At 39.2% G+C, this 144179-nt stretch overlaps 2 protein-coding genes across 2 annotated transcripts; both read left to right on the top strand.

The window, feature by feature from the left end:
- Positions 1-46733: 46733 nt before the first annotated feature.
- NWD2 (NACHT and WD repeat domain containing 2) lies at positions 46734-95339 on the top strand (the record flags this gene model as incomplete). Its single annotated transcript, XM_079534979.1, has 7 exons — positions 46734-46884; positions 65468-65556; positions 70323-70439; positions 87433-87636; positions 88837-88981; positions 89297-89886; positions 91407-95339. The coding sequence occupies 7 exons, from the start codon at positions 46734-46736 to the stop codon at positions 95337-95339; spliced, it is 5229 nt and encodes a 1742-aa protein (XP_079391105.1).
- Positions 95340-122109: 26770 nt separating this feature from the next.
- On the top strand, positions 122110-144157 carry PGCKA1 (PDCD10 and GCKIII kinases associated 1; the record flags this gene model as incomplete). The annotated part of the gene is made up of 4 exons (XM_079534684.1): positions 122110-122146; positions 124874-124928; positions 142326-142373; positions 143200-144157. 4 exons carry the CDS (start codon positions 122110-122112, stop codon positions 144155-144157), a joined length of 1098 nt encoding a protein of 365 aa, XP_079390810.1.
- Positions 144158-144179: the final 22 nt, after the last annotated feature.

Here is a 144179-nt window from a genome sequence, read left to right as displayed (position 1 = left end):
TACTATACATCACCTTTCCTCACAGAAATAGTTTCTGTGAATAGTTTAAGACTGAAGGAGAACATCATTCGCACAGAGTCCAGGGACACATAGAATTTGCTAATACTCATAAATCATTGGTACCTCATACAAGCTACCAGTCTGATACTGACTGAAGACACAGCCAATGCAAACTAACACACTTCATCTTCCTGGGGCTGCTGGACTACTTTTAAAAGGTATCCGTGAAGAATACATACACTCAGTATATAAATTGAATCTCATTTTCACAGATGCTCAGAAGAGATCTATTCCTAATGTTAAAAAAAAAAAAAAAAAAAAAAAAAAAAAAAAGCACAAGGTGCATCTGTCTTCATTTCACAGCTATGTAGTCCATTTAGGTATACTCAAGCATTTAGGTAAGATACATTGTTTCTCGTGGAGACAGGGAAGGCATATTGTTAAAGTTGAAAGAGAGTCTGGAACGCATAAAATAAGAACCACTTAGTAGCGTAGTGAGGGGCAAGCTGTCAGGCAAACTGTTGGAGTCAGTCATTTACCCACTGACCCTCTTCCTGACCAGGTCTCGAACACCTCAGAAAGTCAAGTGACAGAGCCATATTCCTGAGGAGATTTGCTAGCAAAAGAATTATCCACAGAAGACAGTTCAGTTCCACAACTATGATAGCTGTGTATTTCTGCTTGAACCACTTTAGAGAAAACATAATTAAAAAATGAGAAGTAAGAAAAGTGCAAGCAGATGACTTATTTTTTCTAAAGGCTCAGCATGGAAATTTTTGCAAGTTGGCAGGTTCTTAACAGAACACAAAAGCAGCAGGATATGGAGTAAAAGCAACTTAATTTCCCTCCTCTTACCAGCCTACAACATTTGAGCTACAAAACAGAAGCAACTTAAATCCAAAGAAGGGAGGCTCTCCAATTCTTCAGGTACTCTAACTTGTGTTGTTGGGAAAGATGGCAGCAAAGACAGAGCCACAGCCTTTTTTCACTATAGTTTAGGGTTACATTCAAGATTGCAGGTTCAAACAGAAAGCAGTATTAACTAGTTAGAATACAGATTACTGGTGTATTTTCTTTTGGACTAGAATTTACGACCTTTTACCATGGACTAAGAAATTGTTGTACATAGCCTGAGCCACAGGAGGTGGTTAGATTATCTTCAGCTGTGGTATAGAGAGTGAAGAGCACCATGAACAATTGCTAGACTTCTATCCAAACAAGGTAACAGCACCTTGAGGTGAGGGCATTGAACACAGATCAAGATTCCACAGCAAGTAGTATCTGAAAGATTCAAGTTTATTAATATCATTACCTATATTTTGTTCATACATGTCAATGTATGAACACCTACAATGTCTGAGGCCTTCAGTTAGGCACCTATTGGAAGATAGTGCTTAGCAACCCTGATAGGTCATGGCAAAAATCATGAAAGTTACAGATGACACATTTGTACAAAGACATTGTATAGCATTGCTCATGGCAACAGACAGCAAAATCTCTATCACATGCCTGCAGTCACATCCTGTAACTGCTGGAATACCAGGGAAAAAAAAAAAAAACAGAAACCAAGAAGCTGTCAGACAACTACTGCCACAGCTCACAACACACAAATAAATGCTGCTGCATGTCACAGTGGATCTCTTCTATAAAAAAATGTTATCCCCACTGTGTAAATTCAAATGCTTTGATCTGTTACACTAAATATGCTAGGCTTAAACCAAAAACTACAGGCAAAATGTCTTCTCTTCAGCTTTATTATGTGTAAAAATGAGTTATAAACCAGAACGTCAACAATTTTTTAATTGGTCTTTTAGCTTTTGCAGAAAGAGCACCTGGCATCAGCCTACACAGCTTCCCTACTGCCTCGTACTCCATTTCGAAAAGGCTTGCAGAGGACAAATACAACGACAATGAGTTTTCCTACCCAGGAACAACTTTTTCACTTTTAGCTCCAATTTCATAGCCAACCCCAGTAATGGGATTCATCTTATATTGCACACATTTGGTAAAAGAGTAGGCAGGATTTGTTCCCCCCAGCTGATGAGAACCCACAGGATGTTCAAAACGCAGGTGTGAATTAAGAGCTGCAAAGCATACTCATGCCATAATGTGCACTATCTTCATGAAGGCAGCAAACATGCGTTTCTTGTTTGTATATTGGTAGCTAGTCTGTACTGATCTCCTAAATCAATGTATTTTAAAAGTATCTCTGCGATGTTTGCTACTTCAGTGAAGGTAACATCTTCCTCCCTATCTCCCCACACACTCTTTATATGGCATTTGATCTCTTACCTCTCCATAGAATTTCCCACGTTATGGCATATTGTAGTATTCCAAGAATCTTAAGATGATCAGTCATCTCATTACAGAAATCGGAGAAAGCAACACAATTACTGATAAAATGATTGTAGCATGCGTCAGTCTGACCTTTCTGTCAGATGTTTCACATCATCCTTCTCAATCACTAGTTATTTGTGGCCTTAGCTATGAAAACTCCAAGATCTAAATTCATATTATACAATTCTGCTGCTATGAACTGCTTTTTCTTTTTCATTCTGTAGTAGCTTCACTCAGAAATTTTAGATTCAGAAAAAGCTACTTGTCTTCATTTGTACTGCTTCCCCTCTTGTTCCCCTCCTTATTTCTATACGCCTTATCTGCATAGTATTTGTTTTGTAGGTTGTTTTGGTTGGTTTTTTTGTTTGGTTGGTTTTTTTTTTTTTTTTTTTTTTTTTTTTTAAGACACAAAAGTTGCACTTTCAAAGTGTAAAACAGACTTGTAGTCCAAAGGCTTTTTAGTTTGGTGGTGCAAGTGCTAGATCTGACGCAGAAAGTTTCACCTGGAACAGTCTCATATTTCAAATACTTATTTACTCTTATTTTAATTAAGAGACCATTTCCATAGACACCTTATTACAGCAAAAGCTTTTAATGTCACTGACTCAAAATGAAAGATAATTGTATGCAAGGCAAAACCAGTGATCAAGGTAACTCCTAAGAATGCCTCAGTTCTGAGAATGCATTTGCAACTTACAGGGTAAGCATGAAAAAAAGTCTCACTTCAGAGAACAGCCAAAAGAATCAGAAAAGTCAACATTAAATGTTTTATAAAACAGAATAGACAGTGGTGTTCTTTACTTTTGTTATAAAGCAAATGATATATCTTAATAAATGAAATGAAAAACTGAAAAATAGGAAAGAAAATGCATCTGACCTCCAGTGCTGGATTCCAAGCTAAGCAGTGTTATGATTCAATCACTGACAACTAAGTCAAAGGACTTTTTTAGTTAATAAATATATCAAATCCTTGTAATCTAATCAAAATCAAAGACCAGGCTAAAGCTTACCTATTTATTTATTTTTATGTTGGGCAGTCCTGAAAACACGCTTTTTTTTTTTATAATTCTTCAAAGATAAGCACGTGCAAGGCATAGGCACATGATGAAGTCAGGCCATAGGGCTTGTTTCCTTTAAATTTCTTCATATAAGCTTTCATGATATCCTTACTGATAGTGACACTTAACTACTCTACAGCATAAGTTAAAATGCCTTGTAGGTAGTGATAATATTTTAAATCTTGTTTGCTCTCCATGAGATAGGCATGGTCTGTAATGATGACTCCTTTCAGATATGGGGTCCTAAGAGCTGCATATGCATGTTCTAATACTTTTGTACAAATGGTGAGTTTGCTTACACAACAAAGCCTTCTGGCAACCAGAAAAAAACATCAGTTGTAGTAGAATTCCTCCAAAATTGAACTAAGCTGTAGAAGTACGATGACCAGAAGAGAGGATAATAGAAACAGGTCCTTAAGCACAGAGTGGGAGAAAAGGGTGAGCACCTGCTCTCCTGAAATCCAGAAGCTGCTTCATCCCACAGCTGCACACCAGACAGCAGCTGAGAGAAGTGTAGAAGTTGGAAGCATCATCTCTTCAGATCAATCTCGGACTTCTTACAAGCACTTCTCCTGCAGTCTTACTCTAACTTGGTTCACTTGAGTTGACAGAGTACAAAAACCAGAAGCCACCCAGCCCAAAACTTCCTATAACACAGCAAAGGTTGAGTCATAATTGGCAAGATGAAACCTGTTAACATTGCCAGTGAATTCAGAAGACATGCAATGATTTTAATGAAATGTTGTTGTAGTTTGAGATACTAATCACTCCTCACACTGAAAAGAACGGCCCATATATGCCCAGAAAATCTGTATAAGTCAAGTATAACAAAAAAAGAGAATTTAAATTCAGAATTTTGGGGTAATTCCCTGACCTGTCTATTTCAAAAGAGCCTTCTGAGCAGCTGTCATAATTAAATCTTGTGAAAACAAGAAAATATTTAAAAGCATTCACTTTGCTCCTATATACAATGAATCAAACCATCTGTGCTGTACTTGTCCTTAACTGAAATTCTGCTGATTTATTCCTACAAGTAGATGCCTCCCCAAGGCACACATCTAAGCTGTTCTCCAGAAAGACAGGCAGAAGTGAGAAACAAGCACCTGTATTTATGATAATCAAGATTCCACTTTGGGTGTTGTCTTACTTTTTCTTTTTAGGATCAAACAAAATTTAGGAGAGTAATTACAGAAACGTTTAGGACCATACTGTAATCTAAAACCTGGAAAGATACACATGACTAAGAAAACTGCACTTCTGAAGAACAGTAATTCATAGGAATCCATTCTTTTAGAGCACAAGTTCATAGTCCTCTTCTGGATATTTTAATTTCGTAACTTGATTGAAATGCACTAGCCTTGCCAACATTAATGACACTGATGAAACAATCCAATATTCTCTTTATCTGTTTCAGATTTGTATGTGCACATAAGCTAGTGTTAGAGAATTCAAGCTCAGCACTTTGTGGCTTTCCTGTATCCTTCCCAGCAACACATTGCTTTTTCTTCAGGACTGTGAGCATGTATATTATTATAACAGAGACACAGTTACAATGTAATGATGAGTCCCAAAGCATAAAGTGTTTTAATTCACATTCTCTAATCTCCTAAAGTAGAAAGAGGAATAAAGTTTTATCATTACTTTCCAGTCATGCTGAGAATGAAATTTCAGCTGACAGAGCACAAAACAGAAGTATGATTACTATCAGTAACAGGTGATACTAACTAAAGGAGTTAACTATATCTTTTCAATCCATTTACTCTGAATGGTGGTTCAGGAATATTTATCAGATTCACGTTTGTTTTAAAAGATTTCTTTCCAAGCTTGGATTCCCTCAGAACTACAAACTTTGAAAGAAGAAAATTATAGAAGCATATTCTCAAATTTCTTTGTGGAATTACTTAGGAATTTCTTGGATGTTGGAGACTGATGTGATTACCAAGTTACTCCTTGCACATGCTTCTACTTTAAATCCTCTAGCCAACTACCTGAGCCTTTTTTTCTTAATTGCTATTCTATTCCTACCATGGAATCCATCTGAATAGACTACTCCATTATTCCGGGTGTGGTTTAACCCAGCACAGTGGAAGAGGGGAGAGAAATGGGAACAGGTGAAACATTATAGAAAGCATTTATATGGATTAAGCATTGAAACATGGAATGAATTTATCATAACCAAGTCATGCAAACACTTCAGAAAGCTTTGGTAATATCTTAGCTCATTTCTGACTTTGAAGTGAATGTTTTTTGCTTATGAGATAATTATGAAAGTGTAATTGTAATCCTGACGATGCTGATTCTAATCTTAGAGGGATTATTTTGAGCATCTCCAAATCTCAGCCCATTCAAATAGTTAGGCCATTAAAGCAACCACTAATTTCATTCTATATTTAGGTCAGTTTTTTTAAAGACTTCTAACCCCCCCCCCCCCCCCCACAACCAGCACCCTCTGCCATCTCTGCAGTATGAAGTTTTCAAGCATCCTGCATCTAATGAGAGTCCTTTCCTCATTTCAGCAACTTCATTTTAAATTCATCTAAGCAGAGGTCTAACAATTTATCCTTAGAGGAAAAACATACATATGACTTTTTTTACAAAGGAAAATGTTACAAACACAGATTTGCTTATTTTACAGACATTTAGCTTATGGACAGAGGCCAGGATCAAGTGTACTACATCAATGTAGCAGATTCACTGATCACAGTTTTATTTCAGGTGATTGCAGTGAATTTACAATGAATTTATTCTATCCAGTGCTACTCCCATTGTTGTTATGCTAAAGACTTCAGTATGTACCTAACAAATAAAAGAGACTTAACTTTAACTTGCTGTAACCAAAATTATTTTGATGGAGTCTATGTAGCATTCTCCAACAGCTTCAGGTTACAGACATTGTTTTCTATATTATGCATAATAAAAAAAATGGTTAGTTACTGTGGATATCACTAAGAACAAAGAGCAAAGCCATGTTTAGTCCTTAGGGCTTCCCAAAAAAACAGGTTCCACGCTAACCCCAGTACAAGACACTTGGTTGGTTTAAGAGAAGAAACTATGTGAAATTGCTATTCTGCCTTCTTATTAACACTTGTAGCCTAAATGTTAGTACCTGGAAAAAGAAAACATAATCACATCTCAGCATATATATATATATCTATACAGCGTGATGCACTGCCTTCTGTAGAGTTCTGTGTATGTTTAGATTATCTTAGAGTTACACATTATCTTAGAGTTCACAGCAGCATAACATTTGAGATGAGTACCCCTACTGAGAAGCAGAAGGCATCATTCCAGATCACTGTGCTAATTTCAGATCTTTGTTCTGCAGCTATGCTCTAAACCTGAGTAATTTTTAATACATTTCCCTTCCTTTTAAGCCACGAAGCCAATGTCTTTATAGCTGTTTCTGTGAATCTTTCACTGAAATTGATTCCCTGAAGTCACTGCTCCCCTACCTCTAAATGTTGTGTATGCATTTGAAAATATTCTTCAGTTAAGAAGCCTGAGTCAAAATCTAAGTGAGCTTAATACATTTAGAACATTGGCTTCCACCCCCCCATTTATGTTCTGGAAATAATGTTGGCAGCAACATGAAGAATAAAAAAATTAGGTATTTCTGATGACTAAAAAACTCGATTTTAATTGAACTGGGTTACATTTATATTGCTGATGTATTTCCCTTTGAATCTCCTTCTTAATGTAGTAAAAAACAAAGCTTGAGTAGTCTAGCATTAAGGTGAAATACATCTCTGCCCTTACTGGTACGTTATTTCAGAGATATAGAAATTCACAAACAAGATCAGGCTCTTACAATTATAGTGAAGTCTTCAAACTTGATCACAGTTTCAATAGAAATCACAATATTAATATCTTTCAAGGAAGAGAATAAGTCGTTTTCTAAATGAAAGGAGTATGTTTCCTGTCTGGGGACAAGAAGTCATCCCATAGCTACACATCAACACTTTTTGAAGCATTTTTCAATTGTAGCATACAGCTTTAGAAGGTAGGCTAAGAGAGTGATGGGACAGGAGTGCAACTGGAGGCTGCTCCAGTGGATCGCAGAGTTTTTCATTCCTGAAAACTATCAAGATTTGGTTAAGCAGAGCTACAGCCACCCCAACCTGACATTGGCAATAGCCCAGCTCTAAGTAGGAGTCTGGACCAGGCAACCTATTTAGGTTTCTTCTGACTAATGTTTCCGTGACAACAAATTGACAATAAGTATTTAATATAGAAATCTTATGGTTAACATAACTGAAGTATTCCAATACTGCAGCTTTTAATTTCTGTCCAAGTAAAGATAGTTTATGAAAGATTAAGTCTTGCATGCATTAACGATGGGGTGGAAGGGAATTACCTAAATAGTTTGCATTTACTACTAACTGACTGCTTTCTCCTAACAGTAACTGAGCTCCAAGGTGTTGTTCACTATCTTTTTTATGGTGCAAGTCTCAGTAGTTTCAAGTATGCTGCACATAATATACACCTCTTAAGGGAAATCAGTCAAGTGTTTTCTATTTTACTGAGAAGAAAACTGCCAAGCACTTAAGAAGCTAACTTTCAAATGACCCTTTGAGTGGGAAAGAACTTGAAAAGCAAACCATCTTCAAAAATTCTTTAGTCTCTTCAAAAGGGAAGTCATGAATGCCCTTCAAACCTCAAGTTTGATCCCTCTAACAACTACAGTTAGTAAGGTAGGATGTAGGAAATATCTTAAAACCAGAAATAGATTTTGAAACATACATGCAGTTTTTGAATGGGATGAAATCATGATTCCCATGGATTGCAGAGAAGTACCAGGAATTGTCAATTTTTGTGGGTATTTTCTTTAAAACATTCTTGAATGTCTGTAATTAAGCTTTATTTGGCCTATCTCTTGTACCTACTTCTTCCTAAATCCTGTTGATGTGAATTCAAGAGCAGACAGGTCTGCCACATGCTCAGGCAGACCACAGCGTCATTTTCAATTAGGCCTTGTAGTTTCCATCAGTTCAGATATCTTAGCTGAAATGGAAAATTCTAGAATTCCAGACTGTTCATCTTTCAAGGGTTACTTGCTAGCATTCAAAGAACGTGAATTTACATCAGGTAGAAATGAATTCCAGCATTCAAGGTTAGTTATGCAAATACTTAAATTGTAATCTTAACCATCTAACTGGAGGTCTCCTTCTTTAGAAAAAAAGAAAAAAAATGCAAGGCTATCTAGCAGAAAGTCATAATGCTTTTAGAAGTTTACAGATTGAAACTAAACGTCATCTTAAATTAAAAAAAATAATTAAAAAAAAAATCAGCTAACAATTAGTGAAAGGCAACAACTACAGACCAGATCAAAGAAATAATAGCTGCTTACTCAGCATTTACAAAAAAAAATTAATGTAGTCCAGCAATTCCTCCTACTTAGACTGTCTTTTATAAAGATATCCCTTCACTAGATAGGAGTGCAATCCTATAATCAACTCACACTCCTGACTCTAGCATAATACTGAAACATTTTCTACTGTAGAAAAACTCATAGGAAACAGCAGCCCTATTCCTTCTGGATAATTGAATTTTCATTCCCTCTAAAAATCTGCTCACCCATTTGCCTCTAACTTGACTTTCACACAGCTAAAGCTTTACCTTTTATGTCAAGCAGTATTTGCAGCCACCTGGGAACACCCAGGCATCATATCATTAGGTTAGGAACCTTGACACTGGCATTTTGCTCACGTATTTCTGAAAAGCAAAACATTGTTCTTTTATCCTGACATTGATGAGGAGTTTCCACCACATCATCATGTTTGTTACCATAGAATCAAAGTTGGAAAAGATCTCTAAGATCATCTAGTCCAGCCATCCACCTACCACCAATGTTGCTCATTAAACCATGTCCTTAAGTACTACATGTACCCTTTCCTACCTTGGGCAGTGAGTTCTCACCGCTCTTCCTGAGAAGAAATTATTCTTAATATCCAACTTGAACCCCCTCTGACACAACTTAAGGCCCTTACCTCTTGTCCTATTACTAGTTCCCCAGAGAAAGAGGCTGACTCCCATCTTGTGACAATCTCCTTTCAAATAGTTGTAGAGGACGATAAGGTCTCCACTGAGCCTCCCCAACTCCAGACTAAATCTCAGCCCCTCCTCATACCATAGGCTCATGAAAGCATTCAATTCACATTTTTGTTATTCAAGTTTCCTGCAAACTTTGTTGCAGTCAGTGGATATTAGTAAGCCATGTGAAAACAGTCATTCTGAGACCTCAGTAATACCACACACAAAATGTACACTCATCAATTGTCAATCATTTCCCTAACTACACTCTTGGTAATATTGATCCTTACACTGCCATTTGCTTTGGGGTCCTTACAGCACACTCCCATTAACTTACTGAACAGCTCAATCTTTATTTGAAAAAAAAAAAAAAAACAAACAAAAAAACACACACACAAAAAAAAAAAAAACACACACACAACTAAGTCCACTATCATCAAATTAACTGATTAACACCTTTCCCTCCCCCACTTAGCTTACTGAAAACTAAAAATAAAAGTTAAACCTTAAAATACCTCTGAGAATTATTATTGCTTTTCCATACACATGCACATTTGAGGGGTTTTTTTTTTTTTAGGTTTTTGTGAAGACCATGACCTCTCAGGAATAAAGCTTACCCAGTGACTAGGAAGCTTCATTAAAAACTACATAAAAACAGTAGCAACTGGAGTTACACCAGTGATAGGAAGAAGCAAGAAGAGTTCACCATATATAGAATTAGGCAAAGTCTGGAATAAGTATTTGGGGAAAAAAAAATTGTTCTTACTTGTATCCACATGTGCAAAGACAACTAATGCTTCTAAAGCAACTAGTCATTACCATTTTGTTAGTCCTATCTGTGAACTGAGCCATAGCTAGATTAAGTTCTATACAAACACACAGAATTTTCACAGAAACCTCTCCTGGATAATTTTAATAATTAAGAACTTGACAGGAATTGTGGGGGTAAGCTGTCAGAATCACATCGAGGAATTCCAGAATTGTCATGGTGAAACATGGTTTAGATTTACTCCTGTAAAATGACAACTCGTGCACCACTTCCACCTGCGCAAATGGACTCAAACTTATCACGGCAACAGTGACAAATACCCACTTCAGCTTCTAATTAAATGACAACTGGGTGCAAACAGATGAAGAAACTGGTCCATGATCTCTACATTCTTTACTCAGCAGTATTACAGAACTGTAATTATTCAATTTCATCCAGCTCTCCTCACCACTCAGTTTGAAGACGGTCACTTTGGCAGATAATCTGATCTATGAAAAATAGCTTCTTAAGTTAGAACTGTCAACAGCTTCTACAACAAATGAATTCCTCAATCCAGTTTAGCATGTAAAATGAGCTTTAATGTATGGCATAGATATCATTCTTCAGTCCTTTGAAAGCTTTCTTCCATTTTTATCAGAAATACTTCAGAGCAGATACCTTCCATCAGTGCTTTGAGCATACATGATGTATGGGTAGAATTCAAAATAAACACAAAGTTGCTTAGACAGAAAAGACTACACATGCAAAACAAACGGTACATTCAGAAAGACAGGAAGAGGATAAGTGGTATAGTTCCTGCAGTAAAGAAAGAAACCATAATTCCCTGTATACCTTCCAGTGGACTGTGTAAATCTTTCACATGGTCACTTTGATTTCAACAAAGAAAATTTAGTATGCAGAATGAGAAAAACTTTCACAGAGTCACATAGAATGGCCAGGGCTGGAAGGGACCTCAAAGATCATGAAGCTCCAACTCCCCTGCCACAGGCAGGGCCACCAACCTCCACATTCAATATTAGACCAGGCTGCCCAGGGCCCCATCCAATCTGGCCTTGAACATCTCTATGGAGAGGGCATCCACAACCCCTCTGGGCAGCCTGTTCCAGCACCTCACAACTCTCTTGGTAAAGAACTTCTACCTGACATCCAACCTAAATTTTCCCTCCCTCAACTTAAAACTATTTCCCATTGTCCTGCAGTTATCCACCCTTTCAAAGAGTCAACTCCCCTCCTGTTTATAGGCTCCCTTTAGGTACTGAAAGGCTGCAATGAGGTCACCCCACAGCCTGCTTTTCTCCAGGCTGAATGTTTAATATTTACAGTGTTATTTTTTATTCTAAGACTGAAGATTAATATGGGAATTTTAATGTGGCTTTGGACATGCGTTGGCAAGGACAAGAGACTAGTTTGCCAATTGATCCTTCATCTGCTTGTAAGCATAATATTGGAAATTTGGTTATGTTATTAGTTAGCTTTCAAATGACTATTTGCTCTCAAGCTGCATTTCACCCAATCCTCTGTTATTTTGAACAATTGCACATCACCATACTTATATAGCAACTACAAGTTAGACAACTGCAAGTCTGTGCATTTCACTGCAAAAGTACTTCTTATCAGTTTAATGATGATATACTGAAGAGACAAGCAACTGCTTTTCATGAAGAATTTGAACTAATTAGCACTTTTAAAAATAAGCATCTCATTTTACATAAAGCTTTTCCGCTCATAAGAGGGATTAATATAGCTCTCCTTTCGTGCAGTTGCACTCAAATCTACTGCTGTCACAGTTTCATCATGGAAAGCTATTGTAGTCGTGTATCAAAACTCCTGTAATTTAACTCCGGAAGTAAAAGATTCACCAAAATGACAACTCACGCCACAGAACTTAAACACTTTCATTACTACTGATCTTCAGAGTTAAGCCTTCCAGCCCAGTATGTTTTCTTGTCCAATTTATTGATTTTGATATCAGTTAAATAAACACCTGGCATTGTAAATGCCAATCACATTCAGTTTCACAGGTTCTACATTCATTTCCATTGCTGTGGAATTCTTTGCAAGACTACATCCATGGCTTCCTCCATAGGTAGACATCCACAAAACCAAGTGATTTTTGGTTGATCCTTTTGATTGCCCTCCTGTTCAAAATATGGTATCCCTTGTCTAAACCGAATCTTTTCCAAAACCTATAAAGCATACACATCCAACCCACCTCTTTATATTTCTGTTGTTCCCTTTTTCATGCTTCAATAGGAAACATTAAAAAAAATGAAAGTGTTGTTACCTATATACATAACATATTATTTATTTACATGCAGTCCAAGACAATTCTTCTTCACTCAACGCAGCCCAGGCAAGCCAGAAAATTGGACACCCCTGACATAAAGCATGAGTTCCACTTCCCATTTCCTCTCTCCTTTTCAGCTCCATAGGTCACTGCATATTGACCTTGCATTCAACAGACACACAAGCCACACACAATATATTTGTGTCACTTTTTAGACAGAAACAGACAATGCAGCTATACCCTGAATCTGCAGTCTGCACAGCAGCTAGCTGAGAACAAGCTATTAGCAGCACAAAGGTAGCACAGCTTTCAAAACGTGCAGGTAGTACAGGTTACATTGTGAGAGCTGGGCTATCTTTCTTTTAAATCAAATGTGAGGAACAATACGTTCTTATATCTGTTCCAGCTAACTGGGACCATGAACTCAGCAGCTTACAAATTAATCTAAGCAAGCTCTAAGAGGATTTTTCAGAATTCTACTTCAGCTCTTATATAGCTTAAGAGACATATAAAGCTTTTTAAGACTTCACAAAGGTTCACTTACAGAGATCTAGCTGATCTTACTTGGAGGACCTGGCTGCGTTGTGCATGTCACAACCATTGTCTCAAATCTGTTCTTAAGCTGCACCAGGGAACATTTAGGCCGGATATTAGGAAATACTACTTTTCTGAAAGAGTAGTCAGGTGCTGGAATGGGCTGCCCTGGGAGATGGTGGAGTCACCGACCCTGGAGGTGTTCAAGGAACATGGTTTAGTGAGAACTATTGGTGATAGGTGGATGGTTGGACCAGATGATCTTGAAGGCCTTTTCCAACCTCGGTAATTCTATGATTCTTGCTCTCAGTATGTTTCTCACACAGAGATGTCCCTTTGCAACTGACAGGCCACATTGCTTGCCTGTCTTGAGGTCTAATCTAAAGATGAATTAGATGCAGTAATCCTTCCTTCCAAAAGCTGCCTCATAAGCTCACACATTTTCCTAAAGATGAAAGAATACTCTATTAATCTTCTGGCAGCTTCAGCACATCAAAGAACACAACCTGCTTATGTCCCTGGTTGCCTGGCCGGCAGCTGTCAGTGCATGGCTTTAAGATTCAGGATCTGTTCCCTTGTAATTAGTGGACCACCACAGATAGCACAAAAATTATTTCATTCATAACACATTCAGGACTAAAATCAGCATGTTTTCTGAGAGACAGAATAATTAAGCAGCAAGCATAAAAAAGTTCTCCTCAATATCTGATTCCCATGCTTAGAAAAAAAAGCATAAGCTTTAGAGCCTCAAGTAATTTCAACTGGCAAAGGAGAGCTGTCTCAGCAAACTTAAATACCCTCAGATTTCAGGAAAGTTGATAGAAAGTTAAGTCTAATTTTCTGTTCACACTTCTCCCTCCTTTTGACTCCCTGAAGAAGAGCAGAGCAGAACCTTGATGTCAGAAGGCAATTCAGCAAGAGCCATCAGAAACAATAAATGCACAACTTAAAATATCATTTTCCACTTACCAGTGACAGAAAGCATCTCTTTAAACAAACAAAATTTTCTACTCAAGACACTGCACAGTAAGTCACAGCAAGGACAAGAGCATATGTTAAAATTAGTGAAATCAAAAGAGCATAGAACTTGCACAGTAACAGACCGTAAGAGAAAACAGTTGAAATGCATGGTAGCTTCTCGCAAGCTTCTCCAAACAGAGAAGATAGATTTTATCTTTAAATTCTAACTAGATCTTGTATATAAAGTACAGATAATTTCTGTTTGAGCTAACATAAATCATAGTTTCATTTCTGATTGAAAACACCAGAGTGCTTCCATACACAATAAGCATCCACTTATCCATCCAGGAGTGTTAGCTTTACCAGCTAGAATTCTTAGAGCAAGTGCAAAAGCATTCAGAAGTCAGTGGGCTTCCTCTACTGATTTTGCCACAACACCAGCTGCATCAAATCAAGATATACATTGTAAGCACACCAGCTTTACTTCAGCTAGCTCCAGCTAAATCTTTAAAACTAAAACAACTGAAAAAGATACAAAGACTATTTCCACCCATAGCCAATTCACTGTTGAGCAAAAGTTAATATATTGGAGCCAGCACAAGTATGCCCCCCGACACTAGTTGGTTAGTCCAGATTTATTTGCATTTATATCAAGACTAATGTGACCCTTAAATGTTTACGACTGGCTGCTTGCGATGAGGGCCTGTTTTCTTCCATAGCTACACCACATTTCTTAAGCTGCCATCTGGCCCAATAAAAGCAGCCTTACAGAAATACACAGATACAGAAATAAATTGGTATTTCATGGCTCGGGCCCACAGCAAGAATTAAAGTGAAAACTGTTTATTCCACTCCTGAAGCTATTTTCAAAACTACTTATCCCAACGCATACATTGCTCATCATTTATATGATACCCAATAGGCTTTAAGCTAAAATGAGATTTCAACCTGTAATAGGTTGTGAAAAATGCTTTCCAGCTACCAGAAAGTGTTTGCTATTGTATTCTGAATACCTGACTTAGTAACTGACATTGGGAACATTTGTTTGACGTGAATATGGAGATAAGTGAAAATCTGTGCTCAAAACAAAACAGACACCGATAAAAGGTCAAATTTGACAGGCTGAAGAAACCCTTAAGGCTCCTCTTCAAATCAAATTTGAGTTTTCTATAAAGGTCAGTGTCATTTTGACCTATTTCAGTTTTCTTCATTAACTGGTTTCAGGAATGCTTTGAAATATTATAGCTATAAACATTTGGGGAATCCTTAATCATGACATGAACATAGCATTGCATTACCTGTACAACAGAGCCTCCACAGCAGCATATCAGCTCCCAGGATTAAGGAGTCTTTTCTATATCATAGATCTTTGTGTGAATACAGATAAACTGTGCATCTTTCTCAATGTTCCCAAAAGATCTACTATAAATACATTCAGTCTATTCACAGCATTCAAAGGCAATCTGGTACTTTTCAGCTTTATAAGAAAAAAAAAAAAAAAAAAAGAAAAAAAATGAACTCCATACTCCTAGAATACACCAATCAGTGGTCATTATAGTACTCAGCCCTGAAGCAAGAAAAATCAAAACAATACCTTCATCTTCCAATGTTGCTTCCCCCCAACCTCCCTGCCTACCCTGGAGGCTTCTTCAAACACCCTGCAAACAACATCCTGTCTGTTCAAATCTGGTCTGACTAGCAGCTTCACTTCAGATCTGTAATTATCAATTAGGGGTAATAAATGAAGCATTTCCTAAGAATAGGAAGATGGATAGGTATGAAAGGCTTTTTCAGTTTACTCCAGTTTGTGTCAGCTTAGGAAGAACTACCACAGTTCCATCAGGTCAGCTGGAAGCCTGGGCCAGAGAAACAAAAGCTGAAGATGGGCTTACAGCAACAGCTTGATGAGAATAGTACATCCTGATCACTCATTTCTTTTAATAAGAAAACAAATCTCATTATAAACTAAACTGTCTTAAACAGAGAAAATAAACATTAGCTTTCAAACAGATATCTCAGAACTTCATGGTTCTACCCAATCCACTCCAGTCTGGCTTCAGAGGCACCAGAAGAATCTGATGTTTCCACCTGACCCCCTCAAGCAGTCACAGCTCACATCACAGATGGAAAAGGCACACAGTTCTTCAGTTGATGGTTAAGGGTGGGGGGTTCATCAAGGTTCCCCCCCTTGCTGGAGGGGAAGAGGAGGTGAAGGAGAACCACTTCTGGCTTTTGAGCTTGCTAAGCCTGTTCATCTTAAGACAGCAACCTGACCGGAGAACTTGACCCTCTACAACTTTCATGAGATAATAGACTACTGAGCATGAAGTTGGGAGGATTGGCTGACACGCCTGAAGGCTGTGTTGCCATTCAGCAAGACCTGGATAGGCTGGAGAGCTGGGCAGAAATAAACCGGATGAGGTTTAACAAAAGCAAGTGTAGAGTCTTGCATCTGGGGAGGAATAATTGCATGCACCGGTACAGGTTGGGGGATGACCTGCTGGAGGGGAGCTCTGCGGAAAGGGACCTGGGTGTCCTGGTGGATGACAGGTTGGCCATGAGCCAGCAGTGTGCCCTTGTAGCCAAAAAGGCCAATGGCTTACTGGGGTGCATTAAAAAGAGCGTGTCCAGCAGGTCGAGGGAGGTGATCCTCCCCCTCTACTCTGCCCTGGTGAGGCCTCATCTGGAGTACTGCGTCCAGTTCTGGGCTCCCCAGTACAAAAAAGACAGGGATCTCTTGGAAAGAGTCCAGCGGAGGGCCATGAAGATGGTGAAGGGCCTGGAGCATCTCTCCTATGAGGAAAGGCTGAGTGAACTGGGTCTGTTCAGCCTTGGGAAGAGAAGACTGAGAGGGGACCTGATCCAGGTCTATAAATATCTAAGGTGTGGGGGGCAGAATGGCGAGGCCAGGCTGTTTTCAGTGGTGAGTGGAGACAGGACAAGGGGAAACGGCTGGAAACTGCAGCATAGGAAGTTCCGCACAAACATGCGCAAGAACTTCTTTACAGTGAGGTGACGGAGCACTGGAACAGGCTGCCCAGGGAGGTGGTGGAGTCTCCTTCTCTGGAGATGTTCAAGACCTGCCTGGATGTCTACCTGTGCGACCTGGTGTAGGGAACCTGCTTTGGCAGGGGTGTTGGACTCGATGATCTCTGGAGGTCCCTTCCAACCCCTACAATTCTGTGATTCTGTGAGCATCCACTTAACCAGCCAGGACAAGCTCCAAGACTGTTTCCACTAAAACAATTATATCAAGTACTTTTGAAGCAATTATAAAATATATCTGTTGTCAGTAACTACAGGGTTGATTTTAGGCTCTTGAGCTTGTTCTCATTAAAGCTGAAGTCTTCAAACCATTTTTATTCCAGTTAATCCATACTGCCTGAAATACACTCTGAAGTCATTGGTTCCCTTGAAACAGAGAAGTGAAAAGATAAAAGAGGCATCTATGAAAGGACTAAACCCTTCCCCAGAAAGCAATTAGACAAAAACTATGCCTAAAATTTTTCCCCTTCAACAAATCCTATACAGTTTTATGGCAGGTGTTTTTAAACATCAGTGAAGTTTGAAAACTATACAAAGATGTTTATTGAAAAAAGAATTTAGTAGTATATCATAGTGTCTTCTTCTATCTTTCTATATTACCTCCCAAAACAGTACATTTCCCCTGAAAAACGACAAATAATAGTTCTTCAGCCTTAATTTCTATGCATATAAAAACCTGTTCCAACACCAGGTAACAAAGTGCTAAAGGTCACCATCATTGTGTTCCTTAACGTACTGAATTTGGTTCACTTATTTTAAAAAAAAAAAAAAAAAAAAAAAAAAAAGACATTCAGAATAAACTTCTGTAAGTAGCATTTGAGCACTTCCCAACTTCAAGGAAAAAGTTGCACAGAAGCTGAGAAATATTTGCATTACTGATGGAATTGCAAAATGCAGTTTAATGCAACGCAGCTTTAGCATAAAATGATCCTTGCAAACATAACGACATCTAAACAGTAATCTTTCTCCTTCTCTACTGTGAAATCATTTGTTCTGTCTTCCACTTAAGCATTTTCGATCATTTAGGGACAACGCTTTTTTGCCTCATTACCTGGCTAATTTTAAACACACTTGTTGCAAAACAAGTTTCCCCCACCATCCTGTTACATCAACAACATATGTCAGACCCAGGAAAGCTATTACAGCAAGAAAGCTAATTATTCCTCAATTCAGACACCTGTGAGCCATACCAGCTATTCTGCAGATAGAGAAAAAGGCGTAAGAAAGAGATGGGCACATAGACCACACATGCAACCAAAGATTTGTTTGGTGGAGCTGGAAGTTCTACTTGCAACATTTATAATGGCTACCACGCACATTAGCATTTCCATTATATTCCCAGGGACACCATTTAATCTCTGCCAAGCTTCCATTTCTTCCTCTAAGGAGCAGTTTAAAGAGATTTGTCTGTACAGAACGGGAGTAATTGTTTCGTTCAAGCTCACAATGAAGCACCTTCTCAATACAAGAATAGAGGCCATTCCTCAGCAGGTTGTTATCTCTTCTCATATCCCTTAAATCACTTTCTCTGCTCACTATTCCAAGATGCAGCCATCAGCTTCAGTAAATCAGAGGAGGACACAGAGAAAACAGGACAAGCGCAGCACTTACACTAGAGAAGGGCTTACTATGCTTACTTCAGGGGAAATCCAGACTTCAGTGTAAAAGTAAGAGCAAAATTAAACACGTTCAATTGGGAGAACCATACAGAGAAGCAAGCAAAAGCTTTGTTCCTTGGTCATGAGGAGGACAACTGGCTAGTTAGCACAGCTTAGTGCTCACTAAACGTGGGCTTAAAAATCTTCCTTCTGCCTGTCATTTACCTCCTCCCCCTGCTGAAGGACCCTCGTGGCATGTAAAGAAGCTGCGAGCATATCACAGAGCCAAATTCACTTAAATACAAACCATTCTCGTTGGAAGTATTGGTGACATTCAAGGTCATCTCACCATGATTCCAGCAAGTTAAGAGAATAGGCTAATAAGAAGAGTAAGATGAGGTTGTTGTAAGAAGAGGATATTGTCCAATACTTCCACAATTTAAATTCTTTAAAGGAAAGTTCTGAACATACAAGCAAAAAGCATATGAGAAATATGAAACAAGCAAGCCTGTTCACGTGACTACCCTATTACACCTCCAGCTATTGTTGAAAACAAACATATTTCTTAGACTGAATTGCACACTTAGACATAGATTCACTCACATTAACATAAACTCAGCTGTCTAAACAAGGGCAATACCTGTAGCAATAAAGGTACATATCGGATATGCAGTTGGGTGGTTCTTTTTACTAAAAGCAGCTACTTCACAAAACAAATATTCTCTTTATAGAAGATTGTGGTTTTCCTACAGAGAATCAGCATTACAAAGAGAACTTCTCTCAAGTTGGAGATCATGAAATATTTGTCCTGGAATACCATTTTAAGCCTCCATACTAGCTTACTACTTCTCTTTTCACAGAAAATCTCTCAGCAGGATCCAGTAAACAATACCTCCCTTACCACCAACAAGCTATAGATTCTTTTCCTCACACAACCACACACTTAACTACTTATCACCCCAACCACTCTTTATGGAATAAAGTACTGCCTCTCAGTTTATCTGAGTCAGATGTTATTTTATCACTGATGTACTGTCAGCTTATTCCCCTCAATACTGTAAGTCTCCAAGAAGTAGGGACACCCACAGCATACTCCTCTTTTCAAAGTGAAAAACCACACTTCACTTGTAAAACATAAGAAGGAATCCATTTGTTGATATAGCAGTAACCATACAAAGCTTAACCACAAATAAGGCATCAAATTAACAACATTCAAAACAGCAAGGTACACTTGGTTAATCACCATATAAAGAACTGTGGTAAAGACACACAGGAGACCCTCCCACTAAGTCACAAGGAAATGGAAGCTACACAAATGGAAGCAAACTCCATTTGCTTTCTAAATCTCACAGAGGTAAAGAGCCCAGATGCAGCTAGAACCGCTTCCACACACAGACTTGGTCATTAGTTTGTATTTAAGCAATTACATAAGCACAACCAAGATAAGACATAACCATAGTAAAGCTAACAAAACTTAACTGACTTTTAGTCACTTACCAAAGGTTTGTATCAGCAAGGCATCACACAGCACCAAAGCAGGCATAACTTCAAGAGCAATCTTTACTCAAGAGGAGTTCCCATCATACAACAGCCTGTCCTGCATAAGAGCCCAGGATCCCCTTGGCCTGCTCACTATTTATGAAGTAAGATGGTTGATTCATACTGGTAGTAGCAGCTGCTCTAATGGACCTCAGCTGTTGTACCAGGTGTCTGCCATCAGCCTGCCATCAGTTCTTTCAGCACCCAGCTTCAGACAGATTTGTAGTTCTTATCTGTCTTCAAGAGACTTGTATTTTTATCTGTACTGTGCTCACTGTCTGCCTGAGTGGGGCCACACGTGAAGCAGACTGGCTGAGGGGGAAGGTGGGGAGCATAGTCATACAACATAATTTACCAGAACATTCTGATGCATACAACAGCAATATAAACATGACCACGTCCTCAAGAGCTTTAAAAAAATAAAAGAATGGGGGATTTCTCCTAGGGGTTTTCTCAGTAAGAAATACATAGTCCCTACGAAGGAATTTCTGTCTACTTCTCTATTTTCCCCAGGTGCTTGAGGGATCAGTAAGTAAGCACCTGCTTACCATGTTCTTCTTCACTGCACATGTAATAAGCAGATGGAAGCTCCTGTCCCATCAAAAAAGAGACAGCAAACTTTACCTTTGTTACTGCAAGAGAGTCAAAGAACACAAGGCAATACTCAGCAAGCCACTGAAGCAACAGTAAAGCCTTCCTCTCATTGCTCCTGGGTTCAAGTGCCATCTCACCCACCCAGCTGTGGAGTGCCTCATGTTCCCAGGCCCACCTGGGAATATCTCCGCTGTGGGGTAGCAAGGACTGCACACATTCTATTGAAACTGCCAATTTTTGATAGGTGATTTACAATGGAGAAGGCTAATGACATTACTTTAAAAAGAAAAGAATGCTTGTATTAATTAACTATCTGTGATAAAGTTGCTTTTTTTGTTGTTGTTGTTCGTCTGTTTTTTTTGCTGCTAGGGGGAGGTGCTTGTGGGTTTTTTGGCCTTTTTTTCTTTTTTTCTGTTCTTAGATGATCTAAGAAAACTGTAGTTTGATGTAATCTGGAAAATATTTAATAAAACACTATTTCACATTTTTTTTTCGGGGAAAAAAATCTTAATTATCTATCCTTGATCTAATAAAAGCAGGACAGTTAACTTGTGATGTTTCCATGTGCCAGAAATTGCTGAATAGTCTTTTTTTTTTGCCAATTAAAACTTTTTGTAACTCCTGAAAACTGAATGACTGGCATGTAATTTATTAAACTTGAGGTTCTAGAAAAGAATTGATGGAATAAGTCTTAACAACCAAAACATGATGTTATAGTATTGGGTCAAGTTAATCCAAACCAAGAATAACTTTTAAATTAAATGACCCGAGACAGATTTAACTGTAGTTGGATCTCTGCATTCAAATTTCAGCTGAATTATGGTTTTGTATTCTTTTCCTTCAGCCAGAGCAAGGCTCTTATAAAGATCTCTTATTAATTTGTGTACTTCTCAAAAAAAAAAAAAAAAAAAAGACAACAGTAGAAAACAGGCTTATATCTCAAGGACACAGTGTCGTGTATGTTTTCTAGTTCTCCTTGATTTAAAAGTACATGGTCCTAATAACTGTGGTCCATCTAGCAGCCCTGGCTTGCTCACTCATACCCAAGGAGAAGGAAGGCATCTTGCCCCATGAGCTTGGTTTGGACACAAATGCCTCCTACCTTTCCAGCCATGGTAGACCTCACAGCTCAGTGTGACAGGTGTTACAGGAGGGAAGCCTTCACCTCTCATCCCTAGATATACATATGGCTCTATCCATATCCCAGCAGTGCAAGTCAGCTCTTTGTGTCGCTTCTCCCACTTTCAGCAGTAGGAACCACACACAGCCCACAAGGCATTTTAAAACCCAAATCTGTCCCTTGTAGCTGACAAAACTGGATCACCCTACAGACAGGAAAGGAACACATTTGATAATGAAGTGCTGAAACCCTTTCCATTAGATAACATCCATTTGGGGGTTGTTGGGAAACGTTGCTTCTTCACTTCCTTGCAGGAAGCCTCGTTACCATATGTGCATTGACGTTATCTTATTGCAGGCAGCTGAGAAAGTGTGGGTGTCAGCATGTGAATACCAAATAATAAAGGAATCCCCCCGGAGAGGTCTGATTCAATTTCCTCTGTAATACAAGACAAACATGAAAATTCACTATCTCGATTAGCTTTAGTGCAAGGAAACATCTTTCACAGCTGATTGTAAATCTTCTGAGCAGTCTCATTTAGCTTTTAACCTTCCTCTCTTTTTCATCCACGTGCAGATTATTCCAGCCTACACATTCATTTATTTGAATAGCCAAGGACATGTGTATGTTGACTCCAGTCATAATGAGAAGCCTCTGAAGTGCAATAAGACTAAGAATACCATTAAAATCCTTCATAATTTGCTAAACAAACATATACCGTGGACCTTATTCTTAGAAATAAGAAAATTAAAATGAGGCACATCACCACAAATAAAATGCATCTACTTTCTTTAATACTGCTAGTGTTCAAAGTAATGAAAGATTTAAATAGTCTAAGAATAGATTAAAAACTGCAAGCTGCATGCTGTGTTTTAAATAACTTTTCTAAGGACATACATTTCACCAAAGTAACATAAAAACTAATAATGTGCTATGAGCAATGTCAGTGGAGGTCACAGAAACAGGATGAGTGTTAAGATCTAATGAGACACAGCACAATCACACAGACACAACTCTTGCAGTCACTGCATCTGGTTTATCAGTGCCAATTCCGCTGTGCTTCTATTGTTTCCTATGTGATTTTTCTGCTACAGTTACCAAAGAAATTCTTCAGATGTCAAGAACTGCTATGAAAAAGAGAGAAATCATTCCCCAACATGTTTTTCCAGAATTTTATTGATGTAAACGATCATGGAAATTATTAATCTGCCTTCAAAAGGCATGTGGGAGATTAAAACACACACAGAGCACCATATCTCACTCTGGTTCCTATCAGTGTTCCCCCTCACGGGCAGAGAAATTTAAAATTGAATTGTAAAGTACTTCACTAGGCGAAAGATAAGGAATCGAAATCTCACAAGAGATAGTTCTCCTCAGATACTCTCTGGCCTCAATCATGTTTTAGAAATATCTGTTAGCTACAAAGTTTACAGACTCTTCATGAAATAACAAAACATCATCATTTCCAAGGTGCAAAATGTCCTCAAAAATTTGGACATACTTTTTCCCACTGTCTCCCCCTGATACAAGTGGGAGGCTACAAAATCAGCAGGAATATTTTGTTCATGTGTATCTCATTCCCACATTTCCCACAAGATCTTAGAATTGTGAAAATTCACACCTCTGTTCAAATACAATTTAAAGACAAAAAGATTCGTGTCCTCACACTTCAATTCTTCAAATTCAGATCTAATCTAAACTAGCTACCCAGGTTTCTTCTCACAAACTATGGGGAGAAGTGGGTATGTTTAACCAGCTACTCAAGTCATATACACTCCACTCTCTCAGGCTGGGACATACAGCCTGAGGAAGTATTTTCTGAGATGTTTTCTCTCATCAAAAGCAACTGCCCAAATGACTCCTTTAAGTTAGATTTCTCATTCTTAGAAAACTAATATACAAAAATCCTACATAAACTATTCATTATAGATTTCCCCAAAGGAAACAACTATTATCAACGATACTTACCATTGTGTCGTCAATTTTGTCAGCTGGCTAGCATTCAAATGCTGTGCTGACAATCCATTACAGCTGCTCAGTTTCCATCATTCCTCCAGAAAAAATTCTGACAGAAAATCATTGCATGATGTATTTACAGATCATTTTAATTGCATTAAAAATAATGAATATCTAACAACAAAAGAACTTGTAGATCAGTCTATAATGTTTAGTATACATTAATGTATCCAGTTATTCCATTGTCCAGAATTTCCAACTAGAGGCAGGACAGGACACAACAAATGTTCTAATCCCATTTTCAGCAGGGACTGGCAGCAAAAGGTTAGGTAGTGTTCAATTTTCTTCAAAACGAGGACTTTTTGGAGCAATTCTTTCAATTTGTAACAAAGGTCACAAGTTAATTTCTCATATGTTTTATCTTCTTCCAGCTCTATTATTATCAGATCAATAATATACAATACCAGCAGCATTGGCACAGTCTGAAGATACATCTCTAGACATCTACCAAGCATTACACACGTGTATCAATGCCAGACATGCATCTGGTCAACTTGCATCAGAAAATAAGTCTGGAGGAAAGGCTTTGACCTCATGGCCAACTAAATAGCAAGAAGTTGTTTTATCTGCCGGAAAAAGGCATGCCATACATATTGTTGTTTGCATTTATTCATTTGAGAGTATGCACTCAGTAACATGTCCTTTCTGTCATATCAGCAAATGTTTTATTGTCACTAAAAAAAAAAAAAAAAAAAAAAAAAAAAAAGTAAAGAAAAAAACTTATCTAGAAACTTCCACGAAGGCCAAGGTTACAGTATTTCCAGACGGTATGAGCTTCATGAATCTCCATGTGGAAGCATACCTAGAACTGACAGATGGTAATACTTGTTGAGGTGATGTTTTGTATTCTAAGCAGATGATAAACAACTGAATAACATTAAAACAGCCCCCATAGGTTTTGTATTCATAGCATGTCAAATGGATACATCTGAAATATTCTCTTTATCTGATCTAATATTTAACAGGAAGTCATTGGTAAACTCCCCTCCAATTTGCTCTCCATAATACCTAACATATAATAGATTACAAGCCAACATTACTTTTATATAGCATGCTTAGCACATGCTGAAATATATTAGCACTCTTTTCAGCTGAAGTACAAGATTACTTTGTAAAAAGTTGCCAATTCCTATTTGTTTTCATCTTTTCAACACCATAAGTTGAGAGCTCCAGTATTTTCTTTTCCTTGGCAAAAGCTCTGAAGATTTCTTAAAAGTTTCATAACATTGACAAAATCCCCAAAGCAGCAATAGCAGCACTGCAAAATTTGCTGCTGCTGCTGCTGCTGCTTCTATAATGTCCTTTATATTGAATTAAATCTAACGGTGACTCTGCAGTGTCTCAATAAATATCAGCCTATATTTGAAATAACATTTGTCTTGTATTTTACATACATTACCTTAATCCAATTTGTCCTTACACCTTACACAGGACAGCAGACAGTAACATAATCCATGTATTTCTGATCCAGGTAAAATCATATGAATACAAAATCAGTGCATTCAAATGCAACTAAACTAATTTCTGCTACATTTCTGTTTGATGAAAAGCTGATACATTTATTCCTCTGACCAATACCAAGCAGATCAAATTAAATTAAAATGTAGTTTCAATTTTACCATGAAGCAAGAGCACTGTGCATTCATTAGTATGTAAATACAATTACCACAATGATACTGCTTCTGTTGACATCGTATTTAATCCTAAGAGGCTTGAGACATGAATACCCTCTGGTGACTGGACAAATCACATCCCAAGAAATATGAAAGAAGTTTTCCAATCATATTCCCCTCACTTCCAGATAATGGAGTAATGGAGAAGAACAAGGCTTAGTGTACTTTTGGAAGGAGAGAGATGAGATACTTCAGCACTCACTGAAATTAATGAGAACCTCTCAAAAGAAGGTTGGTTGAGTGCTACATGTTGGCTAAGTGGAAGTTCAGCTACTGGTTTATCTTTAATCCCCTTTCAGGTAATCCTAAAGATTCAGCCCTTGCAGAGGTCAGTGTAGTTGGGGATTTGGGACAAGACGGAAATGGGATGAATGCTCAGATAAGCTCTAGAACTACACAGCACTGCGTTCAACGTTTTGCTGAGATTAGCTCTGCTAGAAGTTTCTGAAATAAAATCTTAGAAGTTATCCATTATCTCTGAAAGACCAATCTATAGAAATGAAAAAATTATGCTGGGCCTCTGCAGTGTTGACAGGTATTTTAATAGGCCTACACATTGCATTAAAGAACATTTATCAAATTAATTGCTTGGAAAAAGTCAGGGTTTGACATTGCTCATTGGTTGTGAGTTCAGAGCTCACTATGTCATATTAAACAGTACATCTCACTTCAATTTAGAACAAGTGCCAGATACTTATGGAATTAAGAAAAATGTTTTAGCATCAAAGTGGTATTTAAATCTTTAATGCAATGGATTACCAGCTCCATCTCAGAAGAGGCATATGGACATACAAAACACTGTTGCTAAAATGACATTGAAGAATGATTTCCTCTATAAGTATGTGTCACAGCATAGAAAATGAATTAACCTGCTCATAGAAAGCAAAATTATTTGCACTACTACAGGCCTCATTTAAGCAGCACAGTAAGTTCTGGAGTTAATTACTCACAGAAAGTTTGCAGAGTATGATTTAGCTTAACAATAGGAAAAATGTTGGTGAGTTAGCTGTCTTCTGAAGAGCTTTCTGACTTAAACAAAATTGGCACTCAAAACTGATTTCAAATACAGAAAAAAAGAGCTTGAGCTTCAACATGAAAACTTTTACATTATATCAGGAAAGACATTCTTAGGAAATTTAAGTGTTCTTGTAGCTTGTTAAATTTCTGGACTACAGAGTATGAATTATTTCTAAAACTGAGTGATACTCTTAGCAAGCATTTTCACATTATTTGTAGATGACTCAGTCAGGCCTGTTACATGCAGAACTTATTCCAATACAAGTTCAAGAAAAACACTTTCACTCGTACTATGCAGTTTTCCCCACAGCTGACCTCTGACCATAAACTAAGGAAAAACCACATGACCATGCATTTCTATCCCACGCCTATCAATCCCCGAGCCGATAGAAAGGTGTGTTCAATTAATTCAGAAGCATTAGAGAGATTGCCAATGGAGCCCATTTATTCATTATTGCTAACAGCTGCAGCTGAACTCACCAGTAGGTGCGACTTAGCAAACCTTACTCTTGAACCCTTACAACATCAGATCTGACCTTCTACTTCAGCCAGCATAGTTGTGAGTCAGTGAACTACCAGGGCATGCATCGAGAGTACTGGTTTATAGGTAGCTTGTATTTATTTTCTTTCCTTGCATATCAATTGCAGTGAAATAAAAACAGAATAGCTGCATGCTCCATCTTCAGCTTAAGGGGCGCTTTATCTGTTAAACATCAATAGACCATTACAAGATACAGGCAATTAACTTGTCTGCATCTGTGGTATAGGCCTCAGTATTCAAATATCACTGTGAAGATGGGGCCAAACAGGCTAGCTGATCGGTGGGCTGATAAGGTTATGGCTTCCTCATGAAAAGGAGCAGAGAGACAGACACTGATCTACTTACTCTGTGGTGTCCAGCAATAGAACCCAAGGGAACTGCACAAAGCTCTGACAGGGAAGGGTCAGATTGGATACCAGGGAAGTTGTCTTGGCACTGAGCTGCCAGAGCACAAGAAGCATCTGGACAATATTCTCAGATACATGGCCTGATTTTTGGGTGGTCCTGTACAGACTCAGGAGTTGAACTTGATGATTCTTGCACAACCTTTCCAACTTGGGATAATCTATGATTTTATACCACAATTCCAAATTGATATGTATCTACTGGAGCACATGGTATTACCTGCACACTGGACTTGGATTCATCCAAACATACACTGAAAAATATGACACAGTGAATGAAAACTAAGTTCAAACTAACAGCTTGATCTTCATGCAGCATATTTGTGACTTTCCCTCTAGGTAATTAATAAATCTTTCCCATCATACTTCATAACTTCTTGACAAGAACAACATACTTTCTGTAAAAAGTCTGAATAACTTTTTCTCTACACAGGCAGGCTATAACTACTCAGTAGGTACCTGCTCTAAACACTGATATATTCGGGGCAGTTTTACAGAGTAGCAAGCAGGGTATTTATGCAGTTTTAGTAGAACCACCTTCTCCAAAAAACTTGCTCCAGTGCATGAACCTGTTCCACCTGGAAGCAGCTGATTAGAGTTTGGGAGGTACTGGTTCCTTCTGAGAGGTCAACAGGTTCCTGGGTGGAAATGAAAGTGTTCAGGGATTTGGCAGAAAGAACTATTTTTATCTTTGGAGCAAAATGAGTTTTCAGTGTAGAGATATGAGAAGTAAATGTATCATTCATATCTGAACAGGTGTTTAAAATCTTATCCTTCCAGCAATATAGTAAAGAAGCTATGCTATTATGTCAGGCTATGCTCCCACAGCAGAATCACTTCTACAGGAGGCAATTCTGAAACACTGCTATCTCTATTTTAAAATAATCTAGCATGGGATCAGAGCAGGAGCTATGGACGTTGTCACCAACAATTTGTGGTGTCCAGGTAGGTGAAGCAAAGATAATCTATATGGCAGTGATAACACAATATGGAACTTCAGCTGAATTCCTTGGAAAACCTAAAGCTTGCTTCTGTAGAAATATTAAAAGTCTGATTTTAGATGCCTCAAGAAAATACATATTTGAGTCATTGTCTACATCATCTATAATTAATTCAATTGAGAATCCTCCCTGTACATAATCTGTATTCTGAATACCAGCACATTCTGAATATTTCTGTTGGAAATTTTAAGGTTCCTTTTCTCATAAAACTTGCATCTAATTCAAGATAAAGACAAGTAAATCAGACCAAAGTCATAGTGCAGTGACTTTCTATATATATGTAAAATATGTAGCTTGAATAGATGGTAAAAGTGCCTCCTCAAGTAATCAAGATAATTACATGACATATTACCAATTCAATGGCTGCTTTAGCAACTGCTAAGTAATTTTTAATATTAGCTTCTTTGTGTTTCAGCTAGCTATGAGCTGCCTGAACTAACAATAGCAGAGAGGATATTAATTTAGCACTGAAGATGCATGCTGTAGTTTGACCCAAATATATCCTATTGTTGTAGAAATACTTGGTGAAATATTATGGCTCCTGTTACTCAGCAATTAAACTCACTGGAAACGTTCTGACGCTTGTCAGAAAACATTAATTGGTAGAACACAAACTGTTTTTTATCAAAATTACCTCTGGCTTGACACGTTCTGGCTGAATGCCAACAGAGTGATGCGGGACATGGAAGCCAGTAGAACCAAGAGACCTCGATGACCCAGGTGTGCTCATCTCTGGGAGTTTCCCACTGTTGAAGCTCCACTCTTTCAGTGGGAATCTTTGGATGAATAAGCCCAGGACTTCAACTCTGCAGTGAATCTCAAATCCCTACCTCTAGCTAAAACCACGAACCCTGGGATTTTGGACAGCAGCTCAGCAAATTCAGCATTCATTTTATCAGCCAACAAAAATTTGTCAAGAATTTGGGATTCATAAAATACATTTCAAGTATAGCTAGAATATTTAATTATCAAAATACATTAATGTTTAAAAAAAAAAAACTGCATGGGAAATGTCCATCTTGGCACTTAAATTAATACAGTTTTAAAATATTAGTCTGGAACTTGAGATCTGGTAGTACCTACCTCTCAGTTTTTCATCAGCTTAATTGAGCTGGCTGGTATCAGTTTCTCACAGCAGGCAACTAGAAGTTATGGCAGAGCAGGAAAATACCTATTGAGAAATGCAGAAAGTCCAGGAGATGCAATAAATCAACTTCAGAATATTTTGTTTATGTGGTGAAGTATTAATGAAAACTATCTTTGCACACTGCAATAACTAAGCAGTCCTAGAGCTAGTTCTTGTAGATTTCATCATTCCCATGTTTAGAAGTAATTCATCCAGCTCAAGAACATTAAAATTGTGGAAAGAAAAATCAGGATTGGAGTAGAAACATGGCAGATATAGCAATCAAAACAAGTCACACACGTAACAAAACATTGGTTTTTTTCCCCCCCAGTCTCACTCAGAATCACGGCATATGTACAGTCTGTTACAGGATAAATAAAAACTAAGCCTCATTTCTAGAATTTAGCTTTACTAGCAACCACACACACACAAAAAAAAAAAAATGGTACCCCAAAAAAATAATTATATGCCACTTCCCCTGGAAGATCACAGCAGACATGCAAGCTTTGCTTCAGACAACAAAAAGCAGACAGTCTCCAGCCTATCCTTTGTGAGGACCAAAGGTATACCTTCTTCAGTACCTGGGCAGCCTCAGATTGAGCCTTGTCTCTGGCGTTTCCTTCACTCCCAAAATGCTCTTTGGCAGGAGTCCTTCCCCTCTTTGCAACCTCTCATAAAATACTCCATGGGCCTTTTCCTTAGGCACCGCTCGGGTATCTGACAGCAGCCACCTTCTGATGCAAGGTTGTTAAACAGGGAAGGGAAAATCAGTGTTACCAGATGGGAAACAATGACAGGATCAGGACACAACCTCTCTGCAGCTTTCTACATTGACTGTTACTGTGAAGAAGTAGCTGCTGCATCCCAAGTCTTCGCAGGCAAAATGCCTCCAGGAAATATTGTTATTGATACAGTAGGCAGAATAGATCCTTGACTTTCATTCATACATAAGAGTTGTCTGGAACTTAGAAAAATGCTTCTGAGTCTCAATCATGGAGCTCTTCCTATTCCTGTACATTCATCTATCTTTGTCCTGCCACAGCCTCTTTCCTCCTCTATAACTTTCTCTTGCCTGACTTTGTTACATTAGTGCTTCTTTTTCTCTCTTTGGCATCTTTCTTTTTATTGACATCCAAAGAATCGTTAGTGTTTTCTGCTCTCAGATGAAGCCCTCTAACTCCCATTTCTCTCTTCAGCCTTCATTCCAAGTGTTATTGTCACTAGAACTGACTGTGACGCCTCTACAGAACAAATCCAAAATACATTCATGGCTCCCCTTCATGTAAAAAAAGAAGAGAAAAAAAAAAAAAAAAAACCAAAAAACAAACCACCAACCTTGAAAAGGAAGGTCATTCACCTCTACTACTCTCCCTGATATTGTTTCAGTACCTTCTGGAATACTTCCAGCACACACAACTTTGGTTGTGGAGAGCTACTTAGTGTTACATATTGGTGAAAGCCAAATTCTGGTATAGAAATAAGTTTTGCAAAAATACTTTGCAATAATACTCTTCCCCAGCATAGTAATAATAAGGTCATGTTTGGCAGATCTCCTTGCACTGTTACAGTTGTTTTTTTTTTCCAAAACTTTCAGGAGTTACCGGATACAAAAGAATTACAGATGAATTCCAATTCTTGTAATCCACACAGCATCATTACCTTAATTAAATGGCTTAAGAGTGAGAATCTCAATATCAAAAGGTGCCAGCTTGCTGCCACCTGTAAAGGACAGACACAATGAAAAATATTAGAGGAAAATAATTTTCTTAGGGAGATCCTTTGAATTATGGTGAAGTATATGTTTGCAAAAAAACTTTTTCTGAAATCTTTCCAGTGTTTGTTACCTCTGTGATCAGGATGTTGGCAGCCATCCACCTGGCCAGCACAGCTGGGTCTCATTAAACAGATTCTACACAATCCTTCAAAATCAGTACGTTAAAACAAGACCGAGCAATACCAGCCCCTTCTCATTAAAATTACATAGAAAAGAGACCACCACTTGATGTGAGTTTTAGGATGCTTACGCTAAGACCTTATCTAAAGGACAGGATTATTAGCAGGCACAAATTTCAAGAAATGCTGCCACAGTGTACACATTCAAATTTACTTTGCTGAGAGACTACTCCCTATATACATATGCCACCACAGCTTTTTCCAGAATGCCACAGCAGAAAGAAAGCTTTGCTAGGCAATGGTAGTCAACATGCTGCTCTTTCATTGCCTGGGATATAGCCATTACTCTCATCATCTAAAAGCTTTAGATATCATTGTCCTGTATGTGATGTTGTCAAGGGCTGGATGTCGCTACCACTTCCATCTTTCTCTGCTTCCTAATCAGCAGTCATTGTTATTTAATACTGTGCCTGCCAAGTGTCAAAAGCAACCTAAAAGACTTATTCTAAGCTGTGTTTTTCATTTCTACATGTTCAGCTCAAATTCCAGTTATGCTGCAATTCAGAATTTTGTGTTGCAATATGATGCTCTTCTTGTACAGCCAAACCTAGTATCTAGTACAGCCATGCCATGTGGAGAGCCCTAAACTTAGCAAACACAGCTCAATATCCAAACATCCCAGAAATAGTTTGTGCGGTTCACTGGCACCAAGCTGGTTCCAGTGATGAGCAGTGTGAGTTTTGTTATGGCTGTAGATGTGGTAAAAATCATGGGCCCTATGTCCTTTCATGGTCACTTCTGTAAGTTCTAACAACCACATGTAACCAAGAGTTTGGCTTCTTCTTTCATCACCATCTCATTTTACATAACCAGTTAAACATCACCATTTAACAACTGCCTTATTGTTACTGCCTGTGCAAAAGGACTAATTAGGCTCTAGGAAACTTCTGCAACAGAAGACAAGTCAGTCTTAACAGATTTTTCAGGACAACCTGTCTTCTGGTACTTGTTTTGCATAGAAATTAAAGGAAACTACATTAAGAGACGTGTCATATGAAACAGTAGTCTGCAGTTCATAGGAAAGGATCCTCTCTTATTCTCTTGATGAGAATGTGAAACAATATGCTCCACTAATAACCACAACACAGAACTCCAGAATAGACTGTTCAGCTAATAAATTAGAACTTGCTCTTGGAAAAATGTTTATTTATTTTGAGTACATGCTTTTCATTGTCCTCTCTGAGAAAACTGGAGTTTGTTTTCTACTCACCATTTGCCAATCTGATTTGCTCAGCTCAAAAATTGCTGACCATTTTGCAAGTATGAGAGGTCTCCCATGACCACTGGGATGTCCATGGAGTAGAGCCACCCTCTGAAGGCAACTAGCCACTGCTACACGATTCACGCTCCTACTGGGAGTTTTGTTTCTGGAATCCTGCCCAGTTACTTCTGACAAGCTGGTTGTGCTGTAAGTGCTGCAATGCAACTAAAAATGAGGAGGTTTTGCATCATTTTCTATAAATTTTGAAACACTGAGCCCTGTCATTTCTTTTGCCCCCAAGGGAAGTCCATCATAAAATCTACAGATTGCACTACTCTAATGGTAAATTTTCCCTTTTATCTGGGCAAATAGCCAGGCTATGAAGCTTTTCTTGTCAAGAGGAACTAATGGCTGCCTCTGTCATTTTTTTTCCCTTCAATTATTTAAGCTTTCCCTACACTCAGGTTGGCTTCTTGCTGGCAGCACTGTGGACTGCGTCTATTAATCATTGACTGTCATTGTATTTTAAAAGAGGGAAAGTGAAAAGATTGCCTAAGAATAAAAATAGAAATTTCCTGTTTTTTCCTGACAAATAAATGATAGCTATATTTTTCCTGGCTTTACACTGTCTTCAAATATGCTTTCCCATTTTCCAAATAAAAATAACATTCTAGACACACAAAGCAAATTGGCTGTTTCCAGAAGGTCCATATTTCAGGACGTCCTTTCTCCTGTTCTGTCAAGCTTTGGTAGTCTTTACTAAAGCTTTGGAGTCCTTCCCTGCAACCATCTCTAAAAGAGTATCAAGGAAAAAGGACTATGTTCTCAATGTATTATTGGAGGCTTAGCCTCCTAAATCAATGAGAAGCTATTTCTATCAGTGGTAAAACTAACCTACTTAATTATTTGCCAGGAAAGCTCTCAGCACTCTATATTCTTAAACCCTCTCTCCTATCCTTGTCCAAACTGACCTCTTTGCACCACAGTCAGGATCCTCCTCTGCAAGCCCTCCCAGTTGGCCTTCTCAATGAAGAGATCATAAGGACATTCCAAGCCCATACTCTTTTCCTGTACACTTGGACTTCCCACAGCTTGTCATCCTCATAGCTCTTCCTCTTCCTTAGCTGTGTGCTCCTCTGGAAACTGCAGGCATGACTGAATACTTCACTGTACTGAAAGACACAATAAACCATAAGGGCATTTTTTTTAAAGAAAGATAAAGCCCATATCAACTCAGACAACAGAAAAACACTTGAGCTTCTTCCTCAATATAAACTCTCAGTTTTGCTTTTGAGAGACTGAAAAGCCACTACAAGCAGAAAATCATATCAAACTGCTTCTATTCACCGCACACTGTTTTGCACTTACAAAAACTATTGCCATGTGCCTGACCCAGTCACTCAAAAAAAAAAAAAAGAATTCGTATGTCTCACTCTGATGCTTTCCTGTAAGGTCCAAGAAATGAGAATTTCAGATAAAATAACATCCTATAAAGAAATGGCCTGTTGAGTAAGTGTAATGAAAATACTCCTTGAGTTGCAGCGCATTCTGACAGACACAAAAGTCAGCTCTAGCTGATGGAAATAAGACAGATGCTAGGACTCAAAGGAGCTGAACCAATATGGCTAAAATATTTTGAAGTCAATGTAAAATTGGTTAGGACCCAAGGAATTTGATCTCTCTTGTTTCATGAAAAATGAAATATACAGGTGATGCTTTCTCTGCATTTTATTCTATGGAAACAGAGTATAAGAATAGAAAATGTTGTGAAAATCTTTCCAGGAAAAAGAACTTGCCATGCATAGGGTTTAATATTGACTTTGTGCTCTGCAGTACGTTCATATATTTATATGAGTAATAAGTTACCTTTATTACCACCAAGTTTAATAACGTGCATGTTATCACATATTATTAAATATTATTACATACTTGCTATAATACTTACATGAACATAATATCATAAATTACCTGAGAAATGTCTGTCACTCATGGCTTTAAATATATTTGCTACGCTGCACTGAAATGTTTACAATTTAAATAATCAGCAATAGTGCATAAGAATGCTTTTTCTTTTCTGACTGCTGAAAAAAAAAAAAAAATGAACTTTGAGGTATCTGTGTCGGTCTACAGCTAAGGGATATTTTCTGCTCCCTGTTTTCTGGAAATTATAAGCAGAAAAATCCTGTCATTTTTGCTACATTATTCACAATAGCGTGGCCCAAAATTAGGTCTGCTGAGTAATGGTGTTGATGCAGACGATTTGATACAAACAGCAAAGATTTGGGGTTTTGTATTTTAACTCAGATTATCTCCAGTCTAGCTCCATGGTGCAAATGCCACAGATTGCCATTCACCTTAATATCACCTGAAAGGAATCCAGTTCCTGCACTCCCAGACTCCACAGAACACCAGTAAACAGGAACAACTGGGAGAGAGATGTCAGAAGTGCAGTTCAACCAAAACTGAAGCACTAACACAGGTGCACCCATTGTTCCTAAGGGTTGCCTGCTGCCATTTCTGGCTTGTAAAAGTTAATCCACAAATGAAAAGACAACTCTGTTCCAAACTATCCATTGATTTGTTAACCATCACATGGCTGTTTTCATAAGGGAAAGCAAGGCAGCTGGGACAAAAAGATATCAGTGTAAGTATCCATTGAGTCATTAATTCAATTACAGCACAAGTATGACAGCAAAATAACTCACACTTAAGAAAACTAGAGCTGATTAAACCTAATCCTGTTTATCCGGAACAATCATAAAATTAAATCTCCATTACTAAGAGAAAAGAATGTCTCCATTGATCATTTCAATCCTTACCAGAAACAGAGCAAGTCACTGAAATGTGATAGCTGTGAGCTGCAACTTCTTTCCGTATTGTTGCAAAATCTCAAGCAAAGAGTTCAGAATTAAATGATATCACGCCTTTGACTGTAATACCTACCTAAGACTATAACTTAACATTGTGAGATTTCACCATTGTCAAGCAGTTGTGACACCATGATAGTCTGGAATTACAGCCAGTTATGTGCTCAGCAGAGTTCTGGCCAGTCAGTTCTCAGCTGCATGTTTCCTCTGGATAGCAGCAAATGAGCTCTGTGACATCCTTAATACAAAGGCTGAAAGTTTAATTCATTTCTAAATGCAGAAAACTCCTTTGGGAAACCTTTGGCTTCCCACAGTATCACCAAACCATGCCCAGGTTACTTACCAAGCAGCTCCCCAAAGCTGATGGAGCAGCAAGGCCAACAACCTCAGCACCCAGGCTGGGCTCGCAGTGTTTTGCACAGGAGACACATGCCTTCAGAGGGAAAGGTCAGAGCCAAAAAGCTGGTTTATATCTGAAAACAAAAAGTACAAAAAGGAGCACTGTTAACACAAACACTGCTGTGGAAAGCAGTGCTACGAAAAATTCACTGCTCACATAAGAAACACAGTTCCTCGGGGAGCCACAAGGTAAACTGCCCCTAGGGGGAGATGGGGAGGATAGCAATTTGCAGTGCCAATCTGCTCTCGTGGATTCAATAACACAGGGTGAATTGAGCACCTTATATGGATTGAAATGCTATTTTCCTGGTGAAAATCTCAACATGGTCTGATGCAGCTGTGTGATAAGAGTATTAAAACCAATCATCTCAAAAGTAGTAAATTTAAGTCCATTGTCCTGGCCAAACTGTGACTTGGTAACTCAGATTATTCCAAGTTATTTAGTTTAACTCTTCCTTCTTTAAGATCCCAGGTACTGAGATATGTAGGGACCAACAGAAGGACCCAGAGATGACACAGTTCCACCCAGACTGAGGCTCAAGCCTACCTTATCCTTCTAGTCTCTTTTGCTTCCATCCTCCCTGTGAGGTGAGGAGGTACTACAGCCCGGATCTCAGCTCCCTTACAGCTCACAGACAAGGAGATAATGGATGTAAACTTACTGCTAACACCACTCAATCCTCAGCACCATCCTTGACATCTTGGCTTCTAAACATCCCCAGGCAGAATTATTTTCCTAGGAATGCAACTCTCAGAAACCATACAGCTGAGTGATCTAAATTAGCAATTATGGTTTAAAGGATTAAGTAGCAGCTAAAGAAGGATCATCATCACCTGGAGTTAGAGCCTTAAATTTCTCTGCCTAGTCTTTGCACAAGAAAACTCAGTAGGCCTGCAAATTAAATCTAAGTCTCCAGACCCCCTCGCTCATCAGACCATTCATCAGACCATTCTCTCATTGAGCTTAAGAGAATACATAATGTGTATTTGGGCTAAAGAAACCCAGAAAGGAAATCCATTTTACTTTTTATTTCATTATTATACACCGTATTTTTTTAACAAACTCTAGTAACAAACTGCAGCCTGAATACTCTGCACAAAACTGCAAAGCCATAAAAACTACAGCAGGCATAAGAATTTGTGGGGTAAATATATTCACTGACTGCTTGCAGCACCCAAAACAGTGGGCAGCCAACCAAAGAACCAACCATCCTAACCGACCTGACCCACAGGGAAATGTCTTTCTAATGCAGAGTTAGCGATTTGTTTAACTGCATCTGTGCCAGCTAGACACAACCTAGCAGGAAGCTGACGGCTTCATCTCAGCTCCAGCTGTGCTCTGTCTCTCACTGAAATCAATGGGATTGCTCATGTTCTCAGAGGAAGGCACTTTTCCCAAGTTTGCTTGATTTTTATGTGCTTTCACAAAACAAAACAGAACAAGAAAAAAAAAAGAATTGGTGTGTAATGAAAAGCTCCAAACTCTTTTCACTCTTTTCTTAACTTGAGTTTCTATTGTTTCTATTATGATTCAGAAATTTGGGATTCAGCTCCCATGTATGCCCCAAAAGTGCTTGAACATCTCCAGCCTCCCTCCTATTAACAGGAGAGGGCCAAAGAAAAACCAGTGCAGCAAGTTTGCATGCTCCAAGTGGAAGAACAGCTCTACTGCTGCACAGGAGGAAATTTATTATTGTTAGGTTTTTGCGGGTAGTTGGACACCTTAAAGCAAAGCTTTTACTTAGACAATCACCTTTATAAAAGATTCAAAGCCATCCAACCTGGCACCAAGACAAACAGAAGAAAACACTGTCTCCTGGGAGCTGCCAAAATTCTCCTGAAGGGAACCTAAACAAGGAGTGACTGTACCCACGGGCAGCTCAGGCATGAGAAAATGGTATTGTTAAATTGCACATTCAGCACACTTACCTGCTCACAGAAAGCACAAAAAACAGGAAGAGGGATTGGTGTGCTTGAAGAAGCTGGTGGTGAGTGTTGGAGAACTTGTCTGCTGCATGTTGCTGTTTCACCCAGCCTCAAAAGCAGTGCATAAGAGGAGATGGTACACAATCCCACCCCAACAGCAGCCTTTGATACAACCATAAGCATGTGGCTGGGAATTCTGACGCTTTTTTTTTTTTTTATCTCTTGGTCTTTACACTGGTGAAAAGGCAGATTATGGTGCCATTCTTTATAATCCAAATATTTCCAGGAATCATAGAATGGTTTGGCTTGAAAGAACCTTAACTTGTTCCAACCCTCTGGGAGTGGGACACCTTACAAGGGGTTTCCCAGAGCCCCATCTTATAATGAATAATATAGAACTCAAGAAGCAGGCTTACTGAGCTTATTAAATGGCTTACGAGATATGATTAACTGCTAAGAATAGGAGAATAGGTCTCAACTATTCTTGCTTACGTAGGAGAAAAAATAATCATTTTACAGCAGCAATGACCCAGATGACAGATTTCATTTGAGGATAAAGATTATTTCAAATTAGAATTCCCCCTCAGATGATGATAGTTGTCTCCATAATTCTTCAGAGAATGTTTTTACATTCTGGCTGCCTGAGGGCCTTCATAACACTTCAGAGCACAGCACTCACTGTGCCACTGTGGCATGGTAATGGTTGCAAAACATGTCTGTGATGGCATTTGGTAATAGGGTACTGCATGCTCCATCAACTTACAGAAATCAGTATTAGCTACAGTAGACTAGAGACAGAAATCCACTGCCATCATTTCTGTGGCAGAGCAACTAGATTCGTATAGAGTAACTCTTTTGCTCTCAGTGCTTGTCTTCAAGATTAAGCTCTTTGTTCTAGACTTGGAGCAGGTGGAGAGCTTCCTTTTCTCCCAGCATAGCTGTAGTATCAAGAGCAGGATGAAAAATGATGGCAAATATTAACTAAGGCTAAAAAAAGTGACAGCTGCTCTTTCAGAACCCCTGCAGGTTTAAAAAAAAAAAAAAAAAAAAAAAAGCTTTGCAAGCTTTTGTGTTGTTCTTTTCTTTCCAGCACTGAGAAGACAAATTTATGAATTAATGTTGCTATTAGAATTACACTCCCCTGGATCTTCATATGCCTAAAGTAAACTTGCCATGTCAATAAATCACATGAACAATGGAGTTTAAATGGGTCTATTTTCTACTAACATAAACAAATCACAGTAGTGATTTTATTTTTCATGTACACAAATAAATATATATATGTATGTAATCAGATTGTTAAGCCTTATTCATCAACAACCTTGCAGCAGGAATATTTTGACTCTTCTATTTCAAATTTAATTACTACCTGTGCAGCAGATGCAGTTCACATTGAAGAAAGCACTCATGAAAACACTACACAGTGTATGGCCACGCTTAACCCACTGCAGACATGTACATGCTCACTCCATTCAGCCTCCCCCTAATTGCTGCTGTACTTATAAATCTAGGACTACTTGCCACAACAACCTATGCAAAAGCAATGGCATGGACACTTAGACAGACTCAGAGAGAAACATCTCAGACTTCTATTCCACCTTCTCCTTTACTTTCTGGCTTTTCTCTGGATTTCAATTCCTCAGTTAGAGTGCAATGTGTGTGTTCTTTGCTGCTATCAGCATTTTCCAGAGCCAGCTGCCATTTGATATATCTCAAACATTCTCACCATGAGAAACTTTACCTTGCCTGCCATCACTACCGAGACATATCTTTTGAAGGCCAAAGCTTAGAAGCACTGGGGAGAAGCACAGGGAGGAGCCATGCCACCACCTCCTGCAGGTGAGCATGGCAGGTAGAAGGGATGGGGAGGACTCATGGGGACCAGGGGAGAAGGGGAGCAAAGTGACAGCCCCAAGACAGCACAGAGACAGAAAAGCCAAAAGTGGTTGACCAAAGCAATGAGGACGAGAGGCAATGGGCACAAGGTGGAGCACAGGAGGTTCGCTCTGAACACTGGGATCACTTCCATGCCGTGTGGGTGATGGAGCACTGGCACAGGCTGCCCAGAGGCTGTGGGATCTCCCTGGAGATCTTCAAAAGACAAGTGGACATGGGATTGGGCACCCTGCTCTGATGTCCCTGCTTGAGCAAGGACAGCGCACTGAATAAGAAATTTAAAAAGCATGCCTATCTTGTTGTAACTATGGATCACCTTTAAGGATGACGTGGGACCATAGAACAAAACTGCTGTCAAAGGACCATGATTTATTTTTAGCTAAGGTTAGGAGGTCCATCAATGAGACAAGGAAATAAAGAGAGCTCATCTCATGGATAAGAAACTGAACGTTGCTCTGTAGGGAGGAGGGAATTACCCTTTATCCTGGCTTCCACTATCGACTCTCTAGGCTGCTAATTAAATCTTTTAGATTTTTCATGGTTGATCATTAATTGTAGACTCTGCATTTGATAGGCACGTGATTTGAAAGTCTGCAGCTTAAAACATACATAAGCAAAACAACTCCCAGCTACCACTGACAGCGATAAAAATTGCTTCTTGTTCTTGGTGTCTAATACCAGTTACTTGGAAAAAAATGCAGTCCTTGGTATCTCAGAAAGGGCATTCAAGATTAACAGATATTTTTGGTATTAACAAGTAAGCTTCAGTAATGAAACTTTCTCTGGGTTGAGTGTTAGGAAAATGAGTTCAGATTTTGGAAGGCTTATGTACTTACTCTCTTCAGAAAATATATGGGAAAAACTTAGGAGAAGAAGACTGCACCTACCTGCAGAGGCTGAACAGTGAGTGAGTAGCAAGTAAGCACTGAACGCACACTGACCGACAGCTGAATGCTGCTCATTAAGTGAACACCTCTATTCAGCACTATTGAATCATACCTGGTCAGTTAACTAAAGGCTGCTATAAATTACATGTGCAACAAGGTAAAATTTAAAGCAGTACAGACAGAGTTGAATGTTAACTGTGTAATCTTGATATTGAATATTCCTGGTGTGGATTCAGCAGTATGTTATGTCCCTGTGTGTCTTCTGAGTGTGCGTGCATGTGCACATATGTATCCCTGGGGTGTGTACATTCATCTATGATAATTCTGCAGGAGAAAAGAGGTTCCTTTTAAGTTTCCAGTAGAAAGTAAGATAAAAATAATTTCCATGCCTTCATCGTTATTTTAGCTACAAAGAATCTTTCAATCAAGTGACATAGGAGATAAAAATAAAGATGTGGTATAGCCTCTTGCAACATTTTAAGAGAAAAGACTATGTTTGCATTTCTAGGCTGCAAAGAGAATTTGTTCCGAAACTCAAGAAGCAGAAAGCATGCTCAAAAAGCAGAAAACCTCTCTCTCATCCAAACCATCATCAATGCAAGGGTGAAGGCAGGTGGCTGGTGGCACAACGCTTTTAGGATGAAGTGGAAGTCCTTGTGCCAAAGCCAGCTGGCAAGTAAGGCTGGGACATGCAGGTGAGAACAAAGTACTTCCATGCTTGCACAGACACAAAAACAATATTTTTTCATTTCTTTCATATTTTTTTTCCCTTTTCCTTGAATTATATACTACTGTGTACAAGCATATAGCTGTACCACTTGGCAGCCTCTGAAAATTACGACTGTTCTTATACCTCTGTATTTGGAAATTGTTATTCCAGGTTACAGTTTCCTGTCAGCACTTATGGAAGCAGAAGAGCACAGACAGATCCACTAGTAGTATAGCAATGGCTTCCAAAGAAATATAAAGGAAAAGCTGCTGTGGGAAAAATAAAGGAAGTCTCTTAGTTGTGGGACACAACAGTTTCATCTAAAGCCAGTGAAGGAAGAGCATTCTGCACTACAGTGATCAAAAGCCCATGTCTGATTCCCAGGACAAATATCTTTCAAATCCCATGTGCAGAATTTCAGATATTACTGAAGTTCCTGAGCATTTCCATTGGCAAGTCCCAATTCTGGTGCAAATCCCATCTCTATAACTGACTTTCTTCTGGTCTCCACTCCACGCTTTTCCTATGCCAGACTCTGGTCTCCTCCGAATTTCTTTTTAATAGTTACTGTCATGCAGGAAACTTAAATCCACCGTCCATTATAGTATTTCCAAAAATGATTGCTTCTACTCAAGCTAAAGTCTGTTTCAAGAAAGAAAGGAAGGAAACACTCAACCTGAATCCTACAAGTTTTGAGGTTGTATAACCATTCAGTTAAGTCAGTGGCAAAGCTCCCACTGCCTTCAACAGAATCTGGAGCTTGTGCCCAGTTTTACCTGTTGGCAAAGTCAGACACAGCAACCTATAAACCAGTGGGGAAGAAGTGCAGCCAAAAGTCATAGAGGTTCAGAGCACAAGCAGCAATAAGAAAAAATGGAAGGAAATGAATATTTTCAATACTGTGAACTGGGTAGAACAGGGAAGTCCAAATTAAGTCAACTAAGCCTTGAAAAGGCTGTAAAAGGTCCTCACAGGAACCCAGTACCGTGTAAGATTTGTTAGGACATATCTTATTTCTTGCCATCAGTTTCTTGATGTAAATATAAACCCAGTAAGCCTAGGCAGCCTGCCATTCCTAATTTGCAAGGATAATAATAACTGGGTTTTTTTTAGTGAAGCATGAATTCCATGAGAGCTCTCTCTCATCTCAGCACATCTGCCCCTGCTCTCCTGCCAATCCGCCCCTCCCTCCCCCCCCTCTGCAATGATGCAGTACATCATTGTCAAGGAAAAGGAACAGAGAAGAACACAGTGAGTTCCTTTTCACAGTCCCAGTAGCAGCAAGCTGAAGCATGGACAGGAGCAGCTGTGATGTTCAACCAGCAGGAGAGTAGCCATGGCTCCTGCAGTGAGGATCTTGCTTGGACCCAACACCAGCAGTGTGTGGAGAACATTAAACAGGTGCAGAACCACTGGGGCTCTTTCTTGCTTAAAATATGATTTTATTGCCTCCTTTTGTCTGTTGCTCTGGGCAACTGCCTGCTCCACCTGCTCCTAGAAGTGGGCCAGCCTGCCAAGGAGCTGCAGACATCGCTTGACTGTAGGTAGGAAGTAGCTGCATGCAGAAGTCCTTAGCTTCTGCAAGTAGGAAAGATGCTGGCCAGCTTGCTGACTCAGTCTGAACCTTCAGCCTGCAAATAAGTGATGCTCTTGGGAGAGGACAGCAGGGACATGTTGCCTCTGGCAAAAGCAGGCTGTGATACCTAAGGAGAACCAATGGGAGTTTTAGCTTTTTAGGACACAACTCAATGGACCTAAGATAACAAGGACACTTGGAAGATAGCATAAACCCTCAGATATTGTGACCCTATTACACACACAATATGGGGCCTCCCAAAGTGTTTGCTGCTTCACTTCAGAACTGCTGAGCTCCACTAATTCCCATGGAACTATATCACTGTTGAGCACTGTTCAACACCTCACAGTCTGTACCGAGGCACATATGCACAAAAACATAAATTTAGATTGCAGACAGAACAACCTTGCAGAACCACACTGTGGAGACACACAGCATTGCCTATAGTCTATCACCCTGGTTGCCTCCCACCTATGTTGACTACTGGGGCTGACCATGGGGTTCGTTTCCATCTGAAACTAATCTCAGAACAGCACACTGCCTCAGAAAGCCCATTCTAAACAGCAAGCCTTTATTCATTTGGGGGTTGAATATTAGGAAAAACTTCTCTGAAAGAGAGAGGCATTGGAACAGGCTGCCCAGTGAGATAGTGGAGTCACCGTCCATGGAGGTGTTCAAAAAACACATAGATGTGGCACTGATGGACATGGGTTGGTGGGGATGGGCTGGTGGTTGGATTTGGTGATCTTAGAGGTCATTTCCAAGCTTAGTGACTCTGTAACAGATGTGGGGTCAAGCCTAACAACTCTGCACATTTGTATAGATCTTCATAAGCTGGGGCCAAGCTGTATTTGCACCCCCAGTGTCACACTGATGGCAATGGGACATCTCAAGAAGAAAGGTTTGGTGGGAATTACTGGAGGATCAGGCCATCAACAAACCATAGCTTGATTATTCTCAGGCGCTTCACCAAGGGGGGCATTCTGTACTTAGTATTTGAACTTGGAGTAAATGAGGCCAGAATGGTAAGCAAGAAATTATGATGTAACATAGTAGAGATTTTCTGGCTACTTTGTGACCTACATTGTTTCAGGACCAAGCCTCTACTCAGAGATGTTTATACAAGGGCACCTTCAGGATTACACATCTGTTCTACTGCATTCAGCACAGCGCTTCACCCTCCGTTAGTCCTATTAACAGCAGAGGCACCTGTCCTGTAAGGTCACTGCAGGGGCTTGGGGATCACACCTCCAGGCAGTGCTTTGCAATCCTGATGTGTACCCATACTTGGGCAACATAGAAACATAAAGTCATAGAATCCTTAGAGTTGGAAGGGGCCTCTGAAGGCCATTAGTTCAACTCCCCTGCAATGAACAGAGAAACCACAGGTAAATCAGGGTTGCCCAGGGTCTGATCCACCCTTGCCTTCAAAGTCTCCAGAGATGGGACATCAACCACATCTCTGGGTAACCTGTCCCAGCGCCTCACACCCTCACTTCAAAAGATTTTTTTTCCTTATATCTAACCTAAATCTACCCTCTTTGAGCTTGAAACATCCCACAGTCACTCTGGGACTCCAACACAAACACTGATGCCAAAATCTGGCTTGTACAGAGGAATATTTTGCTGAGAGACAAAATCTACAAAATCTGTTATTCAATATGAAATTTAGTAAAGTATTTTTGATGATTTTTGCTCCTATAGCAAACACAGTAGCACCCTCTTTGTGATTTGTATGTGATTGTATGTGACATCTTTTTATGTTCTTTCTATTGAATTAAAGAAATTAAATGTTAATACTCAAGTAAAGCCACCAACTAATCTCCCTGCTGAGTTATCCCCGTGCTGATGCACTGAACACTTTTCCACATCCCAGGGAAAGTGATGCATCCATTTCTCAGCAGCCATTCAGTGTCCTCTCTGCCTCAGCCCTGTGGCATCCATCCCCAGCACTGCACACATCCAGGTGCCAGGCTCAGGGTGCTGACCCCAGTGCAGGCAGCCCGCAGCCACTGAGGCTATTGCTTTGGGGCACCATTGGCCTCAGCCTCCACAGCACAGCGTCGGCTGCTGCAGCTGAGTCATGCATGAAGGCACTGCCAACTGCAGCCCAGAGTGGCAACACAGATCAGCGCAGGTGCTGAGCTGCATGGTGAGGCTGTGAGCTGCAGGGCCCTGTGCAGCACGGAGGTCCTGCTGCTGGAGCTGCACACCACAGTGGCGAATAGCAGCAGGAAGTGATGGTCCCAATCTCATTTCATCCCAGAGCATTCAGATAAGAGCCCATGCTGCTGGCAGTGCTGCCAAAGACAGGACTCCAAAAGAATCCATAAGATGAAAACTCAAGTTTTCAACTTGTCAGAGAAATCCCTTCCAGTGGCACAGGGCGTATCTAAGCACATCAGCACAACACTGCAAGGTGACTGTAACACCAACAGTTGTGCAGGCAATGGCACGCAGAGTCTCATCTTCCAGGGTCTTGCATCTCATGACTGTCCAGTTTGTTAACCTGGCCTGACTCATATGGAGCACCAGGCAACCCACAGAGAAGAGAAACATGCATGCTCACCAGGGAAGGCTCCTTATCAAGCACTACTAAATCTCTCAGGAATGCCACTTTGATAGAAAGGGGAATTTTCCAGCGCTGGGCACAGAGATGGTTCCTGTGATACTCTGCCCAATCTCAGTGCTGCTGGCTGTAATACACAGACACTTCCCTCCTTTGCACAGAGGCCCCCTCCCTGCCAAGCTAAGCTCGCAGAGCTTACGGGAACGTAGTCTGCTACATTTAGTTAAAAGCGCCCCAAAATTTATAGAGTGCTGAACTACTGAAAAAACGGCAAGCAAACAGCAGCCAAAAATTTCCCCTCTTACTCGCGTGCAAATGCGCACGGAACCCACAAGCGAACTCCCCTGCATGCCTTTAAGCAGTCAGGGCCAAGGGGAGCCAGGCCGGCCGCGGGGATGTCCGTGCGGCAATGAAGGACGGGGAGGGAAAGCTCCACTCCCAACCCAGCGCTCGGTCGGGCACACCGTATGCTGCTCAACATGCATTACGCCCAGCCCCTCCCCTCACCGCCCGCCCCTCCCGGGGCGGTTTCAGAGCCCCGCGGCCGCCCCCGCCCAGCCCAGCCCTGGGTGGCTCCGGGGGAGCTGCCGCAGCCCGCGGGACGCCTGGACCGAAGCTGCGCGGGGACCGCCCGCCGCCGCTCCGCGCCGCCCTCTTTCCTGCCTCGGGCCGGGGCTCCGCATTGATGCCGCCAAATAAATAACTGATTAAAGCACGGGAAAGAAAGAAACAAGCCGCGCGAGCGTCTCTCTTTTGTACCTGAGCAGCCGGGGCTTCCGTGCGAGCGACTATAGAAGACACAAACAGCGCTCTGAACTCTTCCGTGCCGGAAGGATGCGCCGGCTCTTCTATAAGAACCCGACGCCTGGGTCGTGAAGCGCTCGGCGGAGGAGAGGCGCCGGCAGTCCGCCCGCAGACGTCCCTGCTTTGGGCACCGAGAAGACCCCGAGGGGCCGGGTCACGTCGCCGCCGCAAACTTTCTTCCCCCGCCTCCGGCCCCGGCGGCGCTCGAAGGAGCCGCATGGGCGCTGCCGGCGAGCCGCAGCTCCGCGGCGCGGCCCGGGGGCTGCCCTGAGCCGGGGCCCGTTGGGCGGCGGCGCCATGTGGGCGGCCGGGGCGGGCGGCAGGGCGGCGTGCCCGCGGGACGCGGCGCTGCGCAGGGCGGCCTTCGCCGGCAACCTGGCGGCACTGCCCGCCCACCTGGTGCCCGGCGGCCGGAGCGTCCGCGTCTTCATCAGCGCCAACCCCGAAGGTAACGGCCGGGCCCCGCCGCGGCTCCCCCTGCCGCCCGGGGCCGGCTTCGGGCGGGGGGCGGCGGGTAGTGCCCTCCAGCTGCCGGGGAGGGCGGGACGGTGCTCGGGGCTCCGGCGGATCGCGCGGTCCCGAAGTCCGCGGCTTAAAGCGAGCGCCGCGGTGGTGTGCGCCCGGCCGGGCCGCGCTCGTGAGCTCAACTGTGCGGTTTTAGTGTAATGCCGTCGCACTCGCACGCTCCGTATCAGAATGAGTTAGCCGACCTGCCGCTTCAAAGCCCTTGTTAAAATTACCCTTTCGTGCGAGGGATTTGCGTGTGTCGGGAGTGCCGTTCCCACTTGCAAGACAGAAGTTTTGAAGCGTATTCTCACACGATGCAAGGAAGTATTAACTGAAATGTTCACACCTTCGATGTTTCCCAACTGTGCAAACGAGCCCACAGCGCACACGGCTCTGTCACCCCACCGCCTCCCAAACCCAACAGCGCTGTCTCTAGGCAGGCATCCCAGAGCCGCAAGCCGTGCCGGCAAAGGCAGAACCGTTCGGGTTCCGAAGTGCGATTGCCATGGCACCAACAGCTGGCTGATGCAGGCAGCGGTGCCCACAAGCCGTTACCGGGGAAAATGCTGCCGGGATTACCCCGTGCCCAGCTCCCGCAACCCCATTCCTTACAAATGGCACCGGGATGCTTGTTGGTGCAAGCTAAGCAAAGATACAGTTAGTGATAATCAGAAAGATGCTTAGTTGGCTATGAAAGAAAACTAGCATGAATCTGTAGATTTGTTACTCATCGGGAATGGCTTTCTGCCAGCATTGCCTCCACTGTGGGAGCACCGATGCCTCCGTGTTTGACGTGAGTGGCATTTACCAGTAGGGCAGCTTGTGCTGGCTATGTGGTTGTGCTGGCTATGTGGTTGTTCAGCTAAAAAAAAAAAAAAAAAAAAAAACAACCACTAAACTCATGCTGAAAGTGAGAGATGTAAGCCATACATCTGCGGGATTTTACTCTTGCATTGTTATTCCAAAATTTCAACCTTCACAAAACTATAAGAGGAAAGATACAACTCGGTTGCCTTAAAATTGTGCTGGCTTCCTTGTAGGATGGCGTGGCCACAGCGATCATCATTTCTCACTGACAAAACATTATCTGCATCTTTGCTCCTGCTTTCAGAAATGACAAGAATTTCAGTACTTACTGCTTTTGGTGAGCAAGTGAGCATTCAGAGGATCCCAGTCACCAGGAGCAGCCGTGGCTCTCAATGGTAGCACTGACACTGCATAGCTCACTGTATGTCACCTTACGAAAAGGCTACTGATAAACAAGAAAATGTATTTAATGGAGTTAGATATCATCTATTAAAGTCCTTAGAAATAAAAGTGCTATTTGCAAAACAAACAAATAAATAAATAAATAAAAAGTCAAAATGCAAATGTTCTGGGGAAAATAAAAAAGGTGAAACCCTTCCTACTGAGCAAAGCATTCAGTGTGTTTCAGCCTCGGCTGCAGTGCTGTCTGCATACCCAGGGCCTGCCTGGCTGTCCTGCAGCCCCCCAGACTTCTCCCCTCCTCTGGCCATTGCTTAGCAAGGACCTGGGGATTGTTGCTGCTGCAGCTCTCAGGGAAACTCCTCATTGCAACCTCACAGGAACAGACTTAGCATAGTCCTCTTGAATTGCAGCAATTTGCTACATGGAAAGTGGGGAAAATCAGGGCTTGATGTTATGTCTTTTTTTTTTTTTTAGGGGCATGCTGTATTAGGAATTAAATTTATGTGTATTACATAGATAGGAAAAATGGTTATTTGTAAAATTTCCTGAACAGAAATCCCTAAAAAGAACACTTACACAGCAACAGTGAGCATGAGTAACAGGAACAGAACTGTGTCGTTTTACAGTCACTTGCTTTCTGGATTTAATTTTGTAGATAAGTGAAACTGCTTTTTCCTCTAGCAGTGTTTTCATCTATCAATTAACATCATCAGGTTGGTGTTAATTAATCAATGAAGATGAAGGCATCTTTAGAAACATTAAAGCTCCTTTATTATTTGAACATAAATATGTCTTGTTTCTTGTTGCAGATCCAAGCAACCAGGCATATTTTAAATGCATATTTTGGCTAAGAGAGGTTGCAGATTTTTCCTTCAAACATTCATCACTCGTCTCAGGGAATTTTGCTTGCTTCCATGTGATAAGGGAGGCAAGTTACTTTCGCCTGATTCTAAGAACTGCTTCTGCTGTTTTCTGCAGGAATCTGTGGACTGCAATAGCAATCAGCTAACATCAGTTTGTGACTCAGTAGTGCCTGTATAGATCCCTGCCAATAAAACAAAGTTTATGTACAAGCATATGACAGGTACAAAATTCCATACAGCCCACTATACTGAGCAGTGACATCAACACTGCATGGACTTGGATCATTCCAGTGCCTCTTGTCATTACTTTAAGCAGAAAATTATTTGAGTTGCAAAGTTTGCTATTTCGTTCAGCAAATTATGTGGTGATACAATGTGATAAAAGTCCTGGCTGAAAATAATTGCTTAACTGGAGTAAGGGATTTGGAAAATGATTAAGAAGGTGCTTTTCATGTCATGCAGCAGGGACAAATGAAGGCGCTGAAGAGGGATGTGTGCAAAGCCAGCTCCTACACACAGGCTGTTCGGCTGTTCCACTGAAGACTGACTGATCATACTTCACATAGCATCTGAGTATGTCCTGACAGAGGGTGTGAGCCACTCTGACCTGAAGGAATTAGGCTGAACCAGCATCCAGCACTTCACAGGGCAGGGATTCTTGCTTCTGCAGCCATCATCTCAGCTGATTCTTGTCTGTGCAGCACCTCTGACTAGTTCCTAAGTTCCAGCATAGTATTTCTTTTTTTCTGCTATTTCAAAACATTTCTGCTATATCAACAGAAGCAACTGTGCAGAAATCATGAAAAAAACTTTGTTTTAAAAGCCCTTTTTAGTACAGAAAGGATGTGCATTTCATAGCTCTATTCTTCCAATGACCATTTAAAGTTTTGAATATTAAAACTAATTATAAAGTTGGAAGGATAATAGTAAATTGCTCCAGCTCTTTTGGACTCTGAAAGTAGCCCAGGATCCAAGAAATCACTCACTTTGAATTTTTACCTACTTACTTACTTGTGTACAGGCTTTGGTAATTCAAATGCCTACTAATCTTTGTTGCTTTCTCTCAAAAACAGAATCCCCATTAACAAGTAATAATTTACTGTATACTTTTTTGTTTTGGATGGTCATTTGTTATAATCTTTCACAAGGCCACTGAAATCCAACTACTTATTAAAAAGCTAATAATAGTTTTGGCATGATTAATAATCTTAACTATCAAATCCTATGTATACGTGTAGGAATTTAAAATTAAGATCTTGTTCTAATAAAAGGTAGACTTAGAGGATCCTCTGTAGCGATGTTTCCTCATGTTATACTGTGGAGTGAGTTTGAGTTTTCTTGAGTTATTACACAGTGGTTCATCTTAGCTTATTTTCCGTTGACATACTTAGTCCAGAACATTGCATTAATATGAAAAACACTCCATTGGAAAAGACACGAATGTTTTGTGCTCACTTTACATACTTTCTTGTGACACACAAGGCAAAATTCTCACCCACAGTTAGTTTGATTAGACAAGGATTATTTCTGTAATTAAGGATTGCAGAAATGAGTCTTAGCAATTTTTATTTATATTATTTTTTGAACTTATTGCTATAGGCTGCTTTGGAGGAATTCCGTGTATTTCTGTATGTTGATGTACATATGAAAGAAAATCTAAAATATTGTTTGCATTGTATTCACTGCTACTGAACATGAGGTTGCTTAACTCATAACAGATTAAGAACTGTGATTGCTTTAGTTGCAATCTAATTGCCATATGTGATAAGAAAAAGGTATAACTTTGATTCTTTACATATTCCAAGTATATGATACTATTTTTACCTCAAATCTTGTTTTGCTTAAGAAAAATATAACTCAGTCAATGTTAATGTTAACACTCAAAAGTCAGAATAATACTTCACTAATGACGGTCCATTTTGTCCAGCCCAAAAATATCATATGGCATCCCTCCTTGGATTTGTTGCACGAAGGTCTTTTTATAATGACAATTTTATATAATCTGGGTGGAATTTAAGCCTGAGCTAAAGAAAAACACAGATGTTCAAGTGTATAAAATTGCAAGGGAGGTGTTGCGGAGATGTGGAGACAAATAACTCCAGGACTTTTTTCATGCTAAGTGTTAGTTCTGGTTACCTAACTTTGTACCTATTTACGGATTTACGTGACACATATCACTGTGGTGCTTGAGAGCTATAAACCAAGCTATACTTGAGGAAAAAAGCCTTCAAAAGTTAGAAACAAAGTTGAGTAACTCAGCATGGTTCAAGCATCTGGTCTTGGCGGGGTCCTTGATTTGGTGTTTTACTTCAAGTGGCCCAAAGGTCAGAGATGCCTACAGTCCATCAAGCTTGGAACAAAGCTTGCTATTTTCAGTGTTTCAGCCTCTGCCAACTTTTCTTTCTTCCTGTGCCACAGAACCACCTTTGTTGTAAGCATAGTTGAACAGAAAGTGTGATCTGACTGCCTAAGGATGTAGGACTGTAATTCATTTTATTTTATTTTATTTTATTTTATTTTATTTTATTTTATTTTATTTTAATTGGTGGTGAAGGTAGGTCAGAAGTAGACAATTTTTGCTCAGCAGATCCTCAAGCTTTTGTTCATGTTAGAGGAAACAGCCGTTTGGGGCTAGGATGGAGACTGAGTTGGATTCAAGTTTCTGCTGGTTAGTTAAACTTGATAAACTGTATGAAAAGAACTGTTTTTCATATCCCCCTGTTCTTTTTGTGAGTTACTGGCTTATGTAGCTCGAGCAGTGGGCTGAGGATTTGCTCCAAATATACCAAATGTGCAAGACAAAACACTGAGAACTTTTGCTTAATTCACACACAAAAATGTTCATTCACATGCTCACCAGGTAAGATACGCATTTGGAGAGCAAAACTGAGATCAAAGGAATTGTTCTGCATTTTTTCTTTTGTTGCTTTGTTGATTTTCTTTTAGAAAAACAGCAAGCTATTTAGTTTGTTGGCTTTTTTTTTTTTCATCTTTAGAAATAAGTAACATTATGAGAAACCCAGTCATTTTCCTTCTAAGTAGTATAGATAGTTTTCAAGTTTGCTGCTAGAACTTCTTGTGAGAACTGAGTATGTATGTTCCAAAGACCACACCCAAAGCTGTGGCATAGGAAGTTCCACACCAGTATGCAAAGGACCTTCTTCATGATAACGGTGACACAGCACTGGAACAGGGGGGATTGTAGATTCTCTTTCTCCGGAGATACTAAAGACCTGCATGGACACCTACCTGTGCACCTTGCTGTAGGGGGCCTGCTTTGCAAGGGGGTTGGACTCAATGATCTCTAGAGTTCCATTCCAACACATACAGTTCTATGATTTTGTGATTCTGTGATAATACATTAATAATATTTAGCTACCTGTAATTTAAGAGTTTACTATACTGAAGGTGGTAGATACAGTCACAGATAGACACGCGTAAGGAGTACAGAAAAATCTGGTGGCTTTAAATATAGGCAGCATATTTCAGGGCAGCTGCTTTATTCCCTTTCTGAAGTTTTAAGTAAAGAAGGATAAAAAACTGATAGATTAGAAACCCCAAATAAAAGCTCTTACTTCCAAAACTTTTAGCCAAAAGAGAGGAGTAGGGCTAACATGCCACTAGCTGGGGGAGTTTGGCAAGTTGACATGGGGGGACCCTGAGCGCCTGCTGGGTTTCTGCACGTGCTGCTGTCTGAGCACTGAGATGTACTGCATGGTCTCTCAGGATATCTCATTGCCCCAGACACATCTATCTTCGACGTGCTCTTGAAATTCCTCTATGAGCATCCATCTCCTAAGGTCCATTTCCAGAAGTAAGACACAACTGCACAGATGTGCTTGACCAACTGCAGTCATTCTTTTTGAGATCCAGATCTTGAGAAAAAGTTGTCTTTGCAGACTAGATCTATCAAGCAGGAAAGACTAGGACATGGGAGGATTTCCACACTGACTTAATCTAGAGCCACGCTGTTGCTATGTATCAGCCACTGGGACTGATTAAATAGCTGAAGAGACGAGATTTCAAGTTGCCAGGATCTGGAAAATGGGGTTGTACAACCTGCTCCTAGTGTTTGCTTGAGGTAGTGCAGTGCTGCAGTGTTCAATATAATGATATGTACCTGTGGTATGGTTAACAGTCAAAATGTTTCTTAAATCTCACTGTATGAGCAGTCGGGTACCTTCATGAGCTCACCTATGCAATGTGAATCTCCAGCTTTCTCCTCCAGTTCTCTGTTACCTTTACTGAACCAGGAATTGAGACACATGGCCATTGCAGAGCCATGTTATTTGTAAAATTATTATATAGAGATTATAATGAGTGATGCTTTACAAAACATTAAGCTGAAATGACAACGGATGACTCCCAGTTGTAGATCCCCACTGCAGTGCTCCCTACTGGCCAGGCATTGAAGGCTGGACCCTTCGGTGTGGTTGTGTCATTAGAAAGCACTTTCATTTCCTAGAAGCTGCAGCGTGAGCTTTATGAAAATACAGAATTGAAATTCAGAGTCACATGGAAGCACAAATTTAAAAATCAATGGCAAAATAAATGGCTTACACAAACCCTCCAAAAACTCTTTTTAGTATAGTGGTTTCAATATTTGTTATCTGTTAGTAAGTATTGCTTATTTGTCTTGTACAAGATTGATGCCGGACCATGCAACATAGGCACTTTATAACAGAAGCCCTGACACTGTCTGGCTGATCTCACTGACTGAATTTTATTAGATTAAAATTACTTTTAAGATTGAGAGCCGTCAAATAACCATGAGGATTTAATACTTTTAGATGAGAGGGGTTGTGCACATTTGTAGAGTTATGCACTTGAGCTACTCTAACATAAACAAGAGGCAAGTGCAGTAAGACCTGACATCGTGAGTTAGCCCAAAGGAGTCCAGTATTCTTCCTGACAGTTTCAGATGTGCAACAAAAGAAAATGAGATCACAACAAGGACAAAACGACAAATGTTACATCTTTGTGCTCAACAATCTGTGAGATCCTTTGCTTCCAGGAATTTGTCTAATTGCTTCACTAATCAGTCACTGGTCTTGGTGTTTGCAACAACTTCTGAAAGATGGAAAGTTTTGAAACAGAGAATTGCTCACAGAAATGCCTAATTCTACTCATGTCAGTGGGAATTTTGTATGAACATGACCGCATATTCAATATTCAGCCAAAAAGATCTAAAAAAATCAAAGTGGAAATATCAGTGGAACAGGCACACCTAAAAGCAAATCTCCCCATCAGAGTACTTTTCTCCAAAAGCATCGCTGGACACCGTCCACTGTAGTCTATCTTTATATGGAAAACAAGATAAATTGTGAAGACTGAGTTATTTGAATGTTCTTATTTCCATGGGATTATGAGAACAGCCATACTAAGAGATAAATAAGGGAATGCTTTATAAGTGCTTTCCTTAGACTGAAGGACTTCATCTTTTTGTTTTCTTATCTACTACATTTTCACAAAAGTCTCAAGAATTCTAGAAAACAGTGGATAAACATGTTCTTGCTTAATAATCATGGTGGCTATATTCCTATGGAATGGCCTATACTGTTCAGGCTAGACTAATTTTTTTTTTTTTTTTCAAGAAAACACCTATTTTTCTTCATTTTCCACCTTATAATATTTTCAATAGCTCAGACACTGAGATCTGTGAGCAGCAAGTGTTGGCTTTCTTTTAACTTCACAGATTCCTTTTCAGTTACCAGTAAATGCTAAGAAAATGATTGAAACACATTATTGTTTGGGAGTGATCTTAATTTATTTAATATATTTTTAATGGATTAGACTAAAGGGATGAAGATTTCTGCAATGCTGTTGAATTTCTGTTTATGTGACCCCTAATTTGTCTTAACAAGACATCACCAAAATCTGTATGATGATTTATTCTGAAATACAAATCAGATACACTATGGGACTATAAAGAGTTAAGCAATCTATGGTGAACAAAGTAAATGCAGTCGAATTAAATGACATGCCACTTAAACCAGGTATATGATCACAGTACCCTAACGGGTCCAAGGGACCTCAGGCGGTTCTTTTGCTAAGCAGCTATTTATTGTTTTGCAAATCAAAGAGAAGGGACCTCTTGTGGCCTTTGGATCTATGCTGCAGCCTGCAGCAGGCTCAGATATACCTGTGCCATTCCTCAATGAAGATGGTCTGACTTATCGTGACAGCTCCACTCTCTCTGCACTGGTTAAGAAAATACATAGGAAAATGAACTATGCAGAGTACTGCTGCACAGAGCTTGCACAGCTCTCCTGGTAGTGCTTACAGCAGTGTACAGACACAAAACAGGCTCATTAGTCAATTAAAACTATCAAAGATAAAAAAATTCTCCAAGCATTTCCTTGCTTAGAGTGAGCTTCGTTCATTTTCACTAGTGAATGTCATTATTCATACATTTCTCAAATCTGGTTTTTACCGTGTAAGGAAGCTGGTCTGTACATCCAATCAAAATATGGATAAAAATATGGATAATTAAGTAAGCTGGATAATTAACTGAGTTGGATAATAAACTAAACTAAAATGAAGCAGTAAATTCCCGTAAAGGTTCTTTCACCATGGATGTACGTCCTGCAAGGACAGCATGTTTTGGATGAAATTTTCCCTCACTAGAAGTGTTCATAAAGTGTCTAGTAGTTCATGTTAGAGCTTTCCCTTTGATTAATTCATTTATGCTTGGAAGTAGGAGAGTTATTTGCAGGATTTATTTTATTCACCTGGTTATCTGCTCTCACGTAGGATCTTCATTATATTTGAGATTCGTATCATTTTGTTGGATCTGTCTAATGTCCATCATTGAGTTATATATTTCAAAAGACAATGGAAGACACATGTAAAAGACACACAGGTCATCACATATTCTTCTGTTCTTTAGAAAACAGAACTAAAGCCAATCTCCTTACATGCCAGCTGTTTGAATTTTTGTTTTGTTTTGTTTTATTCTTTCTGTGATCAAGCATGTTCAATACAATATTATTCCACTGAGCGCTTGCATTGCTGGTGTATTATTCTAGTATTAATACCACAGTTAATTTCTCATAGTCATTATGCAAATTCAAAATCATTTCAAATAAAAGAGATGAGATCCCCCAACCTGAGCTCAATTGTGTTTAATCATCTGTATGTGCAAAAGGTAAAGAAAGAGTTGTGCACGTTTTTGTCTGTTCTGCAACCAAGGGACAAATGCCTTCACAGACAGTGAGAAAGAAAGACTGATAGTGTCTGGCAGTGCTAGAAATGGAAATGAAGCCAAGCCCATCCTTTCAACCTTTCAACCAAATGCTGCTGTTGAGAGTACAGCATCATAGAAGATTGTTATCTTCCTTTAAAGGTCATTGTGGCTCATGGGGCAGCATCCATCAAATTTCCCCCATCAGAATATGCTGTGTTAATAGATTGGTGTGCATCTGAATGTTAACTGCTGGGTTTCTTTCCAAACTTGTCTGTTTGCCATAGTTGTCCTGAGTGTTTCAAAGGACTTTTGGGTTACAGTGCCTTCATTTGTCTTTCTACATGCTTCTGTACAGATTGTTAGTTAATGGGATTGTTTTCTGTATGGGAAACAACAATTATGTTCACATCATTTTGATACAAAGGGGCTTAATAGAAAACTTGAATTTGCATTATATGGTGCACAGAATATGCTGCTGACATTCCAGCTGCAGTGACATAGTGGGAGCACAAAATCCCCATAGCAGTGCAGAGATTGAATGCATCAGTTCATACGCACTAAGATGAAATTGCCCTTATGCCTTCTTCACATCCCCTTGCATAACTACAAAAGGAACATAGTGAGAAAGACACTTTGAGAACTTTCACATTCTGCTCTGTAAGAATAATACTTAATATAATTATTTTCAAACTAGAGGCAAAGTGTTGGGAAGGATTGTTAACATGGCTTGAATGCACTGGTTGGGAAGGCAATCTGTTGCTCAGTGACTGAGTAATTAACCTGGTATGCCAGATCTGGATGTTTTGCAACTGTTATTATTTTGTATAGCACTTGTGAAAGGTACTGATTTAGGAGAAACTGAACTTAGTTGTTTTGATTACGTGTTTCTCAAGAGCAGCAAGTGATTGGGACATATATTCAATTACTAACTCCTCAGGATTCTTTAACTGCATATTTACTGTTACCGTAATATATCATCAATTTAATGTGATTATCAAGATAAAAATAATTAATAAAAGCATGGCAAAAACAAAATATGGTCAAATCAAGTCATCACAAAAATATTTGGATCATAAAAACAGATGCATTTGAAAAATTATTTTAAATGGCCCTTCCAACTATCTTATATAATCTTCAGGAAAAATAATACGTAGATGAATCACGATGACTGGGAAGGCAGAAAGGAGGTGCAGTAAGTACCTCCTCCTGTGTGTGTCACTCACTGCTTCCCCTCAGGCATCACACAGTCCCTAAGAATGAGCCCATTTGGGGAACTACCTGGCCTTGCCCCCCCACACACACCCCCGATCCCCCCTCCCCCCTTGACTCCTTGCACCACACATGGGCACAAGAACCAGCTGGAGGAGACATCAGTCAGATTCTCCTTTTCAGGCACAGCATTGCTGGGTTTCTGGCTTCCCCCCTCTGCCAGTCCCATTGCTCTGGGCTTTTTGCCCTCTTGCAGCTGCTCTCCCTTGCAGGCAGTATCCTTTAGTTTCTTCTTTGATAACTGCTTCTGCTGCTGCAGCCAAGTGCTGCTCTTACTGTGTTGAGATGTTATTTAATAGTCCTCCCTGGTTAGAACTAAGGAAGAAACAGTTGCAAAGGAAACTTGTGTTGTATTGCTGCATGCTTACTTCCCTGGCAGTAAGCATCAGCTCCTGATTCTCTTTAAGCCCATACAATCATATTTTTCAGCTTTTACCCCTGATTTCAGCTGTTCTGTTTTGATCAAAGACATATCTCTTTTTCTCCAGATCTAGAACTTTGTGGATGAAGAATTAAAGTTTAGGGAAGAAAGATGCAGCTTTACCAAAGGCTGGCAGGGTTTGCTGAGCTTAGCTATGGCTTCTCAGTGCTGCAAGGTGCAAAACCAGGCAGGGCGGTGATTAGAATTTCTTCAAAATAGGTGTGTTTAAGGGGCCTGCTTTGGCCTGTGCCATGAAGCAGGTGAGGCTCCTGCTTTCACTTGTTTTTTTTATGGCTCCCATCTATCTCATGCATTCTCCAATCCTGCAGTGCACTGCTTTGTTTGCTCCCAGCACTTGGGGCTGCAACTCAGGTGGGCGTCTGACTGTCTGTGGCATCTGACACTGCATTGATTGCCACTGTGTCCTGACCTCATGTGCTTCAGTTACTGCCCCAATTGTCTTCCCTCTGCTCTACGGATGTCAAAAAGAAATTGTAAAGCTTCCACCGTACACACAGCTTGACTACTGAAAACAGTCTCCACTATTATACAGGTTTTTTTTTTTTTTCCTTTTCTGTTTTCTAGGTAATTCCACACCTTTTCTGTTACAATGAATTAGGATTTTTCAATGTTTTTGTTACTATGCTGATCCATTTTTTCTGCTCGGTGATTTCACACAGCTCACTTGGAGTTCCTCTTTTCGATTTCAGAAGTTTTTCTTTCACATTAATTTTTATTATAGTTGCAAATTCTAGCCCTTGCAGGCTTTGCTGTTTTCTAGTGCTTGGTTGTAATAAGCCTTAGTGTTCTGCAGAGGAATTTTTCTGACTTAATTTTGGTGTCTCTAAATGTGCTGTGTCTTCAGTTTCTCCTGTCATATCATTTAATTGTATGACAGTAATTGCTTGTGAATTGTCATGTTTTCAAGAGCTTTCCTAGTTTGCATTATTAAATGAAAAAATTAGATTTTGTCGAATTCTTCCCCTTGTGCAATGAGCAGAATGGTGTGTTCTTCCTTAGAGATTCTACCTCCAAGCCACAGTGCCGCTGAAGCTCCCACTGTTTATTGGCATCTGTGAGCAAATATATTTGTGTTTGCATCATTTGCCACACAGCAGAGCCAAGGGATGCAAGGCACCCAATCTACAAACTAGGAACCATTTGCACAGTTCCAGGGCAGCCTCCTTTTTTCTCCTGAAGAACACAGAAGGGCAGCTGTGTCCCCAGGGTGTTATTTGAGGTTGGATATAAGGACTCATTATAAGATAAAATTCTGTTTCTGAGTTCTCACTAATACCATACCCATCAAATTCCTTGAGTATGTGGTATTTATTCACTATTTTTTTTAAGGATTGAATGGTTTAGTATGAACCCCATGGGAGTCAGCAAGACATTAGCAGATGCTGGATTTCAGTTCATGCCACAAGTGTAGAACTTCCTTTAAGATCCTCCAGGAATAACAGACCTTTCTATTAACCTCACTGGCCAATGGATCAGACTCCAAATTTGTTTCAGTGAAGGCATAATATACCTAAAACAAAAATCAGAACTCTCATTTTTTTTAAATTGGGAAAAATATCCTGTGTGAATAATAAGTATTTTTGTTGAATACTCCTAGTATTAGGACACAGCTTTTCCTTTCTGTAACTCCAGTTCCATTCTGATATTTCCCACATTATAACATGAGTCCCAACTGCTTTGCTTTTACTAATTGCCTTGTTTTTTAACATATATAAATTGACAGGAGGGTGTTATTGTTAAGTCAATAGGTGGCAGTGGTTGTCCACATCAACAGTCAAGAAGCTGGGTGTTTTGTAAGATGTCACCATGAAATGTGGCCAACTATTAAAAACTATTTTAAAAAATTAATACGAAATCTGTGTCTTATATATGTTGTCTTTAATCTGTCATCTTACAGAACTGAAAATAGGAAACACTTCAAATAAGTATATTTAAAATTACATCTCAGTTAAATGAGACGTTTCATTTGGGGCTAAAACAGAGGATCTAATTGCTGCAACTAGGAGTTCCAGGCTTCCAGTTATGCCCTACACTTTGAATTCTGTCTCAGGTAGTTCTATTTTTTGTTAGGAAAAAGTGCTTGTTCAAATGTTCTGATGTGGATCACAATTTTGTAATCTTATCCAGTCATTTCTTTGCAATTGAGAGACACACTTCAGTATTACTTGATATTTTAATGTTATTTTTCAATACTTTAAGCCAGGTAGCCTTTCCTTTGGTATCAAATTCTCAACCAGCTGTCGTATTTCTGTTTATTTTTTAAGAATCAAGACAGCTGAGGAAGGGGGTGCCACCAGCATTGTTACACAGTATGCCTGGTGGCCAGAGCACTAAGAAGGAGCTGAGGGCCCCTCCGTGGTCACTCACACACATTCTGCACATACTGGGAACCTGGTGTTGAGACAAATAGCTGTGTGCCACATTGCAGTAGTGTTGTAGTGTTTTTCTAGTCAGAACCCAGAGTTCGAGTCCATTGTGATTATTAGGTTAAGTAAAGAACTTCAGTGTGCTGAGTTGCTCTTTTCCCTTTTTTGAAGACCTGAAGGTAGAGAACTGAGGGTTGGCAGTGCTGTTTGAGAAAGGGTCGTTGAAAGAGAGAACCTAGACCAGTCTGTTTCCCTTCGTAGTCTATCTCAAAAGAGCCCTGGGTAGCTTGGAATGCATATTGTAATACTATCCATGTGTAGAAACCCCAAGGGAAGGAAATGCCAACAGCTTTTAGAGTTAATTTTGTAGGAAGTCAGGATGCTGAGAAGCTCAAGTCATTTTTACCTCTGTAGCAGCTACATGATTCAAACTCATTGTTTGCAAAGTGCTCTGATATTTTCAGATGAAAGGCACTATAGAAATGCAAATGACACTATTATGGTATTATTTTCAGAGACAAGGTTTCCACAATATTTAGAGACATTTGTTAACCATTGATATTCAGAGCTTTTAGTTACAGGGGTAATACACAGTGCTATTGTGTAGTATTAGTTAAAAAAAAAAAAAAAAAAAAAAAAAAAAAAAGGCAGTGTAAAAGGAATAATTCAGTTGAATAGTTGTATATGACGAGAGCATACTAACATTAAGAAGTTTGGCACTTCCTTATATTTGCTGGTAGATAATTTTTAACCTTATTTGCATAGTATCTTTAGATAATTCATGGATATTCACTGCAGTCAGTAGACAAAGGTTATACAATAGTGGCATTTTAGTACTGTAATGCATTTAAAAGTTCCCACGGCAAAAATCCATCCTATCAACATGGCAAATATAAGCATTTAGGATACTTAAGGGAAGCAAATAGGTAGATCTCTTAATGGATATGCACTCAAAACTAGTTTAATCTGTCCACTGCTCATTCAGGGTCTTAGATTTCCACCAATGCACACAAATTGTATTAAAGTAAACCTATTTGTGGGCATTATGCTACAAACAAAGCTGGCAAAGAAGCAGGCCATGAAAGAGGTGAGGCCAGGACCCCTGATGATCTTCTCAGTGACACACTGAGACATGGAGCACACAGAAGTGACAAGAGAGCTGCTGCTTCTGTGTACACAGGGAGAGAGCAGTTCTTCCCTGGGTGACCAGAGGTGAAACAATGCCATGCATACACACAAAAACGAGATGGTGCTCAGCAGCCTTCTCATGTAGCTGTCAAGTCTTGATCGAATAAAAGTCATGGTGTGAATGCAGCTTTGAAGCAGCATTTCCATTGCTGGGGAATGACTCCACCATTGCAGCCGCTGGTGAGGGCAGAGGTTGGGTAGCATGCGGGCTGAGAGCAGAGTAACTGGAAAAGCACAATTTCCACAGGGTTTCAACATTCACTCTTTCTGTTTGTTTCCATGTAAATTTTGAAATTTTCAACTCGGCTGTTTCCCATGACATGTTTTATCCCAGATATTAATGTTTGGTGACTGTTTGTACATACTCATCATCTATTTACTAACATGAGAATATAATATGTACTTTCTTTGCTGAAAATAGGGGAAGCGAGTTTAATAGGAAAACAGCTTGTGCTTGAAGGTCAAACTTTGGCATGGAAATAGTTCACAGTGAGAAGAAGCACCCTGGAGTACTCTAATGAAAACTGGCAGCGATCTGACTGAGCTACAAGCCTTCAGAAATCACACCTCACACACACAGTCATGCTTAAACAGTGATTGCCTACTATTTGGCAGAGAGGCTGTAAAAGCATGCGTGCTAATTCAGTTCTGTCCTCAGATTTGAGCTGGGAATGCAGCGAGAGCTGGGGGGTGGGGGGACTCTGGCAGCATGCCTTGTCCAAGTGACTGGTTTCTGAGGGTTTCCAGTAGGCCTGAAGCTGGAGCCAGCCAGGGTATTTCACTCACTGCCTGTGTGGCAAGTCAGGAAGAGCCTGTCTTCTGCCTAAAAGTTGTCAAGAAAAATAAAAGATGGATTTCTAACTACAAAGGCAAACAAAAGGTTAAGGCTGCACTGGGGCAAGGTGTAGGGCTGGGCAGGATGGTGTGGCTCGGGGATTGGTTCATGAGGCAGCAGTCAGCAAGAGCTTGTAGGAAAGGTTTGGGTTCTCCAAGTTACCATCTCACTGCAAGACAATGTGATTTTTTTATTTGATTTAAACATTGGAGATGGGCTTCGGGGTCTTTGTTTTTTAATCTTGTCTTACATTTTTGCACATGCAGAATTCCTATGGTTTATTGTGGACTATCATTTGGATTTCAGAGTATCAGAATTAGAAGGTGCATAAAGCTTGTCTCACAGCTTATGTTGTCTGCTAGCAGAATGTCATGCAGCTAATCTGTTCATCTGCTGCAGCATCCTGGAAGGCGGAATTTGACTCCATGACATCCTTGTTGGGAACTGCCAGCTTCACAGATTTGCTGTCAGTGTAAATCAGATTAGATTTTATTTAATTAAAGCAGCTTATCTGCCATCCATACTAATTACTGTAGTTCATCTCAACTAGATGCAATTCTGTTTCATTAAATTTTCACAAATTATTATGAATACAGGAATTCTTCGATTTCATTAATGTAGTCAACAGATTCAAACTTCAATAAGATAATCACATTCCATTAAATTTGGAGGTAGGAATAAAAATGCAGGATGGGTATTCTGAGTCCCTTGCCCAGAATACAATTCTAGTTGAAGGAATGTTTTGTCTCTTTCTGACTGATTTATAAGGTATTAGAAATGTCACACAGCTCTTGCAATGTGTTGTTTCATTTCTGAGCAAGCCTCTACAAATAATGCCACAGGGAGCAATGCCACATCCTGAAAGTGGAGTCAGTGGGGTTCTGCAGGGTGTCCTGTGGGCACAGCTGGAAAGCAGCAGAATGTGATCTTGTTTGCTGTACAACTCAGGCAATGCATTTCCCATCTATCGTCCAATAATGTTCACTTTTAATTTTTGCCTTTTCTCAGTAATCTTTTTTTCTTTTCCTGCATCTTAGCCTGTTTTAGTTCCCTAGTAAGACTGATCTATCTGCTGTCACGCTGATCATTTAAGTAAGGGCATATCACACCTGTGAGTTGGTGCTTCCTTAATAATGAAAGTACAGTTGTGACTAATTTCAGTTTACACAGAGGCAAGAATCATTTTGTTTTAGCTTGGTAGCAGAGTAGTAAGTTGGTTTTTAAGAAAATGTTTTGATATGACACAGTTTTGTCAGATCTGTTTGGGGAAATTAGAATCTATTGTCTTGTATCAATGGTTGATCAGTGGGCCTCAGTGTATGCTGGAGGAAGAAAAAAATATGTGACATATGACAAATGAAGCCAACTCTAGAACCTGATGCACCAAATAATTGTGAGGATTCAACTCAGTGAGGAGTAAAATGCCCCTAAACATGTACTGCATGATCCTTAGCACCAGCTATTTTACTCTATAGTTTTGCTTGTTCTGCTACAGCCAGTAGCAGAAATCTTCCCAAGCATTGTACTGTATGATGAAGCCATACCTATGGGTTCTTCTGAGAGACTAGATTGCTGGTTGCAAGAGGGACTCAGGAGGTCATCAGGACTCTGGAATTGCTGCCAACATTAATTTGGGCAACAGTAGGCTTGTCCAGTTGAGACTTTAAAACTCCTGGGACAGAGATTCCCAGTGTCCCTGGGCAGCTGATGGCAATGATGCATCACCTGCCTGCATAAAAAAGCTTCTCCTTATGCCACATGAGCTTCCCAAGCTGTAATACTTGGTTCCACCATCTTTGAACTACACTGAAGTAGTTGTAGGCCAGCCAGGGTTATTTCCACTTTGCATGACTAATCAAGGTCAAATCCCTCAGTAGGTACTTGTAGGCTTTGAGTTCATGACCGTCTCAATAGCCTCTCCAATTTCTTTCTCATTCTCCTGATTTGGGTGTCCAGAATGCACAGCACTCCTTGTGTGGCCTCTCCAGTGCCAAGGAGAAAAAAAACTTGCCAAGAGGGAAATGTAAAGAGGAAGAGTGGAGCTACACTACTCTTCAAGTAGCTCAGAAGACCTGCCCTAGTTGTAGCATTCAGTTTGGATGCACAGAAGCTTTGCGCTGCAGATTTAAACTATTATTTTGTATCAGTGCAGTTATACAAATGTTACCTTAACTGCAGTAGATATTCGCCATCATTCATAAATTAACATTGTTTTGTTTTTGATTTCCATTATATGGCCCTTGGACCTAGTGATTTTAACAACAGTTGTGCTTTACTTTTGCAAATAACTCAGCAACAGTGTCATCCATTTGTGTCTTAACTTACTCAACACTGGCCACAATCTAGACCTATGTAATCCATCACATCTTAACCTTACTTGGAGAGACAATAAAGTTTATTATCTATACAAGGTCTCTGTGCTAAACAAATTTATTTCAAATTTGACAGTATGTTTCTTATGTGCCTCATATGAACGTGTTCAAATTAACTTAATTCTTGCATCCAGTTACTTTATTGGAATGTGTTATCAAAAATCATTGTTTTGCATGGTGAGAATAAGATGAAGATGTCAGAGCTGTGCATTTAGTGTAGTAGCAGGAATCACCTGGACCCAGAGATACCGTAAATAAGATGTTGTCATTTCCTTCTTCCTTTTATAGTACTATCAAATTGAAGTTGTTGAAGAAAGTAATAGCATTTGACACAATGTCATTAATTAATGTGGTTAATTTATTTCTAAGTACATTTTTTGCGTATTTCTTTGTTCTGTGGTGTTTCTAATTAATAAAATTCATCTTTGTAAGAATTAAATAGAAGTCAAACTGGTAAAGAAATTCTGACTGTTGAATGGCAAAATTAATTCAGCTGCATTTTACTGAAATATATGCTGCAATATGACGATAACTATTGCAGTTACCATTGTACACATAAAGTCATTTGTGTGAAAAAGAACCAAGTACAACACAGAGATGGGAAATTAAATCCCAGCACTAGTTTTCCACTACAACTATAGGTCTATGAGGGCTCTTTTTATGTAATAAGTCTGGATCTCTGACTAAAAATAAGAAAGTTCATTTAAATATTTAATATATATACATATTAATTATATAATATATATAATATATTTAAATATTAAATATATTCATAACATCTTTTTCCAACACAGATACCATAGCAGAAAGGAGCACTCTAAGAGAGCATGTGTATCCTAAGCTGAGAGAATTCTGCAGGGAAAACTATGGGCTGGAATTTCAGGTAGGTTTATTGAATCTTGCCTTAAGATAAACACAGTTTCTTGCAATTAGCTGTATTTAGAATGGATAATATTTTTAATTGCTGTAATTGTTGCCTTACCACTGGTCAAATATAAAATTACAGGAAGATCTGAGGTAAATCCAGAACAGATGAAAAAAACTCACTGGTGGAAAAAGCAGTATAGGAACAAAGTGCCAACTTTCACATTGGGAATTTAATCAAACCACCTTTGTTTTAAATACTCAAGAATAAATAATATCAGAGCTGAGTTACTGTGCTCTGCTTCTAGAAATCATACTGAAGTTAATGTCACCCCTGCAAAATATTTTTTATTTCATCATTTATTTCATTTTATGTCATCAGCATTGCATTGCACCATCTGTGTCATTTCATAATTGTCATATCTACCTACAGATTTGTCTTCCACTGTAATGTGGAAAATAACCAGGTGAACGCTGAAACACTGATTAAAAACAGAATTGAATGTGGAACATCTAAACAAAATTCCTGTTGTGATTGTATCCCACAGAATTTGCTTCCTTTACTGTCAACCATAAAATTCCCATTGCTTCAGTCCATTCAGGTTTTACTTTGTATAATGGAAAACCCATAGACATCTTTAGAAAGTGCCAATTAGTAAAAAATAGAGTTGCATTTGATTTAAAGTGCCTGAATTTGACTTCACAGTTAAATCACTGGTACATTTAAGTCAGGTGTAGACAAATTCACAGTCCAATAAAGTCAATTAGATCCATTTATGTCAGCTGGTGTGGAACTAGCTCTCTCTTAAGAGTAACAAATGCAACTTGCAATGTTGTAAAAATATGCAGTTTTTTTAAAAATCTGGTTATAAATCTTCAAGCCTTTCTCCGATACTAATATTTTTTTTTTACCATCCCATTTTAATGACTCCCAAAACTCAGCTCTTCAGAGTTCAGCTCACTTGACAGCAAACTAATGCTTTTTAAACAGCATCTTGTCTCTCACAATGTTATTTGTGATGTACATTCAACTGGCTTTTAATCAAAATAAAAAGTTCCTGAATTAGGATATTTGGTCTTAATTCCCTGGGTTGCAATGAAATTGTTGAGTCTGCATAGTGGTAAATAACAGAGATTTCTGATTAAGGCTATAAAAGAACTTCCTTTGAAGATTCTAGCTCATCAGCTGACTGGGAAGCCCCAGCTGCAGTGGTACACACAAGGAATATCAAAAGATACTGAAATAAGAAAATACATTTTCCTGCTGCTACCATATGATGATAATGGAAAATGCCAATAAAAACTCTCTCAGCATCTTAATTTTGCAGTCATTTCTGAGGAGACTTGTCTGGGACAGGAGGGAAATGTCTCCTCCAAATAAATAATGATCCATTGAATTCTTTGTGGGAAAAAAAAAACATGCCTGTCTTCAGATGGATTGTAATGTACCCTGTAGGGGAGGAATAATTGAGTTTACTCTGGTTGATATTCATCAAAGCAAATTGTTTTATCTTACAGTTTCAACACCAGAAGAATCCATATGTAATATGAGGTCTGAGAGACAGCTCCACTGACACAGTTCTGGAAACAACTAGAAAGTTACCACAAAAGTGCAAAGTAGGAAAAATCACACACAAAATTACCAAGGGAAAGGGCTTTTACTGCCTTTTCCACTCCTGATACACTATATTTCTTAACTCAGTATGCAAAGTCCAGACTGCAGATTTTACTGCAGTGGTGGCCATAAAGTAATATGTACTTTTCAGATAGAGTGATAAACTTGTATCTCCCTCCACAGAGCATAACACGTAACTTTCCATCCTGTTACATAATTCTGTACTGAACAGACATGTGCAACCTCACGTTAGACTGCCACAAAGATGTTAAAATACAGATTGTCCTGAGATACCCTGTGCATGACAAATCATGACCTAAGTGAAATACGTTCCTGGGCATTCATTGTTCCATCTTCCACTGAGTCATCTGGTTCCAATGATAAGTGTTTCAGGCATTGCAAAACATGAGATTTGTCAAGCATCCTAGCACTGTTGGGAACTGTTGGGGAACATGGCTACCACGTGCGTGGAAGCAGAACTCAATGAATTAGATCACTCTATGGATTTTATAGTTCAGTGTGCTTCCTTTTCCATTGAGTCAGCAAATATTGCTGAAAAACAGGTATTGGCTAAGACAGAAATGAAGTTGTGAAGCCTACTTCCAGGAGGCATGGTGTTTTATACCTGGAATATAAAATCTGGGGAAGTGGAGGGACACAGAATGGTCAAAGAAAGTAATTGTAATAGAAAAATTTTGGAGGATAACTAACAATAGTTAACGGACAGAATATTCTTTTCTTCTTGGGAAAAAGGACTGTTTCAAATAATTTTCACTGTGTGATACTTGTTAGGTTGAAAGTAGAATCTCTGCATGAATGAATTTTTTTTGGTCTTTTTAAGCAATAGGAAGCGATAGAGTTAAAATTACCCCATGTAATTAGACAAATCTATGAAACTATGAATTCAGTAGATCAAAAGCTAAAATAAGCAAAAGGAAACAATGAGTCATCAATGAAAAGTCACCATTAATTGACTAGTGTGGAGGTAATCCAGAGTAGCATCAGCCCACCTTGTTTAACCAGCTGTCATCTCATTGTGACAGCCCTACTGAATATCAGGATGAGGTCAAGCAGTTTCTCCAAGTTTGAGTAAAAAAACAGTTCAACATCAGACACAGCTGTTGTCCTGTTTCATTTCCTTAATTTTGTAAATCCTGTTTATTTCAGGTAGCATAAGTGATAACAAATGAGCTCATCCTTTTGAAACTGCTGGTGCCTTCAGCGGTTTGATGGCTAAAATACATCTTCTTGTAGGACAAAATTATAACACACGTTGAGATACTATGCACCAAAATTAAGTTACTGAATAAAAATAATCTATAACTGACAACATATGGAAGGTGGGTGCCAAACTGCTACAATATCCAGATAATTTCCTCTTCACGTTTACAGTATTATCTGATATCAAAACAGTTAATTAAAATAGAAATTTCCTTTATGTTTCAGTACAATAAATTCATTCAATCACTAATTCAAATGCTTCTGACAGTATGCTAAAATGCTCTAATTTTATGGCTAGAATACTTTAGCTCTATCGTATATCATTCAAGCAATAAGACAGCTGAATACAATATGAAGTTCAGTAATGAAGTCATATAGATAAATAACAGATGGGTGAGAGAAACTGGGAACACTCTTTCCTAATGAGATTAGAAAAGGACAGAAAAGAAACCAGTGAAAATGAGGGAGATAGGAAAGCTGTTTCAGAAGCAGCTTTATAAAGCAGAAGACTTTTGTTTCAGCAAAGTCTTGGAACAAAACTTTTATAAAAAATAAGGATGCTAGAAGTATTTTTTTGCCAGTGCAAGTTGCAATGCATTCATATTTAGGGCTGTTTCATTCATCATCAGTCAGACAGTGCCTTATCCGGTGTGTTTGACATCAAGGTTCCTACTGTAGCAAACACCACCATAGGTCCCAAAATTTTCTGCCTGAAAAAGCCAACAGGAAAATAAGTAATAAGGTTAAATATTGGCATAAGTAGTTCCAGGATGACAGCTTCTTAAGCCTTGTCACTTACTATTAGGAGAAATTTCCCAAGATGATTAACCAGCTGTACACCTCTGACGTCTACTTTTACAGCAATTCACTATTAATTCTTATATTAGACCTTCAGATTGATTTTAGGATCTTTTTAGACAACAATCAGTTTTGTGTTCCTCACAGTAAGAGCAGAGTGCTCCCATGATACAAGTAATATAATAACTGACACTGGGATCATTCATGTCTTAATACAATTTTGATTTTGTTTTTTAAAACTGTCCGTTTGGACTTTTTTGTTCAAGTTACATGCTAACTGTAACAGTAGCTTAAATTAGAATGTAGTAGCATGTGTCATAAATGTTATTCCAATAGTAAGAAATGTATGCATACAATCCCTATTCTTTTAAATTCAATTGCCCACATTAAAGATTCAGCCTTTTAGGTAAAATATACAGTGAAATCACACTTTGCCCCTAAATTTCTTGAAATACATTTAGCATCTATATTCCAGTTTCTTCCAAGAGTTTGTTTGCAATCCATTACCATCACAAAACCCAGTCTGCAGCTATAAATGAAAGGCTGAACAGCAAGCTGTCTGCTATTGCATATCTGTACAATTTTTTCTCCCAGAGTAACAAAGGGCAACTAACAAAGGAAGTATGATATTACAGAATTGCACATATTCTTTCTTTAGAGCCATGTGCACTGGATGATTTTATATCCTATGGCTACAAGCGACACAGGGTGTCAAGTCATAGTATTGAATAAGATCTATAGCAAAACTCCCATTAATTTCCAGGGAGCCAGCATTCTATCAGTGCTTTTGTCATTATTCTTACCTGTTCATTATATGCAATCTACTAGAAAATAAAGACTACATCAAATCAAGATCTTGTCATGCTAATCTCTGCACAAAAATATGAATACAAAATGAGAGACTGTCCCAGTCCTAAAGTGTACTTACAATCTAAAGAGAAAAAAGTCTCTGAGGGGAAATAGAGGCTCAGATTGTCGTTACTTAAGGAAAAACTGCAAGTCTGTTTAAGGACTGGTGGTAGATCTCATTGCTTTTCACAGCATTGCAGAACAATGCTTAGCAGCACACAACATGCCATCAAAGTTAATTTTTAATTTGATAGAGAGAAAGAGCAAATAATAGATTAACAACATTATACACTATTTTCCAGGTCATAGATTTATACTGGGGAGTCAAGGCAGATGAATGGGACAGTCCTGAGCTGCAGAAGACTCGCATGAAGCTGTTAGAAGATTGCTTGAAAAGTTCTGCAGGTCCATGTTTTGTTGTGGGTATAAAAATAATTTTTTCTTTACCACAATAATATACTATTAATGAACCTAACATGCATGTTTCAGTAACAAATATATTATTTTCCTCTTTCTGAAGTACTTCATATTCCTAGCTGTACATTTTATATGCTGCAGCGAAAAGTTTCCCCACACAGAGCTGTCAAATAACTGAGATTATTCATTAAGAGAAGAGAGGAAGGAAGGATCTTTCATGAGCAGTCCCTATGGCAAGATGTATTTAGAAACCACAAGATGTGATTGTTCTACCACTACAACAGGAGATGGACTGCTTGTGTTAGAAGGCCACCACTAATTAATTCTTGGCACTTTTCAGACATGGATTATTGGCTGGCATAGAAGGGCTTAGCTATAAAAGCACAGCAGCAGGCAAGAGCTATCTGCTCTGATACGCATTTTGCTGCTTTGTGTGGTAAACTCAAGTGAGCATGCCATATATTAGTGCATGAAAAGCCTGGAGGTCAGAGACAACCTGAGGAGGCTTTGACACTGCCTTCTCTTTATTGTTGCCAGAACATTGCCTTTAGGATTCTTAAAGAGTCAGTAAAGCTGACAAAACAGATACATCTTCACTGGCTTTTTCTGTTGTAGTTAAAAGTGACCATTACACTTGTACAGAAGTGCTTTATAAAGCTTTACCCATCTTTTTTAATGTCAGAGGTATCTTTCAATAAATGAACCTGTTGATCTATATCAAGCTCAACAGTGTTCTTCAGATGAAGCAATTTGAATTTATGAAATCATGCATTGGGATGAATAACTGAAAGGCATTGAGAGTAGACTACATACAGTCTTGCTAGGTATACTTCTCCCCTTCCCGATGAATCATCTACAATAGATTTTGTAGTCACTGGTTTTATATTAACTATATAATTCAATATAGCATGAATTTTTCTCTCTCCTGTGCTTAGAAAGATTTGTGCTATGTTTTAAGTTGAACATGTATCACTTGAAAAATACTTTAAGAGCAGTTAAATGCATTGTATGCTGTCTGCGTTAGTTTTCAATGCAAAGAAAAAGTATACTGGCTTTTGATAAAGGTATTTTCTCAGCTGTTTAGAGAGCAGCATATCCTCATTATCTATGAAAAGCAAGGCTGTTTTTCTTTAACTTTCTGAATAAGACCTAGGGAAAGAATTTCCCTAATGAGTTTGGCAACTGAGTGGTATGAACCGCACATTTAAAATATTCTATTAAAGTATAAAGCAAAATACAAAATGATTTAGGAAGAATGTGGCTTTATTTTTTATGAGAGAGGTACTTTGTGAAAAGAAGACTTCAGAGAATATACAAATATGATGACAATATGTAGAATTTGTTCTGATCAAGATTATTTCTCTAGAAGATAAATACTTCCATTATTATTATTATCAGCTTTCTCGAGTCTCCATCTTTGGAAGAAATTAAATGAGGGATGTAAAAAATCATTTTTCTATGCATATCTGTGGAGACGTTAGGACAAGTCTTCAGTTAAATCACCCTCTCTAAACGCTATTCATTTGTGTTTAAATCAACCAACAAAGGTCATCTTCAGCTCTTGACTGGAACAAGCCTAACCCAGAGGACTGAGTCTCGGCTGGGGTGTACAGCTCTCCTTACACTGTTTTCATAAGCCCTGATTTGAGCAGCACCTTTTGTGGCTAAATTTAGTTTTCCGGATTTCTTTTCTAATTTCTGTGTTTGCTTTGATGGAAAAACAGACTTGGAGCAGAAAAGCATAGCATATTTTGTTGGGCAACACTAGTTAACTATGTATACTCTTAGGCATGTATGTTCTGAAATATCAGTGGAAGAAACCTCTCAATACACCATTGCTCAATAGTTTTGCAGCTCAGAATTTTGGAAGTATTAAGAACTGCTTGGATTGCACTGTTCCTAAGGAAGGAGAAATCAAGCCAAAACAGAAATTTTAAATAGAGTGAAACAGCAGTGATGCTGGATAGAGTCAGATAACTCAATTTCTACTCTAGTTTTTCTAGTTATAAGCTGGAGTAATAGCACTTCCAATGTCTAGGTTGGAGAATTATAGAAATTATAGAAATCTCTGTATGCATATTTGTTTGTTTGTTTGTTTGTTTTTCCTTTGTTATACCTTAGTGGAGTGTGTTTTATTTCATTTACAATCAAATCGAATTTGATCCTACTCCAGCAAGTGTATTTAGTTTTAATTTATAGTAATATAATTAAAAACTCACTGGCACTGCAGACTTTGGGCAACTTCCCATTTCTTGACAATGTTCTATAAATTGTGCCGCTTCCATTTAGCTGGGTATTTTCTTACATTTCAGTTATGGCTTTTTAAATTGAAACTCAGATCTGGGATTAAATCTGCATATTCAGAATTAAATTGCAGATATGATTTGATTTTAGAAAGTGTTCCCTTATGGTGCTTTGTGCCTGTATTGTGATGTCAGGTGAAGAGAAAATGAAATCCAGCTCTTAAATTAAGGTGCAGAAGTTAGAAGTCTTAAGCTTTTGAACACATATTCATAAGCACAAAAGAGGAAGCAACTCTGAAACAGTGAGAGATTAATTTCCTGTGATGTTTTCTTTGGGAACATACAGTCCCCATTTTCCCTGGTGTCCAAGCTCATCAATACTAGATCCAGTCAAGGCAGGGGAGAGTGGTTTGAGTTTGGGATTTTGTTTGTTCATTTGTTTTCTATTTAAAGTCAGTACCTATTGCATGTGATCATTTACTAACTTGCAGCATGTACCATGCTATTTTTATCTACAAATTTATCAAGATTTATTTGTGAGGGGAATATGCAATCTCTCTGTAGGAAAAATGTTTTCCATGCAAATTTTGCACAAAAATTCAGGCTGGTTGTCTCAGTACCTTACATGAGGAGATCGTATTGCAGTGTATTTGTTAAATTGTGAACTGCAAGACTGCATTGCATAATGGTACCAAAGACCGAATATATTTTCAGTGCTTCTCCAGAACCTTTACATTTTCTTTGGTCACATTTCCCAGTAAATTCATAAGAGATAGCAATACAGGCATGAGACTAGTCTGACAATAAGGGTTATATTATCATCCCGTTATTAGTACCGATCGTGAAGAGGATTCATCCATTTTGGATCTAGTCTCAGTCTACAGTAAATACCCTTAACAGCCAATAGGAATACCTAGTTACCTCCAGTAATTTCTGAGTCATTCTCTGGAGCTGCACCTATTTCTCCATTGAAAGCAAAGAAATACTAGGTAATTAGGTGCTATTTTAGGAACCAAAGTGCAGTGCTTGTTATTAATTAAAGCCTTTAGCTATTTAGACTATTGTTAATCTACAGTGATTTTTTTTTCAGAATGAGTTTACTGCTTTTTTACTGAGATCCCCTAACTAGTAGCCCAGTACTAACCTGCTGTTGGTTGTGCCTTGATACAGATAAAAGATCTGGCATGCTGCTCTGCACTGCTCTTCAAACACACGCTGCAAGTTGCAACTCGCACGTGCTCTCATCCAGCTATGCAGCACTGTGCAGTTTCTGCCTGAACTACTCTTGTTTCACGACCACAGCCTGAGAAACTGCAAAATTAAAGTCTGAGTTTGTTATTGTAGCAATTTGTTCAGTTCAATACATTTGGGTTTGTGCTTAGATGGTGGTTGCACCAACATTTTCAAATCGAACTGCAGTATATCAGGCACAAAAAAACAATTTCAAAATTCATTTGGAAATGCAGCACTGAATCATAACACTGAAAGAACACTGTTGATACATACTAATAAAGGTGCTTATTGGTTTCTAAGCTTTTATGACACTGGGGAGATTACACCTTTTCTTATTCCTCTTCACTAGATGCATTCACTGAAGTCTTAGACCAGAATGTAGGCATTTTGGCTATAGGGTGGGTTTTACTCTATTTTAGGGAGTAACCAGATTAAAAGTTTCAGCAAGTGTTCCTGATCATTGTCTAAAGGGAATATCTGATGAGCCTATCGTCTTTGCGTACTGCTTTGGATTAAGAATGATTGTTTCATAGAAAAAAAGACATAGAAAAAAAGTCAAAGCTTCTTCCTTATTTACAACAAGTTATAGAGCAAAGTAATTGGGTACACTGGGGGAGTTATATCAATACCAAATTTTAGTCAGCCTAAACATGAACTTTGAAGTTCCTCAAGCATGTTTTGAATGTGTAATTATGAAAATGCAAGCTCCGGCAGGTAGTTGTGCAAAAAAAAGCACTGATTGTCTAGAGAAAAAAACATTCCTTTGCCTGGTCAGATGAAGGCCAGCTCTCTGCAAGTATCAAAATTACATAGATAAAACATAATTCTTTATGATTAAAAATTTCATATTTGGTTTATTTATCCCCAAGATATCTTTTTCCATCTTAGTTTATATTAATGATATATGTTTTATTTTATTTCTTTTAGTGAAGTCTTCTCTGTCTCTTAGTGACAGAATACTTCTAATAGTACAAGGAGGGACACAACCTAGACACATAATAAGCATTAAGATGGTTCCAGAGATTCTCATTACTTTGTGTTTCATTTGAACACATTTATACAAATAAATAAATAAATAAATAAAATGACAACTTCTGTGTAATTTGGAGTTGACTAACAGTAAGGATGAGGAGCAGATTTATGAAGAAGATTTATGACTACTATTGCTTAAGCATAACAACTAAATCAAATAATAGAAAACACTGAGTAGATTTGGCAAATGGCTAGAAATTAAGAACATAAATACTTATCTGGATCCAGACTGAGCTTGAAGCTACAGCAGGTACAAATCTAAGAGAGTCTTCCCTGCTTTCATACAAATCATGTGGTCCAAAGAAGCGAAGGTCTCATTCTACTTCTTCATTTTCTACCTCTGTACTGACACTGTAGTTTACATTAACCATCTGACATTATTGACAGCTTGTGTTTAATACAGCATTCATAAGCCATTAAAAAACTCCTAATGTTATAAAATTGAAATTCCACTAGAATTTCAGCTCAATATTAAAAATATACAATGTCTGTCATGTCCTTAAATAACCCTGGAACTAAGATGAAATCAAGGAGTGAAATGATGTCTATACCTCCAGATCTTTTTGTTCCCTGAGTATAACGTGTACTTTAATCATTTTATGAAGTGCACTGCTACATGTTTTTCTTCGCTTGATAATTAATTCTAAGTGCATTCTGGCTCAGAGAAAAATCCAAATTGTATTACTTCAGTTCTTCTGAATCTCCTCAACTCCCAATTCAGTTGTGCTGTCTACCTTAGGATTTGTTCCTAATTGGAAAACTGAATACATACAGGCTCCGGAATACCTTAATTACATTTTGTTTTTTCTATCCTGAGAAAACACCCTCACATTTAAAGTTACAGAGGGTAAAGTCAGCAAAATGTGTCCGTTAAAACAGTCAGTTTGGGAGGAATGCTAAGCACCCAGGAATTCAACAGAAGTTAGGAAGTCTCATGCATTTCAGAATTTAATTTTCCTGAGGAAAGCAAATCTAGATACAGGGAATGAGGAGAAATAGCTGAAACCAGCCATGGGCACAACAGCCCAGTTGTCCTAATAAAATATATTCAAAGGGAGAAATATCAAACCTTCTTCTCACTCAGCATCTGATTTGAAACCCATCCAGATAATAATTCCCACTAACATAAGTGGAATCACACATGATACAGCAGTGTCTCCATAGGACTTCCTGGCATTAACCCTGTCATTAAGCATAGGGCTGAAAACACTAATTCTGTTTTGGGACAGTCAACAGGAAAAAAAATTCTGCCAATATCAAAGGAGAGCTCTGTGTATTTTTTTAACACTTTTCACAATGGAAACAGTGATTAAATTTGTATGTGACTCTCCTCTTTTGGGGAGCCTTGGTCTTCAGTCAGGCAGTTCAGGCAGGCAAAGGATATATAGCCCTTTACATGATGTTTATCTCTGGACAGCACAAACAGCACACATACCCATAGACTGATATCAAGCACAGGATAATATGATATTATTAAGCTATTGTAAATGAGTTCCTTGATCTGCCTTAGAGCTGGGAATGTATTCTCCCGTGAATCATTTCTAATTCTCTAAATCTAAAATGTAGGATCTAAAAATGCTTACCCGTTTTTTCAAACATAACCCACTGAAAATATCTACAAGATTCATCATGCAGCTTTTGCATGCACCATCAAAACTGCATAGTTTTCACTTGTTTCTTGATGTAGTCTTTAAATAGCTTGCATTTTAAGCCTCCAGAAGACTGTATGTGATTTGTGCTAAATCTCTGTGTTTCTTATTCTGGATATAAATTGACTTTTTGGTGCTGTCTTCCAGAAAGTTAGGTATTAAACCTAATATGAATGACCATATTAGTGAGAACAAGATTTGTGTAAACTCAGATTTGCTTCATTCTGCACATAATGTGTGGAGGAGAAAATAGGCAGCCTGAGATTTATAAGATTTAGTTTCTCTTGAGCCTCAAGAGTTTTACCATGTCATATTCTGTGCTACTATTTTAATCAAGTAGATGTAAATGTCTGCTCTACAAATGAAACTGTGTGAGAAAGCCAACATCAGCTATTTCTTGCAAGTGAGAGAGGAAAAAAAAATAATCCTAAACTTTATAATCTCACTTCTGTGTAAAGAAACAGCATACTTTACAGCATGTAGCAGGCAGCTGATAAGTTCACTTAAGCACTTAATGCTCTTGCTTGCATCTAGCATGTACTCTTTTCTCAAATAGAGTCTCTTCAGGAGTGACATATCCAGAAACAAATACCTACCCACCTAGTAACAAGTTCACTTCTCAGTCTGAATATTCTTAAATTCAAGAATCTGTGGCTAGTTATTTTCTTAAAGATAATTAGAGTTCATATTATTTTTCTTCAAGGAAGTAACTAATTTATAAAAGCAAAATAATGGAAAGTATCAGTGATATTCATGGTGCTGCAGGTATGCTCATACACTGTTTTCACTCATCTCTTAAAATACTTGCTCTCAGTGAAGTTTTGTTGGTATGCTATGTAGCAGTTAAATATTATATGCTTCCTTCTTTCATAACTGCAAAACATCACACTATTTTTTTTATCCTATTCAGCCTGGAAAAAATAAATTAGAAAACACCTGCTTAGAATGCTACAGAGACCACAGTTATTATGAGTAAGCTATATGTTCTTTCCTTTGTCAACTATTTTGTGACAAATGCCTTCGGTGCTAATTCATCTCTTTTTCTCTTGCTCAAAATTACTCCTATCTGAGCTCTTTGGCTCATCACTCACCCTAAATACCACACCAAAATAGTAGAGAAACTATTTTAGTGCTTAAAACTTCTTTGAAAGTTTTTACAAAATGCTTGTGCTACTCATGGCTGGAACAACAGGGCATTGCCTGCCACAGCCTTTAGCAGGGCATATACTCTGCCTCTCTGTCATATCATTGCATGGCATGGGCAAAATGGAATCCTTACTGAAGGAAGTGTCATGTCCTTTGCTGTCTTTCATTCATTTTCATGCTACTGAATTTTTAACAATTTGGCTAATTATTTGACCTGTTACCTGCAGGCTGTATTTAGCATTTAGTGTTTTGTACACTTACCATTTATTTCAGGTCTGATTAAAATTACTACTAGAGAAGACATGAAGTTAACACATGAAGTTAACACACTAGAGAACTAGAACTAGTGTCCCTTGTACTAAAAAACTGCCTTTGGGCCCTCATTTGCTTTTTTATCTCTGTAATATATTTTTATTAATAGTGTTTATGTGCTTTACAACACACTGCACAGTCATGGGTCATATCAGGCTTCTGGGAAGTGTATTATTCTATGCAAGTTGTCGAAGCAATTTCATGACATTTAATTACAAAATTAGGTTTTCATTTGCAGAATCAATGAACACCAATCTCTAGCAAGAAGGACAAAAAAAAAACAGCAAAAAAAATTGCAGTGAAATGACATATAATGTTAATACTAGCTTTAAGTTTTCTAAAGTCAGAGGAGGTCTTTAAAAACTCTGTTATCCCATCAGTGGCCTATGCTTCTGATAATATTCATTGATTACTCATTAATTAACACTTTCTAATACCATTATAGTGGCTATATATGTTACTGAGAAACATGGCTTGTGTTACTGAATAGCATAAAGATATAGATCGTCCCAAGAGTTCTTCTGCATTAAATCCATTTTCTGAAGTACTCCAAAAAAGAGTGCATGTTCCCAACATGCGGCCCTAAAGACCCCCTCAATTGCTGCAGATTTGGAGGTGTCTACATGCCTCTGTGTTAATGCCTTACATGCCTAATTCATCTCTTTTTGTCTTGCTCAAAATTACTTCTATCCAAACTCTTTGGCTCATCACTTATCCTAAACACCACACCAAAATAGGAATTTAGATACCAAGCAGCCCTTGTTAGAGACATTAGCATAATTGTATTTCCCTGAATATAAAAATAAGGTCCTTCTTTTTAGAAGGCATGTGGGTATGTGGACCCAGCAGAAGACAGTACATTTTCTTTGGTAGAAAGCATAATAGTGGGCAATAAGAGAGTCCTAGTTTTTAATTCCTTGATATTTTGTCCAGAAATCAATGTCATGTCCTAACAGCCACCTAGACTGCTAGTCTCAAGGTATCTTCTTCTGTATGCCTGTATCTCTGGATGCTCAGAGAGGCACACTAAGCAGCACTGGCAGGGGAAGCATTTCCCTGTTAGCTGCTCTTCACCTAAGAGATGCAAGACAAGATTTCAAACCCTTTCATGTTTCTTCCCTGCTTGGCTAAGCGTTGAGATTATTTTATAGAACAAGCAAGGTTACACTACCATGCTGTTCTCTTGAAGACAAGGTGGATCTTGCAGGAAAGGTTCTTATCCCACATGCTGTAGGAAGGGTAGAGATTTCTACAGACAAGATTATCAACTCCAGTCTGGGGGTGTTTGCTGAAATCTTCTATTAGAACTAACCCTTGTAGTTTGTTTCTCTACCCAGCTCCTCTGTTAGAAACTGCAATGAGACCTATCTGAGAATTAACAGGAATTTGTGCTTGCAGTAAAAGTTGCCTGGTTTACGTGAGAGGAAAAATGTACATACCCATTAAGGATTCTCCCACTCAGATTCAAAAAAAAAAAAAAAAAAAAGGGCAAGGTGAGAATGATTCATTTATGTGAAGGAGAATTTGAGTGAGTGAGTGGCTCAAATGTACAGCCACATGTAGGCAAAATATTCTACAGTACTTCCTCTACTCTATCTTATTTTATTCTCTTTGACTGTTTTTCTCACCTGCACATACACTCAGGGAGATTGAAGCAATGATGGTGAAAGAAAAGACAACTAAATGGACCGAAGCAAAAGTCTATAATCACATGCAAGAGAGAACAAAGATTTTGGAGAAAGTAGATCACTGATATTTTTATCTCCAGAAGAAAGAAAAGTTCTGATGAAGGAAAGCATATCAGGGAAGTAACTCATGAATTTATTCTGAGGAATCACGTTCACCCTGCACAACAGACTGTTAGTTCCTACCAAATATGTCCTGAGAAATCCTTCATAGTTATTTTCTATCTCCCTACCACTAGGAGAAAGCTCTGAAATTTAGAAATATTGTACTGTGGTTGAAGTTCAGAGCCAAAGGAAATGGTCCACTTGATTACAGCTGCTCTCTTTATCAAGTAACACCACCATCATTCTCATACCTCATATCAGAAACTTTACTCACAGCAGAAGATTTTAGCACTCCATCCTTTCAGTTCCAGTTCCAGTACAACAAACCCTTTTTGTTCTTCGTGGAACTGAAACCAATACCCTTATGAAGTTTCTGAAATGCCTCTAGCCTTGCCAACACTACCATCTCCTTGTAATTCTGCAAAGCCTCCAGGGAAAAAGAAGAGAGAAATTAGGGCATGCTTCAGTGAGCCAAAGCACTGTTTCTCAAGCCAAGGAGCATAAATGCACATTCAGGCAGGTTGAAAATGTATCTATTTCTCAACACAGAAGTGTTTTTATTATACTTCCATGACAATCATTTCAAAATGAAAAAAAAAATTTCTTTTTTCATGGTTTCTGCAGTCAGCTGAAGTTATAAAAATAAATATATTTACTACAAATTTCAACCAAATTACTGGAGGCATAGACACAAGTATTAGCACTAGGTAAAGAAAAAAGTCAAAAACATTTATTACTGCTCAAAAGGCATTATTTTCCTTTTTTAAAAACAAAAAACAAAAAATTTTACAAACAATGTAAAGCTACAGTCTCATTCCTTGCTGAAATATAAATACTTGAGATTCTTTATATATCAGTAGTGAGAACATAAAAGCTTTTTTTGCAAGTTGTCATTAGCCTCATTTCATAGGTGGGCAATCCAAGGCAGTGGTAAAAGCATCAGGAAGCTACATGTGCCCAAACTGAGATGAAGCAAAAAGTGGAACAAAGGGCTGAGATTTAAGAGGTCTGCACCAACTCTGCTCACTTAGTTGCACTGCCTTACAACAGCGAGCATCAGAAGAAAAATGCTGTTCTGAAGGCAAATGCATTCTAGAAATCACGGCTACAACTTTTTTTCATTCTTTTTCCTCTCCCTACTTTTTACTTCTCTATTTATGAATTTGAAGAATATTCTCCCTGTGCGTGTATCAGAAGGTACACTGTACCACATTACAGCTAGCAAGAAAAAAGGTGGAGACAACTATTTTTTAGAGTATCTCTTAGCTACCAGCTACTCTGTATCTTCAACTTCCTAAAATTTGGTTTAGATAAAATGTCTTCTTCATCTAAGTTTCAGTTATTCGAGTCAGTTTGGTTGCAGATTAGACTAACAAGCAGTTAACATGTATACTCCACTGAGATTTTCACTGAAATCATATGTTTTTTTTTTCTCATTATTGAAATCATTAGTGCATTGAAAATAAATTTAAGTAAATATACTTCTCTCATTTCAGTTCAAATGATTCAATATTGTTTAGCCATTAGCATTCTTGTTTTGAGCTTGAGAGGACTTGGGTATTGGTCCCTCAGTGAATAAAAATGAATAAATAAGTCAAGGACACATGCTCCTGTTTCTGATAGTAAATTCTCAGCTTCAATTTAACACATATTTTTTTCTCAGAAACAAAGTCCAGCTAAGCCTGTTTGTTGTATTTTTGCTTTTTGGTTTTGTTTTGTTTCCCCCCCAACCCCCCCCCAAAAAAAAAAAAAATTGAGTGAGACTATCTTATATTGCATGTGTATCATCGAAAGGGGACCATAAAAATAGGGTTACACTATGCTGGCAATAAGCCAAAAAGACCTATGGTTGTACTAAATTTCTTTGAGCAGGAATGCAAAAAATCTCTGTCCTGACCGTTTTGTTCCAGATTTTTAAGACATGATCTGCCTACCTATTTGTTTATATCAGTTAATCCAAAAATTTCTGCTGACCAGGAGGGTAAATGTGCCTAAATGTTACCAATCCTGCAGTCCTTCCTTCACTTGAACAAGCTGTTTAGGCAGGATGGACTTAGAACTGCACTGCATTAGCAAATGGAAATCCAAAATGCAAGACAGGGTACAAACTGTAGACAGTTTGAAAACCATAAAGCATTTCCTACAGTTGTGCTGAAGTGATTTTATGTTATCATACAGATGTATCTACATAGGATAGGACCACTTGTTGAATATCAGTCCCATGTTTGAGGAGTAAAAAAAAGGAAGACCTGGGGAACTATGTTAGGCCAGTGAGCCTAACGTATGTGCTATGAAGATCAGGGAACAGATTCCCCTGGAAGACATATTAAGGCACATGAAGGATGAGCAGGTGATCAGAAACAGCCAGCATGACTTCATCAACAGCATATCATACCTGACCAATCTAGAGTCCTTCTATGATGGAGTAATGGCATCAGTGGACAAAGGAAAAGCAACTGATGTCATCTACCTGGACTTGTGCAAGGTCTTTGACATGATCCCAAACCACATCTTTATCTCTAAATTGGAGAGACATGGGTTTGAATGCTGGACTATTAGGTGGATAAAGAATCTGTTGGTTGGTCATAGCCAAAGGGTTGTTGTCAATGGCTCTAAGTCCAAGTGGAGGCATGTCACAAGAAATGTCCCCAGGGGTCTGTCTTAGGCCTGGTGCTCTTCAATGTTTTTATCAATGACATAGACAATGGGATTGGGTATACTCTCAGCAAGTTTGCTAATGACACCAAACTGAGTGATGCAGTTGACACAGTAGAAGGGAGAGATGGCATCCAGAGGGACCTGGACATATTTGAGAAGTGGGCACATTAGAACCTAATGAGATTTAACAAAGCCAGGTGCAAGGTTTTGGGAGTGGAGGCAATCCCAGATATGAGTACAGACTAGGTGAAGAATTCATTGAGAGCAGTCTTGTGGAGAAGGTACTGGGAATCTTGATGGTCAAAAAGCTGAGACAGCGGCATGCTCTTCCAGACCAGAAGGCCAATAGTATCCGGGGCTGCACCAGAAGAGGAATGGCCAGCAGGGAGAGGGAGGTGATTGTCCCACTCTACTATGCCCTTGCAAGGCCCCCTTTGGAATACTGTGTCCAAGCCTGGGGCCCCCAGTACAAGAATGATGTAAAGCTATTGGAAAGGGTTTAGAGGAGGGCTTCAAAGAAGATCAAAGGGATGGAGCACCTTTCCTGTAAAGGAAGTTTGAGGTAGTTGGGCTTGTTTAGCTTGGAGAAGATCTCTAGGGAGATCTCATTGTGGTCTTGCAGTACTTGAAGAGAACTTACAAGCCAGACAAGGATCAACTTTTTATACAGTTTGATAGTGATAGGACAAGGAGGCTTGGCTTTAACCTAAAAGAGGGTAGGTTCAGGTTACATGTTAGGAAGAAAATTTTTACAGAGATTGGTGAGGTGCTGGAACAAACGGCCCAGAGAGGTTGTGGATGCCCAATTCCTGGAGACATTCAAGGCTAGGTTGGATGGGATCCTGGGCAGCCTGATCTAGTGGCTGGCAACCATGCCCATGACAGAGGGTTGAAGCTAAATGATCTTTAAGATCCCCCACAACATAAGCCATTCTAAGATTCCATGAAGCCCAGCAGAAGATCATTGGACCTGGTCATTCACCAGCTACACATCTGTATTTCCAATGAACCTGCAGCTTTCTATGTTGGCAAGAATTCAAATCTTGTTAGTTTTCTCCTTCTGGTCATTATTGTGATTGTATCTACAATTTTAATATCTTCCCACACCCAGCGTAGAAGGAAAATATTTTCCATATGGACTTAAACAGTAATTCTTTAATTTGCCTCTAATAATTTTCCTTTAACTTCAGCCTCAGGCACAACAAAGCTAACAAGACTACTGCTGAGGTTGTTCTGTTGTCAATTCTATGAAGTTCTCTCTGATACAATTAGTTCCTGAGGGTTTTATACATTTACCAGTCTGGTAGCTTTAAACAGTTCAATCATCTTCAATCTAATGAATTTTTAATTTGTTATTTTACAATTAAACGAAAATGACTTATTGGGTAGGAAATTTAGATTCACAAGTCTGCATACAACGTTTCCTAGTACTGAATATAGTGTAAACATCGCACTTGCTTTTAAAAAATAATTTCCTGTAATAATCATCAAATTGTCCCAATGTCGTTATCGCAAATTGAAGTTTTAGGTTATTAGCAGAGTGTTGTGTTATTTTTCATAAAGAACATAAATGGCAATATTCTTATTTTCATTTAGCGTGATGAAACATGAAGATTGTGAGAAACTTTATTTTCTTTAAATTCTGTTGTTCTGGTTTTCCTACTTAAATGTATAGTGAATAATGAGAGAGGGACAGACACTTCCAGAGGCTGCTGCCTGCCTCTAGCATAGTTGCATCTTGGACACTGAAGTCCCTGGAGGAACATGTGCCATTCTAAGTTTAGGTATCTAATGTTTTGGATGTTTTTGTGGAACCCTGGCACAATATATTTGTATTAACAGATTATAAATCCAGAAAAGTAGAGAGGAGATGTCTTTTCCTTGGAAACTGCCTAGAATGAGATACTTCCAAGCCTTCCAAGCTACTCCCATATGCAAGAATGGAAGATGCTGTTCTCACATCCTGTGCATGCAATGCACCAATTCAAAGGCTATCATGTAGCATAACAAAAAAATTTTGTTAAGATTCCAGCAAACACACGTAGTCTTAGTTATGTTTTTGTTTGTTTGTTTGTTTGTTTTTAACCAGTGATCACTTTTGGTGAAAAGCATACTATACATCTAGCAAAATATGTTTAAGGGAAGAACTGTTCCACAGGAGCTTGGCACGCTCATCATTCTCTCAGTAGAATGCAAAGCTTCAGAGGTGTGCTCTGAGTGTGACTCATTCATGCAGCTCATGAAGGACTTCTATGAAAATCCCACCTGTGATTTCCAGTCATGCAGCAAGCACAATTACAAAAGACCATTCAATTAGAAAATGTAATGTCTTTCAAATAATATTTGCATAGGCCTCCATTTTATTTAAAAGCACATGACAAAATCATCTACAGTGATTCTAATATTATAGGACTTGAGGGTACTGGTGGATGGTAAGCTGGGCATAAGCCAGCAATGTGCCCTTGCAGACCAGAAAGCCAACCATATCCTGGGTTGCATCAAAAGAACCATGGCCAGCAGGGTGAGGGATTTGATCCTGCCCCCTACTCTGCGCTGGTGAGGCCTCACCTGGAGTACTGTGTCCACATGAGCAGTCCTCAGTACAGGAGAGACACGGACCTGTTGGAGTGCATCCAAAGGACCACAAAAATGATCCAAGGGATGGAGCACCTCCCTTGCAAGGACAGGATGAGAGAGCTGGGGCTGTTCAGCCTGGAGAAGAGAAGGCTCCAGGGAGCCAGTGTCTAAAGCAGAGCTACAAGAAAGAAGGGGACAGACTCTCTAGCAGGGCATGTGGTGATAGAACAAGGAGAAATGTTTTCGTTTGGACATAAGGAAAAAGTATGTTACAGTGAGGGTGGTAAGGTACAGGAACAGGTTGCCCAGCATGTGGTAGATGCCCCATACCTGGAGAATTTCAAGGCCAGGTTGGATCAGGATCTGAGCAACCTGATCGAAGATGTCCTTGTTCATTGCAGAGGAGCTGAACAACATGACCTTTAAAGATCCCTTCCAACTCTAAGGATTCTATTATTCTATTCTGTTCATGTTGAAATTCCCTTCCATTATTTTTTGCTCAAGTGGTTAGGAAGATGATCTCTAATAAAGGATTGCTTATATGATGTCTGTTGCAATAATAGATAAGAAAAAAAATCTGTGTTTAAATTTTAAGGTAGTGCTTTTCTTTACTCACCTCTCATACAGTGGAAAGAGAACAGCATGAACTGTACCAGAGAAGAAAAAAAAAAAAATTTAGTTGATTAAATGCAGTGCAATAAAACAAGAATTTTTAATACTGCTAATGAATGGCCCAACTATTGAGCTTTGCTTGGACATTCCATTGAACTTAAATTTAGAAAAAATGTAGTGTCATTAATTGCTATTTAAGGTAATTTAAAAACCTGCATAGCAAAGATTCAGTAAGAGAAATTTATGAGATTTCTACATCACTGTGAATGTACAAGTATGGCACTGTAGAGCAATTAACCTCATGTGATAAGAAGAAAATAACATTATACTATGTTTAACCTCTGCAGCTTCAGAATTCCAGGGCTGTCAGGCCAACCATTTGCCATTAGAGCTAGCACTGCACTTCACGTGTGCTCTCCCTACTCTGCCCCAGGCAAAAGTCAGTCAGGTTAGAAAATATGGTTGTGGTCACATTTTGTCTGAAACAGGTTAGGAAGTGTTTGCATTAAGTGCTCTGATGTCTCTGATCAGAGGCTACAGCAACTAGCAGGCTGAGCTGCTTGAGTACCTTCTGCCAACATAGCTGGATTCAGAGAAGGCTGTCAGCAGCATCACACTTCTAAAATCAGTGAAGCTGCATCATAATCAGTTATTGATTTGCAGGATTTAGTTGCAGCTGAAAAAGTTTAGAACAGTTTCTCATTATGATGAGTGGTTTAAAAATAACAATTATTTAGATTTTTATTATTTACCAACAAGGTCATTTACATTTTTAGGGTAGTACTTTATTTGCATTAGCATTACTTTGCTAAAAGACCTTTCTGATTCAAATCAAGATGCTGATACTGTTGGCTCCTCTCCACATTAAGCGTTTCTTTTTATTAATTCAGAATCTTTACTGAATGTATTTAAATGACAAAAGATACAGAAAATGAAATTATATTTTAAACAAAGTGAGAATTCTCACAGACTGCTGTGGGCCAACATTTGAATGCAGAATAAATCACAGGGTCAAAAATATGCCACAATTTTGCAGAAAGAATGCAGAAATGTCCTACAGCTTTATCTTCCAAAAGGTTTTTCTCAACCCTTTTTGATTTAATATTTATACACAGAAAACTGCAAAACTAAGTTTTAGAGAATGTATTCATGGCATTATAACCAATATTTTACGCTTCAGTTTTGAAGGTAACACTACCTGTGAACTGACTTCCACAAATCTTTACATTTATACCAAATACATGCACTTAAGTAATAAAGTGGGTTTTGGTATTGGTCAAAACTATTTCACCTTTCTCCACTGTGCATTCCCTGGACAGCTGCTGAGGCAAAGAGAGTGAACATTTTTTTGCAGTGTGGGAATACAAGACAGCGAAGTAACTAGGGGTTCTTCAACATCAATCTTGGTATTTCTAGAAGAAGCTGCATTTTTAATAATGTTAATGTGAGATGAACCCAACCTCATGTGAGGGTTTGTATTGTTGTGCCCTTGTATTTTTATTAGCAGTTAATGTAAGGAAGGTTAGTGTATCTGCTTGAAAATCTACCAGGTGATCATAGTGGAATGGAGCTCAACACAATAATCTCAATATAATTCATCTTACATTGTGTGTGTTTCCCTTTCTGTTAATTTCAAAGTTGTGAAACTATTACAATACTGATGTTTAGGAAATTCAGATCCTGTGGAGGGTGTTCACATCACTAAGGAGAAAAATGTAAGCCCTATTTCCCGCCAATACACAGGGCCTACTGGGAGAGAAGTATGGGAACATCCGCATCCCAGGGGAAGTGGAGTCAGCTGAATTTGAAATGATCCTGGATGCTGCTGTGGAGGCCAAGCTAGAGACCAGAATTATAGAAGAGTGGTACTGCAGAGATGAGAACGCAGTGCCGCCAGCATATTACCTCAGGCCGAAATCTGAAATGCTGAAGAGCTTCCAGAATACAGTAAGTCGCATTCACCTCCTCCAAAAATTCCTCTCTGTCAGGGGAAAAAGTTCTGCAAGAGTGAGTGACACAAGTGCCTAATGCAATCCCTCGGCACCTCCCACGCTTTTAACTTAATAACTGCATTCTAATGGAAGATTTTCCAACACCATTAATTATAATTTTTAAAACATGTATTTGTCGTTAATTGGTGACAATAAAAATTATGTGTTACCCAGGGCTCAATTCTACCCTCCCACATTAAGAAACATTAACACAGAAATGTTTAGTGGGTCGAATTCAGTATTATTTAGCTATATATTGCATATTTACTGCAATATCCTTTAGAATAATGCTCAACTTTTATTTGTTATTAAATGTTCTAACCTTTCTTCAAGCTAGTGAGACACAGGAGTTACCGAAGGATGTTTGTAACTTAAAGCTAACACAGGGTTACATCACATAAACTCAGTGAAAGTAGTAAAAGACAAAATGTTCTGAACATGTCAAGAAAGTCGCTAAGGAACATTGACCTCAGGGCCACTCTTTTTCCCGTTGTACTCTCCTTCTTCCAGGAAAACAAGGCACCCCTTGAACATGTCACCTACAGTAACACAGCAGCAACTGCCAGCTGTGTTACAGAAACCACCATTGTGGTATCTGACAGATACCTCTAAAGGGATTAATGAATTTATCTCACAGGCCCTCACCAGTGGCACTAAGATCACTGTTACTATAGCAATGTATGGACTAAAGTAATGTGAGATAAAATCCCATATTTTTTCAAATATGAAGTGCTTAAAATTAGGTACTAGGAAACTCATTTTCAATTTTGAAATCCAAGCTTTAATTATTATTATTAATACTTGTCATTAATAGGAAAGATAGTTTTTAGAAATATTACTGCTTCTGTAATATCATTATTTCAGGCTTGCACCTCAAAACACTTTACAGACAAAGGTCTTATTCTTGAAGAACATTTCATCAGCTGCCTACAGGGGAATTCAGAAAATATTCAAAAGTAGATAACTTTTATTATTCTAAAGTGGAGTATACATCATGATTATTTACAGTATAAAAAGGTGAACTTGTTCATTTATTTTAGCAGATGTGTTTCTCTGTTACCATATTATTTATGACCTTCAACAGTAGATCTTTACTTTCTGAAGTTTTAGATGTGTGTATTATAGCCTATTGTTTAACTCTGGATATTTTTTAAAGATGGAACCTTCTTCAAACTCTATGAATGAGAACAAATGGCAAGATATATCAGAAGAAATAAAGAAGATTTTTAAGACTGCTGTGAAATTGCTGTATGAAAAAGGAAAAATGAAACACAGCCAAGCAAAGAGATATCTTTCCTCTGGTAAAGTTCAGGCTATTTCTGTATGTTCATTTATTGTCTTTTCTACCAACCTTTCCATAAACATGAAAATATATTTCTGTTGGCATTTCTCGCATGATTGAGGTGGAAAAAATGCTCATTATGCTTGCTTGAGACTGAAGCCTTTATGAAAGTACCCAGCAACTTTTTCTGTGCTTTTTCTGCTTCTTACAGAAAACAGATGTGATCATTAAAGTGTCTGCATGTTGGCGGGGGGAGAGGGTGGAAGAGGGCAGGATCGTAAACAGTTTAAAAAGAAAAGATAACAGAGACTCTGTGTTCTCTTTTCATCCTCAGCTATTGAAGATGAACTTGACTTTGCCTTGGGTAAACAAACACCAGCTTTCCTAAAGAAGTGTGTTTGCTACATTCGGAAAATTGCCAACATTGAGCGTTTTGTTAAAATTCCAGAGATGGGAAAATACATGGATGTGGTTCATACAGCTGGGAAGTTTCTACGAGATCCCGAAGCTCATGAGAAACTGATCAAGCTCAGGGATGAATTCATTCCTACCATCGTTGCATCCTCCAATCTGAGAGTGTACACCTCTGTCACTCACTGTGACATGAAACTGGGGTACTCCCAAGAAGTGGAGAATCATTACATTGAAGGACTTGGTAAACAGTTCTATGAAGACATGATCGATATAATCCAGGCAACAGTGCAGCAGAACTTTGACACCGAGACAGACTTGCTGTATGATGAAGTTCTTCAACATTCATCACTATGTAAAACATACTCCACTTTTTATGAATACAGATGTGAGGCATTAAACATAGTTCACAAGTATGTTCTACCTAGCAAAATAGGACACATTAACCCTCTTATCATATACGGAGGACCATGCACAGGGAAAACTCTTTTGTTAGCCGAAGTGGCAAAGAAGGTAAATAAATACCTTACATAGAATGGTGATGCCAGGATCATTAGTGCATAAAGGCCAGCTTAGTAAAATAAAGATTATAAAACTCACATATAGCATATTATTGTATATGTGTTCAGGAAAGGACTGCCATTTAATAACAACATGCCTATATCATATACCCAAGTGAATTAAAAAAGCCTTATTTGAGCTTTCAAAAGGCAGGTAGAGTTAAAAACGTGTATTTTAGAATGATCTCTTCCCCTTTTATTCCACTAACGTTCTATGAATCTAGAACCATCTAAACGTCATATGCTGTTTTTAATCTTATTCACAAATACAACATGTTTTTCTAAGGTATGCTATCTTGTTTAACATCCTCATCAGAAATTACTCCAGAATTAGTCTGATACACTAGCTATAACTATCTGTAATAATCAGCAAAAATACATTTTTTTGTCTGACAAGCTTCTTCAGCCACAGAGCTGAGTACTACAGGGACATGAGGGGAAACACTGCAACGCAGGACCAGACACAGAAGAAAAAAAAACAAAATGAAACAAAACAAAAAAAAAAACCAAGCTGGCATCTCTAAGCCTAATAGTCTAGGTGAAAGTCACAATTTTGAGTTCCCTAGAGGTTGCCCAGATAATTTGGCACAGTAGCTTGGGAAACAGCCATATCAACCAGAAGGAAATAGACAGAGAAACAACAATGCTTAAAATCCTACCTTTCTCAAATGTGACTTCCTATAGATTCACATTTATTGTCTATGAAAAATAGGGATTTGCAGCTCAAAATCTCATTTCAGTACTTAAGTTCACCCAGAGGCTTTGGTTATGGTTTTTTTTTCTTAAAATATTCTGTAATAACTTCAAGTGAAGTGAAAAGAATTAGCAGATGAGAGAACTGAGCTAGTTAGCCTGCACAGACTGAGAGGATTTAGAGCCACATTCCTCACTTGCTTATAGTTAGCTAACCTGTTTACTCATTGTGGCAGCATAAAAGAGCCATAGGCACACCGAGAGAGAATGTACGTCATTGGCCCAAGAATTAAAGTAACCAGCTGAGAAAGTTCAATACTATGTTCCCATCCCTGTCTAACAAAATTGCCAGGGTATGTATTTAATCTTAGCTGGGAATTAATATTAAACAAGGTTAGGTGCCAAACTGGTTTGCCTTGCCAAAGATGACATCACTTAGTGTCTAAGGAAGTCTACCTGTAGATTTCTAGAAGTGAGACATGGATTTTGCAAAAAGTACCCTGGGATTTATGGACTAAATTCTGCTCAGGTCCTTGTAGATTTAAACCTCTTATAGATCTGTGCCTTAGTGCTTTAGGATATTAGCCATGAAAATGACATAAGATAAAAATTTCATCCAGTGCACAGAAATCCAAAGCAGCCTCAGGTTCTACTAGTGAGAGCATTTACATTCAACCAGTCACATTTAGAAATGTTTATTTACATATAGGCTTTTACTATTTATAAACTCTCTTACTGTGCTTTGTTTAGATGCTAACTAAATAATGCTCTGTATTCCAGGCCTATTCCTGGCTGCAAGAAGAAATGGGACCTGATTCTGACCCTGTGGTAATTATAAGATTTTTGGGATCCACTGAAACAAGCATAGATCTGAAGAATATACTTCAAAGCATTTGTGAACAATTAGCAGTCAACTATCGTTGCCTCGTGCAAAGTTACCCTAAAAAGATTCATGACCTCCGGGATTTGTTCATAAATCTCTTGAATGAGTCCTCATTCCACAGACCATTGGTGATAATATTTGATGCCCTAGAACAGCTAACAGATAGTGATGACGCTAGGAAGCTTTGGTGGCTTCCCATTCACCTTCCCCGTTCAGTACGGATAATTTTGTCAACACTGCCAAACAAGCATGGGATACTGCAAAAACTGAGGTGCCTTATTCACGAAGAAGACAACTACATTGAATTGACTGCAAGGGACAGAAAGATGTGTAGCCAAGTACTGAAACATCAGCTGCTGCGAGTTAAAAGAAAAGTAACATCAGGGCAACAAATCTATGTCAATGAAGCATTCTCCAAGTGTACACTGCCCATGTTTGTGAACTTAACCTTCAGAGAGGTCAAGAACTGGAGATCTCACAAAGACGTGGATGAGTCCTCCCTCTGTATCACTGTACATGAAAGCATAGAGCAGCTGTTTTGGTCACTGGAAAGTAAATGTGGATCACGACTACTGTCAAGAGCACTTGGTTACATCACTATGTCCAAATCTGGCCTGAGTGAAATGGAACTGGAAGATATCTTGGCCCTTGACAACAGTGTTATGTATGAAGTAAGTGAGAACATCCGAGATGGTAACCCACTGAGAATTCCTTACGTATACATTGCAAGACTTAAGGAGGGTTTGCAGGGATACTTAATAGAGCGACAAGTGAAAAACGTTACCCTTCTTCTTTGGGCAAATAGACACTTGCACCTAATTGCCCAGAAATTGTATCTGAACAATGAAGAAGATTTGCAGGAAATGCACACGATCATGGCGGAATATTTTCTTGGTGTTTGGTCAGGTGGACGAAGAAAACCTTTTTACAGCAATGACCAATATTTGAACAGTTGCCCTGCCCGTGATAGCAGAGGCTTGAATGAGGAAGAAAAGCACTGCATGGATCAGATTGCTTTTGACAGGCAGGCGCCTGATCAGCCATGGGTTTTTCAGTGTAATCCCTTAGAGCCTGACATCTTTTTTATCAATCATAGAAAAATGACAGAGCTTATTCATCACTTGACAAGATGTGGAAGAACAGATGATCTGCTGTATGGAGTCATTATGAACTTCAGCTGGCTGTACACCATGATTAGAATAGGGCAGTTTGATAAAGCACTTTCAGACATAGAACTGGCTTACACCTATTCGCAGGAAAAGGAACTGAAATTCCTGGCCAGTACTCTCCGCAGTATCAAGTTCAAAGTAGTAAAATACCCAGGCTCACTCTCTGCTGAGTTGCAACAGAGGCTTCTGCCAGTAGTAAGTTCACTGCCTAAACTCAGACACCTCCTCTTAGAATGCGACAAGGACGGGCCCAAGTACTGCTCTATCGTCCCCTTGCATTCTTCCATGGATGTGACTTACAGCCCCGAGCGCCTGCCACTGTCCTCCAGCTGCATGCATGTCACTGAAATTCTGCCTACTTTTAATCCCAGTACAATCATCGCTGCTTTGGAAAATGGTTCCATCAGCACTTGGGATGTAGAGACTCGCCAGCTATTGAGGCAGATTACAACCTCTCCATCTGTTATCATAGGGATGAAACTTACTAGTGATGAAAGGTATCTTGTAGTAGCTACAACAAACAACACTCTTTTGATATATGATAACATAAATTCCTGTCTTTTATCTGAAATGGAAATTAAGGGGTCAAAACATTGTGGATTAGGGGGGGGCTCCAGTTTTATAAATGGGTTTACATTATCAGTCAACCATGCACTCGCGTGGCTGGAAGCCAGCAAAGATGTCACTGTAATAGACCTTCTTTATGGCTGGCCTCTCTATCATTTCCACTGCTGGTATGAGGTAACATGTGTGCAGTGTTCTCCGGATGGAGTTTATGCCTTCTGTGGACAGTATCTGAACACAACAACCATTTTTCACTTAGGCAGTGGAGAAAAGCTGGCCACCGTGACCTCTGAATTTTCTGGTGGATTTGTGAAATTCCTTCTCATTCTGGACAAGGCCCAAGAAATGGTGATGGTGGACAGTGAAGGCAGCCTCTCTGTTTGGAGTACAGAGGAGATCACAAATCCCCAGCTTACAGATGACTTCGACTGCAGGAGAGATGACAGTGAGGTTGTCAGCATAGAGCTTTCTGAAGACCAAAGTGCAATTTTAATTTGTAAGGCTCTCAGCATTGAGCTCCTTGACACTCATGTGTGGAAGGTAGCTGAAAAGTTTAGAGCTAAACACAATGAGCACTTTATATCTGCTGTGTTGTCCAAAAATGGCAACTGTATAATTGCTTCAATGGAAAATACCTCAGCCATTTTCGTTTGGAGAAGAGATACGGGACAGTGTATGGCAAGCTTACAGGAAATCTCAGGAACTATAGTCAGGCTAATTAAATCAAATCATCATAACATGCTGCTATCTTTATCCACCAGTGGTGTCCTTTCTATTTGGGATATAGACATCATAACTGCTATGTCCAATATTGACAAATCTGGCAAACCTATCCAAAGACTGGTGTTGCCAGCCAGAGGTGAATTAATATACACATTGGATGGATCAGATTCTGTCCATAAGTGGAACTTCAGCACTGGATATATTGAAGCTATATTCAAGCACGAAGGTACTGTTGAAAACTGTGTGCTGACCACTTCTGGAGAAATAATGGTTACATCAGATGATAAATGCAGCCAGTATGTATGGCACACTGTTAGTGGGGAAAACATCTTTCGCATTAATGGGCAAAAAATCTCAGAGCTAATGATAACTCATAATGATCAGTTTGTAGTCTCTCTCTGTGAGCAAAATGCATCCAGAGTTTGGCGACTGGCAACAGGACATAGGGTTTGCAATATTTTAGTTGCCTTACAGAATGCATTTATAACAACTGCAAATACATTTGTGGTAGGAATGGCAAAGAATAAAGTGTTGGCAGTGAGTCTCTGGACAGGCAGTATAACCAAGAAGTTTTGCTGTGATGATGGTGCAAGCATTGTAGATGTCAAACTGATACCAGACTGCCCAGATATTATAGTATTTATAACATCTACTGAAACTGTGAACATCTGGAGCTTAACAGAGGAAGTCATCTGCAGACGTGTACAACTGCCTACCAATTTCTTGAAAAATTTGGAAGACTTTGAGATGTCCCCAAACGGCAAGCTAGGAATTATAACCCGTGGTGATGAAAACATTAATGTGCTTGATCTACACAGTGGAAAACTTCGTGTAGTTCACGCTCCAGGTGTTATCTGGAGGCAAAGGCTGTCTCGTGATGGCCGCTATCTTGTGTACATCTGTTTTCTCAATGAAGATGATGACAATGGTGCAATCTCTAGTTTAATTGTAATGAGGCTAGCGGATGGCAAAAACATCGGTGCCTGTTCTCTTTATAAGACTCCCACTTTCCTTACACTCTCACAGAGACATTTAAATATTATTATTGGATTTGATGATGGAAGTATAGGCACTTACACTGTAGTGGATCGAGTCGACGCAGCACTGAAAATCAAAATTGCTACTTCAAACAGCCGTCAGATTTTCAACAACACGACACAAGTGATTAGACCAAAATGTCACAATTATAGCTTCAAAGTGACTGCAGACTGCATATGGAGGGAATCAACTGAAGTGTTTGCCAGGGATAGCCCCATTACAGTTATAGAGCCTGAGGTGAGTGAAGCAACACCAACCAAAAAACACAACTATTGCTATGAAAAGGTGTGCTCAGCCATAGACTGCAGAGGACATAGTTTTGCTGCTGACAACTGAGCATCTGTCCTGACTAGTTTACCTGAGTAATAGTATTCATGCATCGATTTGTCTTCTGAATTCAAGTAAAAATCAGTGCATTTCTTGGAAGACATTAACAGCAGAGGGCAGACCAGCTATTTTTTCCTTCACAAATATTCTTACACTTACGTACACAAAAACACACACACAAAAAAAAAAAAAAAAAAAATTGGGGGGGGAGGGAACATGAAGCAAATGTTTAAGCAATGGGCTGCAGGGTTTTTTTTTAATTTCGGAATACAAGGTTCAGTACAAGATTTCACCAGGGCCTTGATTAACAATTTCTAGCAATACTTTCAAAATTGTTATGCTATTACAGAGGTTGGCTGATCTTATCTGCAAATGACAAACTGCTTTAACTAGAGCTAAAGTTCCATGTGAACAGAAAGAAGAGGCAGACCACTGTTTATAATAAACTAAGTCGCCTACAAGTGGTCAGAGCTGAATCTATAGCCAACAGCCAACTTTATATCCACTTGCAAAACTGTATTTTTCTTGCTTGATGGTGCAATGACAAGATGTCACCTGCCAACCTGGAACACTTGATACATTCCATCATCATTTTAAAAATACTCTTTTTTTTTTTTTTTTTTTTTTTAATTGGGATTGATTTGGGGGTTGAAAAGAGTAGGTACAGGTCAGCTGCAAATGTGACAATGTGTGAGGTGATAAATACTTGTTCACTTCAATGAAAGGACTACAAGATTTTTTTTTTTTTTTTTTAACTGCATGCAGGGATTTCAGGTTTCTGTATTGTGATAAACAAAAAAAAAGATATTAAACCTAGATCATAAAAGGAATATAGAGTTGGTTTTTTGTTTTTGGTTTGAGGAAGTTATATGTTGTCATAGTGTGTGTTAGTATAGGTCATTAAGAAAACTTTTTCAAAGACAAAGGGCAATGCAGATAAACAATTAAACATGTGAATTTCTTTATGTTAAAATATGGCTATCCATTTTGATGTAAGAAAGTCTAAAGTATCTCCTATGTTCCCAAAGTACGCAACAGAAAGTTCAGATATGCCATGTTTTAATCTTAAAAACATTTGCCTTACTATCATTTCTGTTCTTTCCCATGTTAAACACAGATCAGATGACCAAACACTCTGGGACCGCTTGTATATGTGCTAATTCTCCACCAAATGCAAATGCTGCCCAAAGGTTCTTTATGGTTCCAATTTGTAATGTTTTTTTCTTACCTACAAGGTTCACTTTCTGCTTTAGAACTGTTCTGAGCCTTTTGTACAGTTTTATCAGTTTCAAGGCAGAAATTGTGAAATAATGACAAATGTTTAAAAAAAAAATTCCATTTCATCCAAGTGAAAGATATGCTGGATATCATCTGAAAGCGTAAGAAGATATTTCCCTCCTTCTTAAAGATGGCACATCTGAGGAAAATTTTTTCAAATGGTTTAAACAAAACAATTTTATTTTTAAAAAGAGAACTTCATGCCACAGATTTTCAACAAACGAATGCTAAGCTGGAACTTAATGTAGTGTGTGAATGTTCTATGTACAAGCCAATATAGTATATTAAAGTGACTTGAATGATTTTTCCTAACTTGTTTGCAACTAATAGATCATATTGAATGTTTTTATGTAAACTTTGTATTGTTGGGAAAACCTACTGAATCAGAGATTTATATTTTCATAAATGTCAAATTTAGTTAAATTTTGTTACAGAGTTGTTAAATTAGAAATCTATTGCAGTCTTCAAACAATATACAGTCTTGTGTATGCATTGTTTGTACTAATAAACTAAGGAAACAGACTTGTATGTGTTTGCAGAGTTTTAATTTTAGGGAAAGTTCCAGTAGGATTATGCTTTTTAGTGTACTGTAGTCTCAGCTCACACTATATCTCAAGACTTTAAATTAATGGTTTACAGAGTGTATACTGGCCATCTCTACAACAGCAAACTTCACACTGGCAGAGGGACATAGCTGCAGACATTTGCAGCTCCCATTAGCCTGTATTCTCATGATCATTTAAGAGCTATGTTTGTAAGGAGAATTCCAGTGTTTTTCCCATTAGAGTTAACTAAATCAAACATCAAAAGCCACTGAAATTTGCAAACCGTGCTCAGGTTCTCGTTATGACTAGATTACACGCTGTCTGTATGCAATTCAACAGACAGAAAATATGTGTAACATATCTAGTAAAAAAAACCGGAAAGTGGGGAGTGCTTGAAATCTCCCCCCTCCGCAGAGCTATGGAACTGCAAGTGGTTCTGGAATCCACTCCTCCAAGGTTCCTGTTCTGAATGTAAGCAACCTTCCTTCCACCTTCTTTAAAATACTGGGCATGACTCACTCATGCCAGTCTTTATGTCCCTGTGCATAACCTGCATGTCAGAAAGTTAATTCCTTTGTGATCTTGAAGGAGTGAAAATACATCTCTTATCTGCCAGCAGAGTGACCAAATTGGGTAATAGCTGAGGATAACATAGAAACAGAATAAAACACAGAAACAGAGAAACATTTTTCTTCATTGAAAGTACTACCAGAACCTAGTCAGTCCCATTCAGCCGAGTGGCTTTTGGTGGTGAACCCAGACTTGCTCCTCTTGTTTTCTGCCTCACCACTTTTGTACAGTAAAACAGCATCTTGGGGCAGGACACAATCCCCAACATAACAGATGATGATCAATCTGCCAGTGAGATCAGTCCCTTTCCCTCATCTCAGGCCAAAGAGGGATTTTAGGCCTTTGTCAAAGCAGCTGAGTAGCACAAGAGAGTTAATGCTGTATATAAAAAGGAATAAGTGTTCTCTTCACGTTTTGAACCTTACTCTCATATCTCACATGTTCTGTCCAAGGACAACAAGAGTGGGGCAGCACTTCTGTTTCTTTTTGAAATTGAAAACCAGTAAGAAAGACAAACATAAACATGATTCTTACTTTAGTTAAGTCCTTTTGCCTAGTATTGAGTCTATAATCTCACTGCTGTTTAGGTCCTGTTCCTCTTTTCACTTTCTGTCTACCTCAGTATGTCTGTACTCAGTTTTCCGCCTTTCTGAGTCTATTTCTCAAGTATCAGATGAACATTGAGCCACCACAGCAGACAGGTTTCTGAATGCCATTAGGCTGCAGGGTGTCCAAATACCTGCTATTGCAAGACTGAGTGCTCCACAACCCTCTCACAAATATGACCCCAAGCACACCCATACTATTGTATAGAAAGAAAACAGCTTCTTTAATAGAGATATCCAAATACAAAGTGCTATTCTATTCCTTCAGAGGACCGGGGCAATTTACTTTCTCATAAGGAGCTCTATTTGCATATCCAGAACAAAGCTTTCATTCATTCTTTATCTAAAGTGCATCAATAACAGGATCAGATGAAGGTCCATATTTTCTGACATACAAGGCTCTGGGAATAGGCCATAGCTGCAAGAAAACTTTAGTGTGGAACTAGCCGGAAATTCTTTGGCTGACAAAGGTAAGCCAGAGGTCAGCTAGAAAAAATACTTTTATCAGTCATTTCCTTTGCTCCACAGCTGGGGAATGCACGGCCCGTGAGTTCATTTCATACGGCCTGTGGCCATTTAAATTTTTTCACGCTACTAGCAGATAACATCAAAATGTGATTTAACAGGTAGCTTGGAAAAGGCATTCAAAAGGCTTTCAGGTTTCAGTGTTTCTCCAGCCCTGATGTCGTTTTGCCGCAAATGCAAGTGCTACTCAGAAACCTGTAGCAACAGAAATTTTGTCACGTGGCAAATGGAGTTTGAAACAAATATCTGCCACTAAAATAATGGTCATTTAAGGGAAGAGAGGGAGGACTATTTCAGCCCCAGATCAGCTTAGAGTCCTGAGAGCTCACTGTGACTGTCAAAAATTACACTGAAAGTTTTTCAGGGAAGGTTGATTGATGTGATGCTTATGTATCCTTGTGACACATTATAAAATGGGTCCTGTAGATCATTATCAGTAGGCTAGGAGCAACGATCTGCACTGTTTTATTTTTTTCATTAGGGATTAAAAGATATAACATATCCACTCTGGATGGATTTGGCTCTTAGGTAACATGGGTCAGCTTCTGGGCTCTTCTTACAGACGCCACACCGCAGCCCTCCCTGCTACCAAAGCCTTGCCACTTAAACCTAATCAGCATTTTACAATAAGCATTAAGAGTGCAAAATGACAGAATTTTGTTATGTATTTCTATTTCTTCAATTATAAAATCAAGGGCATCTTATTGTTCCACACATTTTTAATGTATCCACAAATTCGATCTGTAAATGTCAAAATGTGAAGTAGGACCTCTTGGATAGCTGTCAGGGACTTGTTATTAAAAGTCATTTTATACATTTATGTTACAAATATGCCCAACTTTAAAATTGTTACAGTCTGTTAAAGACATGACTTAACATTTCTTTTTGGATCTCCATCTGGATGCAGGAAGAGCTATGGAATGCATTACTTCCCCTGCTTTGCCTTTCCAGCCTGGTCACTGAACACCATTCCTTGCATTTTGGAGGTAGTCCGGAGACTTCGACAAAGCCACTGATGATCATCACAGTGTGGGCCTAAATCACAATGTCAAGAAGAAGTTAACAAAGATGGTGAAAGGTCTGGAAGTCAAGGTATATGAGAGGTAGCTGAGGTCTCTTGGTTTGTTCAGCCCAGAGAAGAGGAGGCTGAGGGCAGACCTTATGGTGGCCTCCCAGGGGGAGTGTAGGGGCAGTGCTGAGCTCTACTTTCTGGTGACAGTGGAAGACCCAAGGGAATGAATGGAACTGTATCAGGGGAGAGTCAAATTGGGGATTAGGAAAAGATTCTTCACTAGAGGGGGGACAGCATGGAACAGGCTCCCCAGGGCACTGCTCATGGCCTCAAGCTGCTGGAGTTCACAAAGTGTTTGGACAGCACTGTCAGACATGGAATTTGAATTTTTGAGTGTTCTGTGTGGAGCCAGGAGTAGATAATATTTGTGGGTTCATTTCAAATCAGAATATTCTATGATCCTTCTAAGGATAGAATGAGGCACTTTGCCAAGTGCTTCTCCAGGAGGAGCAGTTCACACAACCATCCTTCTCCTTTGAAAAAGAGACTTTCAGTATGGAGGACCATCTGCACAATACTGAATTTACTTGAAAATGTAGCATAATAATCTAGTATGCTCTAATAATCTGTTCTCCAGCAGAACGTTCCTTAAAACTGCAAATGGTTCCCAAAGCAACTGCTACAACCAGCCCCTAGCAAGCTCTTCTCCCTGCCTCTGCAGCCCTGTTGTCCCAGACCAATGCCCTGCTTGCCTGGGTGGGGGATGCTCCCATCCCACCCAGCAAAGCCTCCAAATGACTGCAGCCTCCACCTCCATCACCTGACCTATCCGCAGCTCGGGGATTCCATCTCTAACCTCAGCAGGGAATACATGAAGGCAAATTTAAGGCACATCCACATGTTCCTGTTGGCATGGCTTCCACTACACAGCACTGCTGCACCAGCACAGCTCTTACATTTACCGCAGCTTACAACAGGGATAAACAATGTCATCTCCTGATTTTCTTGCCACAGCTCTGATTCCATGTGAATTCTGTGGTGTTTTTTTGTATGTGGGAAAGCTTCAGGACTAAAAGAAATCCAGTCAACAGACTTGAAGTGAAATACATAACATTTGCAAGGCAAGGGATGAAGCAAAAAACCAGACACATCAAAGCACAGATGAAACCAGAACATCCTGATAGCAATGGGACAGCCTATTGTCATTTGTCTCCATTACTGAATTGCCTCTTAAGTGCCCAGCATTTCCCACTGTGAGACCACATTGCTGATGGTATCTAACATATGATTTTAACCTCTTGGGCTGTAATTTTTCAAGACAGACTGCTATCTCAACAGGAATAATCCTCTAAAATGACAAAGAAAGAAAAAATAGAAAGAAAAAAAAAAAAAAAAAAAAAACACTACCAAAAAAGTCTACAATGAGATTAGAGGAAAAAGAGGGTTTCTGCTGTCTGAATATCTCAACTACTTTTCCTTTGAAAAAATATTTTCCTACTTGTGGTTTTGATACTCCATCCAGGACACATCTGTAGAAACCTGAGCAAATTATCAGCCCAAATAGATTCTAACAGTTTGCATATGTCCATAGGAAAAGTCAGATTTCAGGAACAGGAACAGGAGATTATTTTCAGCCAGTGCTAAAAGCATGTAAGCAAAAATAAATAAGTAGAATATTATTTAGACAAATTAAAAAAAAAAAAATCAAAAAAGTCTGCCACAGAGCTTTGCAGAGCTTTGCTGAAGCCCACAGACTGTGGATAATGTTTGCCTTTACATTACAGCACAGCTCTCTGCTTAAAATAAGCAGATCCAAAGAAGCTTTTATGGCTTTGTTGCTGGGCAGTGGTGTTGCAGCCATCTTGATTGCTCTGCATGGGGCCAGGTGGCACAGCCCGTGCTCCTGCTGCCCCAGTACCTACACTGCAGCCCCAGCCCACCCCTGACATGAATCTGGCAGAGCCACACTGACCTCACTGCAGTCTCTAGGAGAGGAAATACAAGGCAAACCCTGCTCATTGATGAAGTGGGATTTTAAGAGGATACTTCGCACGAGTAAGGCAGGCAGTACTCCAGCATGTCTATTCCACTGGGAAGACAGGAGAGCAAGCTGCAACCAGTCAGAGTTCACCCTAAGTGAACAGTTACTGGGAGTGAGAACGATACATCTACCAGTACAGCAGCCAGGCTTCTTATAACCATAAACAAACAGAGGATTTAGCAAAACATTTCCAAAGTGTTCTCAAGTGAGCTACCTCTGCTTGCACTGCTTTGGACCCCCATCCTCATGTAATGTCAGTGCCAGTTCTTTCCAGGACTTTTTTTTTTCTGTTTCCACTTACACATCTACACACGTTGAAGATTACAGCTGGGAAACACCTGACGCAGCTGACTGCAGATATTGCTTAAGTCAATTCTCTCCTCCTGCACAGGGAACACTCTCATAACTGGGTTGCAGCAGCAGAACATCTTTCATAGCACATTTGGGAACACCACGCCCAAAGCAAAGCGATTTCAGGGAAGTCAGCAACTTTCATCAGTAAATATTAGGGGGTGCCTGCAAACACCTACCTTAAAGCGGAGCTCCTCTACAGAGCATCACTCGGAACTGTGGGGACTCAATTTCTGTGCTAGGTAATACTCTGATGCAACAGAGGAAATTTTTACCAGAGCTCTTCAGCACCACTTGTGGCACGAGAAGATTTAATTTGAAGAATATGCAAATGACAGTGTTAATACACTGACAGACTTGGACTTTGTTGTGGTTGTGGTGAGTGGGTGTCCCAGCGGAGAACTATTCAGCACGTGTTCTCCCTCCCATTCTTTTTCTAACCCCGGCTAGAAAGCAGTGAGGTCTGTCCTGTTTTTATCCAGCTTGCAGGTAAAGGGTTACAGATTCTAGGAAGTATTAAATGCAAACTTTAAAGGATTTTATTTTCATCTGCAGTCACATGACAACTTAATACCCAATGACACTAACTACAGTGTCTCATTAAGAGGTCATGCAAACTCCCAAGCTAAACAAGGCATTCTTACATATTTAACATTCAAATGCAGGAGCCGAGCTAAGCCATGGAAGATTGTAATCAGAAAAAAGCAACACTTCCTGATCAGGACAAAAGCTACAGGTAGGAGAAGTTCTTGTTCCTTTAACTTTCAACGCTGCTTTCAAGAGAAACTCTTTATAGAGCATGTTGTGCACTCTATTTCCTTTTTTTAGCTCTCAAAATAATCTAACACCCTTATCTGGAAAATATCAGATCTCACCTGTTTCACCTTTTGTAAAATCAGTTTTGCTTATATGCTCGGTTGGCTCAGCAGAAATCCAAACAAAACAATGCTCTTAAACGAAATGTAACTATAGAAAAACTAATATTTTCAAAGATTTCTTAGCTACTGAAACTGTTGTGTTCGAGTATGTAAGGTAAAAGGAGAGTTAATGTGTCTGATGCCTGACTTAGAACTCTTCTGACTTTACTTATACCATGAATTGCACACTGTTTCACTCTGATCAAAGCGTATTTTAATGGATGTGGCTTTCTCGCTGAACTTTCATGATTTCTGATTTCCCTTCCTGCAATTTGGTGCATTTAAGAGGGAAAAAAATCTTACAAAAGCAAATGAAAAGCAGATGGGGAGAGTATTTCAGTGTTCAATAAAAGGAGAAAAAAATTAAAAAAAAATAAAAAAATGGGGAGTAGAAGGACAGGCAGTCAGTTAATTGAGAATTTAAATTGTATGAAAGCATATCCATTAAGTGATAAAGTTTCATTGACAATTGCTGGCAATACTGCAGTTCATTTTTTTTTGTTTTTGCTGAAGGATTCGTCCAGGATACAGCATTAGCACTCCATTCACAAAGATCTTCCTCTCATCCCAATTTTTCTCTGAACTTCACATGGGGCTGTACATACTCATCATTTTTATCCCTTTATAAGAATTTAGTTATAGACTACAAAACCTGCCATTTACCTACAGTTGCAGAGCCTATATTTACTCCTTTAGATATCACCTCCTAGGGATTCTCACTGCATAAAAGGGGTAAGTGGTTTTTATAGTTTTACTCCTATGATAGCAGGGTGGTAATTGCAAGCAATGTAAGTTTTCTTCATTTTATTCTAGAAAACCTCTCTCTTTTTCCTCTTCCCACATAATGCTAGTGTATACCAAAAAGAAGTGGAGAATAGCAATACCTACATCATCTTGCTACAGATAGATAAGCTCTCAACTTTCTTTGCTTTATTATTACCAGTACTTAAAATAAATCCAAGGAAGTTGGAGCTCCAACAGGTTTATCACTAGTTCTTAAAAAATAGTCGCTCAGTTCCAGGGTGGCCATCTAAACCTGTTGTGGGTCCAGCCTCAGACACCAACAAGTCTTTCACCAGCTATGGATACTTCTCTCCTTCTAGCAGAGAAGCTCACTGTGCAGGTGGGGACGTAGAAAGAAATGACCATGCTTTAAAACAACTGTTCTAAATTTACTATAACTGACCTCTTCATTTAAATTATTTACATATATTTATTTATTTATTTATTTATTCAGTAACTCTTGTAGATAAGGGGCTTATTTGGTAAGCAAAATTTGAACATAAGGTAAACACACCAGATCCCAAATACACAGCCATTATTTTATACAAGCTTTCTCCTAAGGTGAATGTTGCACCCACCTGACATGCGGGAAGCAGCCTGCCAAGGCCAGACTCTTTTAGCAAATGTTTGTACACATTGGGTGGGTCATGAAAGCCAGCACTTAGGAGCTACACAAGCAAATCTGTTGAACATTGATTACACAAAATGCCTTTGTAGGGTGGAAGACACAAGAAATGCTAAAGTCACTCTGAGCAAACAGATACTGAATGAGGGTGGGAAATAGCTCACTTCCAAAGAGAGGCATATAGAAGAGTTTACTCCAAGCACACTAGCAGTTCAGATGTCCATTATACCAAAAATTTGCAATCATTACAATAATTTACACTGTTTTGATTATTACCTTTATTTTCTGATGATGTAACCCAACCTATTAGCTTGCTCTATCACTTCAACATAGAATCAAATGTAGTTTCGTTCACAGGAAGGACACAAAATCAAAGACTTCCTTCTTGTAGGAAAGAGATTCTTAGAAACCAAGATCCATGCAAATCCAAGAGAGAATTTTTCTATCTTTGGGAAAAACCAAGGAAACATAAAAATCAAAATGCTTCCATGAGTTTGGAATTGTTTTCTTTTAGCCCCAAAACCAGAGCTAAGCAAAATATTGATCAAAAGTTAACCCCGCTCTTCCAAAATGCTTGTAAATCTCTGGAAACCTGTATCAGATTTAAGGCTTATACTGAAAATCATCAATCTGATGATCTTATTGCAGCTCTAGGCAGGTGGGAAGACAGAGCAAAAGCTGAAAGTGAATACAGCTGTGGCTTCCCTGAAAAGCCAGGTAGAAAGCGATCACCACGCGAAGGAAACATAAAAATTTTTGAGTGCTAAGGCTCTTCATTAACCACATGGTTGCTTTTATCACATCTCTAGGATACACAAGCAAGTATTTGCTTTAAACCAAGGTGCTTGATATAGGCAAGAGTGTATCCTTGCCTTCCCATTGAGCAGAAAACAAAGTACAGGATCTGAGGCACATAGAATACCACAGTGAAGGAGGCCTGGCAAGCGATAGAGAAGGTCTGTATGGTCTCTGTGTGGTGGCCTCGTGCAGAACAAGAAAGATGGGCAGGAGAGGGGAAGTGGCTGGGTATGGGACAGGGTGCCTGGTGCCCCAACCAGCAGGACAGCTCAGGGCAAGCAGGACCTGCACAGGAAACGAGGGTCTGCTTTGGCTCTATGCTGTTCTACCACCTCAGGAAAGCCTTCATTCACATCTTGCAGGAAGGGGAGACCTTTTTGTGCATTTGCACAGTATCTAGTTAAACATAGTCTCAGCCTTCTCAACATCTCACACAACCATCATTTCACAAGTGACTTGGTGGGGACAAGACTTGACACACACAACCCACTGAAAGGTGATGAGATGTCATCAGATAATAAATATTTGCTTGGATCTTAAAATTCCTCTTCCAAAACCTGTTCATCTTCCACCTGACGACAGAGTGTGCCTGATTCTTCCAGAAAAAAAAGCATAAGCAATGATGCATGGACATGGTTAGGTTTTGCAAAGTTACAGAGCACAGATTCCAGCAAACTGGATATATTGCTATGGAAAATGGGTACAAAAAGCGATGTAGATTTTCTTACTGAAAGTTTGATATCAAATGGACAAAATAACTTTTGGAAGAGAGGTCAAAAGGTATTACTGGAAAGGGGGGAAAAAACAGCAATTTTTCCTTAACCTTCCCTCTAAGTCACTTTCACTTGGACATATGGAGGAACATTAAGATCTTATTAAGAGCTGAGTACATAGTTTGGAAACTAAACATTTAATCAGTTACAGCAGGAAGCAGGAAAAAAAAGACCTAAGATTTCTTTTTTGTGTGACGTTTTTGTCTGCAGTTTCTACAAAAGTTTATTTAACTTCCAATTCTTCACTTTAACCACAGATGTTGGCGGCAAAGCCACAGATGCTTTCTGGTTAGAAAAATATTTGTGGTCAAATAGTCTATTATTAATTCACATAAGTTATTTTTCCATTTGGGAAAGCAAAGAACAAGCCATCTCCTTGGGGCTTACTTTTTTTTGACATTTCCAAATGGGCCTGGCTCCATTTTAAGTCATTCCCCAGCTATGAAAGAAAGCTGGGCATTGTTATTAAAAAGCAGTTAATTTTTGGATTTTACGTGAACAAGGCAAATGCCTTGTTATAGCAGACAGTCTGCCTTTGTGCAAGAGATGAGGAGCAAAGAGGAAAGTATCCCATGTGAGAGAGGAAATGTACTCCAAGTGACTGAAAAATCTTTCAACCTGGAGCCCCCTCTGGGACCCTTTGCATGCTTACAGCAGTGGGAATAGTACCAAATCCTCATACACAGGCCAGGAGCAGAATACATGGCCTGGTGAAGGCTGTGCTGGTGCAGCCATAAATGTCTACTCTGATTTGAAGTCTCTGGGGGCTGCTTTAAGGCAGGAGCAGAGTGTCCCAAATGAGCTATATGGAACCATGTTCCCACAGATACAGGGATTTGCCAGGCAGTATGTCCCTTCCTTCTCTGAAAATCTATTCTCCCCCAGGATTTATTGCAATGGTTAAATTTATTGCAGTGGTTGTATTTACGGCTCTCACTTCCCCGTTCATCCCACAGCTACTTGCAACACTTTTATTAGATTTGGGAGTGCCCAGCATTATCAACCTTACTCAGCACTTGAACCTTGTGCAACAGCGCAGGACACAGAACAAGGGGCCCATGCACTGACACAGCAGCCTCACACTTCCCTCCTCCTCCTGAAGCTTTCAGGTCTAGGCTGCAGCCACCCCAGGGCCAACCAGCAAATCTGTACTGCTCCACAGGACCCACGGTCTTTTCTCCCCTAAAAAAAGTGTTAAGCAGCTCTTACATTTCTTAAAGCATTCAAGCCTGACAGTGATCTTGTCGAGGTGATTTTAAAACTGTTTTTTTTTCTGAGGAGCTACTCTTCTGATCTGCTCACAGTAAAAGTATTCTTCTGATCTACCTGCAGTAAAACAAGCATAAGGCTTTGGCAGTGTCAGATTTTTGAAGCAAGCTAGCAGCCCTGTTCACTTAGAGAAAAACAGTGGAAAAAAACTTTCCGCTTTCAGAAACCTGAATAAAGCTTTGTTTAGGGCCTTTCAGTCTCTATTTTTGGCTTGGGTGTGGCATGGAAAAAACAATATTTACCATCTCAGTAGCTGTGTCCTTTGTGTATTTGTTTTCATATTCCCTTTCCCCATGTGAATTCAGCAGATGTTGCAGGGCTTGATATCAGCCCTGTACTTCTGTTATCTAAATGCGTGCACGTCTCCACTGAACGGCCCACATCTGTGCAGCAAAGATACAGATTCAACTGCCAGACAACATAATGAAGAAAAATACCGTAAGATTTCATTTGCAATGTAAATGAAACAGAAGCAACAGTGATCAGCCCTAAACTGAAGGCCTCCGGGGGCCTGAGAAGTTACAACCATGTACAACGTCCCATTTCTGTCCTAAACATCCCTTTTTAAATTAAAATCACGTGCGAAAGTATTCCATTGCATTGGATGAATATGCTCAGATTGCTAAAGGCTACTCCGTATTTACAGATATACATTAAAAACTAATGCTTAGTGCAATTATCCAATTCATTACCTGCCATAAAAACATTTCCATCCACTCACGTATAAACAAACAGATTTGCTGATGCACAGATGATCAAAAAGCTCAAACACCACTTAAGAAAACAGCAGACAAAGAGTGTGAGCTAGGGAAAGGAAAACTGGCTGCTTTCATGCCAATACCATCACCAATATTAATCAGCCTGAACAGTTAGTTCTTTTTCACTTCTCTGCCATCCTTCCACAATAAAGCTTTACTGGAGAGCGACTGAGCCTTTTTAGCTCAGTACCCACGCTGATATCCACATCTTGCTAGTGACGAAGACCAGGTTTGGGAAGCAAGGAGGTAAATCAGCCCTATGCTCTGGACAAGAAGCAGAATTTGAAATCAAGTCTCCTGAATTCTCTGAGAGCTGAATCTGCCTCCAGAGACTAACACTTTAAATCGTAGCACACTGACAATAAATCTCCTGTCATGAGGAAATATGTCAAATCGGCTGGTAAAAAAGTTATTACATATAGGCAGAAGACATTTGCTTTATGACAGAGCTACCTGAGACACCCTGTACCTAGCCTTAGATAAACTCTCTGGAATAAGGAGTCTTGCTGAAAATGCAGTGTGCTGTTAGCTTTAAGTATTCAGCTGCAAGTGCAGTCCAACAAGTCAATCTTAACTATGCAATCTACACTGATAATGTTGGTGAATTCAACCCATTCTTTTGCCCAGAATTATACAAAAAAGGAAGAAAGAAATTAAAAATGGAAGAATTACTTTACTGACCCAATTCCAGAAAATACAAAGTCTGTCAGTGGAATTAATACTTTTCTATAGCTTTCAAGTATTGTTCAACTTGAGATTGAAACAGGTAGTGAATGCAATCAGGATAATCCATTCAATAATACTGCAGAAATTCATCTGTATTTCATTCACTTTTTTTTTTTTTTTTTTTAATCTTTGTCTCATCAGTGCCTCTTTAATACAATGGTCAACACTTTGGACCTGCCTTGTGCTGAGAAATATTTACTGTAATTACAACATAAAACTCTTATTCACAATCAATCTGATCATTCCCTTAGCCACGCATCATCACTCAATGCCTGCTAAGGAAATTGGTTGAAAATAACTAAGTGGAAAAATTATTTAAAAGAAAAGTAAAAACCCTTTGAGTGAAAAAGAATTCATGTAAGAGAAAAAAGATGCATTCCATGAAAGGGCCTTTATTAAGTTATTGTATCAGAGGCTTTTCCTGAAGATTACTAGGTGCGACTTCAGTAGTTGTAGTGTTTTCTGTATCTTTCTATTTTAAAAGTTTTGTTATCCATTTTCACAGTGATTTGTAACTATAGCCTAAACAATCCTCTGCTCTTCTGCTCTCTGCTGGTTGTTCTTTATGTGAAGTGAAATGCTGAGGAACAATAAGGTGAAAAAATTCACCCTTGTATGTAGGAGTAGTTCCATGTAGGGTGAGCAGACCAAGGAAAGAAACTGGGAAAAAAACAAACAAACAAACAAAAAAGGAAAAGATATACATCAGATACATGAGTATCTTTGAGCCCATGGCTGATATAAATGTATCCTGATGGGAAAAAAAAAAAAAAAGAAAAAAAAAAAAGAATGATTTATATGGTTTACATTCTTTCAGAGTAATTCCTATTTTCTGTCTATGTATTTGATACCTCTTAAACATTCCCATATCTGAATGGGTCTAAGCAGTTTCACTTACAAGCTGCAAAATAACCTCACAGCCCTACCATTCACTAAAATACCACGTTCTAAACATCTAAACATCTGGTACTCCTACATTCTAGTACTGGCAGTCATCTGAATGGTGGACTGCCAGTATTTAACACAATCCTTCTGCTCACTGAACAAGCCAACTCTGCAATTACAGCACACTAAATTCATGGAGGAAAGGATCTTCTTCAGTCCAGCCTTATTATTTAGCTGGACTTCATCTTTTGATCCAACTAAACACCAGAAAGGATAATAAATCACAATTAAAATGATTGATTTTACCACTATTTTCATACAGAATACTTGAATAAGGAGAGTTTGAGTTCTTTTTTTTGTTTGTTTTTGTTGTTAAGAGGAGCAAAGAATTTTTGCCACTTTCTTGTTTTCATCAAGGCATTCTCCAGGCTTTAAATTCTTCCACTCCATTCTTCTGCATATGCCTTATTCTAGTGTCCTATGCAAAGTCTTCCAATTCTCAGACCTACTAGCTTGCCTTTCCTTTAGTTGTTAACTCATGGTCCTCTCTTTCAAGCTTGACAATTAAAAATACATTTTGGATGAGCAATAAAATTATAGCACATGATTTGAGGGTCAAACCTACTCCTCTGTGTAGGATTCACTTTAGGATAGCAGTAACAAACCAAGGTTGTAACTCTAGCAAGCTCCAGCTATTTTTAAACAGGTTTCAGTGTCTTCTCTTTCTGTTTACATTCCAGTCTGAAGATACTGTTGTGAGATTTTCCCAAAAGATTTTCCAGTCTGCCAGCCACACAAAATGGCATGTTTTTCTGTATCTAAGTTAATTTCCTTTCAAACAATGAAACCAACAAAAATGCTTTTACCTATAGCTTTTAAGGAGCTACAGTTCCATATCTTCCCCAAAAACTGTCAAACTGCCTAGGTCTGTTAAGCTGCCAAACCTGTTAAATTGCCTTTGTCTCACAATTCTGATTCTGTAAGTCATTGTTTCTCCTTATCTTATGAAATTATTCTCCATTTTCTGTATCATTTCAGCTTAATGCAAAAAGACAAATCTTCAAAAAATTATTTCATAAGGCCAGTATCTGGGATGAGCCCCAGAAGCACGGCTCGTTGCCAATCCGCAGTTTGCATTGCTGTAACAGCTGCGTTAAATGAGCATTTGTTTAGCACAAAGTAAACCTGACGGGAACTTCTGTAAAGTCCGTTTAGTGCAGATAATCCAGTAGTGGTATGATCCCCTGCTACAGGGCGTGCATTGTTCATTATCGTGCCGTGAATGAGCCTAGATTTGTATGTTGTACTCTTGACATGAAACTACATTAATCGTAGACTGAGATTTCTTTGTTTAGTAAAACAGACTGTTTCTGACTTGTTACTGTATCTCACATTCCTATAGCCCACAATAGACTTCTGTCCACAGGGCTCACTGCACAGTGCAATGTTAATGCAGTTCAATAGCTCACCTAAAAACCCACACAAAATTCCAAACTCAGTTGTTGAGTCCATAAAGAGCCACCTGTTTTCTAGGTTTGGCCTTCTGCTGCACAGTTTGTGCGAGACTCTATTATTAACATGCAGGATTTGTTATTTTGGTTGCCTTGGCTTTCTTCATCTCCATGGTATCCCTGGTAAGAAGCATAATATCTGAAGATATCACAAGAAAGCCCTTTGTGTTCTAAAAGATATACAGAGTTTCTGGAATAAGGCTGCTGGAAACTTTGCAATAGAAACTGGTGTGTAAATATACTACCTCTCAGAGAAAGCTGGGTTGCCTTTCCCTGACAAATGGGAAGATTAACTCCATCAAGCCCAGCACGTTCAAGAGTCCTCCATCCTCAAATCTTCCTCATCACGTATCTCTTGCACTCCATTTGACAGAAGGAAAATTAAGCTTAAATTGTTGAAGACCTCATTCATTTATGCCCAGAAAATCCCACACAGTTTGAAATTAATTGATAACACAGAAATCCCCTCCCACCTGCCACATGGAGCCCAGTCTCCAAAAATCTGCAATATCTCTGTAGAGCGGTATGTGAAACAAACCTGTTTGCAGAACTACCTTCACCCTCCTCCCATGCCATGTTCCCACACAGAGAAACATTTCACTACTTTTCTCTCATGTGAAAAATAACACGCTCACATAAAAAACAAAGGCAAGATCATCATAACTCCTGGAAAAACCTGACTTGAAAAAATAATTTCTTCTCTGAGTCAATACATTTTCCTCCAAGTAAAAAACCCAGTGTTTTTACTCCAACAAAAAGCAACACAAACAAGAGGCAGCACTTGAGTCAATGAACCCTTATGAAAGGCCTGCTAACAAAGGTGTGCTTGAGCTTTGTTCTTTCTCCGGACATTTCTTTTGCTTTCTAGGAGGCCTGAAGATCTCTTTGCAGAAGTACAGATTGCAATTGATTGCCACAAAACTTTCCATGTATGGCCTTCTCTAAAGCAGTCAGGTGAGCTACCCAAAGGCCAGTCTCTGAGGAGTCATTCATGGGGCACAATCACCCAACTCCTACTGCACCTAGGGCTAGGGCCTCTCCCCACCCACAGTGTTCAAGGAAGCAGATTGCACCATTGCCATACAGGGTTTCCCCTTATAAAGAGGCTATAGGTACTTTGCAGATCAGCTCATCAACAAGAGAGATGCCTACATGTTGTTTTTTTTTTTTTACACTATTTCCTTGTTTGTGTTACAGCAGCATCTGCAGGCACCGTAAGTGATAAGGCCACCTTACTTCAGCTGTCACCTATAGGATATGTTCTTACTAAATATTTACAGGTTAAAGAAAAAGGTCTAGAGGCCAGACTTGACCCAGATTTGATACCAGAGCACTTGCCTGTTTTAGGGGCAGTACAGAAAAACACCCAGCCCAAGCTTCTCTAACAACATGGATTATGTCACTCTGAGAAGTTAAAGCTCTGATCTTTAATCTCTTTGGATTTAGGGGGTTCTTAACCATGAGTACTTGAAATCCCAAGCCACAGGTAACTTCAGGAGGTTATCGTATAAGGTGCACCCATGTATCTGAGGTGCCTGACCAGCACAGCAAGGTCATTGCAAATTGTTTGGCTGCACAGCAGGTCTCCCTCTGGGAGAACCAAACATTGCAGCAGGGGCAACAGGGAGTCCAAAGCAGGACCTCATGTAGGCTGCCAGATATTAGTCAGACCTCTTAATCACAAAGGCATTCTCACTGAGTGTTGCTCCACCCGATATATAACAGCTAATTACCCCAGTATTAATGCTTGCCACCTGTTTCCTTCTCTTTAGAGAAGGAAAGTTTCCTTAGGCTTTGCCCAAGGAAGCACATTTTCCCTAAGCCCGAGTCCCCCAATTTCCACATTTCTTTCATGTCAGTATAACTTTCTAGTACCAAAAAAAAACAATCAACAAAAATATAAATATATTATCAGGGATCTTTCAAAGTAGTTTGAGTAACCAAGCTTTGTTTCTTTTGTAAAACACTACCTGCAACCTGCTCTTTCCCAGAGGCAATCATAATGTTGGGTTTCCACTCCCTCTCTTCTCTGGTTTTAAGACAATGTCAAAACAGTGCCTGTGTTACAAATTAAACAGCAGATTGCTTTGCAAACTCCCTTGTTGTTTTCTCACTATCAATTTCCACCTGAATAAGGAGAGTTCTTTGAGGAAGAAAGAGAGAAAGTAGTGAAGTGCTGCCTCTACATCCTCTCACCTCTCATGGAAAAACCTTCTGCAGCTGCTGGTAGCCATCAGGGATTGTACCCAGGGAAGATCACTCAGGCACCCTTACGCCAGCTTCTTACCACGGTGCAATGGTTTCAGCACGCGTGGAGGCTTCTACTTCACAGATCCTTCTCATCTCATGACTTCAGAGTAAGCCACAGAAAAGTGTTGCCTTATTTTTTTTCTGATTTTTTTTTCCCCCACCAGTGGGTACTTTTATTCATTGCAAATTTTACTTTTACTTATTTTCCTTTTTCACACATACAGCAGAGCTGAAAGAAATTTGTGAGGGCTGTCTCATGGCAGCAGTTCAGCACTGCAGAAATTTAGCTGAGACAGGAAGCTACACTGCAAGTCTTCACATGTCACTTTTGGTGTAGAAAGCTTTGTCACATAGAAAATTTAAAAATATAGACTGACACATCTAAAGAATTTCAAGAGATAAGAACTCAGCATAGTGTGAAAAAACCCTTATTTTTCTAATAGACAAAAATATCATATTTCTTTAGACTCTTTTTTCACCTCTTCACAATGAGCTGTGTAGACTGACACTTCATCAGACAGCAGGAGGGTTAGGAAAGAACTTTGCTGCATTTTTATGCAGATTTTCCATTCCATCCTAGCAGAAACTAATTCTGGTGTTATTCTGACATGAACTTCACCATCTCTTCTTACCAGCACCTTCTCCAAGCCAGCACAGAAATTCATGTTTGAAAATCAGGCAGCCTGACAAGGAGCACAAAAATTAAGGGACCAGACAGCCTTCCAACTTGCTTCAGCAAACCCATTGCTAAGAGCAGCTCATGGCAAGAGTGATGAAGGCGTACTACACACAGCTCTAACCAAAACATGATGATATGTTGGCAGAGTTCAGCTGAAAAAATTTTCTACGTAAGAATGATGTGCTGATTTAAATTGGTTTATGCTGATTAATTTACTCTTGCTTCACAACGGTGCCACTTCTGTGGGCAAACAAAGCTTCAGTCTTAAATAGATGCTTGAACTGTCGTTCTCATAGGATTCATTTAAATTAAGGAATAGGTTGCAAGAACAGATAATTTTGTGATTCAAAAAGTATTATGTGTTTCACAGACTTGGAACCCTGAACCATTATTCCATGATCTTATCCAAATGTTGATGTCGTCAATGAATTTTAAAGCAGCTTCTAAGTAAGATAAATAAGGAAAACAGATGCTGCTGAAGAAATGCCCAGTAAGGATTTCTATTTCAAGACAGAACTCCTTTAAACACATAAGCAATTCTGCAAACTGTGGGATGTGATACACACAACTAAGTGATAGGCATTTAGTGAGACTTTGTGCCATTTTATAAGTCACTGAGCACTCAGCACAAAGGTGATGATATAAAATATAGAAGAATGGGCCCGTAGCCTCCACTTCTTCTAATTAAAAATAGACATAAATTTCATAAATCATAGCCAGTAGCATTTTCTCTCCAGGCTACAACAGCATTTGTTTTCCTTTAAAGAGTTTCATCTGCCCAAACCAAAAAAAAAGAAAGGAAAAAAAAAAAACAAAAAAAAAAACAACCATATTTAGTTTTCTTCACTCAGAGGAAAATACACACAAAATACCCATTCAAGCAGTTTCTGTATTTAAGCTCCTACAGTCAATGGTGCTGTAATACAAGTCTCAACAGGGCCACAATGTGACCTTAAGAAAGTTAAATGGTATCACTGTGGAATTCTGTAGCAGAGTAGAAGTAAAATTAGGTCAGCCTAATTGAATTGCAGTAGTTTGAAAAACACCTTTGCTACCCACTTTGAAAGGGAGACCACACCAGGGAAATGTTTTAGAATCTTCATCCTTCTTATTTCCAGCTTTGCTTGGAGAATTCACTGCTGATGGACCCTCCCGGGCTTTTATTTGGCTGGAGGATGAAAATATTGCTATAATTAGTGATAACATTTGCAAATGGACCTGAAGTTACCTTCAACAGCATTTTATCTGCCTTTTAAGCTGTTATGTGCACATTAGGTTTTATCAAGACCACCTAGATTTCTCACCCAGGAGAACAACTTTCCTGCAGGCTTGTCCTGGTCTGTTTCATGCAGCATTCTGACTACACAGAAAGCAGGAGAAGAGGGCAGAGATGTCAACTGCTTTGGCAATGGCCTTTTCTGGCCTTTGGGGACAGCTTGTCTTTCTATCTGAAGGAGTGTGTGCTTAAAAAAAATGAGAAAAACTAACTTGGGTCATGTAGGGCTTTCCACACAATCACCACAGGAATAAGGAATATAAATAAACACATAACAAAAGTGATCAGAAAAGTTTCCACTCAAGCCTGTGCTTAATAACAATGAGTATTTAAAATGTCAGCTGAAGAGCCTCTACTGCACATCGAGTCATCCCTCAGCTACATCTGTGTGATACTGATACAACTGGGAGCTGCAGCAAACAAGTCACACACTGAAGTTTGGGCCTTACAGGCTGCATGTTACCCAAATGTATGAATGATTGCTGAGCACATAGGGTTGCTTTCAACCACAAATTTACACAGTAACAGTTATCTCAAATACTGCTCCAGAAGAGTCGCGTGTAGCTCAGAATATTTTGCTATGACAGCTGCTTATACAGGAAATACCATTCCTCAAGGTTTCCCAATTTTCTTAGCCTTCAGCACAGTATGTTCCCTACCTCTATTAGTACAATCTTTATTACTAAGCCATTTATATAAGCTAGTTTCTGACTGAATCTCTAATCTTCTAACTGACAGGATTATAGATATCATGTTATATGATATTACTTAAGGGATTTTTCTACTTATAGAGTCAGTTTGCAATCTTCTCTCTGTCTAAATTATAGCCCAGGATTTAATGTCATCCATTTCTACGTCCTGAAAAATGTGAATAGAGGGAAATTCCATTTCTACGAGGGGTTCCCCATTGCACTTTGCAGAGCCTATGACAGTACATTGCCATTTCAGAAACCTTTGTAATTTCTGTAGCTAAATTAGATGCTGCTTCATCATCACTGCCTGAAAATAGACTGGGAGATGACCGGGTGTCTTGGAATGCTGCTTACAAAAAGCCAGGTTCTAAGAGAGATAGCTGCAACCCAGATAAGAGCTGCTGAGACTAGCTGATCACATGGGCATATTTGCACCCAACAGAGCATGCTACATCAGTGGCACTGGACAATGATAATGAAGAAACAGTGAGAGAAGCAAAACGCTCACAGTGTACCTACCTACCCTTCTTGCCCACCAGTAAAATCCACAGTTTGTTGTAATAACACTGTGAACAGAAGTAAAAGCCAGAAAAAGATCCATAGCAAATCTGCAGAGAGGAGCTCAAGAGCCATGGCAGAACATGCGGCTTGTAAAGCTGCCGTAAGTTTCAGTTCAATTAATACCTGCTGTGAACTTCATTAAAAAGAAATACAAGAAACACATCATCTTCCACCTTTCCCTACTCTGAAAACAGCCTTATCCAATAACGAGATGAGGCCAACAGCAGAGAAGATGATTTACTTTATCAGTCATCCCTGTGTAATATCTCAGAGCATGCAACACAGCCTTTACAAATAGTTGTGCTGATGAAATTGGGCTGACGATTTTACACAACAGTTGTGTTGCTGCCAGGTATAGCATTAACATTAACTTAAGAAATAGCTCATGTCTTTTGGTTAGAGATGTTATATATAGATGAGAAAGATAAAATATTTATTCTACAGTTAGATGAAAAAATGCACTTTTATAACAAAGTCATAGCATCCAAGTCGCCTGGTGTTCGACATTCTTTGTGAACTTTCCCCAGAATTACTTGGGAAAGCAATTACTTGGTGTCTGCCCAGTACAGTCGTGTGTTTGAATGAAGCAGTGAAGTTGCATTTTTTGACTGGAACTTGTTATGAATGTTCTTGTTTTGACAAGAGTGTTTAAAAGCCAAGGACTGTGGATCTTTTCAAAGTATGAGAATGTCAGAGAAAGGAAGAGAGGTTGAGGATTTGCCTCATTATGTTGTGCAGCAGATTGCACTCAACACTCACTCTGAATCCTAAGTTCCATATAAATATTCATAAATGCATTCATCACAGGTCTAGTAACATTATTCTGAAACTTAGAGACCCAATTCTTGAATCCCAGACAGGCCTTGTCAATTTAACCAAGAAAGAAAAAGAAAAAACAACTTGAACTGATGGTGCTAGGACAACCATACAGGGTTTGGGTAATCACAGCAGAGTGCATGGCATTCTGCTCCTGTGGCTTACAGGCACTCTCACACCTGTAGTCAACACAGGGAAAAAAGGGCAACATTCAACCATTTTTCACTCTTTTGGGGTTTATTGTTCAGTATTTGAATAAAGCACCATTGTTTTCCAAATGTATTTGCCAGGAGATTAACTCAGCCCCTCAGAAACTTCTACACTAACCAAAATATATACATAAGTTCATACATAAGTTCAAATAATGCTCTGAATAACTATTTCTTCTTAAAAAAAAAAAAAAATTAAAGCTGTATACACTATCCAAAATTCTCTCTGTGCCTAGACAGAGGCAATGAAAACATACACTTCACTGTAGACTAAAGGGATAATACATAATCCCTTTATATAATTTAGAGTTATATAATACAAATACCAGGGAACATTTGATCAGATCAAAAAGGGGACTAATTCAAAATAGAGCAAATAAAATTATTCTTCTGGCATAACTAGACCAGGCAATTTATTGCTGAGAGAAAGAATACAGTAAGGTTTCCATGAAAAACAATGCTTTGTAATGTTACAACTGTGAATAATATGAAACCAGACATAAGTTTTAAGAAGTTAAAAGTTTTAGAAGACTCTAATTTTTCTAAGTCAAGAGACAAAAGCCATGTTGGATGGATGTAAATGTTGTACAATAGCAGTTCCCTGACAGGCACTTTCACTATTTCTAAGAGATCTGATGCTCAGTACAGGTCTGAGCCTGAGTCTGATCAAGCTTGACAATTTCTGTGTCTCTTCACACACAATAAAAGAAAAAACAAACAAACAAGACAGTCAGATATTCCTGATGATCCATTGCAAGGACAAGTAAAGCTTTTCTGTTTGTTTAGCAAAGTGGCAGGATACATCTATTTCATTGCCTTTAATATTATATTTAAATTTCCACTCTCTGTGCTTTCCCCTAGAGTACTCTGTAGGAGTTGTTGCATTTGTTGAGCAGAACTCAGGTGGAACTAAGATGGAGACTCTTCCAACCTGCTGCTCCTTTGCAGCTCTGAGCCAGGCGTCCAAAGAGCAAGGATTTGCTGCAGTCACTGACTTGCCACCTGCCTGAGGCATTCAACTGTATCTAGAACAATGATGCTGGAAAGTACTCATGAGTAAATACACAATAACATTTCTGTGTTTATAGCATCTGTGAAAGGTGTGGAGAAGGCTATTTCTCTACTGCTTGTTTCCAGAGCAAGTCAAACCCATTAATTAAATTCATGCTCTTGTCCTGTTTCAAAAGGAAAAACAGAGCTGATTTATGGGCACTGACAGCTGCAGGAACCAGGAGCTTGTTTAGCTCTCACCACCCCTAATTAATTTTTAAGCATCTGGGCAAGTTGGTTTCTGATCAAATGAGAAGTTGAATGTCCTCAACTTCTACAAAGAAAGACAAAGGAAGATGCTCCATCCAGTGCACTGTCTGTCAGGTTGTCATGGTTTCTCAGTGCTGGCTGAATACTGTCTGCAGGAATTGGGTACCTGAACATCTCTGTTCCCACGCAGCTTGTAGGATGAAGCTCTGAAAGGTCTCACTCATGTAGCTTTGCTTGCCTATTCATTACATTTCTCCTCTCGAGAGTAAAAACGTTAATGAGAAAAAACACAGTATCTGAGAAACAGTGTAATCTATTGCAACAATAGGAAAAAAAATCTTGTTAACAACAGACCCTAACCCTAGGTTAGAAGAATATTGCCACAGCATGTACAGCACATACAAATACCAATATCCAACAAGACATTGGTATGTTCATTTTTTCTTCCAGGTTCTTTAAACAAGATGCAGATTGCTGACATTATGGGTTGAGATCTGGAGGCAGACAATCAAAACACATTTGATACCCATTCTAAGAATAGAAAATTGTTACAGAATTAGAAATCTTTGGATGCTGAACTTTCACCCTAAACATCTGTGACATTTTTGCTAATAAAGAACTACAATAAACATAGGAAGAGTGTATAGACACTATCACCTGCCCAGCATATGTTGCTGTTGCAGACGCTGCCAATAAAGATCAAAGCTTTCCCTGCATTAATGAGCTCAAACTAAGCACTGCACAATCTTGCAGCAAGCTCTAGACCTCTACTGACTTCTACTGAGTAGAAGGTTGGGCCAGATGAACTCTGGACCCCTTTCCAACCAAGTATTTTATGAGCCTGTACAACATTTCATAAAACAAATTCAATTTATTTTGTTGCAATTCAGGATTTGGGTAGCAGAAAGCCTGGTAAAAGCAGCTCATAATCATTACTCGCCCAGAAGAAATTGACAGTAGCTGGCATGAACTTCAAAATTAGTGGAACAAATAAAACATAAAAATCCCTTTTTTCACCAATGATCTAAATGTCTTCACTAAAAGATAGCTATGGCTAAGAACTTGTATCCAGACACCAGTGGGCATGTGATAACAGACTACAAGGTCAATTAAACAGACAGCAACATCCTAAGTCGTCTCAGCTAATAAACAGATGATAATCCTCCAGAAATCTCCGTGCGGGTTTGAATATATTGGTGTTCACAATTCAAAAAAAAAAAAAAAAAAAACCAGCATTTTATGACCTCTTCAATTTATGACAAAATGAGCAAAATTCAATTCATACAGCTGGCAAGTGGAAGTTCAGCCCATGCACCCAGGAAATGGTGACATCACAGCACTCCTCTGGATGACTACAGCATGTTTTCAGCTATGGATGAAGGCATAACTTTTCCATTACTTCTCCGGCTCCCCACAAATCAAGGAGCACCATTAGATCTCAAAGAATTATTGAACAGTGTTTATTTAGATGGTACTGACGCACGGTGTCTTGCTTGTTTACACACTTCATGTTTTCAGTAACATTGTATTTACAAGAAGTGTAATGAAAGAATTCAAGAAACAGTGTTTGCACAATTACATAAAAAGCCTTGAAGATTGGAAGAATAACTAACCTCAATCTGATTTTACTTTTTAAGTGCTTTTCATAAAGAAAACTGACTATTCATTTCTCTCCCTCCCCAATTCCCCCAGTAAGCCAAGAACTACTGTTTTACTTTTCTTCATCCATATAGAGCCTAGGAGAAAAGTGTACAGTTTCACAGTTGATAGATTATTTCTGATTTCTGTGAATGCTCAGAGTCAAATCAGGATTTTCAAATTCACCTTTGATTTCACAAAATTTCTCCCCTTCATTACCTTGCAATAGAATCTTAAAGGTTTTGATTACATGCACTGCAAGATCAGCCATTTAATCATCAACAAAATGTGGGCCTAGATTTTATACAGTATCTGTGATACAAAATCCATTTCAGCTTTCCTTAGGAAAAAAAAAAAAAACATTAATACAACTGTATGTAAATAATTATAGCGGAACACATGGGCAGAAACAAAAAGAAAGCATGTAAATGAGAGGTTTGTTCTACTAAATTTGAATTGAGATGAAGAGTAGAACTGATTAAAAAGATCCCAAAAATGCTATTGTACTACACAGTTTGCAGCAGAGAAAGTATTTGAACAAGACCACAAAAGCATGCATTGGGCAGGACCTAAGTTATTAGAGTATAAGAGGAAAATGTGAGGGGAATACAAATCTTAGGACATACATTAAAACCACTGTAGACAGCTGATGATTTTTTTTCCTGAAACTGCTGGGGACAGCGCTGAGTTCTAATAGTTCCAACCCACAAAGGAAAGAAGAGAAATCTACAATCAGTTGATCTCCAGATCAGCTTGGAAGACTAAGTTAAGGCTTCTGGTATGGAAGAGTTAAATCCCATACACTTTTTTGAGCAAAAACATACGTTGGTCTTCTTTGATCTATTGTGCAAGGGATGCTCTTTCAAAAGTACTGGCCAGCTTCACATATTACATAGCAAAGGAGCTGTGCACTTGCTTGAAAACCTCAAGCTGGGAGCTGCTAATGGAGTGGGAAAGTAGGCAGATCTCAGAAGCAGCCATCCACAATTTACTTTATGCAACTTTATGCAACTTTAAAAAAAAAAAGGAAGAAAAATAAAAACCATAAACAAAAATCCAAACACGAAAAAAATGGGGGGGAGAGGGAAGAAAGAGAAAAGAAAAAAAAAAAACAACCAAGAAGGATTCAACAACTGGACTAGAAGGTAAATCTGGAAATATCTGCTCACAGTGCCTAAAAGTTTGCATTCAGCAATGAGATTACACTCAAGGGCACTCAGGGACCATGCCAAAATAGGCATAGGGTATTGCACTTAGATTTTGACATCATGGCTTCCAGACAGGATATCTGGAAGTAAATGAAATTGAAAATGCAAATAGAAGCATCTACAATGCAAGTACTCAAATCTTAATGGTTTTGTTTAAATTCCAGGTTATTCTGGAATGTGAAAACTCCTTGCTGCTTGGATCCATGACAACTACATAGATGCTATTCACTTATTTGAACAGTCTGCACCAATATGGTAAGCCATGTTCCAGAGTCATGGGCCAGTTATGTCCTACAATGCATTGGTGGGAAGGGACATGGAACACTTCATGCTCCTGTCTCAAGAACAGCAACATGAAAAGTATTAAACAACATAAAAAAGCAGGATGTAGCAACAATCCTTGATTTATAAACACTGTTGTACACACTAGACAAGTTTCCAAGAATATACCAAAAAGGATGTTGCTAAGCAAAAGTGATGATAAAAGGAGTATTTAGTTAAGATGCCTGAGTATAATTTGCAGGTATAAGAACAGCTTTCCAAGCTATCACCAAGTAAAAGAGAAGAAAGCACCAAGTACAACAAAAAGAAAATACTTTTAAGTATAAACATAAATTGGTTTATGTCTGAGCCTGTCTGACACAGAGAAAATGAGCTACTAATGCAATTGAAATCCAGCTTCTGCACATATTACTGTTAACATCCAGCATTTGATGCTGAGATTTCAGCACTTATTTTAATATTATAGGCAAACAGTTTCAGCAATTCATTGGTTTTCCTTAAAACAAACAAACAGAAACTCTTACCTTTGGATCAAAATCCAGTGACATACATCACACCACAATGAAATCAATCATCATTTGAGATGATGAAATGGGTAAGCTTACAACTTACCAACAGCTATGACTTGTATCAGCTCTCCTTTTTAGCATTTTCCTTTTAACTTCCAGAGAATTTTAGAAACATGTTTCCTAATAGCCTTAAACACAGAAAACCCAATTACAAACTAATGAAAAACCTATAACTAACCTACTGTTTTTGAATCTGTTCAACAGACAGAAGCAATTCAGAACTGACAAGAATGCATTGTACAGGATACATCTTTTGCATTTTTTAATAACCTTTCAACATATGGCAAGATTCATTTTAATTTCATTCAGGACCTGGCATACACAAAGCAAATAAGGACATCTAGTCAAAATTATGCTGTAAGAAAAATTAGAGATCGAAACAAAAATTAAATGAAAAAACCTTTTTTGTAATAAATAATGGCAGCTGTATCGAATAAGAATATAATTAAGTTAAAAAGAGACACAAGAAGAACCCCAATAAAAAGTTGCTTAAAGACAGGAACGCACAATGATTCATTCTTGTTAAGCTTTATTCTTACTCTACTTAAAGTACCAACAGCACCATTAATAGATGCATAGAAACACTCTCAACCCTTTGCAACACTATAATTAGATTGAATAGGGCTATAAATCTCCAAAGTGCTGCACAAACATTAAGCTCTGAAAAGGATGTGGAATGGTAGCGTACAAGACAAGTGAAGTGACTTGCTGTAGGGCAACACAGAAGGGCAATGAATCAAAGGATCCCAGGCTCTCCTTAGCAATGACTCACACCTGATCTCAGGGCCACTTCATTTTGGTCCTAAATCACAAGCTGCTGAATTCAGCAGAATGCATTTCATTTTCAGTCATATGTCAGGCTTTAAAAAAATAAAGAAATAAAACAGAAATTAAAAAAAACATTCTAAGTATCACCTGTGGGTCAAACACTATGCATTGTTGTCTTCTCGTCTTTGTATTCTAACAGGGACTGTTTAAGTACCAGTACAGCTGAGGGTACTCTAAAAATTGAAAGGCTAGCAGTGAAATTTTATGAGAGCTTGTCAGAGTTCAACCACAAAACTGATCTGTATAATCATAAGGAATGCGTACACAAAATATACAGCAATGGCCATCAAGTTGCCTTGACAATCCCCTCCAGCCCCATTACCTGTTGATGCTGAATTCAAGATTCAACTAGATGCTTAGATGCTGGGAGAGTTCTGCTGAAAGGGATCTCAAGGCCTTTAAAGAATTTGCTTTTGCAAGACAAGCCTTGCAAGGCTATTCTTGGTAGCACAAAACCATCTTTGGAATCAAAGCTTGCAGTATAATCTGCTACCCAAAGTTATAGATACCCAAGCAGACAGATGCTAAGAAAGAAAGAAGGCATAAGGTACAAGTTCTGGAATCAACGGCAAAATGCATTGACCGTTTCACAGGTGTGAGCTGGACGTGATGGTTGTTTGTTACAGGTTTGTGTGCGTGAAGATCCATATGGCCACACCCCCTCCCTCCCTACAAGAAATGCAGAAAATATTATTTTTTATTTTTAAGGAGAAAAAGCATCTACAATGTTTCAGTTTTAACTATATCATTATCTCAAGAATTTATCTCTAAGTTCTTAACAGAAAGCATTTCACTGAATTTTCCATTTTGCCTGAAGCACACACATCTGCAAGAACAGTAGCTTCACCAGGTACCTTGAATGTGAGGTGCAACATCAGAGGCATTTCTTACATTTCAACGTTCATAAAAATCCAGAGGAGAAAGTTCTGACAAGCATTTGTTAATGTTTTGACACATGCTATAAATATCCTGGCTGCCAGCAAAGGAAAAAGTAATTCCATAATATTTGAAGAATTTCTGGTTTTATTGTTTAAAGTGTAAACATTTCACATGAACCCTAATCCACTGTAGCCAGCAAGCTCATTCTCATGGTAAGCAGGTTAGCATTCCAGACCAGCTCAAGGGGATGAGTGTGTTGCTCAAGTGATTTGTTTGAACATTGTCTAAACTAAGAAATTACTACAGAATGAAGAGGAGGATGCTATATTTCTACACTGTTTGCAATAGACCACTTGTACTTCAGATTAACCTACTTGTGTGGACATGAAGAAATCACTCACAAAGCATTGCTTTACTATTGCAGGATCAAGACATTTAAACCAAATCTTTCAAGCAGTCGATGGAGTACAATCTGAAAGGTAAAACTTTTTTTGTTCTCCTAGTGTAGTTTAAGACTAACTGGCCATTCACTATCACAGCCTCAGTATTCCACAACAGGCAATACCACTGGATTCACTTTCACTATGCAGTACCTTATATTCCAGCGGTGCTTTGTGGCTATGAGCACTAGTAACAGAACAGGTTCTGAACTGTGTTTCTTTCCAATGCCTAACATTTCAGTTGTAAGAAATAAAAGCTTGCCCATTTCCACTTTCAATTTTAGAAGAAGCTGAATACTGTAAAAAGGAAATACAGGAACATGGAGTTGTCTCATTTTAAATTAGTTAACAAAGGTGAAAAAAATAGGAGAAAATGTGAAAAGGAAGGCAAAAGGTGATGGAAAGAACAAACAAGTACAAAATGGGGGAAAAAAAAAAAAAAAAGTACTTGGGGAAAGAGAACAAACTGGAAAACAAGAGAATTTATTTGGCTTAAGAGGGAAAGGAAAGCACGCTGACATCTAACTGCTTGTCCTATCCAAGAGCTGCAGGTTATTTCATTAACAGATCAAACCTAATATCCTGACAATTTTAAGCACGCTCCATCATCCATTTGTTGTTTTTCTGTGTTGTTTCTTTTTGGTTTTTTTTTTTGTTGTTGTTGTTGTTTCCTTTTTCTTTTGTTTTACTAGATTAGAATTACTGAGTCATGCTAACTGCTTAGGGCTTTATCCAATTTTCTTGGTATTAAGAGAGGGTGATACACTGAGCAAGTACACAACTGCTGCAGTGCCTGCCACTAGCAATATTTGGGATGATGTAAACAAACCAGAAGTATTTGAAATATTCAGGACAAAATGATTTTGAGGACATAAAGCTAGAATTGAATACCACAGCTGAGATCACATATCCTACCTGGCCTTAATCCTGCCTAAAGGCATAAATGCAATATCTATTTGAAGCAATCTCCATAGACATCTGAGCCTACTTCCAGAATATTGCTCCCTTAGCTAAAAAACTATTACATACTTAAAGGATAAGGGCCTGCTAAATTCCAGCAGTGACTCTTTATCTCCACTGCCAGAAACTCAATGGGAAAATACTAAGAAATAATAAAAAAAAAAAAAGCAGTTTGTCTATCCACAAAGTTGCTTCACAAACAAACAAAAAAAAGCTTTCAATAAGCCAGCATGCCAATTCTGTTGGTACAAGTTAACTCATATGTAAGTGCACTTACATTTAATCCTTACTTTCATAAGCTTTACTATTTTCTTTCTAAAAGAAAAAAAAAAAAAAACATGCAATTCAAAACATGAGGTCTGTACTATCTCTTTCTTTTCCTCTGTGAATAGAATGTGAATAGATCACCTAAATATTCAGAGCCTTACAACAACATTTGTTAAAGGTTCTGCTATTGATAGCCCCCAGGTTGTTGTTGAAGACCAGTATGCTGTTCCCTGGTTTTTGCATAGAACTTACAGGCAGATAGAGGCAACAGCCTCCAGCAGACAAAGGATGAAAACTAAGATCCAAGAGCTTGATTAATCTTGGTGTAAATGTGCTGCTATGCTGCAAGCTAGTGGCAGCTACATGACAGCATCCATGGCATAACTACATAATAAAGCTAGATACTGGCCTGGTTTGCCTAGTTTTTCCCCCAGACTTCATCCTGTGGCAGTAGGCTGTAGCCTTGACATTCACTGCCCAATATTTTTAATTCTTCACAGCAGAATTTCTCATTGATCTGTATACCTGTAACTGACATGATAAAAATGAAATTATTCCAGAAGGTTCAAAAGAGAGAAAGAAAATGTTTATTGAGAATCAATCCACATCCAGGAAATACTCCTGTATTTAAGCAAGCTCCAAGTCTTCAGCTGAGTCTGCAAATGAAAGGCTAAGGAAAGTGATTGTTGAGTCAGAAGAGAGAAAATAAAAGCTCTACAGCCAGATGTGCTGACATTAAATTCAAGTGAAAGGATTTGTTTGCTCTCCTGTCAGTGCCACAGAGAAAATTGACATGTGCAATTTCTGGTTCCTTCAGACCCAGAAGAAATAAATATTCTGAAAGGCAGATTCTGTCCTTATTTGCATTCTCCATGTCCCCTCTGGTGAGAGTAGAGAAAACTAAGGTCACATCACAGTTATATAACAGCCAGGAGAGAATCTGTTTTGTATTCACACTGCCACACAGATCCTGAACTGTTAAGGATCTAAGGGACTGCTGGCAAAAAATGTATAGCTAATGATGATGACTATGTTGAAAAATAGTGTATTGTAGCTGAGAATTTGCCCCATCAAATAGTGTTACTGTACTCTTTGTGTCTACTGTTATTTCCATGGAAGTAAATAGGAGGCATTACTTTCAGAGCTGTGTAATTCTGTCAAGGGCTGGATAGAAGCTCAGACCCTGACGTACTGTTGTTTTCCTAAAAAGAACCTTTCTAATCTCAGCACCTGCCTTTTCTAATTTCAGCTAAATCTTAGCTTTCACCACCTGTGCCTTTTAACTATTGCTACCTTTAACATCTCATAGCAACTGTGAAATTTTCCCAGTGCTCATACAAAACACCACAGCTTCTAATGTATTGAAACAGGCAACATGCTCCTATACTGTCTACTCTTTGCAACCTAAATGTATCAAGTCTGTAACATTTTTAAGCCTTTCTTCTTCATTTCATCTTTAATCCAAAGGTCGATAACTTAGAAGCATCTGTAAGAAAGCTATCACAAGAGACCTTTAATTTAGGTCATTTCCTTCATATTTATAAAATAGGTCTGATGGACCTACTGGGAAAAAAAATCACCAAATTTTGAACAGTGTGCAGCTTCTATGCCAGGAGATACGGTACATACATCAGCTGAAAAAAACAAGACTAAAGAGCAAGGACATGCATAAAAAACTCCAGAGTTTCCAATGGAAATGATAACTAGTTTTAAACTACTAAATTGAGGGACTCATCAAAACTTCTTTTAGTACTAGAAGGTCTCCACTGCTTTCAGCATATGATCACAGGACATGGATGCAGTGTAACAGATTCATGGTCTGCAGGATGTTTAGGGTAGGGAAGAAGTTACAAAGTTACAGAATACCGCACATGAGGGTAGAGCAGTTCAAATTTCAGGTGCTTGATCCTCAGATGATACAATCGGGAGAACACCTACTGCAGTGCATCAAGGACGTCACTAGGTAACATCTTGAACTGAAGATATTTCTCACAAGAGCCATGAATAAGCCTTCTGGGAGGATATAGAATAGAAACTGTTCAAGAAGACAGGGAACAGAGAGGTATTTTGGGATATATTCAAATAGTTCCAAAATGTTTAGGAGCAAAAAAACAGATTTTAACAGATACACTAGGATGATGTGAACACAGAACAAAGTTTCTGAATGATAATATTTTATTTTTACTGCAACATTTTTATAAGCTCCCTTGTTTCCTAAAATAAACTTCAAAAAATGGAACTGGGACATTGATGGCATACATCAATTGCTATGCACTTTCCTTCCTTCATCTACGCAAATTCTCTGCACAATGGTTTCCAGCTGGTCCTTTGAGTAGTCCCCAAGGCAGAAGGGAAACAACCATTTGATTTCATAACCAGAACTTCAGTAGCTCTGTTTCCAGACATAGGAAGAAATAAGACAATTTTACCAGTAAGAAAATTGGTTTCACAGGTATAGAACACAAAAATTTAGACTACAATGGGTGTGTTAGTTGTTTAAGACCTGCTTATTTATCTATACACATACATCTCTTTACAGTCTAAGCACCTGCCATGTAATTTCATGTAAGGATTAGGGGCATGACAGTGACAATCTGCTTACTCTAACTGAATTTGAGCTGGTTTGTAAGAATGAGTAAATGAGAAAAATGAGTCATGTTTTTCTCTTGAAAGATTCGCTTCATCAAATCTATGAAGCCTATGAAGTATTTGCTCTCCTCAAGAAGGAAAGCCACAGAACAACTGCCCATACAGTTTCTACTCATAGCACTGCTACTCTAGGAGGCCTAGATTCTCTAGCTAACATAAAAAACAACCTATCCTCAGAGCTCACACAGACCCCCATTTCACTGAGCTGTATACTGCATACCACACAAGCCAAAAGCCTTTTAAGTAGTGCCATGGTAATGGTATGTTCTAAGGGACTTAGTATTTCAACTCTGTGACTAGTTGGACTCATTCTAGCACCTCAGTGGCACTTTGGTGAGCTATAAATACCCAAACCCAAAGCTGAAATCCACAATCCCTTCTGGATGTCCACAGGTGTCTTTCTAACTAACTAAAGATGTTTTGATGGCTGTAGGCAGAGCTCATACCATCTCAACAGGTGTCAGAAGATATCTCCTGCTGAGCTCATCTAGGAACCATAAAATAAGCAGACTATCAGTATCAGGCATGAGGAAAGGCTGTTCAGCCAAATATGTGATAGAACAGGGAGTCCAAGAGGAAAAAGTTTTTAATCAAGTGTCTATATGCATGCAAGCCCGCAGTAACAGGGCCTCAGCTGGATTCCCACCAGCTGAGAGCTTGTGAACCCTTTATTGTAGGATGCAACTCCACCAAATTTCCTGTGAACTGAAACATTATAGGACTGCTGAGGCTACAAACCCTGGCAGGAGTATGAAGGCCACATCTCACATAGACTCAGAGCACAATGCTCAACCTAAAACACAGCAGCCACAACAACCTCCAGTCAAAACCATCAGGGAGACAGAGCTTACTTTTACATAGTATCCAAAGGGTTAGCAAATTGCTTCATAAATTAATAAATTAGCAGCCCTGGTCCCGTTTAATGCTCAGCCTTAAAGCCATGTCTCACAGCTATCAAAGCCACAGCCCGGACAGCATGCTGCACAGAACACTCAGTACTTATTCCTAGGGCTATTTCTATTTTCAATGATTTAAAAAGACATTAGGTACAACTGAGATTTTCAGACCAAGGGATGAAATCCATGAATTCATTCTCTAAAGTACGAAGTTGCAAAGAGACACTTTAGTGAGACTGTTAGTTACATAAAATTGTCTACAGCTATTTTGAGACTCCAGCTGTGTCCCCCAAACACAGATTTCCATGCCACCAAGCCTAACACAATTACTGAATCAAATATAGTGTCTCTGCTGATTGCTTCTTTCACACATACATGACCATCTGCTTATCACACCCCTTTTTTGTTTTAATTATTTATATTTCTTTTTTACCTTGACACATATTTAGACCGTACACTCCTTGAAAAACAATGCATTTCTATGTTTGCGCCTACGCAATATGGCCCTAAATACAATTTGGGGTTTTAGGCATCTCAACAGAACAAATTATTAGGATATATAGGATTAACAGCTTTAAAGGACTGGAAATATAAATGTCAGTAGCTTAAACAACAGAGTGATGTAAGCTTGGGAAAAACACACGTAGGGAATAAGCTCGGCTGAGGAGGAAATGAGTGTTTGTATGCTGCAAGCTATATTTGTTTTTCCTCTGTGCAAACTGGCTAATGGTTGTGAGAGTTTTGCCCTTTACTCAACTCTTTTTTTAATCATCAAAAATAAAACAAACATTTTGTATGGTAAATCATGGCTGGGGAAACGCTCTGTGACCGAATGGTGCGAGTGATGAGGAACTAGTAAGAGAGCACACATTTCCCTTAAAGCCTTATAAATATTTAAAATCAATTGAAAAGGTGTAACAGGAAAAAAAACCCCACAGAGATCACCTCTAAGTCACACCCCATAATCAGTATGGGCTCCATACCACAGGGCTCTAAACCACAGGGGCCTCACAGAGAGCTCCACCCTCTCAGAGAGGTTTAAAGAAAAAGCCCTGCAACTACCACAGAGATTACTCAGTGAGCAAATAGAAAAAGAATGGCTTTAAAGTAAGAAACGTCGGCAGGGTGGAAAAAAAGAATGATCCAACCACATGTTAAAAGCTTCCCGTGCCACTCAAAGGACAGCAGCAGCAGGGCAGGGACTGTGCAGGCCCACTGCTCCTGGACGAGGAGTGGGATGCCAAAGGGTTCATTCCAGGGCCAAGCACTGCTGCTGCCTGCACCTGAAGTTCTGCAGCATTGCAGCCTTTATTGAACATGCACCAGGATCACATGCTTGGAAAGTGAAGAAGCGTTAAGATAAGCTTGGAGCTGAGTGCTCAGCACCATCAAGTGAGCAGAATGGTTTCACCGGCCAGGTTGGGCGCATCTCTTCTGTAAGTGTGTGGGAGAGCACGGAAAGTTGTCACTATGAAGCATAAGGGCAACATCTGTGAAGCAAATAAAACAAGGGACATGACACACTGACCAGCAGCATCAGAAAGCCACTACAGGAAGCAAAAGACCTGTCTGACCTTGCTGATTTGGGAACAAGGACATTCTGGGGAGGAGGTAGCAGGACCTAACATAGTTATGCATAATACCACACTTTGTGGAAGATCTGCTTAGGCAATAGCCAACAGTTACAACTCAAAACAAAACACCTTTGTAAAACTGATAGCATCTACTTTTCAGTACTTTTCCCTTTGGTCAGAACACCTGCAAACAAGTGCAGGTGTGCTCACACTGTGCTGGCAGCACTCAGACTTCCCTACCTTGAGGTCTGCCTGCCACTACACCTCAGTTTGATGCAAAACAACTGCCTGAACAAAACAAAAACATGAAGGGGTAAGGTGTAGGTAAAAATATCATCAGGACCTGACGAAAACACAGCAGGAAGATGGAAGGCATAGGTAGTGAATGGCAGTAAAGAAGAAAAGAAGTGGATGTTGCATTTATACCTAATCAGACTCTCCCCATTCCAGCTAAGGTATTTACTGTATGGTAAGGTATTTTACTGGCATGGAACAACTGGCACGTGTTGCCATTGTCAACCATACCAGTAAACTTTGCTGGTATTAAGACCACATACACAGAGATAACCAGCAGGTATGTTTTCTGATGTCAGCTCTTTGAGTAGAACTAGAAACGTATGCAGGTATTTTCACTGCTCTGAGCATCCTGCCCACCAGTTTTGTTTTTCATCAGACTGTAGCTGGACATCATGTTGGCAAGATGGTTTTCCTCAGCACTTGGAAACAATTACAAGACATAATTACTCCCACACAGTGGATGCAGCTCTCAGCTAGAAGATTGGACTCTCCCTTGGATGCTGTTATTAATAGTCCAAGCATATAATAGGCAGTTTGCACTATTTTGCATACATAGTAATGCTAATGTGATCTCAGAATGAGGACAGTAAGTGCAACTTTTTGTCAATTATTATTATTGCAAACTTCCTGGATAAGCACTTAAAACGTACATATACTGCCATCCTGCAGACAGATGTTAAAGTCATGATAACATTACACCCGCTCGTTACATGGTGAGTTGGCCACAGCCTGGTGATTAGCTGCTGCTGTGGTCAATATTCATCAGACAAGTGCTTATTACTCCAGTGTTTCTGAATACTAAGTTGCATTGCTCTAATTTCTTGGAAAGTGTAGGGCTGAGGTAATTGGAAACTTCGTGTGTGACTTGGTTTTCACCCTTGCTATCGCTGCTTCTACAGCACTGTCCTTTAAGGACCCCGTTATCTTCTCAATGATGCTGAAAAACAACATTCTGTGCCATCAGATCTTCTCAGCAGAAGAATCTATGTCAGGTTACAAAGTATTGATATTTCAGGTGTATAAATTCCCAGATAACAAACAACACATGATTTTGAGGCATGAAAACCTCCAGGTTTAGATGCCTACCATGGTTAAAGTCACTTTTCTCCCACGAAAAAAGAAAACCTACAAGTTTAAACCACTTTCGTGACTCCATTGGGAATAAGAATATATAGTAACCTTAAGTCCCTACATACAAACAGAAACAACCCTAAACCTCATGCCCTAGATAGCATAATGAGTACAAGTTCTTCCATTACTGAAGCAAACAGTTGTTGGCTGTGTGCAGTATTAGCATGTAACATCTCCCAAAGGTTTGCCACTTCAGCCACAGAAACAAAAAGAATCAGGCCACTGCACTGAACAGCAGAAAACAATTGAGTTCAACTTAGTTTGGGCCAGAGAGAAGAAAGAGAAGAGTCGGGGAAAAATGCATGATCAAATTGTGGAGGTTAGATAGGATTCATGTAAATGTATGGAAATGTAGGAGGTTTGAGACAAGTTAAAGAGTGATAGTGCGAATAAATCTGAATGAATCAATGGGGGATCTGTCAGAGAGATGTTTGAAAAGGTCCTAAGCACAGATACAAGAAAAAAGTTTGGCTGGCAACAAGTGACAGATACAGCGGGTATACGCCATGTCCATTAATGGGACTGAGATTATAATAGTTCTGAATTGGTTTTTTTAATTATTATTATTGAAGAAATACAATTGAATAATCCTGACATTTCCTTGCCAAAAGCTGGGGTTTGACAAAAATAAGCCATAGAGTGTTTTCTATTTTTATATTATAAGAAAAAAAATGAAGTATTAACAAAACTGTGAAAACTTCCATGGGAGGAAAAAAAAAAAAAAAAAAAGAAAAAAAAAAAGTATTTTTGGTGATATTTCTAAAAATTCCTTTCAAAACAAAAACATACACTCATATGTGTTGCACAATTCCTTCCCTTTCAATTCTAACAAAATAATCTTTGTAAAAATATGTAAATATTCTTCTCAAGAGCTACAGATAAGATAAGAAAGATAATTTGCATTCAAGAAATGATGATATTCACTGATGAAAAACAAGGAATTGGTTTGAAAGGTGCAAGCAGAATGCCAATAGACATACATAACTAAGGCTGACCGCCCTAAATTACTACTGTGGCTAAAGAAATGTTATGAGTCTTCAGTGGGTCCCTTCTGACAAGTTATCATCAGTTAGCTGGACTAGAGATGCACATAAACAGTTCAGTGGGTAAATGAGGCCTCATAAGAGGACAAAAAGATCCGGCAGACCTGAGCAGCTCCACAGATTTGTTTGTCAAGTAATGAAAAGAGCACATTTGAGAGGGAGGAGTAACATAGGACAGGCAGATATAACCTTGGCAATAATGTTGTGCTGGCAGAGGGATAGTACAAGGCTCTTTCTGGCAGACACTGACATTCCTTGCCCTGAAACTCAGTGTCTGCCACTCTCAAAACAGGAGGATAGAACAAGCTGCACTCACAGAAGCACTTGCAACTTTCCCTTCCTTGCAGAGCAGTGCAGACAGTAGGAACTGTGTGACTGGGTCTGACTGAACTGTGGACTGGATGGAACAGACATGTATTCCCACTGGGGCTGGACTGCAGGCTGGTCTGAGTGTGAAAGTGACACATCTGTGTTACAGCTAAGGAAAGCATGAATAAGAAGCCTGAAATCAATTCAGATACAGAAAAGTTAACAGGCAAATCCAGCTCATGAGGTGGGACCATTTTCTGTAATGAAGCACATTATGATACCTCCCCAGGTTGGTTTGTTTATTTTAGATGCTACAGAACAGTTGATTTGCTCCCTGAAGAACTTTGAATACAAATCACCAGACTAAGAATCAGTCAGAGGAAAGGAAAGTAGAGATTTCAGTTCAGCTATTGGTGTTACTGCAGAGACCTCACTGCAGATATCATATTGTTGCCTTCATAATAACTACACTAAGACAAGAGATGCCAATGAATCCAGATGCTCACTGAAAGACATTAGACATGCTACATGGTCTTACTTTTCACAATTTTTTTGGTTGTCACCTGTATACTAATGGGTCAGTTCTAACTAACTTAGGCTATAACTTTCAGGTACAGGTGCAGAAATGATCTGGAGAACCCCTAGAACAAGGGGATTCCGGGCCCAGAACAATTCTTTCTCTCTTTGGAAACAGCCTACCCTCAGAATAGAGTTAGGTCAGGATAAAAACAGATTTGAAGAGTCGTCTGTACTTTATGGAAAGCAAAACACTTTCCCCAGATGCTATTAACCCGCACACAGATTTGCTAAAGTAGCTATGTCCCTACTCTTTCTTCCTTAATAACCTTCTTCTGTTATCTTTCTCTTCCTCTATGACAGGAGGGTGTTTTTTCTAGAGTATGTTTACTAGTTCCCTAAATTTCTAATTATAGTTCTCTGCTCTACCATCTGTGCCACAATCTCTCCATGCTTTTTTTTTAATGCTATCAGTTACCAATTGTTCTGCTGCCTCCTCCCCTCAGTAACAAATTGCACTTCCCTCCTCCACACCTGATCCTTTTTCAGCCTTTGGCACACACTGAGGACAGCCTCTGAAATCTGCTGAGATGAGAATGCCTCCTCAGCACAGAAGGCAAAACACACCACCCAAAGTGGGAGAAGCTTGTCAAATGCCACAGATGTCTGAGGTTATTCTCACCCTATCCCAGCAGGGTCTAGTCTGAAAACCACCTCTACCTGGAAAGGAGAGCAGAAAGAGGCATCCTAGGCCACTGGGGGATGCAACATTCAGTTTCAATAGCAAAGATAACACATCCAAGTGAAAGCACATCACTTAGTAATTTAGAGTGGGAAAGGAGAGAGGAGAGTGAGAAGTTGAAGAAACAGCAAAAGCTTATAAAAAAAATCAGAATGCAAGGAAGAAAAAATAAACAATCAAAAAATTGACTGAAGAAGAATGACTCAGATCAAAAGTCACTGAGTCACGATATTTGTGACTTACTAGAAAAGTAAAATAATATAGTGCTTGCTCTCCTCATCTTTCTGCCTGAAGAGATCATACGTGTGTGTGTGTGTGTATATATATATATATATATATTTATAAAGACAGAATCAAAATATAACATCCCATAAACAGAAGTTGAGATTGGCCTTTTTTCTGTTTCCATGTAAACTTCTAGGAATATCAAGACAGGTTGTCAAACAATTTTTATCTCTCTGAAATGCTTGCCCTTCCCTTTTTATGACATTATCATTTGCCTGTTTCTTTTTCATAGCACAGGTACAGTTTAAATAGGCAGTAGAAGCTGTGTTACTACATAATCTAAAATCAGATATGCTGTGTTTCTCAAATCTGATAAAGCAAAGCATACTTCTCTTAAAGCATACTGCAGCTTGTAATGCAAGCTTACATTTGTGGAGTCAGACATCATACATCCTTGTCATCCACAGCAAGGTCTCACACAAAGAAAAGCCCCTTTCCACCCTCAGAGGGGGTGCCACCAGCAAAACATTTAACATCCTTCCATTTTTCAGCACGTATCTGACACAATTGGCATTCTGCTCTCCCCTAATTAAACTCAGTTACAGCCTCCTTAATAGACAGAGCAGCACTTTTCCCAACTGATTTAGAACTGTTGTATTCCTATATCACTGTATTTCAAAGCAAGAAAGTCACTCTCTTAACATCAAGTCTTCCTGGTCTCTGTGAACATTGATTTAAAGTGTTGCCAAGAAAATACAACTAGAGTATCTTTTGTATGGTCAATTCAAGGTCAGCAGGAGTGGCTAGTGAACAATCTGAGCCTCTTTCATTGAAGAAAAAGGGGAAAAAAATATTTTTACATTAACAGAAGCAAGTACTGGCACTAAATATGCAAACCATGAGGCAATAGCACTCTTCCACACTACGAGAATCTGAACTTCAACAACATAAAAGAGTATAATGACTTACTCTAGATGTCTTTCTAAACTTGGTCAGAGATAACATAATTATCCATTGCTTGAGCTCTCTAACCCTTTTTGGTTGTTGTTGCCGATCTGCATATCACGTGCTTGATTTAAACTGCTCCAGACAGGAGCCTCTTCATATTATTATTTGTTAGTGGAACTATGAATACAGTATGGAAGTCTTTAGAACAAGCTACATAAAACAAAATAAGGAGGATTAAAGTATGTCTTTTCATGGTATGAAACCAATTTGTTCCTTAGAATCCTTTCCCAAGTTTGGCTTTAAATACTATTATAATATACATGGTCTGTTCTGAAAACAATGCCTCCTATTTCATAATGCTGTCCCATGACATAAGAAGCAGATGGTGGTGGTATGGCAGAAAAGGCTGAACCTTCCTGCCAATATTCCATTACATTTTGTTGCTGTGTGGCAGCAGAGGAGCAAACTGGTGTCTGACACGGAAGTGCATATGACACAAAGGTGTGTCATTGAATTCTTCCATGTGGAAATAATTTCACTCACTGACATTCATCAGTGCTTGCTGAACATTCATGGAGACCAAACAGTGGATGGAAACACAGTGAGGCAGTGGGTGGTGCATTTCAGCAATAGTGACAGTGATATGAAAGACAAGTCATGTTCCAGGCAGCCACGCAGCTGTCACACCACAAAATGAAGAACATCTCAGATCACCCACATGAATTGTTGGATTACAACCAGGGAACTGTGTACAGAGATCAATATCAGCTTCAGTGTGTTGGAAACAACAGTGGCAACACTGAAATATCACGAAGTTTGTGTCACATGGGTCCAATGAATGCTCACACAGGAACATAAAGAACATTGTATGCAAGTTTTACCTGACCTATTGAACCAATACAAGGCTGAAGATGACATTTTCCTGGATCACATCATCACCAGTGATGAGATGTGGTGTCACTGCTATGAGCATGAAAAGTCAACTCTGACTGTGACACTGCAACACTGACTAAGCCAAAGGCTTGAACTTACAGCGTAAGGCCAGAGAAGATGACATCCTTTCTCTTTCAATTCAGTAACACCGGGCCTCATATCAGTTTGAAGACTATGGAGCACATTGTCAGTCTCGGCTGGACTGTCCTACCACACAATTCAGATTTGGCATTTTCTGAATTCCATCCCTTCAGGCTGATAAAAGAAGATTTGAGGCAACATATTCTTGGCAACAGCGCCTACACAGCAGCTATGAAACAGTGGGTCACCTCCACTAGTGCAGATTTTTACAAGTGCAGCATGCAGGCTGCTGTTCACCATTAATGAAAATGTATAGCTAATGGTGATGATTGCGTTCATAGTATGGTTTGAGTTGGAATGGAACTCAAGGATCATCAGGGCTCCAATCCCCTAGCCCTAACAGCTTCCCAGGAGATCTCATCCAACAGTGTCTTAAACAGCCTGAAGTTCAGGGTCCTGACTTCACGCTTTGCCAGGCCTACGTAAGTCAAGATCACAAACTCAACCAGAGCATGGTCGCTGCAGCCCACGCTGCCTCTGATCTTAATGTCTTTAATTATCTCCTCCACACTAGCGAGTGCCAGGTCTAGCAATGCTTCCCCTCTGGTCAGTCTGTCAGATACCTGAACCTGAAAGTTATCATCGGTGAATAATCCTGGATTATTTGCAGCTCGCAGAAATATTAAAAATGGTGTTTTATAACTCAGAATTTGCTCTATCAAAGTGTTATTGTGCTCTTTGCATCTTCTAGCTTCTGTGGAGAAAAATAATAAGCTATTACTTTCAGAGCAAGCTATGTATATATGGAAGAAGAGGACGAGAAGGAAAAAAGACCAACATTGCTCAGACAGTAACACTGTAAAAAATATATTCCTACTTCAGGGATGTCAACTAATTTTTAAGATAATACTGCATAAAATATTTCCACACATTATATCTCCTTCATGCCAGTGAACAAATCTACTTGTAACTAATCAGCTGAAAAGCATAAGTGCAGTAGCTGCGGAGATCATTCAAACAGTTGTAATTAAAAGTTACAAACAGTAAAGTGCTTTTTATAAAAGTAACAATGGTATTTCCATTTATAATTGCTTTCTGTGAAGATCACAAACGTCTTCACAACAGAATGAAGGACATCAATTGGCACTTCCCAATAGTTAAAACCTATACAAGCAAATTCCTTTTAAAAATCACAGTGTTATAAATATAGGCACTCAGTAGGAAACTTGTCAGAACAGATTAAACAGAAGCAGCCTGATGTGCAGTGCCCCCCCCCAGCTCGAAGCAGGATCTGCCCTCAGAACCTGACTATGGGCAGACTTGGACTGATTTCACCAAACCCAGCCACTTTAAAGCCAGGCACCCAGGCCTGCACAGGCGCTTCAGTGGATTCACCTGCCAACTGACAGCAATTGAAGTCATCACGATTTACCAGAGCTGAAATAATATTTGCATACTCATAGCCTGTGGTAAGCATGAAGGATAGCAGCAGCTTAGCCTCTATAGAAAGAGGCTTAACATAAGTTGTCTTTCCCATGGACAAATCACACAGTCACTGTGACTTACCTAATGCACGGCAGCCATTGAGACTTGAAGGCCAAGATTCACAAGGGTTGGTCAGTTTTAAGCAGTTTTTGCTCTTTTGTTTTAGAAGCAAGTTTGAGCTAAAACTAAATATGTGATTCAAATCAAAACAAGTGTCAACATACAGCTTAGCTCAATTGAATTAACTTCAAATCATTACTAATCTAAAGGAGAGATAACTCGTGGGTATCCAACATTTTGGCTTGCCTGGGCTGCACTGAGTAAAGAGGAATTGTCTTGGAGCACATATGTAGATCATTCCAGAAGTAATGCCTCCTGTTTATTTCCATGGAAACTATAACACATACTGTGAGCAAAGGAACACTGCTTGATAGAGCAAATCCTCAGCTACAGAACACCATTTTTCAACACAGTCACCACCCCTAGCTATACATTGTCATCAGTGAGGAACAAGAGCCTGCATGCCACACTTGTGAAAACGTGCACCAGTGGAGGTGACACACTGCTGTTATCACCACTCCTGAAACGCACCACCCACCATCTTACTGCACTCACATGCATTGTTTGGTTTCCGTCAACCTTCAGTATGTATCAATGAATGAATGTCATTTATTCCACATAGCAATACACCTTTGCACCATGCACGCTTCCATGTCAGAGGCCGTTCTATCAGAGTGCCCCTCTGCTGCCATCACACGGCCACAGCACGTAATGGAATGCTGGTGGGAAGGTTCAGCCTCTACTGCCCTACCACCAACATCCACCTGTGTTCTTCAGAGATTTGTAATGAAAATTTTCCAGTGCTTCGTTCTTGAAAAAATTGGTCACAAAGGTATTACTGCCAAAAAGCTATGACATGAATAAAGCATCATGTGAAGCAAGGGGTATTTCTCTCTGCCAATACAGGGTTTATGACAGTCCAACAAAGAGACGTGATCAGATTTTTGAATGTCTAATTCCAACTCTACACATTACTTTCAAAAATCTGCAGGTCACATATTTATGCTGACTGAAAACTGAGTCACATATATTAAAAAAGATAATTTCTTGACAATCTTGAAATCCGTTCTTGAATTCCGTCATCAAAACAGAAAGCAAGGCTGCATGTTTTTCATTGTTCGCAGGACTGCATTCAGCCACTGCATCACAATTCGTGAACTTACTTGCCATTACTTGAGCTGGCACCACACTGCACTCTGCGCCCAGACTTAGCTCACATGGGGTTCATAGCACACCACTGTCTGGTTGCTGCTGAGTTGCAGTTCCAAAGCTGCTTCCATGATGACACGGTACAGGGCAAGCCAGACATGCCTGAGCTAATTCATCTTTCAGAAGCATCCAAGCAAACAAAGAGTTATTTGTTTTATCTATTAGCCAGAAGAGGCTACACGAGCTGGCTCAAACAAGCCCTCAAACAAGCCTCATACCACATCAAACTTGCCCAAATCCCTTCATATTGCAGAAGAGCTGCACACAGGGAGGGTCAGTATTCATGGCCACATCAGCCAGTTCTTGCAGGCTACTTGGCGAAAAACACTGCATCAGGATTCCTGCTGTGACATTATTGTGGAGGACAATGGCACACAGCAAGAAATCAGCAGAGGTGTAAGAAAGGAGAATGCATTTAAGGAAGAGGGAGAAGCACCATCAGATAGAGGCAGCACAGCAGCTCAGCGCAGGCTGCCCTGACAGGCACTGAGCTGCAGCAATCTGCCTAACCCTTACAGCAACTTCTGCTCTAAGACAGATGAGGCACAAAGAGTAAAGGCACAGGCAGGAGCAGGTTAAGAGCCAGCTGCTGAATGATAGGCTCTAAGAGGCTCCAGAAACACGGTACTGGACGTGAGGCACTGTGCACAGTGCTTGCAGCAAAGGAAGTCAGATTTAGAGGGGAAAAAAAGGAGAATAATAAGCTAACAACATGGAGCGCATTATAATTTCTGCCAGCACGATCACTGGTGGGAAGTACAGGCCATGCCTGGTACAAATAAATCAATAATATTTTCCTTTGCTGAATATTTCCTTTGCTCTAGAAAATATCCTGACCTTGTGTCATCAGTCCGTCTTATGGGAAGCAAGCTGCTGTCCACAGGCAATGGCAAAAGCATGCAAAATCGTAGGTCATGAAGAGATAGTTTGAATTACAACAATTCAATAATTATATATAAAATATATATAAAATACAATAATTAACAAGCTTTCCTGACTTGATTAACTAGAATTAAGGTAGCCCAAACATGTAAAATCAAGAATAACTTCCTCCCCCAGGATTTGGGGTTGTTCATATTTGTGCCTTCATTTAGGTTTAGAACATAAAAGTTCTCGAGTGTCCAAATTAACAAGATGTTTCTTCCCATAGTAAAAGAGTGACATACGACCACATAGCTGATGGCCCTCAGCATCTCATCAGATCAGGCAATAACACACATCCACAGAAAGCTTGCATTATACTGAGATGTAGCAAGATTCTCTCAGTTTGGTAGCTCTAGTCAAACCCTGAGGAATTACCCCTGTAGTAAAATACAAGCACACAACACTGCACATAACTAAATGCCAAGCCCAGCAACATCTCTCTCTGTATATAACCAGGAGATGAATAGAATCGCAGTGCTCAGTAGCTCTCACCACATCGTGAGAACTCGGCACTGTGGTTCCCCCCTTTCATTCATGAAGGATATCAAAATGCAAGTCTCCAGAGAACAATGACAAGGACGACCTGGGGCAGGAAGCAGTGTCAGTACGCACCACATTTCAACACATGAAGATTCTTCAGAGTATGGGACCCAAAGGTGGCAGTGAAGGACTTGTACTACCTGTACTGCAGCCACACCTGCAATGCTCCTGCCTGCTCCAGCGCACAGACCAGAGGGCACTGAGCTCTGCTAGTAAGAGACAGGACTGAGTGACACAAAAGCAGGAGATCCATCACACAGGCAAGGCTAAGCTGTGGAGCTGCTCACTAAAGAATGCCGTAGATGCCAACTGCCAATAGAAAAACATCACTAGTTTATCTTAAGAGTCTCCAAATCATAAAACTGCTGCAGACTGGAAAAACATTCTGAAAGAACAGCATTATCTGCTTAAGAGCTCTTTAATTCTTCCCCAGATTATTCTCCAACTACAGGCAACTATCAATGCAAGATAGAAAACTACAAGGAGCTTGAACTGCACTGCATCCATTTTTGCATAGGCGTGTTTCTATTTAACTAATAAAACCATTCTAAACACGAGCATAATTTTCAATACAATTACCCATGCATTAATTTCATAATACTTCACTCATTTTCCTTCTCCCTTGCCTTCCTTTTCTCTCTTTTCAGATTAAAGAAAATCCAGATGGGGTGCAGGTGCTGCAAAATGATAAAAAGGTACAATAAAAGACATTTAAACTGGATAAAAGAAAAGCATTAAAACATGTCTGTGCTCCTCCACACCTACTGCTAAGATTAGTTGGAGATTGGAGCTTTCCCAGATTTTGGGTATCTTTAAAGTCACGCCAGAGCATGCCTTCTCTCAAATGCCCTTTTGATTTATTGTAATCAAATTTCTATATTTCTATAATTTTCTATAATTCATTTCTATAATTCATGAGCCACAGAAGTATTGTGTGGGACAGAAATCTCATCTTAACCAAAAAGATTTTCCTTACATAGGTAGCATAAGCTACCCTCAATTCAGCAGAATGAAGAGCACAGACTTTGTCAGAACCACCCTCTCCCCTAAAAAATGAAAATCAGCTACAGATCCTTGCTTTCGTCACAGTTCCTTATTTATTTTTAATTAAATTAGCTGCAAGAACAATTTCTATGTTAAAAGTCATCCTGAAGAAGGACACTTTTTTTTAGAAAGAGAACACTTCAGTCCCACTTAATGGCTACTCTTTTCCCTGGCCACATCTCCAGAACGGGTGAGGAAGAGGGAAAAAGCACTGGTCCTACAAGAGAAAGAGGGGAGATTCTCTGATATCTTGCTGGGCTTCTGGTGAACCTCACTACAGGGGTCAGTTCTGTGCTACTCCCAGGAGACCGCAGCATAATTCAACATTTCCATTCAGTTTAGGTCATTCTCAGGTCCTCAGGTAAACCTCAGTGACACCAGTTCCTTAAGAATTCAAGCTTAAAAATGAAGCGTAATCATTTTTAAGTACTACTGTTAATAGCCTAACATTTCTTCTACAAACTTTTCTTATTCCAGCTACATTTTTGATCCAGAAGAATTACAATCACCTGAATGCACTCATGAAGGAAACAGCTACAAACAAGATGAGCAAAGAAGCAATAAATTCAAATTCAAACATAATCGTGAAATTAAAGAACAGAAAAAAGAACTCCAGAAAGATGAGCTAAATAGAACAGGAATTAAAAATCGGGTAAACAGCACAGGGGAGACCCTCTGGAACCACAGAGGCGATGCTTTTCAAGATGACAGCCTTGCAAAGTGTGTTGCAAAGCTTGATGTTGCAGTCAATGGCAGCAACTCCCATTCTGGTGTGCACCCCATTCTCAGCCCCAGCACAAACTCAGTGAAGAAAGCCAGTGAACAGGGCACCTCCAGCCAGCCAACAGAGCCTTCTTCAGTCAACACTGGAGAGTTCCACTTCAAATTGAATGAGTGTGGCCAAGAGCTTGACCTAGGAGCAGGCAGACACAGGAAGGCAGACTGCAGTCAGACAAACAGTATTCAAGGTGTGAAGCCCCAGTCTACAGAAGATAGCAACTTTCTCAGAGGAAGTGCAGTACTGGAGATCCAAAACGATGATGCCATAAGACTGCCAGATATAGATTATTGCCAAAATGGCAATCAAATCAGAAACTATGTTGAAAAAGATAGCATTTCAGTCAACTATGCACACCCAGACCAAATGAGTAAGCATTCAGCAACGCATGGCCAAGACCTTCACGTAGCCTCACCTTTGCATATGAAGAAAAGCAGTATCAAGCCTTTTAACAGTGACTCTGCAGGCTTGAGTGAGGACATTCCCAATGGCGTTGCTGCCACAGCTGTGCCCACAGCGGCACAGGCACCCACACACCACAGCCACAAAGACACCAATGGACAAATGGAGGAGGAAGACGCAGAAGTAGCAGCAGCTCTAGCTGCACTGGAAGCTGCAACTGCAGGGGAAGACCTCGAAGAGGATGATGAATACTAGATGAAGATCTCTTTCTGATACA

This window comes from Tetrao urogallus, assembly GCF_951394365.1.
Source record: "Tetrao urogallus genome assembly, chromosome: 4".
NCBI classification, from domain to species: Eukaryota; Metazoa; Chordata; class Aves; order Galliformes; family Phasianidae; genus Tetrao; species Tetrao urogallus.
This window is presented reverse-complemented; position numbering and strand designations above follow the sequence as displayed.